Genomic DNA, 141108 nt, shown 5'->3' with positions numbered 1-141108 from the left:
TTTGGTAGCTCAGCATTTAGAACTTCTATTCTGACCACAGGCGCGTGAACATAGAACTTATAACTCGGGGCACTTTCACGGATGCACCATCACAGGAACATAGTACAGAGACATTAGCACTGAAACATTACACAGGCTCACAAACATAGACACAGCAAAACCTAATCTGGCCAATGAAATGGGGAACACCTTCACAGGAACAATGAATTCGGAAATTGACTAGTAAGTATGTGCTTAGGGAGAGGAACATAGAGGCAGTCACATTTGTAGAGTAACAACCGTCACAAACACTGGGAGACAGACACTAGGACACTGTCTCCCGTGCACTCACAGACGCTAGCACACTGGGGGGTTATGTGGTCACAGGTACACACACAAGATGAAAGATACAGCAACATTGAGGAGGTAAGGGGTGCGCTCTAGTCCACCAACCCTCCCGCCCTCTTAGATTACTTAAGGGGCGAACATCCATCTAGCAGGCAAACCTTTATTTGTTAAACTGCTCTCCCCTGAGGCGGAAGCCGGGGGATTCTCTCACTATTCTTTTAAACAACGCTACCTGAGCTCGTGATTGTCCGTGCAGAGGACTTTCATTTGTGTATTTTTAAACGCATATTTTGGATCGTAAAAAATAGCTTTTACTTACTGTGAGGAACGCTCTGTGCAAAGCGCGATTACTGCAGTTACCTGACAATAGCGCTGCCCTATTCTGCAGCGGTCACGTGACCTGACCCACCTCACCCGCCATCTTGAGGAGGTAAGGGGTGCGCTCTAGTCCACCAACCCTCCCGCCCTCCCCGCGTATGTATAAAACAGGAGGAACATCCCGTCCGCGCAGCGGGCGGGCGCAGCGGGCGTGCCGGCGGCGCGCCGGAGGCGCGCCAGAGGCAAGCCCGTCTGCGCCCGTCCGCGCCGGGACCCGGCCCAGGGCCACAAACCCTGCCCTACAAGTGTCAGACTCCAATAAGAAGTATTCTAGTCAAGGCTTACTGGCACTTCGGCCACCCACTAGTACTAGCTGCTTAAAAATAATACCCTCAGAGATTCACAGGAATCTTGCCATCTCCTGCCCCCATTGTAGCTGTACCATTCCATTACGATTACCTGACACTAATACCACACCAACTAAACATGATGAAGGAGCTGTTATATCCATTGCCCTCATCAATGCGCGCTCACTCGGAAAGCACAGGCAGGAGATCTCCGATCTCATAACAGACTTTAAACTAGACGTACTATTTGTCACTGAGACTTGGACCGACGATACATCTCAGCCAGACCTAGCCATCGCAGTACCGGATGGATATAAAGCTTACTGCCAGGACAGGCCCAGACAAAGAGGGGGTGGGCTGGCCATAATAGCCAGAGATTCATATCCTGTTAGAACGACCCCCATTCCATCAACTTCCTGTGAAGCCATGCAATTTGCTATTAAATCTTCACCTTTGTTTAACTTCAAGGGAATACTGATATACCGCCCTCCGGGATCCAAAACGGCATTTTTATCCAGCATTAACACCATGATGGAATCAGTAGCCACGGAAAGTGCCTTTACGGTTCTAGGCGACCTAAATTTTCACTTAGATCAAAGTCACCTAACTGATTCAGTCGCCCTCATTTCCAATCTAGAAACCTTAGGGCTAAAACAACGGGTTACGTCCCCTACCCACCAAGCGGGCCACATCCTGGACCCCATATTTTCCAATTTAGAAGGCTTGCAAATAACCAACATCTTCCCCATGCCTTGGACTGACCATTATGCAATTTTTGCAACTATAACCACTAACATTTGTTGTTGTAACAAACCCCATCCCATTCCCAAACAATCCTTCAAAGATTGGAAAAATATTAATCAGGGTGACCTGAAACTAATACTGGAACACACCCGTCCAACGCTGTCCACAGAGCCTAACTTAGCTCTTCAGCAATTTTACACCTGGTTGAGCCAGGCTACAAATCAGTCAGCCCCTACCAAAGAACTATCCAGAAATAGATCTAAACCAACCGCCCCCTGGTACAAAGAGAATCTAAGGGCACAAAAGCAAACCAATCGTAATAAGGAAAGACTATGGAGAAAAGATTATGACACAGCCAGTAAAGCAGCTTATAAGGATGCCCTGGCACTCTACAAAGCCATGATTGCTAAAGCCAAAAAAGACTGTTATACTGATCAAATCCAGAAAGCCAAAAATTCTAGTAGATTATTGTTTCAAATCACTAAAGCACTATCAGGCAACTCCCCCGACCTCACTCCTCCCCCATCGCAACTTTTATGTGATTCTCTAGCTTCCTTTTTCTTCACCAAAGTGGATGATATTTACCAGGCTTTTTCCGCTAACTCACTCTTGAGGACAGTCAACCCCCCCACTCTACCCCCAGTTAACATGTTCCCCAGCTTCCAACCAGTCACCTCCGACCAAATAAAAACTACACTGTCCACCATCAAAGCAGGATCACCCCTGGACCCTTGCCCACTCTCAGTACTCCTGCCGGTAATGGACTCTATCATACCACTACTCACTCAGGTTTGCAATTCCATTCTCCTATCAGGTAATTACCCAGACCCCCTTACAAATACTCTACTAAAACCCCTGTTAAAAAAACCGTCCCTAGATAAAAGCGAGCTAAAAAAATACCGTTCCATCGCGAGCCTCCCTTTCATGGCGAAGGTGATTGAAAAAACCATGAATACTCAGATTTCCGAATTCATTGAAAAACATCATCTCCTGGACAACACGCAATTTGGATTCAGGAAATACCATGGGACAGAGACAGCCTTGATTAAGGCTGCTGATGACATCAGGGTAATCAGGGACCAAGGAGGCACAGCCATTCTAGTAATGCTGGACTTATCAGCAGCTTTCGACACGGTCGACCATACCATCTTGGTCGGCCGTGTCGAGGGATTTGGCATCTGCCACACTGCCAAAGACTTAATTGCGTCCTTCCTTGCCAAAAGAACGCAGGCTGTTATCTTAGGACCCTTCCAATCGGCCCAACTCTCCTCTCCATGGGGAGTACCTCAAGGCTCATCCCTGAGTCCGACACTTTTTAATATCTACGTGTCGGACCTTGCTAAAACCATCAAAGCACACGGGATGAGCCTAACCTCTTACGCCGACGATACCCAACTAGTGTTGGCGATCAAGGGGGACGGAGATCTAGTGGCTGAAAAATTCAAGAAGGGGCTTTTAGATATAGGAGAATGGATGGCTACCAACTGCCTTAAATTAAATTCTGAAAAAACCGAGGTTCTCATTTTCGGACCCCTCTCGCCAGCCTGGCCATCAAGCTGGTGGCCAGAGACCTCGGTACCCCTCCTACCCCAACTGCTAAAGTCAGGAACCTTGGTATCATCTTCGACGAGGGCCTAAATTTCATGGATCATGCCAACAAAACGGTGTCCACAGCACACCGGAAACTGAAGAGGATCAGGAAAATACGTCCTTTTCTTCCTGACTCAGCCATCAAAACACTGGTCACCTCTCTTGTCCTTTCTTCTTTGGACTATTGTAATGGTCTATTCCTCAATGCTCAATCCAGAGTAATCACTAAACTGCAGACTATTCAAAATTCAGCAGCACGTCTGCTTTCTGGCAAAACAAAATATGAATCAATTTCCAACAACATAAAGGACTTCCACTGGCTCACTGTGCGAGAAAGAATCCACTTCAAGTCCCTCTGTATTGTGTTTAAAGCACTTAACAATCAAGGACCTCACTTTTTGAAAGAACAGCTACAACAACACAAACCTAATAGAGTCTTACGATCGGCGACTCTCAATCAACTGGTCATCCCCCGTACTAAAACTGTCACCTGGGGCGACCGGCGTTTTTTGGTGGCCGCCCCTAAGCTCTGGAACACGCTACCCCTAAACATCAGGCAAAGTTCCACTCTCCTCCAATTCCGTAAACTTTTGAAAACCTGGCTGTTCACTCAATGATCACTTCCTTCGCATGTAGACTGTCACAAATAACTGGTTTATTAGCGCCAAGACGCCCAAGGGTAAATGCTGCGCTTTACAAATATTAAAAATAAATAAATAAACATACGATCAGGAACACTGTCATGGATGCACCGCGCAGCTACACTGAGAAACATACAATCCCACTTGAGAGTGATGGCTCTGAAGTCACTGACTAGGAATATGCAAAGTTACAAAGAGCAGCGCTTGTGACCTTCTGAAAATGTCACTAATAGCGCCTTCACTGCTTTCGGATTGCCACATTTCTGCACATGGTTGCTCAAGTTATAATCGGGACTTACGTCCTCCTTTTAGGTTCCCCAACATCCAACTAATTTTAGAGTCCCAAGGGAAAGAAAAGGGCAACTCACAGTATTATTGCACCTCTCTTTCAAGCACTAACTAGCACTTGTGAGAAAATAATGCCAGTCTGTGGGGAAAAGCATACCCAGGCCTAGATGTAGGAAAACAATGAGAATTCCCATCAGCTAGTGGAAACCTACCAAAACCTCAAGACAACCCAGAGCTTCGAACCACCAAGCATAAAGCAATGGCGCAGGACCCAGCCTACAGAGCACAAAATAGCCCTCAGCGACTATCACCGGCACATTAAGGAGTTCAAAAGAACCTCCCTCTCCGACCCAGCAAACCACACTTAGGAACTCTTCAAAATCATCAAACAATTCTCCAACCTGGTCCCCACAGAAAACATTTTCCATCCCTCCTAACAACTCTGCGACACCCTCTCTAACTACGTGCAGAGCAAGATTACCAACTTCGATCCCCCAACCCACCACAATCTGCCTCAACAACCTCATCCAAAAGGCAAACATCAGCCCAGCCATAACAACACGGGTGCAACTCGACATCCAGACCACCACCACCATCATGTCCTCCATCCACTTCGGGGCACTCATCCACACCCCCTGGCCCACCACCTCTTCAACCTCAGAGCCAACCCAATTGGCACTGAACTCGACAACATCCTCATCACCTCCATCTCCACAGCAACCTTCCCAGACAGATGGAAACATGTAGAGGTCAGACCCTTCCTAAAAAAGATCTCTGCCGAACCCGGAGACCTCAAATCTACTGAACGATCTCCCGCACCCAACCAAAGTTCTCGAGAAAGCCATCGATCAAAAGCTCACCGACTACCTTGAACGAAACCACCCACTCAATGCCTAGCAATCTGGATTCCTGGCCAACCACAGCACTGAAACTGTATTATTCGCCGCCACAGACGACATCCGAATCCTCTTCGACCGAGAAGAAACGGTGGCCCTGATCCTCCTTGACCTCCCCGCAGCATTCGACACAGTCTTCCCCCACACCCTCATTGGCATCCATCAACACGCCCTCATGCTCATTTTCTCATTCCACTCAAGACGTACTCCGAGCATCTGGCTACAACCCGTCACCTCCGCCCCCAGGACATCATATGTGGCGTGGACCAAGGTTCATCCCTCAGTCCCACCCTGTTCAACATCTACATGTCCCCCCCCTCCCAGACACCATCGGAGCCCGCTGACTCAACATTATCTCCTGTGCTGACAACACCTGGCTCATTTTATTACCCACCAAGGACCCCTCCAATGCCAGAACTAACTGACAGATGCCTCAAACTCAACTCCAACAAAACGTAAGTACAAATCTTCGGGAAGAACACCGATGTATGGGACCACAGCTGGTGGCCAGAAGAACTAGGACCTACACACACACCGACCAAGCAAGCATACCACCTCGGCATCATCCTCGACAGCCAACTGACCATGAACGACAAACACACAGTCACCTCTTCCTGCTTCCACACCATTCGCATACTCCTCCGAATCTTTAAATGGATCCCAGAAAGCCTGTCACACAGGCCTTCGTAACCAGCCGTCTCGACTACGGCAACGCTCTCTATGTCGGAATCCCCACCCAGCTCGTCAGAAGACTCCAGACCATACAGAACGCTACCGCCAGACTCATCCTGGACCTTCCCGAATGGACCCACATCTCTCATCACCTCCGAAACCTTCACTGGCTCCAAATCCAGAAAAGGTGCTAGTTCAAGATAGTCACACACACCTACAAAGCTCTTCACGACCAAGGACCTTCCTACATCAACCACCGACTGAGCTTCCATCTACTCTTGAGAGACCTGCGATTCGCCTCACTCGCCCTCGCACACTCCCCCGTATTCATTGCAGCCGGAGCGGCAGCCACTCCTTATTCCACATCGCCGTCAAGACCTGGAACGACACCCACCTCCTAACAGCACCCTCCCTGACAGATTTGAGAAAGCAACGCAAGACCTGGCTTTCCGATGCGGCACGGCAACCTCAGTGCCCGGATACCCCTGGGGGTGATAGTTCTGCGCTATATAGATGACTGTTTTATTGAAGGCCAAGAAGACAGAGACACTAGCATCCTGAGCATTTTCATGTATTGATGTAGGAGTAACAGTACAGGTGACAAAGCAAATACAGGAACCCATAATCGGCGAAATAGGTACAAGCTAAACCAGAGCTTAATTTGAGCCAGTGGTTTCCAGTGCGCGGCACCGGCACTTATTGTCAATACTGCCCAGGGCACAAGTCCTAAAAAAAGAAGTGGGGGGACGCTGTCACCAGAAGTGACGTCACGACAGGAAGTGACGTCACGGAAGGTGACGAGCTCCTCGTCCCAGAGAGGCCAAAGAGTGAAGGCCAGCTGTTTGGCAGGGGGGCTGTGTCCCCCCGGTAAAATAAGTGGGGGGACGCCGTCCACCCGCGTGGTACCAAGACTCGAGCCCTGATACTGTCACTTGTGACATTCTCAAGAAGTGGGTCTAGAGGTGCTCTAGAACCATCCCTTCACAGGCACTCATGAAGTTGTCTCCATTTGTAAGACGACTTCCACTCTGAAGTTCAATTCATTCATTAAATGTTTTATTTCATTGTGATTAAATATAATCCATTGTATATCAATTTCTTTTGTAGTTTACATGATTATTGTCATCTCTTAAATTTCAGACATTGTCATCATGATGCATCCAATGCATTTCGGGCATGCAGTAATATGCCCTTCGTCAGGGAAAACGACACTGTCAAGAATGATAACGCATTGTCAGTGTTATGATCAATCATATAGCATGTATCAAAAAAACAACAATGTAGTGATTAGTGATTCAAAACGAGAATTTAGTGAGGTGGGTGCTCAAGAAAGGATACGTGATTGCATAAATTGCATGCACTGTGAAAAAATGGTAATAAGGTATAAGTAGTAAGGAGCTAATCAGACTCACATGCCTGGATTGTCCAGTATTAGAGTGAAATCTGTGGAAAAACGAGTAAAAAAACGAGTAAAAAAACGAGTAAAAAACGCAGCTCTTACAAACATGGCTCTGGAAAAAGTACACGAAAGTAGTCCTAAGCTCACGCATACAAATGCGCACGTCTAATCTACTGACCTTAGTATGTGTAAATGAAGCTTTCACACGAATCCTCTCGTAGGTACGGGCTGGTACACAGTTAGTATCCGCGACTATTTAAAGAAAGGTTCCGGTCATGTGACGTATGACGCGCAATACAAATGAAAGAAAGACTAGCGGACGAACCTCCGTGTATTCTTACGTGCAAACTGAATGTGCACGATAGTATTGTAATGTTCTGGCCAGAACAAAGCTAAAAAAACGGTAGTATTATTTAGAAAATCGAAGTGTATAAACTAGTAGAAAAAAATATATTTACTACGAAAAAATATTTAAGGTAAAGTCGGGATTCGAACCGTGATGGTCCGAGTTGATAGTGGGGTGCTTAGTATTTATAGCCATAATGAAAGGCGATCGGAAGCAAAGGATATATGTGAGTGTAAGTGTCTGATGTGTACATAAACAACACACAGTATTCACAAGATGCAGTCTCTAGAGCAATTTATATAGATTTATAAATAACATGCAAATTCTATTCTTTCATTAAGCCCCATTGGTTTCTGGGTAGAAAGTTTCTGTATCCAATAATTCTCTCTCATCAATAGGAATTTAGTGTTATTTCTCCCTTCAATTTTTTGAACGGTTTCCAGAATTATGAATTTGATTTGGGAAACATTATGATTTTCTTCTGTGAAGTGCAACGATAATGCTGATTTGGTATTTTTTAGACGTATATTAGATCTGTGTTCGGTTAATCGCACTTTAATGCGTCTCTCGGTTTTTCCCACATACATTTTTCCACATGGGCATCTGATACCATATATCAAATTGCTTGATTCGCAGGTGGCATTAACTCTCAATTTAATTGGGTAACCTTTGGAGGGATGGCAGATAGTGTTGCCTCGGATCACACTGTTACAGTTGCCACAGTTGAGACAAGGTTTAGTTCCTGTAAATGATGTATTGTCCAGTGGTTTCTGTTGAAGAATTTCTCCTAGATTCTTTGATCTAGTAAATGCAAAGATAGGAGGTTCTCTGAAAGATTGTTTGAAATCCGGCTCAATGTTGAGAATTGACCAATGTTTCATTATAGTTTGTCTGTACTTTTTACTTGAAGTAGAGTATTTGGATACTACTACTGTTCTTGTCTGTTCAGGTTTGGTTTTAGTAGTTAGTAATTGTTTTCTTTCAATTTGATCAATCCTCTTCCTTGATTCATCTACTAAAGATTGTGGGTAACCTCTGGACGTGAATTTGTTGGCCATTTCACTGAGTCTGGTGTTGAGAGTATTTTCTTCTGAAGTGATTCTTTTGACTCTGGCCATCTGTGAAAATGGTAAGTTTTTGATTAGATTAGGTTGGTGAAAACTTGAATGTAGCAACGTGTTGTTTCGATCTGTTGGTTTAACGTATAAGTCAGTCACGAATCCCTCTGTGGTTATGGTTACTTTTACATCAAGAAAATTAACAGTCGTGTCTGACATGACCCATGTTAATTGAATTCTTTGATCAATCTCATTGAATTTAGTTAGTTCCATCTGTAGTTTCTCTTGTGTGTTTGTCCATACGATGAAAAAGTCATCAATATATCTAATCAGTAATTTCAGGTTTTGCGTCCATTCATTGTTGGAGAAGATATGTCGGTTTTCATACCACTGCATGAATATATTAGCATACACAGGGGCTGCTGAATTGCCCATAGCCATGCCTGTCAATTGTTGGTACCATGTTTCATCAACTTTGAAATAGCTATGGTATAAAATGAAATACATCAGTTCCATCAAAAAGGTCTGAAAGTCATGATCTAGTTCAGAATTCAGAAGTGCAGATTCAATCGCTTCAATGCCCATATCATGGGGGATGCTAGTGTACAAACTGCATACATCAGCTGTACATAAAATTAGTTTTTCTGTTGGATCCAACTTTATTTGTTGTAATATCTGTAAGAATTGGGACGTGTCTTTAACATAAGTACGCATTGATTGTACTATGGGTTGTAGATATCGGTCAATAAGTTGACCAATTGGTTCGTGTAAGCTCCCTCTCGGGGACACTATGGGTCGAATTGGTGGGTCGTTGATGTTTTTGTGTATCTTGGCTAGCATTCGGAGTGTGGGGCTTTTTGGATCTGAAGTCAATAGGAAGTTTTTAGTTCTTTCTAAAATAGTCCCTTGTTTTAGAGCGCCATCAATGATGTCTTTTAATCTTTTGGCATATTCCGGTGTAGGATTTCTATCCAATTTACAATATGTCTTATCATCTGAAATGTGCTCATTGACTTTCTTGTTGTACATTTCTACATTCATGATGACGATGGCGCCACCTTTATCCGCTTTTGTGTATATTACCTTATCATTGGAAGCCAATTTGTGTAAGGTATCAAAATCCTTCTGTGTGATATTCCTACTTTTAGGTTTGACATGTTTGATTTTTCTGATGTCCTATTTTACTAGATTTTCAAAAAGATCCAGCGTCTTGTGACTGGTTGGAGCTTGAAAAGTACTGTGTGGTCTTAAACCTGCTAATTGATCTTTTTCTTGTGGTGGTCTGTCCGGTAATGTATTATCAAAGAAATGTCGCAGTCTGAGTTTTCGCATTAGTTTAAAAAAACTAACTTCGAGTTCCAAATTATCGGTGGTAGTGGTCGGTATGAAAGATGTTCCTTTTTGTAGTAACCCCAATTCATAAGGGCTAAAATGATGATCACTGATGTTAATTACTAAGTGTTCTGCGGTTGATTCTTTTTGGCTTTCCTCTCCTTCTCTTTCTCTTTAGAGGTCATGGTTGTACTTCTTGTGTTCGGTGGATCTCTTTCTTTGTCCTTTGCCTGACCCTCTCCTGGGTCTCCTTTTTGGGCTTGGCCCTGGTCTAAAAAAGGACTAGTTTCAGTAGTTTTGCTGGTGGTTGGTTCTTCAGCAGTCGGTCTATCTTGAGGTGTAGGCGTAGGTTGTGTCTTACGTGATCTTTGACTGGTATCACTGTCAGATGAAGATGTTTCGGTGTTGGAGTTATATGGACGATTCCTACGTTTTTGCGCGTAAACTTCTGCCCACGTGTATACTTCACCAAGACGATAGTCAAGTGTATCTCTCTTAAATTTCCGGATTTTTCGTTCGTTTATTTCTTTAGAATGTCGATCTATTTGGCTCTTTATGTCATTTAGGGTAGTTGTTAATTCTTCTTCTGACATCATCTTGGATAGTTCCGTTTTGGTTTCCTCAATTTCTACGCTCAGTTCTTCTAGGATAGTAGATAGTTCTTGTATTATTAAAAGAATTAGGTCCAACGAACATTTATTAAGAATTTCATACCAGCGTTCCTGAAACTTTTTAGAATGTTTACATAGGGACGGTTTGAGTGCAATTCTGAGTCCACGTGGTATGCGTAAGTTCCGATGATATCTGATGAGGGTGCTAGCATGTAATTGCTGGTTGGTTTTCCTTTTGGATAAGTATAGTAATTGTCTGATATTTTGCTCTTTGGACCGTACTGTGGTTTCCTGGGTGAGTTCTTCCCTGATTAAGGAATAAATTTGGTCTGCATCTTTAGTTTCAAATGCAAAGGTTGAGGCTCTAGCCTCTGTGCTTTTTGAAATGTCTTCATAGTTGCTCATCCTGAAGAGTTGAAATTATTTTTGTTGATTGCGTGCTATTTATCCACAGGACACTGTAGACACATAAATTGATTAGAATGGGATAAATGCACTGCTGTTTCTAATTGTTTTTATCTTAATTCGTCAAGTTAGTCGGTGCACCAGAAGGTAACGTCGAGAGTCCAATGACGTTCAGTGTACAGCTCAAGAAGTGGGTCTAGAGGTGCTCTAGAACCATCCCTTCACAGGCACTCATGAAGTTGTCTCCATTTGTAAGAAGACTTCCACTCTGAAGTTCAATTCATTCATTAAATGTTTTATTTCATTGTGATTATATATAATCCATTGTATATCAATTTCTTTTGTAGTTTACATGATTATTGTCATCTCTTAAATTTCAGACATTGTCATCATGATGCATCCAATGCATTTCGGGCATGCAGTAATATGCCCTTCGTCAGGGAAAACGACACTGTCAAGAATGATAACGCATTGTCAGTGTTATGATCAATCATATAGCATGTATCAAAAAAACAACAATGTAGTGATTAGTGATTCAAAACGAGAATTTAGTGAGGTGGGTGCTCAAGAAAGGGTACGTGATTGCATAAATTGCATGCACTGTGAAAAAATGGTAATAAGGTATAAGTAGTAAGGAGCTAATCAGACTCACATGCCTGGATTGTCCAGTATTAGAGTGAAATCTGTGGAAAAACGAGTAAAAAAACGAGTAAAAAAACGCAGCTCTTACAAACATGGCTCTGGAAAAAGTACACGAAAGTAGTCCTAAGCTCACGCATACAAATGCGCACGTCTAATCTACTGACCTTAGTATGTGTAAATGAAGCTTTCACACGAATCCTCTCGTAGGTACGGGCTGGTACACAGTTAGTCAGTATCTGCGACTATTTAAAGAAAGGTTCCGGTCATGTGACGTATGACGCGCAACACAAATGAAAGAAAGACTAGCGGACGAACCTCCGTGTATTCTTACGTGCAAACTGAATGTGCACAATAGTATTGTAATGTTCTGGCCAGAACAAAGCTAAAAAAACTGTAATATTATTTAGAAAATCGAAGTGTATAAACTAGTAGAAAAAAATATATTTACTACGAAAAAATATTTAAGGTAAAGTCGGGATTCGAACCGTGATGGTCCGAGTTGATAGTGGGGTGCTTAGTATTTATAGCCATAATGAAAGGCGATCGGAAGCAAAGGATATATGTGAGTGTAAGTGTCTGATGTGTACATAAACAACACACAGTATTCACAAGATGCAGTCTCTAGAGCAATTTATATAGATTTATAAATAACATGCAAATTCTATTCTTTCATTAAGCCCCATTGGTTTCTGGGTAGAAAGTTTCTGTATCCAATAATTCTCTCTCATCAATAGGAATTTAGTGTTATTTCTCCCTTCAATTTTTTGAACGGTTTCCAGAATTATGAATTTGATTTGGGAAACATTATGATTTTCTTCTGTGAAGTGCAACGATAATGCTGATTTGGTATTTTTTAGACGTATATTAGATCTGTGTTCGGTTAAGCGCTTTCAGTGTCCTCAGTTGTACCAGTTATACAGCGCCTCGCACCCCGGGCAAGCGCTAGCAGCTAAAGAGTGAGGCTGAAAGTTAGCTTAAGATAAACATTAGAATTGTTTTTATTCCAACATATAAAGATCAGAGAGAGCAAGGGTAAAAGTATACACGATGTTGTGCGAGTGTGTCGAAGTGGTGTCGGGGAGGTGAGCGCATTGGAACACCCTTCAGTTCCTGATCTGTTTTTAATTTTATATTTTAAATGAGACAACAGAAAATGTGGAATGATAAAACATTTATTTTCAAGGTCACAGAATAAACATCTCGTAACATGAAAGGTCTGAGGCACTTTGAGCTCAGAGCAACATTACAGAAAGGAACAGCAACACAAGATGCCTGACAAGAAGGGGAGGACAATCTTAAAACAATTATTCTCTCGTTTCACAATATGCACAAAATAACACTTTGGCTTGTTAATCCTGCCTTGTTTTAGATCTGAAGGTTTCGAGGCGCTGTTCATTTCAATAGCACATTATACTTCCAAAGAGAGTCTAGGCACTAAGGTATTGCATAACAAGCTCGTTTCATCGTCCTTTAAAACCCAAAAGGCTGAACCAGCTTTTTCCCTGTTCATTGCAGCTTCAGCATTCATTTCTGCAACATATTCACTCACTAGTTGTGCTATTTTCCGTCCATTCACAGTAATGTATTACCTAACATTACGAAGTTAATTTCTTTTTTATAGCTATGAAGCATATGGCCTTTTTTTCTGTCACACGATTTAAAAAATGAAAGAAAAAAACATATTAAAAAATGCTGGTTGATACAGAGCATGTCTTACAAAAATGTGTTCATTAACCCAGTAATTCAATATACGACGCCTTGAAGCACAAGAAGGTGTCACGATTTAACTCAGCAGTTCGACGCCATTTAAGCATCACGCGTGAAGGGCTGCTCCCTTGAAGGAGGTTATCTTGTCTACATGTGTTCACATACCAAGGCGGGTCTCATCTGGGAATTTGGACTTTTGGCAAATTCTACTTCAAAATGGCGCCTCTGTTCTAATTAAGGATTCAACAAAGTTCTTCTCAAGGTATTTTTCTCCCTTCTGCTCCTTGTACAAGGGACGTTTCACCTACTATTCCAATTACAGCGGTTCTTCGATAGCCACATTTTTACACCAACGCCCGCTTCTTACGTCCATTGCACCAATATCTCCTTAGATCAACGACTGCTTCTTATATTAACTGTTTTTCACATCAATTCCACTTTATCTTAGCTTTAGTTTTGTTTCCATCATTAGCAGCTTTTTGCATCAATTATACTTTCTTACATCATCTACAGTTTTCCAGCAACAACAGCTTCTTGCGTCGATCCTTGTGGACCAACAAGCTTATAAACCATACACTTGTGGGTAGGAACCGGAGTCCACCCGCTCCATAAGCCACGCTCCTCCTTGCTCCATGATGTCACTCTGGTCCTTGTACACACCAGGGCCTGCAAGATGGCGCCTGGCCTGCGGGTCTGCACTCGCGTTCTGTCTCGATGACGACGCCATGCCTGAACCAGGCACCCTTGTCAACACCAGGACAGACTCTGAAGCCTTCTCCGTCAAGAGGGATTTTTCGTTCTAGTTCGACTGCATCTTGCGTCCTTGTCTTCAGCCAGTCGAGCCGCGGGGACTCACCCCGTCAATCGGATTTGGGTCAATCTGAGAAGAACACGAAGGAGAAGGTTAGCACGATCACTGCTACTTCGCCACATTTTAGAGCATGCAGCAGGCTTAGGGGTATGAACTTAAGTGCATGAGATGATTTATTTTAAAAATGACATGACTACATTTTTTATTTATTCACTGACTGTAAAGAAAACTTGATTGGTTTAAGATTAACTTGCTGCTTCACAAGGTTGATCTACTTAAACTTGTGTGTTAGTTTTCCATCAATTTAAATTTTTATGGCTTTAAACTAGTGTACGCTCAGTAGAGCACTGCAGGAAGTACAACACCTCAGGAAACAGTCCTGGATTCAAGATGTGTGGGGTGAGCAGAAAATTCATTTTTGTATCATATTTGTGTGGAAACCTTTTTGTGTAACACTTCTAGGAATCCCCCACACCCTTAAAAAAAGAAAGCTGACGTAACTTAGGGTTTTGTATGGAGGGGCTCTTTTCTGCAGTGAGAAAGGGTCATATTTGGATGGCCAAGAAAGGGCCACCACCCATCAGGAAGGATCCGATTTACTAGATTGTCGTAAACTAAACTGGTTCATCTCTTCATTACAGAAGTACTTCATGGTTTGCCGTTCCGTGCGCCTGGCCTGTCCTACCCTCACAATCCATAGCCAACCATCTCATTTGATACGCGTAAACACATTTTGGAGGTGCTGGAGTGAGATCCGTACAAACAAGGTGAGGAAAATTGAGGATCTGTAGAGAACAATGCTCACCTCGGAGTACAGCGGAGGTGGGCGGTTCCGGAATTCTTGGATGTAAGCGTAGAATGGCCCTTCCAGTGGACCACTGAAGCGGTCGTGTACCGGTGGAGGCATAGTGTACTCGCAGTCATCATCGGATACAATTGCTGCATATTCAGGAGGAGCTGGAAAGCAATACAGGCCCTAGGTTAGACAAGAAGTCACCATTTTTCTGCAGAGAGTAGGCACATGTATAACTTTGTATTTCTAAAAAAGTCACAGCCTCTAACTTATTGTTGAAGTAACAGACAGCATTTAAGTCATTGTTGATGTCATGAGCATCAGTCAAGCCCTGATAGCGATGTCATAGGTGACACTCAGACCATTATTGTCAATGTCACGGTGATGTCAGGACCACAATATGGCCATTGTTGATCACGACATGGGTATCATAAAAACAATTGTTGCTCATGTTAGGGCCACAATGTAACCACTGATGACGTACCAGCTCTTAACCAAGTTACAGATGATGATGGCGTCAGCAAGGGCATCATCGTGATGTCATTTCAACAATCAAACCATTGTTGATGAAGTCCAAGCTAACCATCTTATATTGGCCGAAGATGCCATAGACAACAATCAAGCGTTGACAAAAGTCGAAACATTGCTAATGATGTCATAGAGACTGATTAAGTTATGGATGGTGATCTCACAGACATCAACACCTCTTAAACAGTTCATTTACGTTGCAGCCATTTTGTGTCAGACAAAACAATTCCTATTCCACCATTGATAAGAGACTTACGTTCAGGGAGCTCCGGGGTGGTCCCGCGCAGCCAATCCAGGTTGACGGTGTACTGGCTGCTCGTGTCGGATGTTGGACTCCCAACGGCACGCAGCGGGATTGTTGCGATCACAAGCGGTAGCTCCAGGAGCAGGGTTGATGAACTTGGAATTTCAACACAAACCTTTGTAAAAAAAAATAAGAAGGGAAACACCCTTAAAAATTGCACAACAGCCATTTGCCATAAACATAATCATTTCATCACTTAAAACTGGTTTATGAGAACACTTAGCTAAGTTAGCAGTAAATTTCAAAACTTTTTTGCTGGGTCTGCCATTTCCTTGCCAAGGTTCCAGCCCCAAAGGTGATTAACATGAACACACCTGAAAATTTCAGGTGACGAAATGTAGTCTATTCGGTGCACAGCCAGCGCCGCCAGGTAAGGCTCATAATCACCCCGGATGGAGTACTGATGTAGATTCAACAAGGAAACACGCACTACAACATCAGTGGACGCGAGTGGTGTGGGGTTGTGCAAAACGAGAGAGCCTCTACCAAGGTGTAGAAGGCCATCTCTAATCCCTTCCTCCGGGGTGAGGCATGCAAAGGCTAAAGGCCAATGCAGAAAACGGAAGTAAAAGGGAACTCTGGCTTAAAGTCAGGCAGGGACAACCCCAGCCATGACAATCGATACCAGAGCAATAGATGCCATTCTTGTATTTGTTTACCCTCTTTCTGGATTAAAATTGAAGTTACTTGAAACAGAACTTTGAATGTGAATTTAAATATCTCATTATCTGAATCCCTGCCTGGGGCTGCCCAGCTTTCTACGGGTTCACTTTGTGTCTACCTCTGCGCTCTCCTAAGCCTAAAAGCTAACCCTGGTCTTACCTTCAGTGCATATTCCACGCGGATGATCCGGCACTGCGTGATGGACGGGCAGAGGGACGGGACCTTCAGGGCTCTCCCGTGCCACGTTTCCCTCTTTCTGGGGGCTACAGCTTCCCCCACCATGGTGGCCACAATGGTCTTCTTCTGCTTCGTCGTCCCCCGGGCGACAAAGGTCTGCGTCTGGATAATGGCCGCCTTGGGCACCACGGCTTTGGAGGTGTTGTTGTCGATTTCAGCGAAGATTGGGATAACTTCACCTGGGGCAGAAATAAAAAAAAACATTTGGTCACTAAAGCTGCAGATAAAGCTTTGTCTTTGGTAAGTCATTCTGACACATCTAGTAAAATGCGACAGCGAAAGCAAAGGTACGCGCCCACTGAATCTAGGAATTCTATTGGCCGATTGGGTGGACATGCATTCTTATTTGCAACAAAGCAGTTCATTATCTAATACTGGAAAATTGACATAATATGTTGCACTCAGCAGTTACTGGGACATTAAATGTTGCCTCATCTTGGCTACTCCCTGTTGTTTTCATGTTGTAAAATAAGGAGCTTAAAGTGTGGGGAAATAATTTATACCCACAAGGGATTGGTTACAGCAAGAGAGCCTTTTCTTACTCGCTATTCAATTGCGTCAGACTAGGTACGGTAAGTCGCTGTTGGTGGTTACCTGGGGTGTAGCCTTTTCGGTCGGTCTTGGCATTTACGGAAACCTGTCCCAGGTGGCAGTGCCAGGCGTGGGCGCTCTTCTCCTTGGTGACTGCCTGTGGGGCCTAGAGAGAGAGAGGAGAGGGCATTAACATCACATGAGGGCATTAACATCACTATTGCCTCATTAATGTGCTGACTGAGTCTCTGTTCTTTATAAAGTGAGGGTGAGGGTTTTAGCTACTGAGTGTTTGTATGCTTGTCTTGCATAAGAGGCCAGAAATGAGCTTTTGGAGAAAGTCTGACATGGGCAATAATGCCCCCACAGCACTCCGCTACGCCCCAGGCAGTTTCATCATTAATGTACAAGGAATTCCCAAGGCTACAATAAAGCTGGCAGGCAGAGGCCACCATTTTGAAAACTAAAACTGCAAAAACTCAGTTTAGGTGTGTTTTTACTGTTTTTTTGTTTTTTTCCCCGTTAAAAAAAAACTTAAATCGCGATTAGTCATCCCACCTCCAAGGGTCGCCCCCAGACTCACCAGCAGTGCGGGCGTGTTGACGTCAATGGGGTGGATGACAGTCAGGTCCACCTTGGTCTTTCTGACTGTGGCCCAGGGCCGGTGCAGCTTGGCTTTCACCCAGTAGCTCACGCTGCCGTGCTTTCCGTGGAATGACGTCACCACGTTTCTGGGGGGGTACAGAGAAAAAAGGATGATTATTAGATTGGTTTCATCCAAATCATTCACCTATAAAGCTGTCAGTGATTTTGTTATTGCAAATGTAGACACCCATAGAAGCCCCGCGAAATATCTTGTAGCCTGACCAGATTAAGAGACTGTATTAATGTTGTGTATATAAGGCAAGTGGACGTTAGTCGGGTGGGGGAAGGGATGCATCAAACTTTGTATTTGCGAATCCTAGATTGTGATTTTTAAGAAATCACAATTTAGGAATCGCAATTGCTCATGCATGTAGGAATCACAATAAAAATCGCGATTCCTACACATTCCTTAATTGTGACTCGCAATTAAGGAACTGCTTCCCATTCATTCCGGGCCCATCGAAATGAATGGGAGTTGCATGCACAATTTGTGAGTACCAAATAGGTACACTCGCAAATACAATTTCAAGGGTGCAACGGTGCCAAAAGGACACCATGATGCACCCCTGAAATTGGCATGTTACCACATGTTGCAAACACACATGCCCCAAGGGCACGAATGTGTGCAACATGTTCCCGCAAATTACCATCAACTTTGAATTGATGGTAATTTGCGATTCTTAATTGTGAAATCGCACATTTTTGGGGGTTATTGCATTGCATTTAGGGTATCGCTATTTGCGATTTCCTAAATGTAATTGAAATTTAAGTCATCGCAAGTTTAGCGATTACATAAATTGCTTTTTTTGCATTTGGGATGATGCATCCCAAATGCAAAAATTCCGGTCGCAAAGGGAATCTGCCCCTTTGCAACCGCTATTTTGAATGATGCATGTGGCCCTCTATTATGTATAGATAGATAGATAGATAGATAGATAGATACAGGGCTCGAGTCGGGGGTACACGCAGGTACACAGCGTCCCCCACTCTTTTCACAGGGTGAACGCCGTCCCCCCTGCCAAGAAGCTGGGCCCCACAGAAATATGCTTAACGTGTCCCAGTGTAATATTCAGACACCGGGACGTTCAGCACGTGACGTCATGAGGTCATTTGAATATTGTCAGTCCCCTCACATCTTTTTATAGGACTTGTGCCAGAGAGAGAGAGAGAGAGAGAGGGAGAGAGATATGCGCAACAGTAAAAAAAAAAAAAAAAAAAAAAAAACACTTACTCTGGCAGCTGGAAGGTGAAGGGGAATTCGTGCTTTCCTGGTTGCAGAATCGTTAGAGTTTCGTTATCTGAGGAAGAAAGACACATGAAGTTTTAGATTCGTGCTCAGACCCCTGCAGTGTTTCCTGCCCCCTGATGGCCTTCCTGAGCTCAGCTGTCACAAGACTCTAACCCAAGACCGGAAGGAAATGCCCCGCGACCCTTAAACCTGTGCTTTTGATGTCTGTACCGAAAATCTGCTTTCAGCTAAAATGTGTTTTTAAAAGTGTTTTTTTTTTTTGCCAGCAATAGATATAAATCTAAGAAGCCGATGAAGCAAAAAACATGAATGGTTTCTGCGGTTCTGCTAGAGAGATGTCAGGGTTCATCGGTTATGTAGCGCACACAAGGTTCTAAAGCAGAGGTCTTCAAACTTTTTTATGCCGAGACCCCCTTGTAAAACCTTTTTACGCGTAAGGACCCCCTTCCGACAAAAGTTTCTAGAAACTGGTACTCCTCATCATCAACAACTATCAACAACCATAAATGCGCCTGTTAGACCTCATCCCATCCATCCATCCTTCATCCATCCATCCATCCTTCATCCATCCACCCTTTTATCCTTCCATTCATACATCCATCCTCCCTTTCATCCTTCCATACATCCATCCATCCATCCTTTACCCATCCACCCTTCCATCCATCCATCATTCATCCACCCATCTTTTCACACATCCATCCATCATCATTCCTCCATGCAACCTTTTATCCATCCATACATCCATCCTTCGTCCATCCACCCTTTCATCCTTCCATTCATATATCCATCCTTCATCCATCCACCCTTTCGTCCAAACATCCATCCTTCATCCACCCACCCTTTCATCCATCCATCAATCCACCCATCATTCATCCCCACCGTTTCACACATCCATCCATGCATCATTCATCCATGCAACCTTTTATCCATCCATATATCCATCCTTCATCCGTCCACCCTTTCATCCTTCCATCCATACATACATCCTTCATCCATCCATCCACCCTTTCATTCATCCATCCTTCATCCATCCACCCTTTCATCCATCCATCCATCTACCCATCCACTTATCATTCATCCACCCACCTTTTCACACATCCATCCTTCATCCATCCACCCTTTCATCCTTCCATCCATCCGCCCTTTCATCCTTCTTTCCATCCATCCACCCTTTCATCCTTCCATCCATCCATTCATCCTTTCATCCATCCATCCACCCTTTCATCCATCCATCCATCCACTTATCATTCATCCACCCACCTTTTCACACATCCATTCACCCTTTCATCCTTACATCCATCCATCCGTCCACCCTTTCATCCTTACATCCTTACATCCATCCATCCATCCATCCATCCATCCATCCATCCATTCGTCCATCCATCCGTCCACCGTCCATCCGTCCACCCTTTTATCCTTCCATCCATACATCCATCCACCCTTTCATCCTTCCATCCATACATTCATCCTTCATCCATCCACCCTATCATCCATCCATCCACCCATCATTCTTCCACCCACCTTTTCTGTGCCTCTCTCATGGGGCGAGGGGGTCAGTATCTCTCTGCGTGTTCTTCCTTCTTCCTCTCTCATGGGAGGGCATCTCTGTGCCTCCCTGCTGGGGGTGAGGGGGAAGAGCAGACAGGGTGTAACATCTCACTGTGAAGAACAGCGCAAGGTATGAGGGCTCATGGGACTTGAACCAATGATTTATGGGACGTGGTGGGGGGGGGGGCTTGCCCACTTGTGCCAGCAGCGCTGAACTGGAGGGGGCTCCCAGGCGCTATAAATCATTATCAAGGGCAGTTGTGTGTAAGATCAGGCTGTTTACTTTCACTTTTATCGCTGCAGGATGTTTGTTCTCCTTATTCAGTATCACTTCCGAGTTTCATTCCAGGCACACTGACCTACATCCCGGCAGTCCCGTCTCCCTGCTTGCTTATCTTGTATTTCCCCCGTAGGCCCCATCCTCTTCCCCAGAAAGGCTCTGCCTGAACTGCTAATAAATGTGCTACACTGCTTGCACTTTTCCAACCTCTGGAACTCCAGCTTTTAAACTGCAATAATAAAGCTGCCTCAGATTATAAATCCCTGTCTGCAGCATGATGCCCTCCACCCCCTGGTATTACCCTTATTATTGTGCATCAGTCCATATTAGTTTCCAAACTGTGTGCTTGGTGCACATCTTTTCACGGCGCCCCTGGCTACTTTCAGTGGCGCACATATTGGGAACCACTGTGCTACAGCCTCCTCCCCGAGCCACCCCACCCCGCTCCCCCCTTGTGTATGTGAGCTCAAACAGCTTGGACACACACAACGCCACACCCGAGTACTCCACAGGTCTTTAAAAGACCTTTTATTTGTTAATGAGGCTTTGATGTTTTTCACACCTCGGTGTGAATTAAGCCTCCGCCACGAGCACCCTCAATCAGCCCGACGCCACTAAGGCAAACCACGCGTTTCAAGAAACTGCTCTGAGAGAATCTGCGACCCCCTTCCCAGGACTCCACGACCCCCCTGGGGGTCGCGCCCCACAGATTGAAGACCTCTGTTCTAAAGGATGTCGCGGCGCTTTAATGGCAGGACTTATTTTATAGCCAATTATCTTGTGCTCCTTTTAACACAATCTGAAGGATGAAAGGCTGGGACACGAACCAGTGTACTGAAGAGAATACACCCTGCATCGAAAGGCCAGTCCCACGTGCAGCACACTCGTGCGTGTGAATCCCTGGGGCTCACAAGCTGGTGCCCCTCCCTGCACCGCGCGTGCCCAGCAGAGGAAGCAAGCTGGTGCCCCTCCCTGCACCATGTGTGCCCAGCAGAGGAAGCAGGCTGGTGCCCCTCCCTGCACCACGTGTTTCGACAGGGAGGCACTAAGCAAATACATTAAATTCAGCTTTTAAACCCCGAGTCCTGCTGACATGAGGCGCTGCCCGCGCTGCCTCAGAACGCATGAAAGCGGGTCCCCCCCTGCGTGCTCAGTCAATGCTCCCTGAAAAGCAGGGGCGGGGCAGCCCCCTGACAAAATCTAGACTGTCCTGGAAGCCTCGTCACCCTGGGCTACAGGGTGTGTTCTCCTCTCTGACCCAGGAGCTCACCGCTGCAATCACACTTGCTGCCTGATTAAACTGTGTGATCCTGGGCAAATCTTGTGTCCTCCGATAAGTGAAACACAACTTTTCAGCCGTGGGGATGTTTTGGAAATTGTCAGATTGAGAGAAGGTACCAAATAATATACCTGGAATGTATAGCCAGCATTTTTGACCTTTGGGAATGGATGGTGATAGCCCCTCCCCCCACCCCCGTGACATTTATCTTTCATATAACACATTTAACAGCATTATTCATCTCTAACGGCTCCAACCTTAAGTTATTACCGAAGTCAATAGTACTCATGTTATCAACCTCAGAAGGATGACTGGCTGAATCAGTACTTTTAGGATTGAAACCTCTGACCAGCTGGAAGCTCACTCATTCTTGCTGCAGTTATATTAACCCACAACCCTACTTTACCAAGCCCTGTTTATGTCTCCACCCACCACCGCCCACACCCATGCCAGCGGGGCCCCCTCTCACCTGTGCTCAGCAGCGCCTCCTGGTGGTTCAGGTACACCACCTCGTCCACGTAGTTCTGGCTGTAGGCCGCGTTGGAGTTGGCACTGCGGGACTCGGTCCAGTGCACCCGGGCCAGGCCCTGGGCGTGCAGTTTGATGGACTCCACCTTGGCCTCGGCCTCCAGCTCCAGCAGGACCCGGCCCGTCACCGTGTCCCCGCCGCTGAAGACGGGCGGGGAGCCCGGCTCCGGGCAGTCCAGGGTCAGCACGAACCGCTTCACTTTGTCGAAGATCATGTACGCAGCGCGGAGCTCAAGCTCTTTGTTTAAGCCTTGAGGGCGGACAGGCGGACAGCAGCAAGTTGCAGGATCCCTCTGTAGACGGACCGCGCTCTGAGACAGGTGGTGGCGGCCGGGTTATTTATACTGGAGGGAGGGAGGGAGGAGTGCCAGGGCAATGCCCTTCCCCTGCATGTTTGGCACACACAGTTCCAGGTGAGCAATCTTTCGTTGAATCACTATGGCAACAAAAAGGGGCGGCACCTGTTGTTCCCGCTTCTTTCTCCCAGGACAGGAAGGAGAGAACTGGAAATGACTGGATGAGATAATAGGACAGAAACCATCACCAGGTGACGAGTTGAAATACAGATGTTTAATCGGCACACTCGTGTAGCACGCTTCACACGGTGTTATGGTTGGGCGCTGTTCTACTCAAGTGCAAAGTGATTTGCCCTCAAGGCACTGTCTGCAAAAGCAATGGCTCGCGGACTTCTGGAGAGGAGAAATAGGGATTCCGTCTCCCACATAGGATTTTGTGGACTGTAGGCAGAGCTTTACGCAGGATGAAAAAACTGAGGGGTGGGTGGTCTCAAAGGGGTGTAGCTGATGTTATTAAGAGCGTGGCTTACAAACACGTAAGCTAAAAATCTGTGCTTAGCATAGTGTGCCGCCCAACTTGTATTTTGCTGCTTCTGTCATTGCATCCAGATATATAATAAAACGAGTAACATCACACCTACAACAATCCAGGAGTATTGGCATTACCAATGGTTGTTAGTTGCATAAGATAAAAAGGCAACAACTATGGCATAGTTGTATATAATATCGAAAATGCTTCAGTTCTGAAATATCAAGACTGTGAAAGACCTATAACGAGTCTCTTTGAAGTTACCTCAAAGGCAGTGAAGGGTGGCAGGGCTGCAGAGCTAAGAATTTTTTTTTCACCCTGAGGGTGAGGGCAAAAATGAAGAGCCTGATAGGGACCCGTCTCAGCAACGGCAGGACCCGGTCCACTTAAAGCCCTGATTGTAGGGCTGAATTTATGTGTTCTAGATGTTATCCTATATCTACAGATGGTCTGGCATTGCTTCTATCTACCAATGTGTATTTATTTTAATTCGTAATTTCGTAATACAATCAGGTGGTTTTGAGTCTCGTAGTTTGCACAGTGATTTTGAGGCATCATATTTGGGCAGTTGTTGGTAAAAATGTAAATTGATACTTGTATAGCGCACTACTCACCCGCAAGGGTCTCAAGGCGCTTGTACGAATACCACTGTGGAACCCATCCTGGCTTTCCCTGTGAGGCGTCCATTCCTGGGCACCCCCAAGGTGGAGGCCGGGCATCCTTAGCGTTGGGGGGCCGTTGTGGAGATTTGCAAGCTATTGCCCAGAGTTGCAGAGTGGGACTCCATGATTGGAATAGGCACCGAGGCAAGAATTATCAGGTCCGTGAAATTTTTGAGCCCAAGACCCGCAGAAGCGGGGACTTGAACCCTGGTCCCGGGCTAGACCTCTGCATCAGGGTCTGCCGCTCTAACCATTGAGCCACACTTCCCCACAAAAGTTGCAGCAGTGGCCTGCATAGCACCAATCACGCGTTCCTACCTCGAGGGGTGGCTGAAGGGGCAAGGTGAGATCTCGGAGTATGTTGGAGGGATGTCATGGTGTCATGGGTGTCAAAAAAATCCAACGCAGGACACAGCTTTTATACCCAAAATATATCCAAATGTGTCTTTTAGACAGCAAAGCTATCTCTCAGGTTGCATAGATCTTAATGAAGCCCGTGCTTCCTGCAGCAAAGTTTGACCGTAAATGACACTTCTGATCCTACAGGCACAAGTGTACTAACAGGACCCAGGCATCTTACAGGCTCAGGCCGAGGAGCTTTGCTTCCATGCAGAGCCGCGTTGCAGCGGGCCATAGGAGCTCTCGCGCCTTTGTGCGGCCCTCTCACGCCGCTTTACGTCAAGCCTGTCTCTCAGATTAAACATTATTTACTGGTTCCAGCTTATGATATTGGGGCTCTCTATCTGGTTTGGGAGCCCTTATGGGCTCATCCCTGAGACAGCAAGTATATCCCTTATGAGGAGGGATCTTACAAGCTCAAGATTCAGACGGCAGAGCTGTAGCTCGGGTTACAGAGATCTCACAGGCTCCAGTTTCAGACGGCAGAGCTATATCTCGGGTTACAGAGATCTCACAAGCTCAAGTTTCAGACGGCAGAGCTATATCTCGGGGTACAGAGATCTCACAGGCTCCAGTTTCAGACGGCAGAGCTATATCTCGGGTTACAGAGATCTCACAAGCTCAAGTTTCAGACGGCAGAGCTGTATCTCGGGTTACAGAGATCTCACAGGCTCCAGTTTCAGACGGCAGAGCTATATCTCGGGTTACAGAGATCTCACAAGCTCAAGTTTCAGACGGCAGAGCTGTATCTCGGGTTACAGAGATCTCACAGGCTCCAGTTTCAGACGGCAGAGCTATATCTCGGGTTACAGAGATCTCACAAGCTCAAGTTTCAGACGGCAGAGCTGTATCTCGGGTTACAGAGATCTCACAGGCTCCAGTTTCAGACGGCAGAGCTATATCTCGGGTTACAGAGATCTCACAGGCTCAAGTTTCAGACGGCAGAGCTGTATCTCGGGTTACAGAGATCTCACAGGCTCCAGTTTCAGACGGCAGAGCTATATCTCGGGTTACAGAGATCTCACAAGCTCAAGTTTCAGACGGCAGAGCTGTATCTCGGGTTACAGAGATCTCACAGGCTCCAGTTTCAGACGGCAGAGCTATATCTCGGGTTACAGAGATCTCACAGGCTCCAGTTTCAGACGGCAGAGCTATATCTCGGGTTACAGAGATCTCACAAGCTCAAGTTTCAGACGGCAGAGCTGTATCTCGGGTTACAGAGATCTCACAGGCTCCAGTTTCAGACGGCAGAGCTATATCTCGGGTTACAGAGATCTCACAGGCTCCAGTTTCAGACGGCAGAGCTATATCTCGGGTTACAGAGATCTCACAGGCTCAAGTTTTAGACGGCAGAGCTGTATCTCGGGTTACAGAGATCTCAGGCTCAGGTTTCCGTCAGCATGGATTTATCTGAGGGTAGAAGGATGTTAAAGGTTCAAGCTTAGACAGCGGAGATGTATCTCAGCATAAAGGGATCTAGCATCAGATAGCAAAGCTATACCACCGGATACAGAAGCCTGCAAGCTTTAGTGATTGTCGGGTCTAGAGAGTGGGACAAACCTTTGACGGAAGTGAGACCAAATCATCTTTCTGAAGCTCTGGAGTTTTGATAACTCACCCACTCCTTCACCCTTCTTTCCTTCACCCCTCAGCGCACTCATAATTTTTGTTCACCCGCCACTTTTGCCTTCTCGAAAAACTCCATAGGTGAGATCTTTGCCACCCTGTAAAAATTCCATATTTTATAATCCTCCATCTTTAAGGCATTGCGAAAAATCTTGATACCCTTAACCGCATCGCTGCAGCGGCTATTCTGCCGCAGTGCTAAGGGGGCGGGGTGGCTGCGCGGCGGCCGCATGCTGGTGACGGAACTGGTCCGTCATCAGCCGCGGTTGGGCTGTGCTCATGACTGAGCGGTTCCGTCATGGCCCCGCCCGCTCAATAGAATGTGCCGCGCAGGTGCGAAATCAGCGCCGCGCAGGCGCGTCGGCAGGGCCATGACGGAACCGCTTCGTCATCAGCACAGCACCACCGCAGCTGATGACGGAGCGGTTCCGTCATCAGCATAGAAAGGGTTAAGAGGTTCAGAATGCCTTGGAGCTGTTCCTTTTCAACCTAAGGTTCCTGATTCTCATCAATGAACCTACTTCCACTTTGGTGAATTGCACAGTTATCCTCCAATCAAATCTAGCTTTTCCCTCAAGTTTCTTACTTTCTTCAGTCTTTCGCCACTTCATCGACCGTTTTGTTCCATTTTTCATTGATTGATGACGTACACCTCACCAAGTTGGCCTTCCTGTTCCTAAACAATTCATGAAATGAAATGAAATGAAATTTGATTTGTAGAGCGCATGGCTGCCCGAAAGCGTCCCGGCGCTTGCTTAGGGAACCCGTCCTGGTATTCCCCTGCGAGATAACCCATTACAGGGCATCCCCAAGGTGAAAGCCAGGCATCCCGCTGCGAGGGGCCGTTGTGGAGATTAAGCAAGCTATTGCCCAGAGTTACAGAGTGGAACTCCATGATTGGAATAGGCACCGAGGCGAGAATTGTCAGGTCCGGGGAAATTTTGAGCCCAAGACCCGCCGAGGCGGGGAATTGAACCCTGGTCTGGGCCAGACCTCTGCATCAGGGTCTGCCGCTCCAACCACTTGAGCCACACTTCTCCACCAGAGGGTATTTCACCAGTGGTAGAGTGAGTATTCAACCTGCGCACAACAATAGTGTAATTTAACTCCTGCCAACAGTTGCTACTGTCACTTGCTGTTTTAATAGTTAATTTAATCACCTTATTAAACCTCTTGATCATTCCATTGACCTTTGGAAAATATGTTGCATTATGTGTTATCCTTCTCCTCATAAAAAAACACCCTCCATTTCATTTAACTCTAGCTGCACCCCATTATCAATTACCATAGGGTTGAGAAAACCTTACCTTGGGCGAGCACAATTCCTCCAGAAACTTTATAACCTCTTTTGCTTCAATGCTGGTCCCCACCCCTATTTCCGGCCACCTGGTAACCATGTCTAGCACCACTATTATATACTCTTTATTCTAGACATTTCACATCTCGGCTCAAAACTATGCGGGCATGGAGCTCCCTGCATTTTATTGAATTATTACATTCTACTCATCTTCTCACTCCCTGTTCCACTGAAAACCTATGCACGTCATTAGTAGCCCTCCATTGTTCTTGGTCTTCTCTACAAAACTTGCAACAGATTGGTTATAATACTTTGCCATCACTAGGAGCAACACTAACTCTGCCTTATTTACAGGATTTACCACAAACCAGTTCTTCCTTTGGTTCAAACCTGTTTTGTGGTACCTTTGACCGAGATACTCTATCTCCTGACGATTAAATCTGCATTCCCTGCTTTAACAGTAAAGCCACTTTACTTCATGCTTTTCAAAACCTCATGCAACCGTTGATCATGCTCCATGCGACTAACTCCATAAACCAGCAGATCAACCTGATATATGTTCACCCCAGCAATGCTTTAATATTCTCGCCAGTATTATGTAAATGGCGTACGAAAGAAACCCAAACAGCCTTTTTTAGAACTTGTACTTTTCAAATGTCATGATAAATGCTGTCAATTCTTCTAATTTGATCATCTAGTAGTAAGCATAGGTCAAATCTAAGGATGAAAAAATATACTTTGTACCTCTTAGCATGGATACAATTCCTGTGCTATTGGGTTGTGAGTAATCGTCAACAATCAAACACTCACTGCTCTTAGGTCCATAAATAGCCTGGAATACCCACTGGCTTTTCATGCTACTATTGTAGGTGGCAACCACTCCGTGCCTTTCACTTCTTCAATAATTTCAATCTCCCTAGGTTTCCCTAGAATGTATATGATTTATTCAGTGATCATGATCGGAAGCGTAGCTACCAGCAGTGCAGCTGGTGCAGTGCACCGGGAACCAGAGAGAGGTGGGCCCCATTCTGTCCGGCTCCAGCTTCATTTATTAGAAACTGCCTTCTCAAAATGTTTCAAACACAGAGTATGCATGTGGCTTAGCTTTGTGTTCCCTCTTCTGAGTAGGTAGGAGAGGAAATAGCATAGAAAGAGCAGAAGATAATAGAGGAATATAGGAGAGGAAAGAGATGAAAGAAAATGAGAAGGTGAAAGACAGAAAGTACGGGAGGGGAGGAAAATGTAACAGAATGGGAGAAAAACAGAGACAAAGAGAAGCAAGGTAAGTATGAGCAAATGGAGAGAGCAAAGACGAAAAGAGGTGTCCAAAACATGGATTTTGGGAGAGAAGGGAAAAACTAGATAAGAAAAAGTAAGAGACAAGAGAGGGGAAAGGGGCAGAGAGGAAGGGGTGAAGGAGGATAATTTGAAAGAGAGTTAGTAGATGGCAGAGTGATAGAGAGAAGAGAATGAAAGACAGGCTGAATGGGAGACTTTTGAGATCGGCAAGGCGGCGTGCAGCTGTAAATAGTACAGCAGTGCAGTTACTGCAAGATCCAGAGCTGTGATTGGACCACTGTGCCCCAATTATATCTTGATTGTATTACTGTCCCTGCTGCCCATTTTCATTGCTTGCTTGAGGGTCCATGACACCAAGCCTACGCCACTGACCATGGTGGACACATTCATGACCTCAGGGTCAGTCCCCTCCTTGAATGTACCCTTTAAGATATTCCAACTCTTTTTTAAAGAGTTCTTGAACCTCTTTCTCACGGGTTGGCCTGTCAATCCAAATCTCACTTCCGCCAGACAGCTCCTTCACCCTCTCCGCTGGTAAAGAACTGGGACCACGCGGACGCCTCGATCCCTTTGGTGGAATCGACTGATGGAGTCACCTTTTTTTGATGCACGTTTAGCTCATAGGGAGAACAGGTGCAGAAAACACAGCAGCAGTGAGGGCGTCTTCCACTAGAAAACAGCCACAACAGCCCCACCCCCCAATAATGCACATGGGTAGCGCTCAGTGTTCAACATCATGGTTTGAACATAGCTCTGCCCAGCCTCCCAAGGTCACCAGGAAAAAAGGCTGATTCACAACACGTGAGAAATGCAACGCCGAACACAGAAAAAAACACGCAGGAAATAAGCACACAGGGAAAAAAGATTCCGTACTGCCCTGGCCTGGGGAACTAAACCTAATACCCTTAAGTATCACTGCTGGCAGGGCAACTGCAAGGTCCCCTGGCACTCAATCTGTTTTGTCCACATATCTAACAGAGTGTAATTATTTTATCGACCAGCAAGCATGAGATGCGGAGTCGGCTCCGGGGATTCTGAACCACGGGATAATAACTGGCAGAGTTGACAGACACAAGGCGCTGTGGTAATGGAACTCTCGAGCGCCATCTGCTGTCCTTTATCGTAGACACATCTGGTAAGAATGGGCTGAACTCTTAATGTACCCAAATATGCTTCCCAGGTAAAGAGGCTGAAATCTCTCACCGGAGGTGAACCACGACGCGTGGTCCTTTCTTTTACCGTCGCAAAATATGCAAAAAAAGGCTAGAAATTCCCATACACGTTTTTGATCTTTTTGACAAGGGAACCTTTCAGACTTGCAGTCAGTATTTCGTAAAGAGTAGCCTAAAAATGGATAAATATTAAAGTGTTGAGATACAGGCTGGAATAGAGTTGGAACTGCCCGGATCGCGGTTCCCGCCACTCTTCTTAAGATGGCCGCCACGGTACAGGCCTGCTTGAGGGAAGGGCCCTGCTCGTGTCCCAGTGTCATTAGCTGACGCCCTGACGTCTGTACGGGTGCTGCACCATCACTGTGCTTCGGTCTGCACAGCAGCAGCCTGTGAGGGATAAGGGAGGGCTCCTATTTTGTTTTGTGTCACAGCTGCTACAAATGCCTCACATAAAGGACAATCAGCAACTCCCGAAATTTACTTTTATTATAGGTCACAATGCATTTCATGCAAAAAAAAGTGCCAAAAAACCAAATACCACAAACGACACCCACTTGCAATATGGTCGCTCGGGTTCGTCCACCGCGCTATTCTTAAATTCTGCCGGTAACATGATGTAATTAAGGGATATGCCAAAATGGCATAAGTTTGGGAATGTTGCGTCACAAGTGTAATTCAAAATTCCCAAAATGATTAAAATTACTCTAGTGTAATTGAAAGTGAGTGATGTAGTTCTAGGCATGTTCTATAGAAGTGGCAGGGGCGGCCATCGGCATGTGCAAGCTGTGCACCTGCACAGGGCCACCAAACCCCAGGGGCCACCACGCCAATATATATCCTTAATATAATAATCCTCTGAGGATGGATACATGTTTGCATGGCGGCCCCTGGCAGGGATTTGGCGGCCTTCAGCTCGGTTTCACTTCCAAACACTCTGACCCCCCCCCCCCCCTCATCACTGGCCTCCACCATGCCCTGACCCCCTCTTCCGGGGCCCCCTACCTATGCTCCCTGCCCAGGGCCACCATGAGCCTAGAGCCGCCCCTGGAAGTGGCAAGTGTGTATGAGGATGGGTGTAATTACATTACTGCACACTTCTATACCACTTACTAATCAGTATTTATTACTTTAAAAGGAACCCATTTCAATATCCTCGGACACCAAAATATTAAGAAAAAGACCTGCCCGGTTGTAAACTCGCGCCTTCCATGTCGCATGCACGTTTTCTTTGTGATACATAAATAACTGAGCTTACAATGTCTGTAGATACATTAACCCTCTGAGTTTTCTTAAGTAAAATGCAACTCTGTGATATGCACATTACCGACTGCGCTCTGCAGTAGGCACATTAACCAGCGTAGTTATCTTAACACTACTATAACCTTACATTTCCTGCCTCGACAAAAAGATGAATCGCAGGTGCCACCCCCAAATATACATCACATGCATTCTGTATGTTATCATGTCAACCTCATTTCCCCGTGCGGCCAATTCTTTTTGGCGGGCGGGGTCAGATTTTTTTGTTTTTACCAAATAATTTATACGCGGATTGTGGTTTTCTCTGCTTACAATACCCCTCTTATTAACCCCATGATTGGTGTTGTACGCTCCGCATTGAGGCCTTATGTTACGAGTGGTAATTCCTTCATCACGGTTGATACCAGTCGTAAAGGGATTGGAGCGGTTTTGGGTCAGTGGGTTGGTGGTAAAGAAAAACTACAGCACGTTGAGTGTGAGACGTGGGCGTGTGTGTGGGCGGTAGAAATGTGTAAGTCATACATTTGGGGAGCATCGTTTGATGCCTGTACTGACCCTAAACCTTTAGTGCATATCTTAAGTGTCAATGCTTTACGCAAAGTGTCGGCACGATTGGTGAGGCTGTTCTAAACTGCAAGAATATGGCATGCCTGTAAAATACATACAAGGGGGAAAGAACTTTTGTGCTGATTCTTTGCCACATTTGCCTTTGCCAATGCCACAAAAGGTGGCAGAGATAAGAAATGTGTGTGGTATGGAGTTATATCCGAGATTGAGTGGGTGACAGGAACAGCAAAGGATGGAGTTTTGCAAAAAGTGTTTCACTACATGAGAGTAGGTTGACCATCTGAAAAAAGTTTATCAGAGGAGTTACAGATTTCTGTCAAATATTGTCTGAGCTGTCGTGTAAAAAGCAGATTTGGTTGAGGAAGGGTTTGTTTGTGCCTCCTTCAAGTTTGTGAACGTAGAGCCAGTTTGGCACATGATGGTCATCTGGGGATTTCAGTGACTTGCAAAAGACTGACAGCTTTTTTGGTGGCCTCGTATGGGCAAACTTGTTTCTGTTTTTATTGGAGAATGTCCGCAATGTATAAACACTGGAAAACAGCCAGCAAACCTCTATTTCCGGGGCCGCTGCCCATGGGCCCTCGATGTAAACTTACTCTGGACTCCTCAGGTCCCTTCAGTTTCCTGCCAGCCGAGAAGAGATTCTACGTTGTGTTAATCAATTAGTTTTTTATGTGGATTTACTATTTATTTGTCGAATCTCCAAAGACCAAGACGCTATTCATTTTTTAGAAAAAGTATTTCCCAGCGAGGGTTCCCCGCAGTACGTAATAACGGACAGTGGTACGCATTTTGTGTCAAAGGAAATGAAAGAATTTATGGCTAGACTGGAGGTAAAGCATTTGCAGGTTGCCTTATACAGTCTTTCTTTTAATGGCATGGTAGAAAGGGCTAATGCTTAAGGGGGTATTGGAACAGCTCAGTCTCACGTGGATGTGTCCAAATTTCTGAAAGATAAGGGGTGGGCAGACTTGACTACTCTTCATCGTACTGCCGGTGAGTCACAGATAAAGTCGCTATGAGGTAGAGAGGCTTAAACTAAGTCAATATCAGGGGCCGTATTGGCATTGTTTGCGCCCGGCGCACCTTCCAAAAGGTGCGCAGGGCACAAACCATGCCGATGCTCCCCATTACGGTGAATGGGCTGCCCTGGGTGCCGCCGCGAACTTGCGCTGCCCGGGGGCAGCGCATTCATGTGAAAATATGGAGCAGCTGCCCCGTGTTTTCACAACGCAGTTGGCACCCGCCTGCACTTCCAAAGGGATTTAGAGAACCCCTTGCTGGCAGGTGCAGTCCGTGTCTGCCCCTGCCCTGCAGAGGGCTGCTGTGCTCCCCTATTAAACGGCGCACTCTCAGTGCGTCTTCTGAGGGCTTCTTTGACTCTACGCCCACATCTGAAATATGGCACGTGTGCAGAGTCAAAGGAATTCCCTCATTTGCAGGGGGCAGGCCCCTATGCAAATGAGGGAACTCCATTGGTTGATAGCGCTGGTGCCTTAAGTGCGCCAATTCGTACTTTAAATGCGCCAGGGGTGCCAAAGCGGGCGCAAATGCCCATTGAGCCCCCGGGCACCTTATGTAATATGGTGGTAATATAACTGCAGAATGCTAGTTTATAAAGTGTCAATGCGAACAGTGGAGAAGAATTTGATGTGAATAATAAAGGCGGGAGAGAGAGAGAGAGAAAGAGAGAGAGAAAGAGAGATTATATATATATATATATATATATATATATATACACAAAACATACAGAAATGACTAAGATTGCAGGAAGAATGTATCGAACACTGAAATTAATGGGAATGGTTGGGGTTTAATCAAGAAACCATCCAGGGTTGTGAAAGGGGAATGCATTTCTTCAATGCCGATCAAAGAGGTTAAAATAAGTTTCTGTTCTGTTACAGGGGAGAGGGTGGTGCAGTAGGTACAGCGTGGTTCCCATTATCTATCATCACGCGTGTTCTAGTGATATGGGGAGGGATTCTACATCCTCTACGGATTTGTCTTGCTGTCGCGAGGCTGCTCGAAATTTGCCATCACGTGTTTCTGATGTACCCACTGGAGAAATGGAGTCTGACCCTTCCAAGAAAAGCCACCCACTGCTGGTGCTAACGCCTTCTTAAATAAACAAAATATATCATTTTATTTTTTGTGTGACAAAAAGTACTTTTGAACAATTTTACAACAGAGTAACAAAGGTATTGTAAAAGTATGCAAATAAACACTGGCCAATGCCATTTCCTTAATATTGGTAGCGCTTTAAGGCTTGTTGACCCTTCATATGTAGGCAGACTTTCTCCATGCTGCCCGAGTACTGCTGACATTACAAATACGTAAAACACATGACTCTGCAGGTCGTCCAAGAAAAAAAAAATCTACTTTTTTTGGCACAACTCTGATACTGGAATGCACATTTGGAAAGGTATTGTGGAAAAACTCCCAGATTATATATTTTTTCTTTTTTTAAGGCACAATAAACAGCAAAGCACAAATGTGAAAAGTCACTAGAAGTGCAAGATTTGTGAAGCACCACTTTTCAAACGTGCAGGTCGCCCCCTACAGACAGTACTTTCAAACATATCTAAGGCACCCCTCAAGTATTAATATATTCCATTAAATGGCTAGCTTCCCTTTGGTATCAGCTATTTCATCGCATCATTCTCACGCCATCGTCTAGGTAAACATTCATAGGGACCAGGCGCGTGAATTCACTTTTGATGCCAACTAGATTTCGTACATTACAACCATTTTAACACTACGTACATTTCATCAACACCTTGACTGTCAGAAGCATTAGATTGCGACAAGTGATCAGAGGGGGTTTGCCTCTGTGCGCTTGCTTCCTATACTCTTGCCAGATATTACATCATACAGCGAATGCAGCCTTAGTCTAGCACCAAGCACACAAAAAATGCTGCAGTTCCAACTTGCTGTGGCCTCCCTCATTGGACATCACCCATTCCTAGAAACCAAAAACAGACTTTTAGTCTTTCTTTCACATTCTAGAGTGCAGGGATGGCATTTTCCCTAGAAACCAACAACAGACTTGCGGTCTTTTTTTCTTATTCCAGAGTGCAGGGATGGCCCCCTTCTCTAGAAACCAACAACAGACTTGCAGTCTGTCTTTCACATTCTAGAGTGCAGGGATGGCATTTTCCCTAAAAGCCAACAAAAGACTTGCAGTCTTTCTTTCACCCTCTAAAGTGTAGGGATGGCATTTTCCCTAATAATCAAAAACAGACTAGCAGTCTTTCTTTCGCATTCTAGAGTGCAGGAGTGGCATTTTCCCTAGAAACCAACAACAGACTTGCAGTCTTTCTTTCACATTCTAGAATGCAGGGCAGGGAGAGAAAAAAGTGTGTTTGACAAGTGGAGTGAAATGTATCGTAACAAGTCCTTTGAGGGCGCAACATTGGAGGTTTACACATTCGGTCACAGTGAACTGGGTTTTTTGGCTTGAGGACACACAACATTGTGTCTGAATTTTTCATAGTCTCTTGACTTCGATAAGTCACACATGGATGTTGAAGAGACACTTCCAACTTCCTCTCTTCTCTGCGAAGCGCTTTCCGTACTCCGCTCGCTGTTATATTAAGACCCCTCCGTTAATGTCCAAGACTGTACAATTGCGCTACTTCAACACAGCTTCTTGCGTCAATAGCTAGTCTCGTGAAAAGGTACACAGCGCATAGCGGTCAGGGTTACCTCCCCCTGTGAATGCTTCGATGCCAGGAGTAGCAAGGCTCGCAGGACACCAGGCACCAACACTAGTCCTCGAGTGCCCGGGCTGGACGGCGAACACCCTATGCGACACTGGACAACTAAGTTCACACCTTGTCCATCGCAGTGGGACACCGTGCCGGAGCAAAACGTCTTCAGTTCCACCAGGGTGGAAAATCCGGAGACTTCATCCCAAGTTGGGTTTTCGATTCTAGCACGACAGCGTCTTGCAGTCGCTTCCTTCAACACGTCATGCAGCGGGGCCTCATGCTGTCTACCGGGTTTGGGTCAACCTGAAAAGTAACCAGAGAAATTAGATAAAGCTCCTGTTGCAAAATTCCTTTCTCAAAATTCAGATCTGAACTTCCCCACCCTATTCTGTGTTTTGGTGGCGGTCCAGTTGGAAGTACAGCCCTTCCGAAGCCCTTACAAAGCACAGACCCAACCCAGTTACTTGTAAGACTTTCAACTCCGAGAAACTACAAGAGGAGGCTTGCAGACTACCAGTTACTGGCACACATCTCCTACTCTGGGAACACCTTATGTTTCCATTGGCACACTATTGGTGTCTTTAGCGGGTGTGCCTGCTCGCGTCATCGCCACAGATAACTTTGTGTAGGCTACGGATCTAGGTAGGTTGAAGGTTTTGGGTTTAACTCTGAATTAAAATACCCTATATTAAGGGTTGCACATAGAGTGGTTAAGTTGGGACCACCAGCTGCAGCCTGTGCAGGTAAGAGCGGTGAGGCCGGGTTGGGGAGGGACTCGGCAGACGACCACGAGGGGAAATTATATTTAAAAAATGCAATTCCTTCGTGGTTGTCTGTATAAATCGCCCCCACTGCCCGACTGCTCTTATCTGCATGGGCTGCGGCTGGCAAAATGGTTTCAAGAGAGAAGTTTTATGTTGCTTTGAGAATATATTGCTAAATAGTTTAGTGTTCAGTAAGTTATTACGACTCTGCTCTGGAGTACTGGCTTGTCAGAAGCTTTAATGGGGCCCGCTAAAATTGTTTTGCAAAGCCGCACCGTAGTTTCCACAAAAAAAAAACTCTAGGAAAGAAAGGGGACATTATTTGTTGCCAGGCAGTGGCGAGGTCCCATTGGCTGCCTTGTCATTAATAAGCTGACCGGGATTTTTTTTACTATCTATTATATAAATTAATTTTGTAGCTTGGGCGAGGAGCTCACGGCAAATATCCCCAGATGCCCTCCCTATTTAGAAGTCTCACGTAAAGTGGTTTCATCAATACAATTTTTGGAAAGATTGGGGAATTGAGAATGAGATAGAAAGTGATTTGCCCAGGATCAAACAATTTGACCAAGAAGGGAAATCAGGCCTCAAAAACTCAGATTTAGCACGTTTCTGCCCTTATGGGTCAATTTTATTTATTCTTTACGCTTGATGAGAGCCATTTTGAGAGAGTCACTCACCACAGAGTACAGGGGCGGCGGGCGGTTCCGGAACTCTTGGATGTAAGCATAGAATGGGCCCTCCAGGAGGCCATCGAAGTCACTGTGGAGCGGTGGGGACAACCTGTGCTCTGAGTCATCGTCGGACACAATGGCGGAGTATTCAGGAGGAGCTGAAAAACAAAAAAATATATAAGTTAGACAAGGCGGTTCACCTTCCACAGGGCGGACACCAGACACCTGCTAGAGCAGCACTTCCTACACGGACTATCTGCTGCAACCTTCTGGTAATGACCAAGTGGCTCAGGCTTGCTGACGACTACTGGTCCTGCGATACACTCAACCATCAGTTACACTCAGCTCTCCCATGGACCAGTTCACCTCCACAATAATGAGGATTTCTGATTTTGGTTTATCGTAAAGGAGATACCAATGGACATGGAAGATAATGTAGGGGTAGCCGGAAGGCCTCAACCACATGATACGCCTTGTATTGTCACGCGTTGCTTCTCCCAGAATATTCTCCGGAAAGAATCAATTTTTGTACTCAATCATCCACCCCATATCTTGTCAGGTTCTTCAACACAAGACTGCCCACTTACCCTCAGCGCTCATAGCTTTACAGATATCTCCTTACCCTCAATGATCCCCACTGCATCCAGAAAACAGCACTCTTCCATGTTGGCACTACAAATCTCACAGAGCAGAAAATTTACAGACCATTCCATTGGATACTTACGCTCAGGCTGCTCCGGGATGGTGAGTCGCAGCCAGTCTAGATTGACGCTGTACTGGCTGCTGACACTGGAAGTCCGGCTCCCGAAGGGATGCAACGGGATCGTCCCGATGACCAGCGGAAGCTCCAGCATTAGCTTTGATGTGCCGGGAATGTCGACGCACATCTATGACACAAGAGGGAAGGAGGACTTTGAATAAAAATGACACCACACACTCAATGGGCCATATTAATATAATCAAATCTGAAAACATTGTAAATCTCATATCAACCAATTGAAGCAAGCAAAGGTTTTATCATACCATCGGAGTTTTATGTTAGTTGTGTTCCTATAAATTCTTACTGCACCCTGGCACAATTCTGTGTTTGGTGAAGGGAGTGCAACATTAGATTCATGTAGCATTTGTCTTAATTAAGGCCTCTTGAAAAAGGTGCCTATGGTATTGCTTTAAATGGCCACAAGATGGAGCCAGATTGTAACAAAAAACCTTAAAAACACCCATAGTGTCACAGGAAATGGAGTACCAAATAGCAAAATATATTTTTTGCTGGAGGTCTAACTTAAATAAAAAATGTAATAAAACCTTGCACCACAGCTGTGTTCATCTTTCGAAAGCCTCACAGCCCAGTTACGCTAAGCCTTCTTTGAATTCCCATATTAAGCTCCTCTCCCAATTCCTCCATGTAGTGGCGACCTCTCACCTTTAAAGTATACTCGACGCGGATGATTCGGCACTGCGTAATGGACGGGCCAAGGGGTGGGACCTTCAGTGCTCTTCCGTGCCACGTCTCCCTCTTTCCAGCACCCACCGGGTCCCCAGCCATGGTTGCCACCACCGTTTTCTTCTGCTTCATGGTTCCCCGTGCGATAAAGGTTTGCGTTTGGATAATGGCCGCCTTCGGCACCACAGCGCGGGACGTGGCATTATCGATTTCTGCAAAGATCGGAATTACTTCACCTGGAGGAGAAATAAAAGCTATGGTGATTCCAGGCCTTCAAGAGCAGCTGTGTTTTGCTATTAAACATTGGTGAATGTCTTTTATAGTGCTTTGACGACAGTCATGTGACACTGGACGCAGTCTGCACAGCTGGCACATGCAGTGAGATGTTGGCATGAATGTGGAGGGTGGTGGCTTGCACTAGGGGCTTGATGAGAGCTTGTTGGTTGTGAATCCAATAAACTTAAATTCTAAATGTTTCCCTCACTTGACCTACTTGTGTGTTCCTGGGCAATGTGTGGCCTTATTACACCTCAGTTTCGTTGTTTGCAAAACTGAGAGCACTTAACGCATTTTCCTGACACTAGAATAGCATAGAATAGGGAAGCAACAGAAAGACAACAAATTAAATTTCATAAAATAAGCTAAGAGGTTATTTTGGTATTGCCCACCTAATCTCTGACCCGAAGGACAAGGCGGGTCTTAGTCAAAAGTTTTGAGACACTTAGACTAATAAGGGAGAACAAGGCAGTCTTCAATGAAATCAGTGATGTCTCTTGGGTTACCTGGGGTGTAGCCTTTCCGGTCGATCTTGGCGGTGACGGACACCTGTCCGAGGCTGCAGTACCAGGCGCGGGCGTTCTTCTCCTTCGTACCCGCTTGTGGGGCCTGGAGAGAAGAGCATGGGCATTAAGTTTCCCTCCAGTTAGCAAAAATTGTACTAAATAAAGTAGTTACATTTACAATGTTGCAAATATTCAGTGGCCTATGAAACAGATTTAGTAGCCAACACTGCGAAAATTCGGTTTTACGCATTGCCAAATGGATTGTACCCAACTTGATGTGAGCTATTGGTTACAACAGTCAAGTTCATGAGCATAATATTGTTAAATTAACCCCTTCCATGCGGCCGCGATTTTGCGCCTGTGCGGCAGAATCGCGAGTGGGCGGGTTTATGACGGCCCCTAGCCGTCATCAGCACACGAGCACCGTAGTGCATGACGGCTGGAGGCCGTCATCAGCATGGATGGGGTTAAAAGCAAAATCAATAAAGTCTGAGCCCTATAGAAGCGAGGAGAAACGACTATACAAGTCTAGTTACAAATGGGAGGATATTTGTCCCCCCTACACCTCCCTCAGTGATCGTCCACCCAGGGGGTCGCCCCCAGACTCACCAGTAGGGCGGGCGTGTTGATGTCAATGGGTTCGATGACGGTGAAGTCTTTTTTGGCCTTCTTGACGGTGGCCCAGGGCCGGTGGAGTTTGGCCTTCACCCAGTACCGCACGCTGCCGTGCTTCCCCTCGAATGACGTCACCAAGGTCCTACGCAGGCAAGAAATTGATAGAAATAGGTTTATCAAGTGCTTCTATAGCCAACCTCAAATCAAATGCAGATTAGATCTGCTGAACTGTTGGCTCAGTGCCATGAACTTCCACACACTGTTTTATCTTGGGCACGCGGCCTTCTCTCCAAACCTCTGTTCCCTTAAATTCTACAATAAGCTGTACTTAGACACCACAATCCAGAACCTGATGCGGGTCTACGGGCTACTACGCCTTTGCGTGCTTGATTCGGACACGTTTACTGAAAATGAATGAATTGTTGAATCATGATAGTGCCTCTTCTATCCTTCCAAATCCAAATAACGGACTCACCTATCCACCACTTAAATGTACTTGCATGTTTCACTATACTAATTCAACACTGATCCTCTATGGGTCCCGGAGTAGCGTGCTACTCGCCGAAAAAGCACTTCGACGCCTCGTCAGGGGTAGTAAGTGCTATATAAATGCAATTACAATACAATACATTTGTGGGCGCTCACTCTTCGAGGCACTTCACACTATACAAGCAGAGGGTGTTCGCCCTGGGTCACATCCATTGCACAATGCGCCTCGACTTCTCTCACCAGGCGCTATGACGCACACGGATTGCACACTTACTCTGGCAGCTGGAAGCTGAAGGGGAACTCGTGTTTTCCGGCCGGCAGCACCGTCAGCGCCCCGTTATCTGCGGAGAACAAGAAAACACAGTTAGAGCTGGGCGGGCACGCACGCTTCTGCAGCACTTCCGGTCTCACGGTCTGCTCTGCTGAGCTCAGCTGTCAGTCACCCAAGTACAGAAAGAAGAGGAAATGCGAAAGGCCCTTTAAAAGCGAGTGTCTGGCTTCTCACAGGGCTTTTAAAAATGCGGTTTTCTGACATGTCATGTGCCTTTTAAAAATGTGGTTTTCTGACAAGCGACAAGAGCGCATCTGAGCCAGTTTTGTTGCAGGTGCAGAAGAAATCAATTTAAGCAAGACAGGAATAAGAAGTTTAGACTAGGAGTCCCTTGGGCACCCTTCCCACCTCCCCACACAGACCTAACTCATTTCTTTAACACTTTATCTTATTGATGCATTAAGTGAACCACGCCCACTCTGATAGAAACAAGTCTGGAGGTGCATTCATTGTGTGACATGTTGTAGCGCACTATCGAGGGCTATAATGGTTGTTAAAGGCCCTGAACTCGAGTTGGGCCTACTACGAGGGCAGGGTCTTGACAACCAGTGTAGCCAGGGGCAGGAGGGCTATAGGGCTATTAGAACATTCCACCCAATGAAGTTAGAATATTCTAAAATAAAAATGGAGAAACAGAAAGGCAAACACTGGAATGTTGGAGCAGGAGGCTTATACCACCCATTATTGGCCCGGAGCCCTTCACTGTCTTCAATGCAGCTCCAAGCATACCAATGTTCTAATAAGTATTAAACAGGATAACATCTTTACATAGCTAAAAAGAATAGTCTACATCTCAAAGCACAATAAAAAAACACTGAAACTTGTTTATGATCCGGGGTTAGTCTTACTTTCGTCGGAGTAACTTGCATATTTAAAAAAGCAAAGTGAGTAAACAGAGACAGTAAACAACAGAGACAGGAATAGTTTTCCTGTCATTTTAATGCACCAGTTTGCACGCAACGGTTCTGGGATTGTGGGTGGCTGTTTTTTTTGGTTTTGTTTAGAGGTCTGTTATCTCGCATAGTGGCCTGTACGCTTGAAGTAGACCAATGCATTTAGAGATAATTAGAACTCCTTGTTTTGTATGGCACTATATACCACAATTGTGCTGTTTCTAAGCGCTGTAAATAACAGATGCTACTTTATACTTGATATTGGCTGGTCTTGGATAGACCCCTGTATGCGCCTGTGTGCGTATTACGTGCACAGACACGTGCTGAAGGGCATATCCATTTGTTTCGTTCTGGAGGGGTGTACAGTTGCCCACTGCTTGCCGCCTCGTGTTTTGAGGCACCCTTGCCCATGCAATTAAAGAAATGTCTCTACAAAAGTGATTAAAAATATTTATGCGGAAAATGTGGCAAAAACCACATTCTCAATCAAACATGCGGTTTGGTCAAAGGTTGCGAGGACCAGCTCTGAGTGCCGCCAGCATCGTTTCTAAACACCATATATAACTGCAGTTAGTGCCAGTCTGTACATGACTCTGCCCCGCCCTGTCAACCTCCCATCAAACCTTGAGAATCCTCACGTGACAGCTGCCCCCCTCTCCGTGATCTTCCCCGATGGACTGGGGCCAGGACCGGTCCCAGCGTGACCCTTCCCGGCCCCCGTTTCTTATGCTCAGCCTGGGCGTCTTATGTTCAGGGGTGTTAGCGCCACTTAACGCTCCCAAAATAGAAGCCGGCCACCGTGTGAAAGAACGCGAGGCCGCTCGCATGTGACAGTCGCACACGCCAAGACGGGGGGCGTCTGGGGGTGCAGGCGAGGATAGGCCGCGTGTCTGGGTAAACAAGCCTCGCGAGAGAAGCAGGGGAAAGCTGTGACCTTTGGATGCATGTTGGCTGTGAAGCCAGGCGATACCTGGTCAGATTTCGGAAGCGCCACTTGACCAAACTGTGTGATCTTGGGGAAGCCAATGTCATGATCTTCCCAAATCCGGAACCCTTAAAACCTCCAGAGTCTCAAATTACTCTTTAGAAAATGCATGTTTGCATCGAAAGAGCAGATTCTGCCAGCCAGCTGTGTGCAGTCGAACAGAAAACAACTGGAGCACGCTGTCAGATTCAGAGGGCCAAACACGGCAGCTGGGTTGGGGTTCAGTGCCCTCTGCAGAGACCACGGGTACCCCCCAATCGGCTGCGGCCAGTTAATCGTTTCACCAAAGAAAACATGCAAGGGGTCTGGCAAGTTTATCTCATGGTGCTTCAAGAAGCAAATAAAAAAAAATATGAAACTGCAAAGCGTGCTGTCCGGCAGTGCCACTGGCCCCGCCCACCACTGCCCCTGGCCCCGCCCACCACATCCTGTTTATGAAATCTGGCCTCGACCGGCACCGCACAGCAGCTGTTCGATGTACAAACCCTGACGCTTGGAAGCCTCGGCTACAACAAAAATGTTCTGTGCAACGCTGTGTTGCTCCGGGAAGGAGTTATTAATATTGAAAGGACACCTGCGAATCTAAAACGAAGGGGTTCTGGTGACGTTAACTGAACTGAAAGCCCCCACGCTGTCCACCCAGTCTAAACAAGGAACAAACGCTGCAATCAGAGAAAACCAAACACGCACTGTCAACCAAACTATCTGCAGTGTGATGGCTTCCCAGATCTGAAGGGGAGGGCGCCCGAATAGAACATGTGCTTAAAGTGCCAAGACAAGGGTGGTTGGCGCTTTACAAATGTGAGTAAGGTACTCAACATAAAGGGGCAGCGCACTGAAGAATAGACCCCGCCCCAATAGTTTAATAAATGCTGTTCTCGTACAGTAAGCTGGCCACACTGTATGGCTTCGCTGCGCTGTAACTACTGCCAACAGCCCTCGAAGAATGGATACTGATTTCATCGACTTTTAAACGATGAAATGTCGAGTTAACCTTAAAAGTCAAAACTGCGACCAGCAAGTTGTACACGCCTCTCTGCAGTGAATGCATTAACCCACTGAGCTAGTTGATGGGACGAAACGTGAGGCGAAGTTGAGCTTTTCTAGGTGCGCTGCACAGACCCAGTGCACTGTCATCACCCTGGCGCTACAGGTCACAGTCATGGCCCCCTACCCCCCACGGAGACAGCTACCTCCCTCTTCAGATAAGAAAACTGCGATTTCAGCCTCTCATCTGTGTAAGCAGAATGAACGAATAATTGAAGACACTTATGTAGCGCCTCAATGTGGACTGAACGCCTTCTAGGCACCTATTAGTTGAAAGAAACTGGACTGCACGCTGCTTCTTCCCTTTACGCAGAGCCCAGTCTGCAGGTAGATGAACAGACAACATACGTATGCTTCATAGCGCTTCGAACTGAATCGCCTTTAGGCGCTTCATGCGTAAAAGAAGTTAAAACCCCGGGTCGCACATGGATGAACAGATTAATGAACAGCACAGTACCACAAAGTGAAACACATCTATGCACTTCCAATCCCAAAACACGATCTGTCCCCTGCATATATACCCCCTTCCCACCCCCTGCCTGCAGCTGGATGAACAGATGAATGAGGGTAAATACAGCTGCACGTTGTTTTTATGCAACACGTCTAGTTTCGCTTTCTCTAAGTGCTTTGGGTAAGAGACTTTGCAACTGCACAGTTTACTTCTAGCACAAAGTGAAACTTGAGCAGCATAGCGCTGCAGACAGATCGGCTTCTAGGCGCTAGCTGGGCTCACCTGTCTGCAGCAGGCCCTCCCGGAGCTCCAGGTAGCCCACCTCGTCGCAGTAGTTCTGGGTGTAGGTGGTGCTGGAGCCGGCGCTGCGGGACTCGGTCCAGTGCACCCGGGCCAGGCCCTGGGCGTGCAGTTTGATGGACTCCACCTTAGCCTCGGCCTCCAGTTCCAGCAGCACCCGGCCCGTCACGGTGTCCCCGCCGCTGAAGACGGGCGGGGAGCCCGGCTCCGGGCAGTCCAGGGTCAGCAGGAACCGCTTCACCTTATCGAAGATCATGGCTGCGTCGGCGGCGGCGCCGGGATCAGGCTCGAGTGTGGAAATGAGGCAAGAAGAGAGGGTGAAAGGAGGGATGCCCTGTGTGGGGGTAGAGCCACCAAGGGATGCCCGGCTGCGCCTAGAAGTCACTAAGTTCTGAGCGCTCGAATAAACTTTCCTGTGAGGAGCAGCGTCTGGGGCTGCTTATATAGAGAAGGGGGGGCAGTGACAGCAGGGGGGCGGGGCCACCCGCGGAGGAGGGATGCCAAGCAATGGCCAGAGCTCTTCCACCAATGAGCGGCGTCTGGGCGGGGCCTCAGGTTGGGGGGGTTCCCAGGTTCGTCAAGTCCGGGGTATTCCCGGATCCCCTCTCGGGAGGGACGCTTCAGATCTCATAGACCTGGAGCTCTGTAACTCAGCTGCAAAACGCAGCCCATGCAAGGGAACGAAATTCACCTAAAGGGGGAAGAGCAGGGAACTTCCAACCACAGATACTGCCCAACTCAAGGTGCAACGCAGGGTCATGGATACTGTCCAACTCAAGGTGCAGAGCAGGGTCATGGATACTGCCCAACTCAAGGGGTCATGGATACTGCCCAACTCGAGGTGCAACGCAGGGTCATGGATACTGCCCAACTCAAGGTGCAACGCAGGGTCATGGATACTGTCCAACTCAAGGTGTAGAGCAGGGTCCTAGATACTGCCCAACTCCAGGTGCAGAGCAGGGTCATAGATACTGCCCAACTCGAGGTGCAGAGCAGGGTCATGGATACTGCCCAACTCGAGGTGCAGAGCAGGGTCATAGATACTGCCCAACTCGAGGTGCAGAGCAGGGTCATGGATACTGCCCAACTCGAGGTGCAACGCAGGGTCATGGATACTGTCCAACTCAAGGTGCAGAGCAGGGTCATGGATACTGCCCAACTCGAGGTGCAACGCAGGGTCATGGATATTGCCCAACTCAAGGTGCAGAGCAGGGTCCTAGATACTGCCCAACTCACGGGGTCATAGATACTGCCCAACTCAAGGTGCAGAGCAGGGTCCTAGATACTGCCCAACTCACGGGGTCATAGATACTGCCCAACTCAAGGTGCAGAGCAGGGTCCTAGATACTGCCCAACTCAAGGGGTCATAGATACTGCCCAACTCAAGGTGCAGTGCAGAGCAGGGTCATAGATACTACCCAACTCAAGGTGCAGAGCAGGGTCCTACATACTGCCCAACTCAAGGTGCAAAGCAGGATCATAGATACTGCCCAACTCACGGTGTAGAGCAGGGTCATAGATACTGCCCAACTCAAGGTGCAACGCAGGGTCATGGATACTGTCCAACTCAAGGTGCAGAGCAGGGTCCTAGATACTGCCCAACTCAAGGTGCAACGCAGGGTCATGGATACTGTCCAACTCAAGGTGCAGAGCAGGGTCCTAGATACTGCCCAACTCGAGGTGCAGAGCAGGGTCATAGATACTGCCCAACTCGAGGTGCAGAGCAGGGTCATGGATACTGCCCAACTCAAGGTGCAGAGCAGGGTCATGGATACTGCCCAACTCGAGGTGCAGAGCAGGGTCATAGATACTGCCCAACTCGAGGTGCAGAGCAGGGTCATGGATACTGCCCAACTCGAGGTGCAACGCAGGGTCATGGATACTGTCCAACTCAAGGTGCAGAGCAGGGTCATGGATACTGCCCAACTCGAGGTGCAACGCAGGGTCATGGATATTGCCCAACTCAAGGTGCAGAGCAGGGTCCTAGATACTGCCCAACTCACGGGGTCATAGATACTGCCCAACTCAAGGTGCAGAGCAGGGTCCTAGATACTGCCCAACTCACGGGGTCATAGATACTGCCCAACTCAAGGTGCAGAGCAGGGTCCTAGATACTGCCCAACTCAAGGGGTCATAGATACTGCCCAACTCAAGGTGCAGTGCAGAGCAGGGTCATAGATACTACCCAACTCAAGGTGCAGAGCAGGGTCCTACATACTGCCCAACTCAAGGTGCAAAGCAGGATCATAGATACTGCCCAACTCACGGTGTAGAGCAGGGTCATAGATACTGCCCAACTCAAGGTGCAACGCAGGGTCATAGTTACTGCCCAACTCGAGGTGCAGAGCAGGGTCATAGATACTGCCCAACTCGAGGTGCAATGCAGGGTCATAGATACTGCCCAACTCAAGGTGTAGAGCAGGGTCCTAGATACTGCCCAACTCAAGGTGTAACGCTGGGTCATAGATACTGCCCAACTCGAGGTGCAGAGCAGGGTCATAGATACTGCCCAACTCGAGGTGCAATGCAGGGTCATAGATACTGCCCAACTCAAGGTGTAGAGCAGGGTCCTAGATACTGCCCAACTCAAGGTGTAACGCTGGGTCATAGATACTGCCCAACTCAAGGTGTAACGCAGGGTCATAGATACTGCCCAACTCAAGGTATACTGCCCAACTCAAGGTGCAAAGCAGGATCATAGATACTACCCAACTCAAGGTGCAGAGCAGGGTCATAGATACTGCCCAACTCAAGGTGCAACGCAGGGTCATAGACACTGCCCAACTCAAGGTGCAGAGCAGGGTCATAGATACTGCCCAACTTATTGTGCAGAGCAGGGTCATAAATACTGCCCAACTCAAGGTATACTGCCCAACTCAAGGTGCAAAGCAGGGTCATTGATACTGCCCAACTCAAGGGGGCATAGCAGGGGGAAAATATACTGCCCAACTCAAGGGAGGAGGGCAGGGGAAAAAGATGCTGCCCAACTCATAGTGCCGGGGAGCTTCCAACCACAGATACTGCCCAACTCAAGGGGTCAGAACAGGTGAGCTTCCAATTGAATATGACACTTTACAACACACGTGTTACAACGCATGTCGTTACAACATATAATCCATTACAACACAATTACTATTCTAACTCCGCCAGGGCATTATTTTGGGGAATGCGTTGTAATAGATTATGCGATGTAATGACATGTGTTGTAATGGATTTAGCAATGTAAAAAATGAGTTGTAATGACACACGTTGTAACACGTGCGTTGTAAACAACGTTTCCCCTTCCAATCATATATACTGCCCTACTCAAGGTGCAGAGCAGGCGAGCTCCCAACCTCAGATACTGCCCAACTCAAGGTGTAGAACAAGGGATCTTCTGTCACAGATACTGCCCAATTCAAGGGGGCAGAACAGAGGAGTTCCAATCATACATACTGCCCAAATCAAGATGCAGAGCAGGTGAGCTTCCAATCGAATATGACACTTTACAACACATGGGTTACAACGCATAATCCATTACAACGCAATTACTATTCTAACTCTGCCTGCGGAATGCGTTGTAATGGATTTAGCGATGTAAAAAATGCGTTGTAATGACACGTTGTAACGTGTGCGTTGTAAACGATGTTTCCCCTTCCAATCATATATACTGCCCTACTCTAGGTGCAGAGCAGGCGAGCTCCCAATCACAGATACTGCCCAACTCAAGGTGTAGAACAAGGGATCTTCTGTCACAGATACTGCCCAATTCAAGGGGGCAGAACAGAGGAGTTCCAATCATACATACTGCCCAAATCAAGATGCAGAGCAGGTGAGCTTCCAATCGAATATGACACTTTACAACACATGGGTTACAACGCATAATCCATTACAACGCAATTACTATTCTAACTCTGCCTGCGGAATGCGTTGTAATGGATTTAGCGATGTAAAAAATGCGTTGTAATGACACGTTGTAACGTGTGCGTTGTAAACGATGTTTCCCCTTCCAATCATATATACTGCCCTACTCAAGGTGCAGAGCAGTCGAGCTCCCAACCACAGATACTGCCCAACTCAAGGTGTAGAGCAAGGGAGCTTCTACCACAGATACTGCCCAACTCAAGGGGGCAGAGCAGGACAGCTCCCAACAACAGATACTGCCCAACTCAAAGGGCAAGCAGGAGAACTTCTACTTCGGTAACAAGAATGCCCTCTACAGATGGATGGATTTCTCAAACCCTCCAGGCCACGGAGTCTTCCGCAGCCCTGCTGGAGACACAGCCGGGGCGCTACAGGATACACGGAGAGAGACTTCTGTAGTCTACAGGGTCCAAGAGGAACCATCTTGGATATCAAAATGTCTACAGTGAGATACAGCTAAGGTCATAGGCTGTCTCCTGGGAGAGCCAACAGGGCACCCAAAGGCCTACTGGGAGACACAGCAGGGGTGCAATGAACATCCTATTGGAAGACATAGCAAGTGCAATAAACATCCTACTGGAAGACACAGCTAGCGCAATAAACATCCTACTGGAAGACACAGCAGGTACAATAAACATCCTACTGGAAGACACAGCTAGCGCAATCAACATCCTATTGGAAGACACAGCAGGCGCAATAAACATCCTACTGGAAGACACAGCTAGCGCAATAAACATCCTATTGGAAGACACAGCAGGCGCAATAAACATCCTACTGGAAGACACAGCTAGCGCAATAAACATCCTATTGGAAGACACAGCTAGTGCAATAAACATCCTATTGGAAGACACAGCAGGCACAATAAACATCCTACTGGAAGACACAGCTAGCGCAATAAATATCCTACTGGAAGACACAGCAGGTGCGATAAACATCCTACTGAAATATACAGCAGGTGCAATAAACATCCTACTGGAAGACACAGCTAGCGCAATAAACATCCTATTGGAAGACACAGCAGGCGCAATAAACATCCTACTGGAAGACACAGCTAGCGCAATAAACATCCTATTGGAAGACACAGCAGGCGCAATAAACATCCTACTGGAAGACACAGCAGGTGCGATAAACATCCTACTGGAAGACACAGCAGGTGCAATAAACATCCTACTGGAAGACACAGCTAGCGCAATAAACATCCTATTGGAAGACACAGCAGGCGCAATAAACATCCTAATGGAAGACACAGCAGGTGCGATAAACATCCTACTGGAAGACACAGCAGGTGCGATAAACATCCTACTGGAAGACACAGCTAGCGCAATAAACATCCTATTGGAAGACACAGCAGGCGCAATAAACATCCTACTGGAAGACACAGCAGGTGCAATAAACATCCTACTGGAAACCCAGCTGGTGCAATAAACATCCTAGTGGGACACAGCTGGCATATTAAACATCCTACAGGAATACACAGCTGGAGCAATAAACATTGTACTGGAATACACAGCTGGAGCAATAAACATCCAACTGCGAGACACAGCTGGAGCAATAAACATCCTACTGCAAGACACAGCTGGAGCAATAAACATCCTACTGCAAGACACAGCAGGTGCAATAAACATCCTACTGGAAGACACAGCTAGCTCAATAAACATCCTAGTGGAAGACACAGCAGGTGCAATAAACGTCTTACTGGAAGACACAGCTGGAGCAATAAACATCCAACTGGGAGACACAGCTGGAGCAATAAACATCCTACTGGAAGACACAGCTAGCGCAATAAACATCCTACTTGAAGACACAGCTGGTGAAACAAACATCCTACTGGAAACCCAGCTGATGCAATAAACTTCCTACTGGGACACAGCTAGCATATTAAACATCCTACGGGAATACACAGCTGGAGCAATAAACATTGTACTGGAAGACACAGCTGACGCAATAAATATCCTACTGGAAGACACAGCTAGCGCAATAAACATCCTACCGGAAGACCCTGCAGGTGCAATAAACATCCTAGTGGAAGACACAGCAGGTGCAATAAACATCCTACTGGAAACCCAGCTGGTGCAATAAACATCCTAGTGGGACACAGCTGGCATATTAAACATCCTACAGGAATACACAGCTGGAGCAATAAACATTTTACTGGAATACACAGCTGGAGCAATAAACATTGTACTGGAAGACACAGCTGGCGCAATAAACATCCTACTGGAAAACACAGCAGGTGCAATAAACATTCTACTGTCACAGAAGAAGCTAGGAAGATCTTGGATCGAGGAGGGACAGTGGCAGTGGTCCTCCTCGATCTAAGTGCAGCATTTGATACGGTATGCCACAAAACTCTTCTAGCTCGACTCTCTGATCTCGGCATATCAGGAATCGCCTTAGACTGGCTGAGCTCGTTTCTCAGCAACAGAACCTTCCAGGTCTTTGATGGCGACTCCTACTCCAAAAACCAACCCTTGGACTGCGGTGTGCCTCAGGGCTCCTCTCTGAGCCCCACGCTGTTTAACGTGTACATGAGACCATTGGCAGGTGTCGTCCAAAAATACGGTATTAAAATCATATCGTACGCGGACGACACCCAGCTGGTGGTCTCCCTGACACAGAAAGGCAGCGTGTCCCCCCAACCCAATTTGGCAGCATGTATGGAGGAAGTTAAAAGATGGATGACAATGTCATCCTTAAAACTTAACGGTGATAAGACCGAGATTATGATCCTCGGTCCCTCCCCCCCCACCACCTATCACCAGCTATGGCCCTCTAGCCTGGGACCTATGCCAACTCCCAAGGAAAACATTAAAAGCCTAGGAGTTTGGCTAGAAAGCAAACTCACATTAAACACTCAAGCCACCAAAACAGCTGCAACCTGCTTCGGAATTATTCGAATGTTGAAAAAAATTCTTCCACTACTACCATTCGAAGCTAGGCGAGTGGTCATTCAGGGCCTCGTACAATCTAGGCTGGACTTCAATAATGCTCTATACCTAGGAGCACCAGAGTATGTGTTAGAAAAACTGCAAAGAACACAGAACTGTGCCGCCCGCACTCTCTTACAGATTCCTCGCAGAGAGTCAGTCAAGGCAGGAATCAGAGCTCTCCACTGGCTCCCAGTCAGAGAGAGAATAAAATTCAAGGCGCTCTGTATATCATATCAAGCATTCCACAGAGCAAGCCCAGAAATTAACCACTCACTTCTCTCCCCCTACTGCCCTGGAAAAATCCTGCGCTCCACTAATGCACTTCTTGCCGTAGTCCCCAGAATCAAAAAAGCTAGAGCAGGAGGCAGGTCCTTCTCTCTGAACGCTGCCAGACTCTGGAACTCGCTCCCCGTCCCACTCAGAGCCAAGCCTACCCTTCTAAACTTCCGCAAAGAACTAAAAACACTGCTATTTAGAAGCTAATTCCCCTGCTACCTCCTACCCTCAGAATCTATTCTTTTCCTTCTTTAGCGCTTGGACGCCTTCGGGCAGCAGCCGCGCTCTACAAAACCCCTTCACTTCACTTCACTTCACTACTTGAAGTCACAGCAGGTGCAATAAACATCCTACTGGAAGACACAGTAGGTGAAATAAACGTCTTACTGGAACACACAGCTGGAGCAATAAACATCCAACTGCGAGACACAGCTGGAGCAATAAACATCCTACTGCAAGACACAGCTAGCACAATAAACATCCTAGAGGAAGACACAGCAGGTGCAATAAACATCCTACTGGAAACCCAGCTGGTGCAATAAACATCCTAGTGGGACACAGCTGGCATATTAAACATCCTACGGGAATACACAGCTGGAGTAATAAACATTGTACTGGAAGAAACAGCTAGCGCAAAAAACATCCTATTAGAAACCCAGCTGGTGCAATAAACTTCCTACTGGGACACAGCTAGCGCAATAAACATCCTACTGGAAGACCCAGCTGGAGCAATAAACATCCTAATGGAAGACACAGCTAGCGCAATAAACATCCTACTGGAAGACACAGCTAGCGCAATAAACATCCTATTGGAAGACACAGCTAGTGCAATAAACATCCTATTGGAAGACACAGTAGGTGAAATAAACGTCTTACTGGAACACACAGCTGGAGCAATAAACATCCAACTGCGAGACACAGCTGGAGCAATAAACATCCTACTGCAAGACACAGCTAGCACAATAAACATCCTAGAGGAAGACACAGCAGGTGCAATAAACATCCTACTGGAAACCCAGCTGGTGCAATAAACATCCTAGTGGGACACAGCTGGCATATTAAACATCCTACGGGAATACACAGCTGGAGTAATAAACATTGTACTGGAAGAAACAGCTAGCGCAAAAAACATCCTATTAGAAACCCAGCTGGTGCAATAAACTTCCTACTGGGACACAGCTAGCGCAATAAACATCCTACTGGAAGACCCAGCTGGAGCAATAAACATCCTAATGGAAGACACAGCTAGCGCAATAAACATCCTACTGGAAGACACAGCTAGAGCAGTAAACATCCAAGTGTAAGGCACAGCTGGTGAAATAAACATTGTACTGGAAGAAACAGCAGGCGCAATAAACATCCTACTGGAAGACACAGCTAGCGCAATAAACATCCTACTGGAAGACCCAGCTGGAGCAATAAACATCCTAATGGAAGACACAGCTAGCGCAATAAACATCCTACTGGAAGACACAGCTAGAGCAGTAAACATCCAAGTGTAAGGCACAGCTGGTGAAATAAACATTGTACTGGAAGACACAGCTAGCGCAATAAATATCCAACTGAAAGACACAGCTAGCGCAATAAACATCCTACTGGAAGACCTAGCTGACGGAATAAATGTCTTACTGGAAGACACAGCTGGCGCATTCAACATACTACTGTATGACACAGCTGGTTCAATAAACATCTTACTGGAAGACACAGCTAGAGCAGTAAACATCCAAGTGTAAGGCACAGCTGGTGCAATAAATATCCGACTGGAAGACACAGCTGGAGCAATAAACATTGTACTGGAAGACACAGCGGGCGCATTAAACATACTACTGTATGATACAGCTGGTTCAATAAACATCTTACTGGAAGACACAGCTAGAGCAGTAAACATCCAAGTGTAAGGCACAGCTGGTGCAATAAACATTGTACTGGAAGACACAGCTAGAACAATAAATATCCAACTGAAAGACACAGCTAGCGCAATAAACATCCTACTGGAAGACCTAGCTGACGGAATAAATGTCTTACTGGAAGACACAGCTGGTGCATTCAACATACTACTGTATGACACAGCTGGTGCAATAAATATCCGACCAGAAGACACAGCTGGAGCAATAAACATTGTACTGGAAGACACAGCTGGAGCATTTAACGTCTTACTGGAAGACACAGCTGGAGCAATAAACATCATATTCGAAGACACAGCTGGAGCAATAAACATCATATTCGAAGACACAGCTGGAGCAATAAACATTGTACTGGAAGACACAGCTGGAGCATTTAACGTCTTACTGGAAGACACAGCTGGAGCAATAAACAGTATATTAGGAGATACACCAGAAGCAATAGGCAGTCTGTTGGGAGACACAGCTAGTGCAGGACGCACCCTACTGTGAGATACAGCTGGGGCAATAAGATTAGCAGTCTATTGGGAGACACAGCGGAGGCAATAAACACTCGGTTTGGAGACATAACTAGAAAATACGGGGCCTCCGGGAATACATTGCAGGGGCAATGTTGGAACACACAGCTAAGGAAATAAATGAAATACTCACAGATTCAGCTTCGGCAGTGCACTGCCAGGGTGCATCACTGAGGCAATGCAGGAGTTAGTTTGAGACACTGATGGTAACGCATGAGTGAGATCTGAGATACTGATGGCAATGCAGGAGTTACTCCTCCTGAGATACTGATGGCAAAGCAGGAGTTAGCTCTGAGACACTGATGGCAGCACAGGAGTGAGCTCTGAGACACTGATGGCAGCACAGGAGTGAGCTCTGAGACACTGATGGCAATGCAGGAGTGACCTCTGAGACACTGATGGCAAAGCAGGAGTGACCTCTGAGACACTGATGGCAGCGCAGGAGTGAGCTCTGAGACACTGATGGCAATGCAGGAGTGACCTCTGAGACACTGATGGCAAAGCAGGAGTTAGCTCTGAGACACTGTAAATGTAAATGTAAATGTGGGTGTACTTGTAAAGCGCACTGCGACTCCATGGAGTATCCTGGCGCTGAAGACCGCTGGGGAACCCGTCCTGGTTTTCCCTGTGAGATGGTCCCTTTCTGGGTATCTCCAAGGTGAAACCAGGCATCCCCGGCGTCTGTGGGGGGCCGTTGTAGAGATGAGGCAAGCTTAATGCCCAGAGTTGCCGAGTGTGATCCCTGGTTAGAGTATGCACCGAGGCGAGAATTATCGAGTCCGTTTCGACCCTGGTCCACGACCCTGCCGCGTCGGGAATTAAACCCTGGTCCCGGGCCGTTCTCTGCTTACGGGTCTGCCGCCTCTAACCGGTGAGCCACACCACTCCACTGATGGCAATGCAGGAGTTAATCCTCCTGAGATTGTGATGGCAAAGCAGGAGTTAGCTATGAGACACTGATGGGAAGGCATGGATGAGCTCTGAGACACTGATGGCAATGCAAGAGTGACTACCAAGACACTAAGCTCTGAGACACTGATGGCAATGCAGGAGTGACTACCAAGACACTGATGGCAATGCAGGAGTGAGCTCTGAGACACTGATGGCAATGCAGGAGTGACTACCAAGACACTGATGGCAATACAGGAGTGAGCTGAGACACTGATGGCAATGCAGGAGCGACTACAGAGACACTGATGGCAATGCAGGATTTACTCCTCCTGAGATTGTGATGGCCACGCAGGAGTTAGCTATGAAACACTGATGACAACGCATGAATGAGCTCTGAGACACTGATGGCAATGCAGGAGTGACTACCAAGACACTGATGGCAATGCAGGAGTCACTCCTCCTGAGATTGCGATGGCATAGCAGGAGTTAGCTGTGAAACACTGATGGCAACGCATGAATGAGCTCTAAGACACTGATGGCAATGCAGGAGTGACTACCAAGACACTTATGGCAATGCAGGAGTGAGCTCTGAGACACTGATGGCAATGCAGGAGTGACTACCGAGACACTGATGACAATGCAGGAGTTTATCCTCCTGAGATTGTGATGGCACTGCAGGAGTTAGCTCTGAGACACTGATGGCAACGCATGAGTGAGCTCTGAGACACTGATGACAATGCAAGAGTGACTACCGAGACACTGATGGCAATGCAGGAGTTACTCCTCCTGAAATGGTGATGGCAATGCAGGAGTTAGCTATGAGACACGGATGACAACGCATGAGTGAGCTCTGAGACACTGATGGCAATGCAGGAGTGACTACCGAGACACTGATGGCAATGCAGGAGTTACTCCTCCTGAGATTGTGATGGCAATGCAGGAGTTAGCTCTGAGACACTAATGGCAATGCAGGAGTTACTCCTCCTGAGATACTGATGGCAAAGCAGGATTTAGCTCTCAGAAACTGATGGCAACACAGGAGTGAGCTCTGAGACACTGATGGCAACACAGGAGTGAGCTCTGAGACACTGATGGCAACGCATGAGTGAGCTCTGAGACAATGATGGCAATGCAGGAGTGAGCTCTGACACACTGATGGCAACGCAGGAGTGAGCTCTGAGACACTGATGGCAATGCAGGAGTTACTCCTCCTGAGAAAGTGATGGAAAAGCAGGAGTTAGCTCTGAGACACTGATGGCAATGCAGGAGTGACTACTGAGACACTGATGGCAATGCAAGAGTTACTCCTCCTGAGATTGTGATGGCAATGCAGGAGTGAGCTCTGAGACACTGATGGCAATGCAGTAGTGACTACCGGGAAACTGATGGCAATGCAAGAGTTTCTCCTCCTGAGATTGTGATGGCAAAGCAGGAGTTAGCTCTGAGACAGTGATGGCAATGCAGGAGTTACTCCTCCTGAGATACTGATGGCAAAGCAGGATTTAGCTCTCAGAAACTGATGGCAACACAGGAGTGAGCTCTGAGACACTGATGGCAACACAGGAGTGAGCTCTGAGACACTGATGGCAACGCATGAGTGAGCTCTGAGACAATGAAGGCAATGCAGGAGTGAGCTCTGACACACTGATGGCAACGCAGGAGTGAGCTCTGAGACACTGATGGCAATGCAGGAGTGACCTCTGAGATACTGATGGCAAAGCAGGAGTTAGCTCTGAGACACTGATGGCAGCACAGGAGTGAGCTCTGAGACACTGATGGCAATGCAGGAGTTAATCCTCCTGAGATTGTGATGGCAAAGCAGGAGTTAGCTCTGAGACACTGATGGCAACGGAGGAGTGAGCTCTGAGACACTGATGGCAATGCAGGAGTTAATCCTCCTGAGATTGTGATGGCAAAGCAGGAGTTAGCTCTGAGACACTGATGGCAACAGAGGAGTGAGCACTGAGACACTGATGGCAACGCAGGAGTGAGCTCTGAGACACTGATGGCAATGCAGGAGTGACCTCTGAGACACTGATGGAAAAGCAGGAGTTAGCTCTGAGACACTGATGGCAATGCAGGAGTGACTACCGAGACACTGATGGCAATGTAAGAGTTACTCCTCCTGAGATTGTGATGGCAATGCAGGAGTGAGCTCTGAGACACTGATGGCAATGCAGGAGTGACAACCGGGACACTGATGGCAATGCAGGAGTTTCTCCTCCTGAGATTGTGATGGCAAAGCAGGAGTTAGCTCTGAGACAGTGATGGCAATGCAGGAGTTAATCCTCCTGAGAATGTGATGGCAAAGCAGGTGTTAGCTATGAGACACTGATGGCAACACATGAGTGAGCTCTGAGACACTGATGGCAATGCAGGAGTTACTCCTCCTGAGATTGTGATGACAAAGCAGGAGTTAGCTCTGAGACACTGATGGCAACGGAGGAGTGAGCTCTGAGACACTGATGGCAATGCAGGAGTTAATCCTCCTGAGATTGTGATGGCAAAGCAGGAGTTAGCTCTGAGACACTGATGGCAACGGAGGAGTGAGCACTGAGACACTGATAGCAACGCAGGAGTGAGCTCTGAGACACTGATGGCAACGCAGGAGTGAGCTCTGAGACACTGATGGCAATGCAGGAGTGACCTCTGAGACACTGATGGCAAAGCAGGAGTTAGCTCTGAGACACTGATGGCAATGCAGGAGTGACTACCGAGACACTGATGGCAATGCAAGAGTTACTCCTCCTGAGATTGTGATGGCAATGCAGGAGTGAGCTCTGAGACACTGATGGCAATGCAGGAGTGACTACTGGGACACTAATGGCAATGCAGGAGTTTCTCCTCCTGAGATTGTGATGGCAAAGCAGGAGTTAGCTCTGAGACAGTGATGGCAATGCAGGAGTTAATCCTCCTGAGAATGTGATGGCAAAGCAGGTGTTAGCTATGAGACACTGATGGCAACACATGAGTGAGCTCTGAGACACTGATGGCAATGCAGGAGTTACTCCTCCTGAGATTGTGATGGCAAAGCAGGAGTTAGCTCTGAGATACTGATGGCAATGCAGGAGTTACTTCTCCTGAGATTGTGATGGCAAAGCAGGAGTTAGCTATGAGACACTGATGGCAACGCATGAGTGAGCTCTAAGACACTGATGGCAATGCAGGAGTGGCTACCGAGACACTGATGGCAATGCAGGAGTTACTCCTCCTGAGATTGTGATGGCAATGCAGGAGTTACTCCTCCTGAGATTGTGATGGCAAAGCAGGAGTTAGCTATGAAACACTGATGACAACGCATGAATGAGCTCTGAGACACTGATGGCAATGCAGGAGTGACTACCAAGACACTGATGGCAATGCAGAAGTTACTCCTCCTGAGATTGCGATGGCAAAGCAGGAGTTAGCTGTGAAACACTGATGGCAACGCATGAATGAGCTCTAAGACACTGATGGCAATGCAGGAGTGACTACCAAGACACTTATGGCAATGCAGGAGTGAGCTCTGAGACACTGATGGCAATGCAGGAGTTTCTCCTCCTGAGATTGGGATGGCACTGCAGGAGTTAGCTCTGAGACACTGATGGCAACGCATGAGTGAGCTCTGAGACACTGATGGCAATGCAGGAGATAGCTCAGACACGGATGGCAATGCAGGAGTTACTTCTGGGACGCTGATGGCAATGCAGGAGATAGTTCTGAGACACGGATGGCAATGCAGAAGTTACTTCTGGGACGCTGATGGCAATGCAGGAGATAGTTCTGAGACACGGATGGCAATGCAGGAGTTACTTCTGGGACGCTGATGGCAATGCAGGAGATAGTTCTGAGACACTGATGGCAATGCAGGAGTGACTACCGGGAAACTGATGGCAATGCAAGAGTTTCTCCTCCTGAGATTGTGATGGCAAAGCAGGAGTTAGCTCTGAGACAGTGATGGCAATGCAGGAGTTACTCCTCCTGAGATACTGATGGCAAAGCAGGATTTAGCTCTCAGAAACTGATGGAAACACAGGAGTGAGCTCTGAGACACTGATGGCAACACAGGAGTGAGCTCTGAGACACTGATGGCAACGCATGAGTGAGCTCTGAGACAATGAAGGCAATGCAGGAGTGAGCTCTGACACACTGATGGCAACGCAGGAGTGAGCTCTGAGACACTGATGGCAATGCAGGAGTGACCTCTGAGATACTGATGGCAAAGCAGGAGTTAGCTCTGAGACACTGATGGCAGCACAGGAGTGAGCTCTGAGACACTGATGGCAATGCAGGAGTTAATCCTCCTGAGATTGTGATGGCAAAGCAGGAGTTAGCTCTGAGACACTGATGGCAACGGAGGAGTGAGCTCTGAGACACTGATGGCAATGCAGGAGTTAATCCTCCTGAGATTGTGATGGCAAAGCAGGAGTTAGCTCTGAGACACTGATGGCAACAGAGGAGTGAGCACTGAGACACTGATGGCAACGCAGGAGTGAGCTCTGAGACACTGATGGCAATGCAGGAGTGACCTCTGAGACACTGATGGAAAAGCAGGAGTTAGCTCTGAGACACTGATGGCAATGCAGGAGTGACTACCGAGACACTGATGGCAATGCAAGAGTTACTCCTCCTGAGATTGTGATGGCAATGCAGGAGTGAGCTCTGAGACACTGATGGCAATGCAGGAGTGACTACCGGGACACTGATGGCAATGCAGGAGTTTCTCCTCCTGAGATTGTGATGGCAAAGCAGGAGTTAGCTCTGAGACAGTGATGGCAATGTAGGAGTTAATCCTCCTGAGAATGTGATGGCAAAGCAGGTGTTAGCTATGAGACACTGATGGCAACACATGAGTGAGCTCTGAGACACTGATGGCAATGCAGGAGTTACTCCTCCTGAGATTGTGATGACAAAGCAGGAGTTAGCTCTGAGACACTGATGGCAACGGAGGAGTGAGCTCTGAGACACTGATGGCAATGCAGGAGTTAATCCTCCTGAGATTGTGATGGCAAAGCAGGAGTTAGCTCTGAGACACTGATGGCAACGGAGGAGTGAGCACTGAGACACTGATGGCAACGCAGGAGTGAGCTCTGAGACACTGATGGCAATGCAGGAGTGACCTCTGAGACACTGATGGCAAAGCAGGAGTTAGCTCTGAGACACTGATGGCAATGCAGGAGTGACTACCGAGACACTGATGGCAATGCAAGAGTTACTCCTCCTGAGATTGTGATGGCAATGCAGGAGTGAGCTCTGAGACACTGATGGCAATGCAGGAGTGACTACTGGGACACTAATGGCAATGCAGGAGTTTCTCCTCCTGAGATTGTGATGGCAAAGCAGGAGTTAGCTCTGAGACAGTGATGGCAATGCAGGAGTTAATCCTCCTGAGAATGTGATGGCAAAGCAGGTGTTAGCTATGAGACACTGATGGCAACACATGAGTGAGCTCTGAGACACTGATGGCAATGCAGGAGTTACTCCTCCTGAGATTGTGATGGCAAAGCAGGAGTTAGCTCTGAGATACTGATGGCAATGCAGGAGTTACTTCTCCTGAGATTGTGATGGCAAAGCAGGAGTTAGCTATGAGACACTGATGGCAACGCATGAGTGAGCTCTGAGACACTGATGGCAATGCAGGAGTGGCTACCGAGACACTGATGGCAATGCAGGAGTTACTCCTCCTGAGATTGTGATGGCAATGCAGGAGTTACTCCTCCTGAGATTGTGATGGCAATGCAGGAGTTACTCCTCCTGAGATTGTGATGGCAAAGCAGGAGTTAGCTATGAAACACTGATGACAACGCATGAATGAGCTCTGAGACACTGATGGCAATGCAGGAGTGACTACCAAGACACTGATGGCAATGCAGAAGTTACTCCTCCTGAGATTGCGATGGCAAAGCAGGAGTTAGCTGTGAAACACTGATGGCAACGCATGAATGAGCTCTAAGACACTGATGGCAATGCAGGAGTGACTACCAAGACACTTATGGCAATGCAGGAGTGAGCTCTGAGACACTGATGGCAATGCAGGAGTTTCTCCTCCTGAGATTGGGATGGCACTGCAGGAGTTAGCTCTGAGACACTGATGGCAACGCATGAGTGAGCTCTGAGACACTGATGGCAATGCAGGAGATAGCTCAGACACGGATGGCAATGCAGGAGTTACTTCTGGGACGCTGATGGCAATGCAGGAGATAGTTCCGAGACACGGATGGCAATGCAGAAGTTACTTCTGGGACGCTGATGGCAATGCAGGAGTTACTCCTCCTGAGATTGTGATGGCAATGCAGGAGTTACTCCTCCTGAGATTGTGATGGCAAAGCAGGAGTTAGCTATGAAACACTGATGACAACGCATGAATGAGCTCTGAGACACTGATGGCAATGCAGGAGTGACTACCAAGACACTGATGGCAATGCAGAAGTTACTCCTCCTGAGATTGCGATGGCAAAGCAGGAGTTAGCTGTGAAACACTGATGGCAACGCATGAATGAGCTCTAAGACACTGATGGCAATGCAGGAGTGACTACCAAGACACTTATGGCAATGCAGGAGTGAGCTCTGAGACACTGATGGCAATGCAGGAGTTTCTCCTCCTGAGATTGGGATGGCACTGCAGGAGTTAGCTCTGAGACACTGATGGCAACGCATGAGTGAGCTCTGAGACACTGATGGCAATGCAGGAGATAGCTCAGACACGGATGGCAATGCAGGAGTTACTTCTGGGACGCTGATGGCAATGCAGGAGATAGTTCTGAGACACGGATGGCAATGCAGAAGTTACTTCTGGGACGCTGATGGCAATGCAGGAGATAGTTCTGAGACACGGATGGCAATGCAGGAGTTACTTCTGGGACGCTGATGGCAATGCAGGAGATAGTTCTGAGACACGGATGGCAATGCAGAAGTTACTTCTGGGACGCTGATGGCAATGCAGGAGATAGTTCTGAGACACGGATGGCAATGCAGGAGATAGTTCTGAGACACGGATGGAAATGCAGGAGTTACTTCTGGGATGCTGATGGCAATGCAGGAGATAGTTCTGAGACACGGATGGCAATGCAGGAGTTACTTCTGGGACGCTGATGGCAATGCAGGAGATAGTTCTGAGACACGGATAGCAATGCAGGAGTTACTTCTGGGACGCTGATGGCAATGCAGGAGATAGTTCTGAGACACTGATGGCAAAGCAGGAGTAAGCTCTGAGATACTGATGGCAGCACAGGAGTGAGCTCTGAGACTCTGATGGCAATGCAGGAGTTAATCCTCCTGAGATTGTGATGGCAAAGCAGGAGTTAGCTCTGAGAAACTGATGGCAACGGAGGAGTGAGCTCTGAGACACTGATGGCAACGCAGGAGTGTGCTCTGAGACACTGATGGCAACGCAGGTAGGAGCTCCGAGACACTGATGGCAATGCAGGAGTGACTACCGAGATACTGATGGCAATGCAGGAGTTTCTCCTCCTGAGATTGTGATGGCAACGCAGGAGTTAACTCTGAGACACTGATGGCAATGCAGGAGTTAATCCTCCTGAGAATGTGATGGCAAAGCAGGAGTTAGCTATGAGACACTGATGGAAACGCATGAGTGAGCTCTGAGACACTGATGGCAATGCAGGAGTGACTACTGAGACACTTATGGCAATGCAGGAGTGAGCTCTGAGACACTGATGGCAATGCAGGAGTTTCTCCTCCTGAGATTGGGATGGCACTGCAGGAGTTAGCTCTGAGACACTGATGGCAACGCATGAGTGAGCTCTGAGACACTGATGGCAATGCAGGAGATAGCTCAGACACGGATGGCAATGCAGGAGTTACTTCTGGGACGCTGATGGCAATGCAGGAGATAGTTCTGAGACACGGATGGCAATGCAGAAGTTACTTCTGGGACGCTGATGGCAATGCAGGAGATAGTTCTGAGACACGGATGGCAATGCAGGAGTTACTTCTGGGACGCTGATGGCAATGCAGGAGATAGTTCTGAGACACGGATGGCAATGCAGAAGTTACTTCTGGGACGCTGATGGCAATGCAGGAGATAGTTCTGAGACACGGATGGCAATGCAGGAGATAGTTCTGAGACACGGATGGAAATGCAGGAGTTACTTCTGGGATGCTGATGGCAATGCAGGAGATAGTTCTGAGACACGGATGGCAATGCAGGAGTTACTTCTGGGACGCTGATGGCAATGCAGGAGATAGTTCTGAGACACGGATAGCAATGCAGGAGTTACTTCTGGGACGCTGATGGCAATGCAGGAGATAGTTCTGAGACACTGATGGCAAAACAGGAGTAAGCTCTGAGATACTGATGGCAGCACAGGAGTGAGCTCTGAGACTCTGATGGCAATGCAGGAGTTAATCCTCCTGATATTGTGATGGCAAAGCAGGAGTTAGCTCTGAGACACTGATGGCAACGGAGGAGTGAGCTCTGAGACACTGATGGCAACGCAGGAGTGTGCTCTGAGACACTGATGGCAACGTAGGAGTGAGCTCCGAGACACTGATGGCAATGCAGGAGTGACTACCGAGATACTGATGGCAATGCAGGAGTTTCTCCTCCTGAGATTGTGATGGCAACGCAGGAGTTAGCTCTGAGACACTGATGGCAATGCAGGAGTTAATCCTCCTGAGAATGTGATGGCAAAGCAGGAGTTAGCTATGAGACACCGATGGAAACGCATGAGTGAGCTCTGAGACACTGATGGCAATGCAGGAGTGACTACTGAGACACTGATGGCAATGCAGGAGTTTCTCCTTCTGAGATTGTGATGGCAAAGCAGGAGTTAGCTCTGAGATACTGATGGCAATGCAGGAATTACTTCTCCTGAGATTGTGATGGCAAACCAGGAGTTAGCTATGAGACACTGATGGCAACGCATGAGTGAGCTCTGAGACTTTGATGGCAATGCAGGAGTGACTACCGAGACACTGATGGCAATGCAGGAGTTACTCCTCCTGAGATTGTGATGGCAATGCAGGAGTTACTCCTCCTGAGATACTGATGGCAAAGCAGGAGTTAGCTCTCAGACACTGATGGCAATGCAGGAGTTACTCCTCCTGAGAATGTGATGGCAATGCAGGAGTTACTCCTCCTGAGATACTGATGGCAAAGCAGGAGTTAGCTCTGAGACTGATGGCAACTTGGAGTGAGCTCTGACACACTGATGGCAATGCAGGAGTGACCTCTGAAACACTGATGGCAAAGCAGGAGTTAGGTCTGAGACACTGATGGCAAAGCAGGAGTTAGGTCTGAGACACTGATGGCAAAGCAGAAGTTTGGTCTGAGACACTGATGGCAATGCAGGAGTTAATCCTCCTGAGATTGTGATGGCAAAGCAGGAGTTAGCTATGAGACACTGATGGCAACGCATGAATGAGCTCTAAGACACTCATGGCAATGCAGGAGTGACTACCGAGACACTGATGGCAATGCAGGAGTGACTACCGAGACACTGATGGCAAAGCAGGAGTTAGGTCTGAGACACTGATGGCAAAGCAGGAGTTAGGTCTCAGACACTGATGGCATGCAGGAGATACTCCTCCTGAGATTGTGATGGCAATGCAGGAGTTAGCTCTGAGACACTGATGGCAATGCAGGAGTTAGCTATGAGACACTGACAGCAACGCAGGAGTGAGCTCTGAGACACTGATGACAATGCAGGAGTGACTACCGAGACACTGATGGCAATGCAGGAGTTACTCATCCTGAGATACTGAATGCACAGCAGGAGTTAACTCTGAGGCACAGATGGCAACACAGGAATGAGCTCTGAGACCCTGGTGGCAACGCATGAGTGAGCTCTGAGACCCTGATGGCAATGCAAGAATAAGCTCTGACACACTGATGGCAATGCAGGAATGACCTCTGAGACACTGATTGCAACGCAGGAGTGATTTCTAAGACATTGATGGCAATGCAGGAGTTACTCCTCCTGAGATACTGATGGCAAAGCAGGTGTTAGCTCTGAGACACTGATGACAACGCAGGAGTGAGCTCTGAGACCCTGATGGCAATGCAAGAGTGAGATCTGACACACTGATGGCAATGCAGGAGTGAGCTCTGAGACCCTGGTGGCAACGCATGAGTGAGCTCTGAGACCCTGATGGCAACGCATGAGTGAGCTCTGACACACTGATGGCAATGCAGGAATGACCTCTGAGACACTGATTGCAACGCAGGAGTGATTTCTAAGACATTGATGGCAAAGCAGGAGTTACTTCTATGACACTGGTGGAAATGCAAGAGTTCGTTCTGAGACATTGATAGCGATGCTGGAGTTACTTCTGCGGCACTGATGGCAATGAGAGAGTTACTTCTGAGATGCTGATGGCAATGCAGGAGTTACTTCTGCAACACTGATGATACTGAGGGAGTTACTCCTGCAACAGTGATGGCAATGATGGAGTTACTTCTGAGCCACTGATGGCAATGCTGGAGTTACTTCTGATGCTGTGGTAAGCGTGCTGTCAGCCCCTGAAATTAGTTCTACATTGCTTGTCCTCCTTCTCTTGGCCTTTTATCTTCAGGCAGGGGTATTTGTACCCTGCTGCCTATTTTGTATCCTGTGCCGGTCTTAGCTGCAAGGGGTTGGTGGTCAATATATCCGGAGTTGGCCCCTCCCCACCTGCCCTTCAGGCAGGGGCAGCGTTTGATTCTATTGCTCTCTCTCAGGCATAATTTCTCCTGTCCAGATGAAGGTCCCCCCACGCAAGTTGGGATTGAAACGTCGTTGGTAACTACATCCTGACTCCAATTGTTTTCATTTGGAACTATGTGGAGCACAAGTTGTTCTTTACATTGTGACGGTTGTAAATATGTAAATTGTTGTTGAAGTCACCAATCTTGTACATGCCTGAGGTCCAGAAATCTGGTGATTTCCAACCCCCTTTATTACCTACTCGACTTTGTTTATAATTTGATATCTCTTCTATTTTCGATTGTTCATTTAAATAAATATATTTTTCCATTTGGTCAATAACTTTGCAGATCCCAATGTAGTTCTGTGTAGCATTGCCTTTACTTCTTTGATATGGACCTCTGTCTCTTACAATCCATTGTAAACCCTCGCTCCCTCTTGACTCACAGGGTTCCCTTGTTTCTTTGTAATCGGAGTTACTTCTGAGACACTGATGCCATGCTGTCTGGATTTATAGAGCGCATTACTGCCCGGGGCGTCTAAGCACTTTACAGTGATGACAATGCAGGAGTTACTTCTGCGACACTGATGACAATGAGAGAGTTACTTCTGAGACACTGAAGGCAATGCAAGAGTTACTTCTGAGACGCTGATGGCAATGAGGGAGCTAGTTCTGAGACGCTGATGGCAATGCAGGAGTTACTTCTGGGACGCTGATGGCAATGCAGGAGTTACTTCTGGGACGCTGATGGCAATGCAGGAGATAGCTCAGACACGGATGGCAATGCAGGAGTTACTTCTGGGACGCTGATGGCAATGCAGGAGATAGTTCTGAGACACGGATGGCAATGCAGGAGTTACTTCTGGGACGCTGATGGCAATGCAGGAGATAGTTCTGAGACACGGATGGCAATGCAGAAGTTACTTCTGGGACGCTGATGGCAATGCAGGAGATAGTTCTGAGACACGGATGGCAATGCAAGAGTTACTTCTGAGACGCTGATGGCAATGAGGGAGCTAGTTCTGAGACGCTGATGGCAATGCAGGAGTTACTTCTGGGACGCTGATGGCAATGCAGGAGATAGCTCTGAGACACGGATGGCAATGCAGGAGTTACTTCTGGGACGCTGATGGCAATGCAGGAGATAGTTCTGAGACACGGATGGCAATGCAGGAGTTACTTCTGGGACGCTGATGGCAATGCAGGAAATAGTTCTGAGACACGGATGGCAATGCAGAAGTTACTTCTGGGACGTTGATGGCAATGCAGGAGATAGTTCTGAGACACGATGGCAATGCAGGAGTTACTTCTGGGACGCTGATGGCAATGCAGGAGATAGTTCTGAGACACGGATGGCAATGCAGAAGTTACTTCTGGGACGCTGATGGCAATGCAGGAGATAGTTCTGAGACACGGATGGCAATGCAGGAGATAGTTCTGAGACACGGATGGAAATGCAGGAGTTACTTCTGGGACGCTGATGGCAATGCAGGAGATAGTTCTGAGACACGGATGGCAATGCAGGAGTTACTTCTGGGACGCTGATGGCAATGCAGGAGATAGTTCTGAGACACGGATAGCAATGCAGGAGTTACTTCTGGGACGCTGATGACAATGCAGAAGATAGTTCTGAGACACTGATGGCAATGAGAGAGTTACTTCTGAGACTCTGATGGCAATGAGGGAGTTACTTCTGAGACTCTGATGGCAATGAGGGAGTTACTTCTGAGAAGCTGATGGCAATGAGGGAGTTACTTATGAGACACTGATGGCAATGAGGGAATTACTTATGAGACACTGATGGCAATGAGGGAGTTACTTCTGAGACTCTGATGGCAATGCAGGAGATAGTTCTGAGACACTGATGGCAATGAGGGAGTTACTTCTGAGACACTGATGGCAATAAGGGAGTTACTTCTGAGACGCTGATGGCAATGAGGGAGTTACTTATGAGACACTGATGGCAATGAGGGAGTTACTTATGAGACACTGATGGCAATGAGGGAGTTACTTATGAGACACTGATGGCAATGAGGGAGTTACTTATGAGACACTGATGGCAATAAGGGAGTTACTTCTGAGACGCTGATGGCAATGAGGGAGTTACTTATGAGACACTGATGGCAATGAGGGAGTTACTTATGAGACACTGATGGCAATGAGGGAGTTACTTATGAGACACTGATGGCAATGCAGCTCCCACAGGTGGGGCAATGTGTTAACTTCTGTAACACGTGCATGACCAGTTCACCAGCCTCGATTCCAATGATGCATCACACCTACACCAGCCTTCACGCTGCAGTCTACCAGACCGAGGGTCAAAGGGCATGCCACCAGCACGCGTGCACCAAACCCAGACTGTGTCACCATGGGCCGCAGAGCGAAAGTGCTGGAAGCAGCTCACCCGACAGTGCACAAGTGAGGCAGGCTCACTCTCTCTTCCACTGCCTGCACACAAGGTCGCTGGGTGAGTCGTGCAAGCGAAGGCCGCTTGTGAAAAGGAGGCGGTGTCAGCTTCACTGGGGAAACTGTGGCAAGAAACAGCCGAGGCACCACGAGAATGAAGGTCTGTCATATGCCCGAGGACACAAAACTTATTAAAGATCACAGCAATGCACAACTCCGAGAGTAATGCATAACACGATCCATAAGTGCATAACGCGTTCCATTAGTGCATAAAGCGTTTCATTAGTGCATAAAGCGGTCCACAAATGCATAAAGCGGTCCACAAATGCATAAAGCGGTCCATAAATGTATAGAGCGGTCCATAAATGCATAAAGCGGTCCATAAGTGCTTAAAGCGGTCCATACATGTATAGAGCGGTCCATAAATGTATAAAGCGGTCATAAATGCACAAAGCGGCCAACAAATGCATAAAGCGGTCCATAAATGTACAGTGGGGTATATTATACAACGTTAAATGTGTACCGTGGTTTTTACTTTGAAAAATACTAGCCTCCTCGCCGTGCATATGAAAACTAGCCGTGCACTGGATTGTGTAGAGAGGGGTGAGGCACGCGGCCCCGCCTTCTCTGCACAGAGCCCAGGGAGGGACTGTTCCTTCCAGTGCAAAACAAGTGCACTGCGCATGCGCTGGCAGCTGGCCCCAGGGCAGGCAAACAGCACTGGGTTGAGTTTCACAACTCGGCCCTGCGCCAGGAACTGGTGTCTGCAGGGAAAGGCGGGAAACACGAGGCAAGGGGGGAGAAGAGAAGCGGGAGTGAGAGCGGGACAGCAGGGGGCGGGGGTCGTGACAGTGTCAGGAAACGGGAGAGAGGTGAGATTGAGAAGGGAAGAGGAAAGGAGCCGGGGAGCACGAAAGGCAACGAGGGAGAGAGAAGGAAACATGGGCATGGGGGGGAGAGGGCACAGCCAGGGCCGGTGCTGTGATTTTCGAGGCCCTGGGCCAAAAGGGAATGCCCGAGGCCCCTCTGATTTACATTAGTGGCCCCATTCAGAGACACTGGGGGAGACCCACTGTACAGGATTTTAGCGCCCCCACAGTTTTAACTTTCAGCCCCCCACAAGCATTCCTCACAACTCCAGCCTGATAGGTTTAAGAATTGCTTGTGGGCTGAGGGTTAACACTGTGGGGGAGCTTCATTCCAGTACAATGGGCCCCCCGCAGTGCCTGTGAATGGGTCTCCTTGCAATTGGGACCAGGGCCAGACTGGGAACCACAACCGGCCCATTTGGTAAAAGGCCAATTTTGCAGCTATGCTGCAAAAACGACCCTGTAACAAAAATGGCCCCCAGGGGCCCAAAACCAACCCCCCACCCGTGCGGCGCACCAGGGGATTGCCCGGTGCCCGCTATGGCCAGTCCGGGCCTGATTGGGACAAGGGAAGAGTCTCCCTCCCCAAGGCCTCCAGACACCATCCCTGAAAGGCCCAGGGAGGGGACCCCTTCCATAGACCCTAACTGCAAGGAGACAGGGAAACAACAGGGCACAAGATTGGTTTGGGGCCCCATACTGGTGGGCTGAGTGTGAGGCCCTGGGCAGCCGCCCACGCTGCCCATGTCCAGCGCCGGCCCTGGGAACAGCAATATAAGACAGGAGGGACAGAGACTCCAGGAGTGAGGGAACACGGCAAGAGTACGGGTGGAGCATGGGGAAGGAGAGAGAGGGAGAGATGGGGAGAGAAAGAGAGAGAAGGGTAAGAGAACGAGAGAGGGGAAGAGAGAGGCAGAGAAAGACAGGTGGAGAGAAAGGGAGAGAGGGATAAAAGAAAGAGAGGATGGAAAGAGAGAGAGAGAAAGGTAAGAGAACGAGAGAGGGGAGGAGAGAGAGAGAGGAGAGGAAGAAAGAGGGAGAGAAAGACAGGTGGAGAGAAGGATAAAAGAAAAAGAGGGTAGAGAGAGAGAGAGAGACGAGAAAGAGGGGAAAGAGAATGGAGGGGAGAGAGAGAGGGGGAAGAGACAGATGGAGAGAAAGAAGGAGGAAAGAGTGGTAAGAGAAAGGTGAAAGAGAGGGAGAAGAAAAAGAGGGTAGGAAAGAGGGAGCGAGAGAAAGAGGGGGAAAGGGAAGATAAAGAGGGTGGAAAAGAGCGAGGAAAGAGATGAGAGAGAAAGGGAGAGGGAAGAGAGGAGAGAGAAAGAGAGGGAAGTAGACAAAGAGTGAGAGAGCACTGCAGTGAGAGACACAAGAGGGACAAATAGGACACGTTACAACGCAAACTTTTACAACTATGCCTTTACAACAGTTTTTACATCGCAACATCCATTCCCAGGCATGATTTTACAACGCATGCCATCACAATGCATTTTTAGAAACTACATTTACGACGCATTCCAATACAATGCATACCATTACAACGCATATAACTTTTAGGGCAACAGTAGCGTAAGTGTTGGATAGTTTAGGGGTAAAAATTACCTTTTCCCATTACTTACCTTATAATGTGTTGTACTGGCATGCTTTGTAGTGACATGCGTTGTAATAGCAGGCGATGTAAAGGATTTTGCGTTGTAATGACTGTGTTGTAAATGTAGTGTGATGTAATGGTTGTTTCCCGACAGGGTCATCAGAGGAGTATGGGAAGATTGAACGAGGGGACAATGCAAGGTAGCGAAGGATGACAGGTGAAGGAGAGAGTGGGGAGGCCAATGAGAGGTGGAGAGAGCGCTGCAATGAAAGAGAGAGATGAAACATGGTGCAGAGAGGGGGCGGGACACAGCAATGAAAGAGAGAGAGATGAAGTGCTGCACGGAGACAGCGAGTACGGCCATGAGAGGGATCATTGCATTGTATTGCAGTACTTAAGTAGCGCTTCCTTCCACAATTTGGGGCGCTGAAGCGCTTGCCTACATGAGTGTAGTGTGCGAGGTTGGAAGGATGTTGTCTGTGTTTTGATCCTGTGTGGGAAGTGTTTCCATGTTGTGCATGAGGACCACCAAGGTGCGGTTATTGTGTTATGGGACACAGCGCTTAGAAGTGTGATAGATATGAGAGAGAGCTGTATGCAATTTATAGTTTTCAGCACAGCAATGAAAGACAGAGCAACGAGAAATGGCAAAGGGAAGGGGGAGTGTGACTGAGAAGGAGAGAGAGAGAGAACATGGCAAAGAGAAACAGACCGGAACTCTACAATCGCGATTCGTGCGCAAGATGATACACAGACGAGAGTGGGAAACCGAGAGAAAGAGGGGGAGTGAGAGAGAGGGGAGACGGAGAGGGTTACAGATGTGTCAGGGAAGTCAGAGAGAGGTCTAGGTGATGACAGAGAGAGAAACTAGGCTATGGGGAGTGTGTGTGCCTCTCTGCCCCTCAGACTGGGGTTACTTGGAGCTGGCTGCCTGGCCTGCACACTCGGACTTGTTACTGCCACACCCTGCTACAGCAGCCCCCTCAGTCGGGACGGCTGCTCCTCCGTGGCAGTGTTTTTCTCGCGAGGGAGCTCTGGCCTCACCCGCTTCACGTCTAAAGATATCCACCTCAAACATTCCACCCCGGTTACTAGAAAGACTCGGGCGCTTCCAGGAATTCTCACAGAAAAACAACATTCCTTCGCCATGCGGCTGCTGTTTAAGAACCGAGATTTGTCGCAGCCCCAAAACAAGCACGCTACCCTCCAGCAGGGAGGAGGGGGTGCAGGGGAAGGCGAAGGACTCTGAAGGGCCAGGAGGGCTGAGAAGAGAGGTGGACTCTCCTCAGCCCCACCGGCCTTTTGGAAGAACCACAAGAAGAGCACTGACAAGTAGCTGAACCTGCCCCAGCCCGCCAGGCCTCTCAGAGGCCGGCTGAATTGGTGTGTTGTGTACCTTTATGCACCCCTCACCCACCCTCTGCCCCACAATAATTAATTGCAGGACAAGGAACACACAATTTATGAATGTGGTTTCTAAGCTAAAGTCTTCCATTCTGACCGAGCAGGCCAGGGTCGTGCATAGCCCTGGCTTTCCCGCGAGGGCGCATCGTCTGATCCTGAGCAAATTACTTAATCTCACGGTGCCTCGATTCCCTTGTATACCGAAATTTGGAACGCTTAGAAACCTGATTAATATCCATGTAAAGCGCTAAGAAAATTTGCATGACAGTTGTATTTCCTGTGGTAAATAACCAATGAGGGTATTAGTGACATCATCTAGCCCGTCACATGACCACTACCAGCCATCTTGGAGTTCTGACACCCATCGGAATACAACGCAAATCTGTTCATTTTCATGAAGAGTTTCCGGCTGCTGAGAGAGCTGCGTTCTACGTCATCTGAGGAACGCAGCTCCATAATGGAGGCTGCCATTTTTGTTTTAAATGACTTATTACATTTTATTTCAATTAATTCATATTACTGCACTCTTTTTTGACCTGATTACAGAAATTTTGCCCAGATGCAAACTACAGAGCAAAATTAATGTATTATCTGTGTAATAATGAATGAAGCAACCATTTGACCCAACTCGCATAACCATGTTGGCGCATTGACTGAGCAACCATATCTATCGCCCTCACTATCTATCTCCCTCACTCTATCTATCTATCTCCCTCACTCTATCTATCTATCTATCTCCCTCACTCTATCTATCTATCTATCTCCCTCACTCTATCTATCTCCCTCCCTCTATCTATCTATCTATCTCCCTCACTCTATCTATCTATCTATCTCCCTCACTCTATCTATCTATCTATCTCCCTCACTCTATCTATCTCCCTCACTCTATCTATCGCCCTCACTCTATCTATCTATCTATCTCCCTCACTCTATCTATCTATCTATCTATCTATCTATCTATCTATCTATCTATCTATCTATCTATCTATCTATCTATCTCCCTCACTCTATCTATCTCCCTCACTCTATCTATCTATCTATCTATCTCACTCTATCTATCTATCTATCTATCTATCTATCTATCTATCTATCTATCTATCTATCCATCCATCTATCCATCCATCTATCTATCTATCTATCTATCTATCTATCTATCTATCTATCTATCTATCTATCTATCTATCTATCTATCTATCTATCTATCTATCTATCTATCTATCTATCTATCTATCTATCTATCTCACTCTATCTATCTATCTATCTATCTCACTCTATCCATCTATCTATCTATCTATCGGCCTCACTCTATCTATCTATCTATCTATCGCCCTCACTCTATCTATCTATCTATCTATCGATCTATCTATCTCACTCTATCTATCTATCTCCCTCACTCTATCTATCTATCGCCCTCACTCTATCTATCTATCTCCCCCACTCTATCTATCTAGCTATCGGGCTCACTCTATCTATCTCCCGCACTCTATCTATCTAGCTATCGGGCTCACTCTATCTATCTCCCTCACTCTATCTATCTATCGGCCTCACTCTATCTATCTATCTATCTATCGCCCTCAATCTATCTATCTATCTATCTATCTATCTATCTATCTATCTATCTCACTCTATCTATCTATCTATCTCCCTCACTCTATCTATCTATCTAACTACCTATATATCTATCTACCTATCTCCCTCACTCTATCTATGTATCTATCGATCACCCTCACTCTATCTATCTATCTATCGCCCTCACTCTATCTATCTATCTATCTATCTATCTACCGATCTATGTATCTCCCTCACTCTATCTATCTATCTATCTATCTATCTATCTATCTATCTACCTACCTACCTATCTATCTATCTCTCTCACTCTATGTATCTATCGGCCTCACTCTATCTCCCTCACTCTATCTATCTATCGCCCTCACTCTATCTATCTATCTATCTATCTATCTATCTATCTATCTATCTATCTATCTATCTATCTATCTATCTATCGGCCTCACTCTATCTATCTATCTATCTATCTCCCTCACTCTATCTATCTATCGCCCTCACTCTATCTATCTATCTCCCCCACTCTATCTATCTATCGGCCTCACTCTATCTATCTCCCTCACTCTATCTATCTATCTATCTATCTATCTATCTCTCTCCCTCACTCTATCTATCTATCTATCTAACTATCTATCCTATCTATCTATCTACCTTTCTATCTATATATACACACACACACACACACACACACACACACACACACACACACACACACACACACACACACACACACACACACACACACACACACACACACACATTAGGCCAGTTTAAAGGAATGTGTCTCAGTAAAAACTTTTAGAGCAAGTGTGCTAATAAACACAAGTAGTGTGGCTCACTGGTTAGAGGCGGCAGACCCGAGAGCAGAGGACGGCCCGGGACCAGGGTTCGATTCCCGGCGCGGCAGGTTTCTGGACCAGGGTCAGCGGACTCGATAATTCTCTCGCCTCGGTGCCCACTCTGATCAGCGATCACACTCGGCAACTCTGGGCATTAGCTTGCCTCATCTTCACTAACGGCCCCACCAGACCGCCGGGGATGCCTGGTCTCACCCTGGAGATACCCATTAAGGGACCATCTCTCAGGGAAGCCAGGAAGGGTTTCGCAGCGGTCGAAGCGCCTTGGGACCCTACGGGTAAGTAGTGCGCTATATAAATGCCTATACATTTACATTTACATTTACATTTATTACTATAGTGCAAAGGTCAAATTCCATGTTAATATTTTCAGACACATAAAACTGACTGTGAAAACTGGAAAAGAATGTTACAATGATTGACAGTGGAAAGCAAGGTTACAAAGGTCACAAAGCCTACTTGTTGGGATTGTGTCTCAATGCATTGATTTAATACCCTACATCCTGTGTTAAATACATTTGTTTCTTTCCACTACAGATGACAAACAGCGTGGCATAGGGTTGCCACCGGGCAGTGTGTTTTTTACTAGCTTGAGCTGTTTTCCTAAGTCCAGGCCGGTAAAATAGTGTGATCTCGTGTTTTCTGCCTACCGAAGGATACACCGTTATCAGCAAACACGTAAACATTTAAAAAGTATTTGTGAGCCGTCTAAAGCGTTTCAGAAGGATCCTTAGAGCAGACGCTGGGCTATTTATCACCAATGTTGAGGGAGAGGAGGCAATGGCCCCCTCCAGGTTTTGCCAATCAGAAGTCATGGCCCCCCACACTCATCTATATATATTTAAAAGTTGTTGAGTACACTCCAGCGAAGGTTTCTGGCAAAAAATTTTTTTAAAAAAATTGTTAAATATCGGCCCTCCAGAGTACTCATAATCTTTCCAATACTGAACGTTTACAGTTTCCGGTGCGACTCGCTTTTACAATGACCATCAACAAAGCACAAGGACAATCGCTGTAAGTGTGTGGACTAGATGTGGAGAATCCGTGCTTCTCACATGGACAACTGTATGTGGCCAGCTCACGCGTCGGAAAACCTTCTGATTTATTCGTCTACGCACCAGATGGAAAAACAAAAAATACAGTGTATCCACAAGCACTCGAACAAATAAACAGAATTGAAACAACACTTTAAAATGTTTTCCAAATTAAAATGAATAAGTTGCAATAAAAATGACACAATGTAAATTGAATGTTATCATAACAAGTTTCCTTAAATTTCCTTTCTTCTGAGATCGCAGCAACGTGTAAACTAGTTAATGATAATAAATAATTTAGTGCTCTCTGCATCTCTCTATATCTGCACCTTATACGTGTATAACGTACAAGGTTTCTTATAAATCATTTTACCTGTCAGATATTTTAACACAGACACCATGAAGCAAGGACAACCCTATCACCAAAAGCCCAATCTTATTTTGAGCTCCCTTTGTCACTTATGTCATAAAAAAATCAATAAAATAACTGTTTCTTAAAGCGTATCCTCCTCTTTCAAATTCAAAAATGTGTGTTTATGCATTTTCTCCCCTTCTTCGAAACACAGTGAGTGAAATCAGCTTCCGCCATGTGCGTTCTGAGGCAAATGCCGGTAACTCAAGTCCCTGCTACAGGAAACAGTGAAACTGAAAAGTTTCGGTTCCATTTCATAACTTCACAAACTCTCCCCACTCCTGAGGCGAACGTCAGCTATATATATGTGTATCGGATTATTGCATTGAATGTTTTATAACTTTCTTTTTATTCTTTGATGTTCACAAGAAAGGGAACATACTATTGCACGCCTGGGCATTTTTATGATAATAATAAGTGTTTCAATCTGCAGGTACAGAGTAAACTCTCTCGACTATAGTTTTAAAAAGGCTTGATGGTAGCATTTGGTGGCAAAAGTGTGGGTTACAGACACAAAGACCAGCCAGATTGAGTCACCGTATTCTAGGACTGTGTTGGAAATTCCAGATAACCAATTTCTAATGGTTTGTACTACATTCAGTTGTTGGACGCTGGGCTGAGTATTTGTAGTGAAGTAACAAAATGTCTGCTAAGGTTCAAAAGTTTCACTGAATTAAAATATAGTCAAATACGCCTTAAACCGATTCCAACATATAATTTTATTTTTTCCACATAGCAGTTCAGTATATGGAAACAATTATGTGGAATAAAATATCTTAAAATGGGTCTTACTTAAAAAGGTACATTCACTGACATGGGTGTTTTTTTAGCGGTGTTTAATATGTTTAGTGATATCAAAATGAATGATAATATTCTTAACAATCTTAAGAGGATGAAAGGCTGAGTTAACGCCCTGGCATTCGAACCTGTGCCCAAGGGGTCTGGCATCCATGAAATGGCTTCTTTCCCAGGCCCAGTATAAACCACGCCAAACTGGGCAAATAAAATGTCCGTCAGGTAATATATGCCACATAAAAACATTTTCGGTCATGGGTACCAGGTTCTTATATAGACTTTCTTTGCAGAGCACAAAACGTGCTCCTGTAAGCACAGAGCAAGGTTACATGCGGGCCCTCAAAACAGAAAGAGGTTCTCTGCGCTGCACTCTCGCGCCACCTAGCGTCCAATAACGTGTGGTGCATGCGATATGTCCTTTTACACCGCACAGCCCCCTCTCCACTAGTAAACAGGACTGACCCTGGCATGAGGTCACAGCCTGCTGCTGCGAGAAGACGGACATCTGCTTTGTCAATATAGACAAGTTGACCTCACCCAGACCAGCTCACAGCTAAAATGATAGATTAGACAAAAATAATCAATCGTAGTAAACGATTAATTATCGTGTCTAAGTAGTCCCAGGGTTCTCACCCTTGTGAGGTCTTTGGGAACAATAAGAGGGCCCTTTGTTTGTTTTCAAGCCTTCGAAATGGCGGTTTTTATCCAAAAACAAGTTTTCTACAGGATTAATAGAACGAGTACATCTGAGAATGAGGATAACTGCCATAAGAGAATACTAAATACACTAATAATACAATTACTGATAAAATACAAATAACCGTCATACTGCAACCAGTAATAATAACACATAACATTGCAGATGGGGAACAATGAATGACATCATAGCCACCGAGGGGGGGGGGGGGGCTAGTATTGTCCATGATGTCACTCAACGCCCCCTCAGTGAAAAGAGTCTCTGTTATTCACCTTTCACCCATCTATAATTGTATCTTATATATGTATGTCTCCAAAATCACCCACCCCCTGCTTTCAGCTGGTACGTAGGTGCAGCCGCACGCAACATGACCTCTCACCCCTGTTCACAATAGTGCACAATTTAGCATTTCCAATGCACTAGCCTATTTCTCAGCCTATACTTCGCTCAATATATCTTCTAGCCCAACCTTCTGACTAGTCAAGTCAAGTCAAGTCATACCATTTATATAGCGCACTACATACCCAGAGGGTTTCAAGGCGCTTAGGAAGGGGAGGTGGATTATTTGTCAAATATCCACGTTTTAAGCTGCTTTCTGAACGCAAGGTGATTCTGGGTGAGGCGAAGGTAAGCGGGGAGTGAGTTCCATGTTTTGGCAGCCAGGTATGAGAAGGATCTGCCTCCCATGGTGGTCTTGTTGATGCGAGGTACAGTGGCGAAGGCTTGGCTGGAAGAGCGAAGTTGGCGGGAGGGGGAGTAGAAGGAAAGTCGAGAGTTGAGGCAATCGGGTCCGATGTCGTAGAGTGATTTGTGTGCGTGGGTAAGCAGTCGGAAAGTGATCCTCTTATTGACGGGTAGCCAGTGGAGGTCTTTAAGGTGACCAGAGATGTGTTCGTTGCGTGGGATGTCTAATATGAGCCTGGCTGAGGCGTTTTGGATTCGTTGTAGTTTCTTCAGGAGTTTAGCGGTGGTACCTGCGTAGAGGGTGTTTCCGTAGTCCAGTCGGCTCGTGACTAGAGCGTGGGTGACTGTTTTCCTTGTTTCGGAGGGGATCCAGCGAAATGTTTTTCTGAGCATGCGAAGAATGTTAAAGCAGGAAGAGGATACGGCGCTGACTTGTCTGTTCATTGAGAGTGAAGAATCCAGGATGACGCCAAGGTTCCGTGCGTGGTCTGTCGGGATGGGTGCATTTCCGAGGGCTTCCGGCCACCAGGAGTCGTCCCATGCAGAGGGGGATTTACCTAAGATGAGGACTTCTGTTTTATCTGAGTTCAGTTTCAGACGGCTTTGTTTCATCCATTCGGCGACTTCTTTCATTCCTTCGTGTAGGTTGGTTTTAGCGGTGCTGGGGTCCTTGGTGAGAGATAGGATCAGTTGAGTGTCATCCGCGTAGGAGATGATGTTGAGGTTGTGTTGGCGGGCGATGGCCGCGAGGGGGCTCATGTATACGTTGAAGAGGGTGGGGCTGAGTGAGGATCCTTGTGGTACGCCGCAGATGATTTCAGAGGCCTCGGACTTGAATGGTGGGAGGCGGACTCTCTGGGTTCTTCCGGTGAGGAACGAGGTTATCCATTCCAGTGCTTTTCCTTGGATTCCGATGTTTCTGAGGCGTTGTAAAAGGGTGCTGTGGCAGACTGTGTCGAAGGCTGCGGAGAGGTCGAGGAGGATGAGGGCGACTGTGTCTCCATTGTCCAGTAGAGTTCGAATGTCGTCTGTTGCTGCGATGAGGGCGGTCTCAGTGCTGTGTTTGGCTCGGAAGCCGGACTGTGAGGAGTCGAGGGATTTGTTGGCTTCGAGGAAGGCGGCGAGCTGGTTGTTGACAGCTTTCTCGATGACTTTGGCCGGGAATGGGAGAAGCGAGATGGGGCGGTAGTTTTTGAGTTCGGTGGGGTCTGCTGTTGGTTTTTTCAGAAGGGCGGTGAGTTCAGCGTGTTTCCAATCTTCTGGGAAGGTAGCGGAGTTGAAGGAGCAGTTGATGACGTCTCGGAGGTGCGGAGCTATGACGGAGTCTGCTTTGTTGAAGATGTGGTGGGGGCATGGGTCTGTGGGGGATCCAGAGTGGATGGAATTCATCAGGTGGATGGTGTCCTCAGTGGAGATTGGGTTCCAGGCGATGAGGGTGTTAGCGGGGGGAAGATGGTCAGCTGATGGTAGGGTGGGTTGGCTTCCGGGTTGGTTGTCAAAGCTGTTGTGGATGTCAGCAATCTTGTTGTGGAAAAAAGAGGCTAGGGAATCGCAGAGGGTTTGAGAGGGGGTGATGTCGTTGGAGTTGGTCGAGGGGTTGGAAAATTCCTTGACGATGTTGAAAAGTTCCTTGCTGTTGTGGGCGCTGTTGTCAAGTCGATCTTTGAATGCTGTTTTCTTGGCTTTTCGGATCAGTTGGTGGTGAGTACGGATGGCGCTTTTGAAGGCGTCCTTGTTACTGGTGGATGGGTCTTTTTTCCAGGCCTTTTCAAGGGAGCGGCACAGTTTCTTGGATTTTTTGAGGTCGTCGTTGAACCATGAGGCCTTCTTGATGCCAAGTTTGTGTTGACGTTTTTTCAGTGGTGCTAAGGTGTCGGCGGTGTTGGATAACCAAAGGGTGAGGTTGGAGGCGGCTTCGTTGGCGTTAGAAGAGAGGGCTGGGGAGGTTTGAAGGAGTGATGTGGAGATCTGCTCTGTGGTGATTTTGTTCCAGTTTCTTTGTAGAGTTGGTTGGAGGTGGATGATGGGTTTCGGCTTGTTGTATGTGAAGTGAACGCAGCTGTGGTCAGTCCAGAGGAGATCTGTAGTGTGGCTGAAGGAGACATGGTTGCTGGAGGTGAAGATGGGGTCGAGAGTGTGACCTGCGATGTGGGTGGGGGAATTGACCAGTTGTTTAAGTCCGAGGTTGGCGAGGTTGTCTAAGAGGGTGGCGGTGTTGCGGTCGTTGATCTTTTCAAGGTGGAAGTTGAGGTCTCCCAGAAGGATGTAGTCTTTGGAGGGGAGCGCGTGTGGGGTGATGAAGTCCGTGATGTCATCACTGAATTTTGCGCGGGGTCCTGGTGGTCTGTAGAGGAGGGTGCCTCTGAGTGTGGTCTTGGGGTCGATGTGGATCTGGAAGTGAAGGTGTTCAGAGTTGGCGAGGTTGGCATCAGAGCTGGTTGAAATGCGGATTGTTTTCTTATGGACGATAGCGATTCCACCTCCTGTATGGTCGGTGCGATCCTTGCGTGTGATCTTATAGTCCTCAGGGATAGCGATGGCGATGTCAGGGGCGGAGGAAGCGTTCATCCATGTTTCCGTTAGGAAGGCGACGTCAGGCGAGATGGTGTCTAGTAGGTTCCAAAGGTCAATGGCGTGCCTGTGGACCGAGCGGGTGTTGAGAAGGATGCATTGTAGGTGGTTGCGGTCGGGGATCTGTGGTGCGGTCGGAGCGGAGATGTTGTCAGTGCCGCTAAATTTGCAGGAGAAGCAGGAGAACGGTCCATGGGTGCGTCCAGGAGCGGCTTGGACCCAGTTGGGGGCGCGACCGGGGTTAAGGGCTAGGAGGGTGGCGGCATCGTAGGTAACGCGGGGGGGCTGGGCAGCGCGAGGGGCAGGGGGACTGGCGTTGGGCGCGGTCCAGGCGCGGACGGGCGTAGACGGGCTTACCTTTGGCGCACCTTCGGCGTGTCCGAAGCGCGTGGACGCTGCGCGTGGAGGCATTGGCCATAAATGGATGGTGGAGGGGGCGGAGCGTGGGAGGGGCTGCCGGGAGGCGGGAGCGGGGAGGAGACAGGGGCCGCAGGTAAACACAACAACAAAATGGCGTTAAGGTCGCGTGCACGAAGCAGGGGCACAGCCGGAGGGAGAGCAAAGGTACAGTTCCACACAACAAACAAATCAGCCTGTAAAAAAGTCACCGCTATGCAGGGCCAATGAGCAGCAGTGATAGCAATATGAACGATACCACGCGCTTGGGAGTGGTCGAAGCGCTCTCTGATTTAGCCGGTGTCCGGGTGTCCAGGAGTTCAATCAGGGCAGGCGGTGTGGTCAGCAAGCGTCGCTAGGGCAGGCAGAGGGTCAGGGGAGCGACCGTTGTGGAGCAAGTCCAGACGGTCACGGTGGGACGGAGGACGGGGCTAGATAGTTAAACCAGTGTGTGGGAGGGGCTGCCTGGAGGCGGGAGCGGGGAGGAGACAGGGGCCGCAGGTAAACACAACAACAAAATGGCGTTAAGGTCGCGTGCACGAAGCAGGGGCACAGCCGGAGGGAGAGCAAAGGTACAGTTCCACACAACAAACAAATCAGCCTGTAAAAAAGTCACCGCTATGCAGGGCCAATGAGCAGCAGTGATAGCAATATGAACGATACCACACGCTTGGGAGTGGTCGAAGCGCTCTCTGATGTAGCCGGTGTCCGGGTGTCCAGGAGTTCAATCAGGGCAGGCGGTGTGGTCAGCAAGCGTCGCTAGGGCAGGCAGAGGGTCAGGGGAGCGACCGTTGTGGAGCAAGTCCAGACGGTCACGGTGGGACGGAGGACGGGGCTAGATAGTTAAACCAGTGTGTGGGAGGGGCTGCCGGGAGGCGGGAGCGGGGAGGAGACAGGGGCCGCAGGTAAACACAACAACAAAATGGCGTTAAGGTCGCGTGCACGAAGCAGGGGCACAGCCGGAGGGAGAGCAAAGGTACAGTTCCACACAACAAACAAATCAGCCTGTAAAAAAGTCACCGCTATGCAGGGCCAATGAGCAGCAGTGATAGCAATATGAACGATACCACGCGCTTGGGAGTGGTCGAAGCGCTCTCTGATGTAGCCAGTGTCCGGGTGTCCAGGAGTTCAATCAGGGCAGGCGGTGTGGTCAGCAAGCGTCGCTAGGGCAGGCAGAGGGTCAGGGGAGCGACCGTTGTGGAGCAAGTCCAGACGGTCACGGTGGGACGGAGGACGGGGCTAGATAGTTAAACCAGTGTGTGGGAGGGGCTGCCTGGAGGCGGGAGCGGGGAGGAGACAGGGGCCGCAGGTAAACACAACAACAAAATGGCGTTAAGGTCGCGTGCACGAAGCAGGGGTACAGACGGAGGGAGAGCAAAGGTACAGTTCCACACAACAAACAAATCAGCCTGTAAAAAAGTCACCGCTATGCAGGGCCAATGAGCAGCAGTGATAGCAATATGAACGATACCACGCGCTTGGGAGTGGTCGAAGCGCTCTCTGATGTAGCCGGTGTCCGGGTGTCCAGGAGTTCAATCAGGGCAGGCGGTGTGGTCAGCAAGCGTCGCTAGGGCAGGCAGAGGGTCAGGGGAGCGACCGTTGTGGAGCAAGTCATCTCAAACTTCTTCCTACTACTCCTTCCAATGCACTACCCTATCTCACATCCTATACATCTATCAATACATCCTCTACACCCACTCTCTCATTTATCCCAAACCCCATACCACTACTATGATCGCCAAAATAACCCTTTCTAGAGTCTCTCCTACTCTACCCCTCCTTGCATCATCTGACACCTCTTTTTACTACACCGATCCCCTAAAACAAATCTTTCTAAACTCTTTCCTCTGACTCCTCCCCTCCAAAACTCCTTTTTACTCATCCAAAAGCCTCTTCCTACTGCTAAGACCTGAAAAAAACCCTTTCACTCTTTAATCTCTCCACTATCCTTTTCAAACAAAAATTAACAGACTAACATGTTCATTTCTCAAATTCCATATTCAACTACACTAATATACTGCCCAAATAACTGAATAACATATCCACTACTCAAAATACTTCATATTTATACTATACTCATTTTCAACACTAATCCTTTATGGGTTCCGGAGTGGCTTGCTACTCGCCAGAAAAGCGCTTCAACACCCATAAGGGGTAACAAGTGCTATATGAATGCAAATCTTTCTTCCCCTTTTATCCCTCTGCTATCCTTCTCACTCCAAATAACGGACTAATATCCACCACTGAAATTACCTCATATTTCACCTTATTGATTCACCACTAATCCTTTATAGGCTTCCTGAATAGCGTGCGTCAACAAGCGCTATATAAATACAAACCTTTGTCCTCCTCTATCCTTCAGCTATCATTCCAAATCCAAATAACTGACTAACCTATCCACCACTTAAAATGTACTTGCATGCTTTACTATACTATTTCAACACTGATCCTCTATGGGTCCCGGAGTAGCGTGCTACTTGCTGAAAAGGCACTTTGACGCCTCGTCAGGGGTAGTAGGCGCTATATAAATGCAATTACAATTACAATATACCTGCTTCTCTGCCAGTCACCCCACCGCTCTGGTGCCTTTCCTTTCCTCTCCTCCAGATGCTGAGCTCTGCGCTCTTCAGTGTGACTGACCCTCTCTGAGTGCCTGCCAGAAAAGCCAGGAGTTCCTTCATGGTGTAGCAACAAGCTCGGTTACCCACCGCTGCTACATCATAGCAGTGAACTGCTGGGTAAAGAGTCCAGCCATTCATTCTCACAGCTCTCCAGGCATAACAATAATAATACAAAATTATACATTTCTTTTCTGGGGAGAAGTGGCGGAAAATGACACTACAGAGAACTTGAAAAGGTCCTTACGCGTGCGAATGTCTTACAATATCCCGGGGAAAGGCAGACCTTTGAAGGGTCTTCTTTGCCACATAGAGGTTCATAGAAGCCTGAAGTACACAGGCTGTGTTACACTTGGGTGTCTGAGACACCACACCTCCCCTCGTGACTGCCTACTAAGAATACACTCAAGCGCCCACACAGCGTTGCGTCACCCTCTCAGGCCAGCCGCTAGAAGACAGGCATTTGGGCGCGTGCAGCTATATTTCCATTTGTGGAACTTTCATTCACCTGTGCTCATGTGGTCATTTATTTTCTATAACAACCATAAGGTCTTGCACGTAAAATAAATGACCGCCACCCGCTTTACTTCACAGTTCACGGAATGTTCTCTTTCGCATTAACGCGTCACTAACATAGGTGGACTGTTATGGCGACATTGTCTATTAGTCCTTTTTAAAGCTGACCCCATTCCAGACAGGTAAGTGAATGAAAGCAGAGGGTGGCAACCTGATTTTTTCAAGATCACATAAATTAGTTACATGGAAAATGAGGTATCGGATTTTGGTATTCAGTGTTAAACAGTAAGCAATGTATGCACACGGTGACTAAACCCACTTCATACATATGGGGTTGGCCTTAACAACTCCATTATTCTTGGATCAGTTCTAACAGATCTAATGGATGGCGCCTAAAAGGGGCAAAGCATGTCCATAATTGTGAAATATCTTTGAGGTAGGTTTGCTTTCGATCAACAAAATCCTGTATAAACTATCTCATCCTTTAGATGCTGGCAAGTTCAAAGCTAATATTTTTGCTCAGAGAAATAGAAAAGTGAGTAGTGCTTCACCGGAAAAGTGCTTTCACAACCTGGTTCTACTCCGCCTTTGATCTGGAAAGAATGTCTTGATAAACAAATTCAGCAGTGCCTCCTTGCAGAGCTAAGCACTTTAGAGCGAAAATGGGGAGGTGGCATTTTTATTTCAAACTTTACATCCATCAGAGCTGGCATCAGTGTTTAGTTAGTAAAAAAAAAACAATTTTTTTTAAATACCAAGGTTGCTTAACCCCTTCGCTGCGGCGGCTATTCCGCCGCAGCGCTAAAGGGGCGGGGCGGCCGCGCGGCCGCCGCATGCTGGTGACAGAACCGCTCCGTCACCAGCTACAGTTGAGCTGTGCTGGTGACGGAGCGGTTCCGTCATGACCCGCCCCGCTCTTTAGAACGCCCGCGCAGGCGCGAAATCAGCGCCGCGCAGGCGCGGCGGCCGGGCCATGACGGAACCGCTCCGTCATCAGCACAGCTCAACTGTAGCTGATGACGGAGCGGTTCCGTCATCAGCATGGAAGGGGTTAATGTTGAATCTACCTCATGCGTCTTTCTTCCTCCTGTCTTTATCTCATGAATACAGAGTGTAGGAAAGTGCCCCTTTTTGCATAGTTACCCCACACTTTTTGCCTGACATTAGATGCAACCTGACTTGATGTGTCCGGGGTCCCTGCCAATCAGGTTCCCGGGGACTGTTTTCTTTCACAAGACTGTACCTTTGTATTCACAATTGGCACATCTTGGTGCGGGTAAGCCCCTTGTAAAAGGTACCAATGGTTCTGTGACCAGGGAAGGCCTCCCGGGGCTGCAGCACATATTGTGCCACCCTTAGAGACCCTACACCTTAACACACACACACACACACTGCCCTTTCAGGCTGCGTGTTTTGGTGTAGAGAAAAGTGAAGAGTCAACATGGCACCATCCCTGTGTGCCATGCCTGCAATCCCCTGCCTGGTGCATAGCTAAGTCACCCCTCTAGCAGGGTGCACTAGCCCTAAGGTGAGGGTACAGTGGCATGAGGCCTGTACCATTACAGTGTCTACGTCCATTCTTAGACATTGTAAGTGCAGTGAACCCATATTGAGTACATGGTATGGGAGTTTGTCATTATGAAGTCTACAGCTCTATAATGGCTTTACTGAATTCTGGGAAGTTTGGTACCAAACTTCTCAGCACATTAAACCCACACTGATGCCAGTGTGGGATTTAATGTAAAAACACTCAGAGGGCATTTTAGTGATGCCCCCTGAAAAACAACCAGCCCTGGTGTGGTTCCTGAAAGGCTGCCCACAATTTGCCACCATGAAGCAGATTTCTGGACCCTGGGTAGAGGCCCTCTGCTCTCTGGGCCAAGTAACAAAGCCCATCCTGGGCAGAGGTGTCATGCCTCCTCCCCCAGATGAGCTGCGCCCAAGAAGGGGGAATCTTCAAAGGCCTGCCACCTTTGGAAGCCGTCCCTGTCTCTGCTGCCCCCGGCAAATGACTCCCACTGGTCCTGACCCCCACTTTGGGCGGGAGAATCGGCAGGAAATCCAAGCTAGGAAGAGAGGTGTGCCCACCTATGCCAACCCCACCTGTCAGGTGGGGCTAGTCGAGGTGAAGCACACATCTCAGTCCCCTCCATCTTGAAGATGAGGGGACCCAGCCAATTAGGAAGAGGCTCAGGCCCCCTCCCACTAGAGGGTGGCATAATAGGGGGTGTACCCACCCCAAGAAGAGACCTATTGGTCCCAACCTGCCCACCTCTGTAACGCCCCTAAATCTAGTATTATGGGGCGACCCTGACTGCCTTAGTTTGTGAGGGAATGAAAGTCTTTAGATTTAGTTCAATAACTCTTACCCTAATTCTGGCGTAGCTAGCACATATATACACTCAGAGTGATAGTGCTGGCAACCCCATGGGCCGGGCAGCGAGATAACTTTGTTAATCCCGGCGACTGTTAATGCCTCCAGGAGGTAATATAAACCTGTAGATAATACAGCAAAACATTCACTGACCCTGCCTGAAGCCTCGTCGGCTGGTCAATTGGCCAGCCGGGGTGGGGGCGAAGTGTAGGACTCAGACATCACACGTTGTTTTCGTCCTGCCTGCGTCAGGCTTCTAATCTTGTCTTGTGTTTCCAATTTCAAAGTCTCTTGATGTCTTGGAGAAAAAACAGAGTTTTCCTGTAAACACAGTTGGCCAATTGAGGATTCTCCATAAAAGTAATTCCCGACATCAACTGTGCCGAAGGGGCCTTGTTTTGCAGATCCCCCACTTTGGCAGGCAGCCCAGGTCTCTTTGGGCCAGATGTTGTCTCTTGTCAGTTGGCTGACATTTCTAAAATATTCTCCTGGCTTCTCTTGAAGTAACTCCATCACTGTAATGGTCAATAGAAGTGGGTCAGCCAGGCTTGAGCCTAAGGCCTGCCTCTGGCTCAGCTGGAGTTCCTCTCGGACCCCCGAGCCTAAAACGAGCCGAGCTTTAATGTGGCTTCTGCCTGCCAACCATGCTCTACCACCACGTGCCAAGAATTTAAAACAAAGCATATTCTTTTTGTGTTACAAAAAGAGAGAATGAGGCAGCCAACTAGTGTGTAGATTTCATAATGTGCAACCAGAAAACCTGGGACCAATCCTGGCTTCCCCACTTAACCAAATTGTGTGATCCTAGGCAAATATTTTCTTCGTATCATGCATCAGCCCGCCTTCGCAGATCTGAGCTCAGGGTGTGCACTGTATAAAAATAATCTGTAGTATTCAGACGAAACACTTCTACTTGTTAAAGAAATACCTATTTAAAATGTAAATAGACTTTCATATGTCCACATGATGTTTGTTGCAGGATTTAGCTGCTAAACTGTTTAGGGCTCGGCTTGTGGGTGTGCTCTTAGACCCCAGCCAGACCCTTGGCTTGGCTCTCGCTCGGCTCTCCCTGTTAATTATTTGGATCACCCAACTCTAATTGCCCACACCTTACGTTTGAGATGGAAACACTGGTTTGTAGGGACCCAACAGTACAATAAATGTCTCCGCATGGGCGGCCATCTTGGATCAGACATTTCGAGCTTAGCCAAAAGCCGCCACAATCTGTAACACACAAAATGAACTGTTTCAGCTTGCAAAACACAAAATAACTTGTTTAGGAAACACCAATGTGGTGGATACACAGAACAACAATCCTCCAATATTCAGATGTAGATATTGAAAATCAGAGATGTATTTTATAATGAACACATTGTAACATTGAAGGGGCCCTGACCTTGGTCTCAGACAGTCCAACAAAACTTGGCCGTTTGTCAATCACTGAGTAATCGTGAATAAGAAAGGAGGAATGTAAAATTAATAAATCACGTACAATACTGGGCATTCTTTGAATAGAACAACGATTGGAACCCTGGCCATTTAATTAAAATATCAGTCAACCTGGACAGAACTAACCTAATTAAAATGTTGAGTGTTTTCATCTTGTTCCACTCCCATCCTTCAGGCGTGGCGATGACCTGAGCGGGGACAGGAGTAGGGTGCACCTGTAGCCATTGCCTCCAATCATCACGTTAATAGAGGGTTACTTTAGTGGTATAAATGTGCCTTCTGCGAATTTACACACTTGTTCTAAATATGAACCATATTGTTGCGTATTCAGCCATCATCAGACGCAGTTCCAAGAAATGGTAGTCTGAGCAATTTGTCAAGACCCTATTGGTTGGTTCAACTCTAAACCCAAGCTCTGAATTCAACCAGCATCACCCCAAAGCATGTTTTGTTGTCTGGCTTTTGACTTTGGATTGGTTGATCAGAATTCTGAGTACCCACTAGCTTTGCACTTGAATGCAAACAGAATTACAAGTCAGTTGCGCTTTCAATGTTCCAAATGAGGTCAACTATCAATAATCTATCCGGATACTCAGATACTTGGTTCTGCACAATAGACATTCTGAGTTTACAGCGTCCTTTTGGATTTTGATGGCCACCTTATTCTTCAATGGGTTTTTGTGGAGCATGAAAAACTTCACTATATTGATAGCATCAATTGACATGTTTCGGTTATGTGCCCATAGGCTTCACCAGGTGGCCAAGAGCAATTATATTTCTTGTTAAACTGAAGTACAACTGTGGAATCCAAAAGCTTTTGTTCAAATCTTGTCTTCCTCACTTCCACTCTTTGTGGGATTTTTTGTTGTTGAGTTTTATATAGCACAAACTAGGCCCAAGACATCGGGTAACAGAGCGCTTTACATGAGCACCAGTTTCTTCACAGATGGACAGATTCATTTTTGTTAGGCAAGGAGAGATTGAATGATTTGTCCAGAATCACAGGATGTTGAGCGTCCTTGCCGAGACTCAAACTCAGTTCCCCAGCTTCAAGGTCGACCGTTCTAGCCGTAAGGCTTCATCCTCAACATTAGTTGAAAAACATTTCCTTAGTTTCCTGCTATGGTAAAAGTGAAAGAAATGTAGCCTGTTTTAAACCCAAAAGTAAAGGACAATTACATTGGCTGCATGCGTTCTAAGATTTATTTTAAAAAACATAGAATGTAGAGACAAGGATAAGCTCCCTCAGGGATCGGTGAACAGCTTCAGAAATAAAGAGGCCACTGTGAGGCGCCTCTCTGTGTTTAGACGCTACCATTTGTAGAGCAAAAGCTCTGCCACAGAGATCAAGACCTGGAAAAATAGCAGCTGCCCAAAGGGTGGATACCAAATGTGGACGTGGTTTGGAATAAGGACTGCTTAAACATGTAGGCCCATCAATTTTTAAATAAAATTTCGCACACTTTTAGTGGCTGAGCTTCTGGTTAAATATGGTTTATCTGTTCAATAGTGAAAGCGCTGTAGCGTTTAGGGTTTACGCCATTGTTACCCTGGCTAATCTAGGTACTCTGAAGCAATAATTGCTGGGGTACTGCTGCAGCAGTGACCCCTGGGGTATCTATTCTACATCCTGTGGTGGTGCAAGAAATGCACTGCGGTACTGTAGCAGAGGGCACTAGTCATCCTGTTCACACCCTACTGTCGTGCACAAACCATTTTTGTATTAGTGCACGAGGACACAAGGGTCATCAAGTCCACCCCTGCTGTGGTGCATGAACGGTATACAACGTTTACAACGCGCGCGTTACAACGAAGTACCATTACCACGCGGTTATAACAACGAAAGTTGTTACAACGAATTGCGTTGGGTGGCGCTCAAGGATAATAAATCATTTAATTTACTATCCCAACACCTTCCCTACTATCCATGGGGACTGGTGTTGGAATAGTAAATTATATTTTTTAAATTTGCGCCCCCCCCCCCAACGCAAGTCGTTGTAACGACTTGCGTTGTTACAACCGCGTTGTAATGGTACGCGTTGTAACAGTGTGCATGGTAGTGACTTACATCCGCATGAACTGTCGACAAACTAGAGCACCAGGAATTAGGGGGTCCTAATTGACTCACCATGCCCACTCCTTGCTGTGGTGCATGTACTATCAGTGTATTAGTGCACCAGGACACTGTGGGTCACCACGTCCACCCCCTATTGTGCAAGAATAATTTATCAACTAGTGCACCAAGACACTGTGAGTCACCACATCTACCGCCCGAGGTTGTGCAAGAATCGTTTCACTACTAGTGCACCAGGACACTGTGGGTCACCACGTCCACTGCCTGATGTCGTGCAAGAATCATTTCACTACTAGTGCACCAGGACACCGTGGCCCACCACGTCCACCTCCTATTGTGCAAGAATCATTTATATACTAGTGCACTAGGACACTGAGGGTCACCACGTCCACTGCCTGATGTTGTGCAAGAATCATTTCACCACTAGGGCACCAGGACACTGTGGGTCTCCACGTCCACCACCCGATTTTGTGCAAGAATATATTCACTACTAGTGCACCAGGACACTGTGGGTCTCCACGCCCACCACCCGATTTTGTGCAAGAATCATTTCCCTACTAGTGCACCAGGACACTGTGGGTCTCCACGTCCACCACCCGATTTTGTGCAAGAATCATTTCACTACTAGTGCACCAGGACACTGTGTATATGACACACACGCGGCTCTACCAGCCGTTACACCTTTCTTGCACCATTGTCTCCTTTCTTGGCACCTGGAAAAATGTGTGCAGGCAGTCAGGGACTTTGTTAAGCAGTTCCAAGCAGAGTGTGTTCCTACTAACACAGAATACAATTTGAAAAGCTAAGGAGTTAGGCCCCAAGAAACATGGACAAGGCATGGCCTTCATATATCGATAAACAACAAAATTGCCTATACCATGTATTATTTTAAACTGACACTTCTCAGGTCAAACAAAAAGTTTATACCGGTATTTTAATTATACAATTTCTTTTGAATCTTAAGTATTTGTCTATTTATACCATGTGTTCATGAAAAGGAAAACAACAATACATTCTACACAACACTTATCAACAAATACCACAATATTTACAAAATCACATTTACATTTGACATATTGACTAAAACATATTTGACATATCTACATCCAACATACAAAAATATTTACAAAAACCAACAATCAATAGTTTCTTGAAAGTTCAAAGTGAATGAATCTATATCCAATTGAAGGACAAAGTCGAAAACGTAAGGAGCACACTGCACCAAAAGGTGACCAAAGAATAGCAGAAATTAATTCTAACTATCACAACACATTGCTGGGTTCTTAAATTCCTTATTTCATTGTATGCTCCTTAATTGTGCCGACGCGTTTCAAATCCAAGAGAGCAGTTCCTGGATTCTCATCAGGGCTTTGTCACTTTCTGTATATGGTGTGAAAAACAATAAAGTTTTATTTACCACCTGTCCTACTTCTCGCTTATCCAATCGCACTCTGTTAAGCTTAAAGCTGGGAATTGTACCTGGAAAAGTTAGCGTAGGAGCCTTCTCGATCTTACTAACAGGCTCCTGTTGGAATATATCATTCAATACTTTTGAGGAAGGTTCACATTACTTCATCATGTGGTCACTCTTCTAAAAAGAAAGAGTGCACATATATCTCAGTTAAAGCGGCTAATCGTGTCCAATCTCTTTTATTGAATCCCAAAGGATGAATCCCTACCTTAAAATGTCAGTTTGGTCCTTGATAAACTCGGGTCTTTGGAATATGACGAAGATTTAAATACGCTCCTCTGAATAAATAGAGCGAACGGCGAACAGGCACCCGCAGAGGTATGTTAAATGTGCTGCAAGGCTTGGCTATAAATAGGTTACGACTAATGGTGAGCTTAGACATCTGATTTTGGCTTTTCATTTTGGTAGATTCCGACAAGAAACAAGAACGGTTTTTGGCCTATTCGGTGATTTATCAAGGACCAAACTGACATTTTAAGGTAGGGATTCATCCTTTGGGATTCAATAAAAGAGATTGGACACGATTAGCCGCTTTAACTGAGATATATGTGCACTCTTTCTTTTTAGAAGAGTGACCACATGATGAACTAATGTGAACCTTCCTCAAAAGTATTGAGTGATATATTCCAACAGGAGCCTGTTAGTAAGATCGAGAAGGCTCCTACGCTAACTTTTCCAGGTACAATTCCCAGCTTTAAGCTTAACAGAGTGCGATTGGATAAGCGAGAAGTAGGACAGGTGGTAAATAAAACTTTATTGTTTTTCACACCATATACAGAAAGTGACAAAGCCCTGATGAGAATCCAGGAACTGCTCTCTTGGATTTGAAACGCGTCGGCACAATTAAGGAGCATACAATGAAATAAGGAATTTAAGAACCCAGCAATGTGTTGTGATAGTTAGAATTAATTTCTGCTATTCTTTGGTCACCTTTTGGTGCAGTGTGCTCCTTACGTTTTCGACTTTGTCCTTCAATTGGATATAGATTCATTCACTTTGAACTTTCAAGAAACTATTGATTGTTGGTTTTTGTAAATATTTTTGTATGTTGGATGTAGATATGTCAAATATGTTTTGGTCAATATGTAAAATGGTAAAAGTGATTTCTTAAATATTGTGGTATTTGTTGATAAGTGTTGTGTAGAATGTATTGGTTTCCTTTTCATGAACAAATGGTATAAATAGACAAATACTTAAGATTCAAAAGAAATGGTATAAATAAAATACCGGTATAAACTTAAAGGATTTTTGTTTGACCTGAGAAGTGTCAGTATAAAATAATACATGGTATAGGCAATTTTGTTGTTTATCAACACAGAATACAGAGCAGGCACGTCACCTCCCTCTAGACACTGAGTTTGTTTCCATAAAAGCAGATTCCTCAAGTCAACTTAGTTTCCCACTTACATCCTTCTCTGAGTCCCTGGAATCTTTCCAAGTTGGATAGTTTCGTTTTGTTTTGTTTTTTCCCGTCCTGGGTGCATTCCTGTTTCATTTAGTCAGTTAATGCGTCACCATTTTCTCCGAGTCAGGTTTCTGTTTTTCTTTCCTGGTTTACTCCTCTTGTTTGTCCGCCTTCTGAGGTGTTTATCATCCTAAGTTTGTGACTTTCCCAGCAGGGCCACGCGCCCCCTCCTCCACACAAACGAGGACCCGTGGAGTATCACTGGATTTAGTGTAAACACTGGGGCCGCCCACATTATTTTTCTGACAGTTCACACGGACTACACGTCTGATCTTGGTACAAACATTGTGTAGCCACAGCTAGCAGTCACCCTAGAGGGTGCTGCTAACGCTGCGTGCCAACCCGTCCTCCAGTGGTCACACTGGAGCTCCTTGTACCCTTCACCCACAGCAGTCACACTGAAGCTCCTTGTACACCTCACCCACAGCGGTCACACTGAAGCTCCTTGTACCCCTCACCCACAGCAGTCACACTGGAGCTCCTTGTATCCCCCACCCACAGTGGTCTCACTGAAGCTCCTTGTACCCCTCACCCACAGCAGTCACACTGAAGCCCCTTGTACCCCTCACCCACAGCAGTCACACTGAAGCTCCTTGTACCCCTTACCCACAGCAGTCACACTGAAGCTCCTTGTACCCGTCACCCACAGCAGTCACACTGAAGCTCCTTGTACCCCTCAACCACAGCAGTCACACTAAAGCTACTTAGTCCCCTCACCCACAGCAGTCACACTGAAGCTCCTTGTACCCTTCACCCACAGCAGTCACACTTAAGCTCCTTGTACACCTCACCCACAGCGGTCACATTGAAGCTCCTTGTACCCCTCACCCACAGCGGTCACACTGGAGCTTCTTGTACCCCTAACCCACAGCGGTCACACTGGAGCTCCTTGTACCCATAACCCACAGCGGTCACACTGAAGCTCCTTGTACCCATCACCCACAGCGGTCACACTGAAGCTCCTTGTACACCTCACCAACAGCGGTCACATTAAAGCTCTTTGTACCCCTCGCCCACAGCGGTCACACTGAAACTCCTTGTACCCCTGACCCACAGCGGTCACACTGGAGCTTCTTGTACCCCTAACCCACAGCGGTCACACTGGAGCACCTTCTAACCATAACCCGCAGCGGACACACTGGAGCTCCTTGTACCCCTCACCCACAGCGGTCACACTGAAGCTCCTTGTACCCCTCACCCAGAGCTGTCACACTGGAGCTCCTTGTACCCCTCACCCACTGCGGTCACACTGGAGCTCCTTGAACTCCTCACCCACAGCGGTCACACTGGAGCTCCTTGTACGTACCCCTAACCCACAGCAGTCACACTGAAGCTCCTTGTACACCTCACCCACAGCAGTCACACTGAAGCTCCTTGTACCCCTCACCCACAGCGGTCACACTGAAGTGCCTTGTACACCTCACCCACAGCGGTCACACTGAAGCTCCTTGTACCCCTCACCCACAGCGGTCACACTGGAGCTTCTTGTACCCCTAACCCACAGCAGTCACACTGGAGCTCCTTCTACCCATAACCTGCAGCGGTCACACTGGAGCTCCTTGTACCCCTCACCCACATCGGTCACACTGAAGCTCCTTATACCCCTCACCCAGAGCTGTCACACTGGAGCTCCTTATACCCCTCACCCACTGCGGTCACACTGGAGCTCCTTGTACTCCTCACCCACAGCGGTCCCACTGGAGCTCCTTGTACCTCTAACCCACAGCGGTCACACTGGTGCTTCTTGTATCCCTCACCCACAGCGGTCACACTGCTGCTACTTGTACCCCTAACCCACAGCAGTCACACTGGTGTGCCTTGTACCCCTCACCCACAGCGGTCAAACCAGAGCTCCTTGTACCCCTCACCCACAGCGGTCACTCTGGAGCTCCTTGTACCCCTCACCCACAGCAGTCACACTCGAGCTCCTTGTACCCCTCACCCACAGTGGTCACACTGGAGCTCCTTGTACCCCTCACCCACAGAGGTCACACTGGAGCTCCTTGTACCCCTCACCCACAGCAGTCACACTGGAGCTCCTTGTACCCTAACCCACAGCGGTCACACTGGAGCTCTTTGTACCCCTAACCCACAGGGATCACACTGGAGCTCCTTGTAGCCCTAACCCACAGCGGTCACACTGGAGCTCTTTGTACCCTAACCCACAGTGGTCACCCTGGAGTTCTTTGTACCCGTCACCCACAGCGGTCACACTGGAGCTCCTTGTACCTCTAACCCACAGGGGTCACACTGGAGCTCCTTGTACCCCTCACCCACAGAAGTCGCACTGGAGCTCCTTGTACCCCTCACCCACAGCGGTCACACTGGAGCTCCTTGTACCTCTAACCCACAGGGGTCACACTGGAGCTCCTTGTACCCCTCACCCACAGAAGTCGCACTGGAGCTCCTTGTACCCCTCACCCACAGCGGTCACACTGGAGCTCCTTGTACCCCTCACTCACAGCAGTCACACTGGTGCTCCTTGTACCCCTAACCCACAGCGGTCACACTGGAGCTCCTTGTACCCCTCACCCACAGCGGTCACACTGGAGCTCCTTGTACCCCTCACTCACAGCAGTCACTCTGGTTCTCCTTGTACCTCTAACCCACAGGGGTCACACTGGAGCTCCTTGTAGCCCTAACCCACAGCGGTCACACTGGAGTTCTTTGTACCCTTCACCCACAGCAGTCACAATGGAGCTCCTTCTACCCTAACCCACAGCGGTCACACTGAAGCTCCTTGTACCCTTCACCCACCGAGGTCACACTGGAGCTCCTTGTACCCCTCATCCACAGCAGTCACACTGGAGCTCCTTGTACCCCTAACCCACAGAGGTCACCCTGGAGTTCTTTGTACCCCTCACCCACTGCGGTCACTGATCCCGCAAACCCCACATCCTCAGGAATTTTCACCCTACACGTCCCTGCCCCGCTGCTTGCTCTGCTCTGGAATGATGCCTCTCAGGGAGAGAAACACAGAGGGCAGCTCTTTGGAGTGCAGGCCATGCATGGATGGGGCCAGGCCTACAGTTACTCGGTATACCTGCCCTCACCTTCCACAGCTGCTTCTTTAAGATAACATCCCTCGTTGTAACTAACAAAAGTACAGTTTCCCCACAGCGGTACTGTTCTGGTCTTTCACTCTATCGCCCCCTGGTGGAGAACCCCTCTCACGATGGGTTTACATTTCATCGCAGGGGGTTCTGGTCACTGTAGACTACGTGAGTCCTGCCCCTGTGGCTGGCAGGGGGCAAGTGATGCCTCATGATAACAGCTGGTAAGATAACTCAGCGGGTGGCACACCTGCAGCAGAGATCAGTTCACACCCTACATGTTCACTCCCTGCCCCCTCCACCCCACGTCCAGCCCAAGTAAATATATTGTTGCTTAATGTTCAAGTAAATCTTAAAGCAGCATCAGTGAACTACTCAAATAGAGGAGCACGTCTTATGCATAATACAGATAATAATTGTGGGTATTATTACAACAATGTGCTCAAAACATTTTTTGCATCTGCATTTATACTCCCCAATATTTCATAATACACGGAGCTTCTGTGTGCCTGAGTTCACACACAGATTACACACACACAAGTGTATAGTATAGGTGTGCATCAACAAACACATATGCCAAATTCTGCCGGTCAGAACAAATTTCTTGTGTTGCATTGCCATCTAGTGGACTAAGTGGGGAAACGCTATGAAGTCGATGTCATGCGTTGACCTCGTAGACATCGTGGTTTCTTGTGCTGCATTCCCATCTAGTGGACAAAAAAACATTGAGGCGATCCTATAGAACTGAATGTTGAGCTCACAGACAAAGTAGTTTCTTGTGTCGCATTGTCATCTAGTGGACAGTAAGGAGAAACGCTATTAAGCGATCCTATCCTATGCGTGAGCTCGTGCACATAAAGGTTTCCTGGGCCGTATTGCTGTGGCGAGTGCAGAGAAGCGCTTGAGCTCGTGGCCATGGTGTTTTCTTCCAGACAGAGCCTTGATCAAAGGGTGGGTCACCGTTCTGAAGCATCCAAAACCAGCTAGCACAGCTGGCAGTGGACAGATAATTACACAGAACCTACGCACACCATCGAATAAATACAATGTGTATTAAACATACAGGAAAATAAACCACTTATGTCACTGCTCCAGTAGATACATCAGTTTAAAATAAAGGGAGGCCGGGGTGGGGCACAAAAAGGGTCAACTTCAGGACCCCTATTTCAAAGCTCACTGAACTGCATGGCCGAGAGTCGAACTTCACTCAACATCAGGTGTCTGGTTTCAAACTTTGCCCAACTGTTATGCCCAAGTTTTAAACTAAGTTCAGTCATAATGTGAACACTTCAGAGGTGTTCTGACAGTGGACGAAGCATTGTAGAAACAGCCTGGGACAAGGTCCTGGAAGACCTCAGGGTTAAGCCATGAATTAAGAGAATGAAGGAAATGGAACTGGTTTCAGGCAGGAGTGGCAGAACAAAGTCTGACCTCTAGAGGTCTCTACCCAGAGAGGGGAGTGTCATGGCAGTAAGAGGGGACGTTGGAGCAGCAGACCAGAGACAGCAGCTGTCAGTAGTACACCAGATACAGGAAGACACAAGTACCTGGCTGTTCACATTTTCTGTTAATATAGCTTTGTGTCTATGTACATGATTTGGCAGGACAGAGACGGAATCCAGTTAAATTCTCTGCACTTTACGAGCTGTTCTCAAAAACTAATCACAACAATACTCTGCTCAGGCACCATCAGATCTTGGTGTTCAACTTTAGTAACCTTCTTCTACCCTGCCCACTCAAAAAAACCAACCAGCAACCTTCATCGTGCACCCACATGAACCGACTTTTGTATGCGCCAACCCAAACAGAAGCTATCACTAAGAAACACAAGGAACAGAGTCAAGAAATGAGGTGGCGCTATCAGGCCACGTTCGAGACGCCCTTCCGACTGAAAGAGAGCGATAACACTTGGATTAGTGTATAGACAGTCTGATCTAATGGGATAGCGACCGTGGGAAACTAAGACCGTGTTGGCGCTTGCTTGGACAGGTGTGTACAGGTCTACGCTGCCAAGAGCCTTGGAGGGTGAAGGCTTCTCTTGGAGAAGGAGACCACACCTAAAAACAAACACATACAATAGCCAAGTTTCACCAAACTCGAGGGAGTTTATCGTTGATCAACAATCGCCCTCTTTCTGATAGTAACAATCATTTCCAGAATGTTACTAGAAGTAGCCAAGGAGTTCTTGGAAGTCTCAGGGACATGGCTCATGGAATCCTTTTAGAAACATCTCATGGTAAAGTTGAGGTCCGAATTTTGTAACTTCACGCCCACACGTTTTGTCAAGTTTTTTAAATTCAATTTCTAAAAAGATGATGAATTTCATGAATCTTAATAAATTAGCATGTGGGAAAAACGTTAAAAGTGCTTGTAGGGCGTAATTTTCAAAACCTACCTTTATCAGAAGAATTACATTGGTCTGTTATTTAGTTGGAATAAATCTTTTTGTAAAACCTTTTGTAAAAATTTGCCCACAGGTAAAATCCAGATAAGTTCACAGACATGCAGCTTCAGGAAATGTGCAAATTGTGAGCTTTGCAAAACTTTTCCCTGCCCTCCTATTTGATATATGCACGCAAACAGTGGCGTAGCAAGGTCAGGGGGTACCCGGTGCAGAACATTTCTTGTCACCCCCGGCTTGACAAAATAACAAAAATATGTGTTTTAAACACATATTTTTGCCATCCTGTCACCCCTCTCAGTGATGACACCCTGGGCGGCCCGCACCCCCCTTCCTACGCCACTGCACACAAATTGACTTGGGTGTTTGAACATGTTGAGAAAAGAGAAGACCTGATGGGGTGACAGTAATTAAGTAAAGCTCGTGATAATTTATTTTTTACATGGGATCAGACCCTCTAAACGTCAGGCAGCACAAAACAATGAGAACATTTGTAGCGCTGTGTTACACAAAGAGTAAAAACTTGCACAGAGAAATATTTAGAAAGAGTCACCTACGAGCGATTAAATTAACTGCACAATAAAGTGTTGTTTTAGAAGGATGTTAAGCATTCACACCACTGTGAAAAGGAAAACCAGTTGGGCCTTGCGTTAAATTTGCACACAAAGCATCCCCTCCCTTATACAAGTTTTAATGAAATGACAACCGACAAGGGTAAATTACTTTAAAATGTGTGATTTCACAGAACGTACCAGCTACACTTGATGATATCATAAAATGTTTATGTTTATGTTGGATTTGATTTGGTCCTAAGGTTTCAAGCAAAGGTAAACAATGTTATTTTGGTTGGTTTGACATAGGGGTGGGTGCGGTCTTCCCGCCACATTATGCCTCCTTTACATTCATAATCTGGGTGTTGGCTCTACTCCATACAAAGCAATTGGGTCTTTCACTCATGTCAGCTTTTTGGCACAAACCTTTATTTGTGTAGGGTAATAATCAAGAAATGCGGGTATTAACAACTAGATATAGAGCATTCTTTTTTTTAAAAGATGGTATTAAACACAATATCCTCTACTGAGTGCAGCTAACAGCAAAACAAACCCATCTATGCGTTGACACGCAGCATACTATGGATGGCTGAACCGCCTTTTTTTGCATAAATACAAATAAGAGAAAACAAATAATTGAAAGGCTCCAACCACATTTATTAATGAAGTGGAAATATTTTGTAAATGATTCATTACATCATAACCCCCATTGGCTTAAGATGGTGGTGAGCAAAAATGGGTACGCCCTCAGGTGGCGGGAAAGAGATGGGTAGTGTCTAAAATGGCGGGGAGAAGAGATGGGTCGGGCCCTGAGTTAACAGGGAGGAGTTCCGGCCGAAGGTGGTAGGGAGAAGAGGTGGGTACGTCCTAAAATGGAGGGGAGAAGAGATGGGTACGGCCTAAGATGAATGACCTAAAGCAACTCTGCAACAAACCAACCCACATCTAAGGCACTACTCTTGACGCTATCATCACAAGCAATGAACTTGTCTCCCATAATGACATTGTCCAATTGACTGGTCTGATCACCATCTTATACTGTTCAACATCAAGACCATTGTCAAACCTCCCCCAGTCTACATAAACAAACCTAAGCTGTGGACCAGAAACCTCAAACAAGTCCCTGCAACTGAACTTGAATCACAAATTTGTGTGCAACTGCAACTCCTGACACACTCCCAAAACACAAATGGACTCACCATCCACTTCAATACGGCGATAACTGATGTTTTCAACCAAGTTGCGCCACACAAACTAAAACAACAAAGAGCAACCCAATCTAAATCATGGTTTAACACAGATCTCAACAACGAAAGAAAACAACTTAAGCTAGCTGAAAGAACTCGGGGACAAAACCCCACTTTATTACATCTAACTCGTCTTAGATCTGCTAGGTTAGCTTATAAGAAGCACGTTTTCAAAGAAAAAGCCGCCTTCTTCTGTATCCAACTTGATGGTGCAAAGAATAGGCCCAGAGAACTCTTTAGCAAGGTCAAAAGACAAACCTCATCCGCCCCACAGGAAATAATTGCCTCTAAAGAGTGATGTGATGAAATTGCCAGCTTCCTCACAGACAAAATTGCTAAAATTGATCAATTCTTCTCTCAAAAGATTGCCCTTCCTCCTCGGCCTATCTCTTTTAATGACACCCCTGTGCCTATAACAACTCGACCACCCGAGCCTTTCATTACATTATCAACTCCAATTGGAAAAGAGTACAATCTTTGTAACACCCAACTGAAAGACGATGCCAATTGGACAAATTTCAAACCCACGACTGAGCTTGAAGTCTTTAACATCACTGCGAAATTAAAACCGACCTCACACACCAAAGATCCTCTCCCAGCGAAACTAGTTCATAACTTTAACCACATCATCGCCCGTGTTTGACTAAAATCATTAATACATCCAATGCCTCTAGGTGTGCACCAGATACCCTCCAATTATGGCAAATCACACGCATACTTAAAAACCCCAAGGCAGACCCTGATGATCCCAACAATCTCCTACCCATCGACAACCTCCTGTTTCTTAGTGAAAACCATGGAGAAATGTGTCTCACAACAACTCGACAAACTTATAGACGAATACAACCTACTAGACTACTTTCAATCTGGTTTCAGAGAAGGTTCCAGCACAGAAACTGCCATGCTCAACATTGCAGATGGCATACATCGTTCCGTAGAGAATGGAGATGGCTGCCTTCTCATCCTACTGGAACGGTGGACCAGCAGTCTTCGATACAGTCAACCACCCAGCCTTACTAGAATCTCTGAAGACACGCTCTGGTTTCAATGGCACAGTCCTAAAATGGTTCACTTCTAGGCCTGGGCGTATTTCGTGGAGTTTTGCTACGCGGAACGCCGCAAAGTTTTAACAAAAACTCAGTGAAGTTCCGCGAGTGGCGGAGTGCAGTGCTAACTGCAGTTTGTGCTTGTATTCCTGCCGCTTGGGTAGAAATTTTACCCGAGCGGCAGCTTGCAAACTTACAGTTCGCGATTGTGAACGAAGAAAAAAATCTGCTGCACATCGCGAAGAGGAGTTTTCTGCAATCTGCAAGCTCTGCTGAGTGTAGAAAACTTCACAAACTCTGTGAACGGAGCGAAGTTCAGTGCCCAGGCCTATTCACTTCTTTCCTCCAACGTCAAACACAACAAATCAAAATTAAATCTTGCCTCTCAAATCCAACTCCCGACTCTCTTGGTGTGCCCCTGGGCTCAATTCTTTCCCCCTCTCTCTTTAACCTCCTTATGGAACCCCTTACTATCATCCTGAAACTGAAACAAACAGGGATCAATTATCGATCACCTCTATGCGGATGACACACAACTCTACTACAAAATAAAATCTCACGACATCCTCCATCTTAACATCACGTTGAGTAAGATCCAATCCTGGTTTTACTCCAGCCATCTAAAATTGAACCCTAACAAAATGGAAATCATTCTATTCTCCCCCAAAAGTAACCACCTCCCAATACAAGGATAGATTTCGGACCTCAAAGCCCTAAACTGTTCGCTCACTCTATCTGAGTCGGCTAAATCCCTAGGTTTCACACCGGACAACGATTTGTTATTGAAGGACCATATCAAAAACTCAGCCAAAGGAGCGCTTTACACACTTAAACACCTCAGAAAAATTAAATCCTTCATCCCATCCAACGATTTCAAATGGGTCGTTCAATCACTGGTCCTCTCTAAACTTGACTACGGGAAGGCTGTGCTCACAGGGACCTCAAAACCCACCTTGCCCCCCTCAGATGTGTACACAACATGGCAGCCCGACTTATAACAAACTACAAACGGTATGAACACATCACGCCTCCCCTCAAGTCCCTCAATTGGCTTCCCATTGAAGGAAGATGCATCTACAAGACTGTCTGCATCCCCCACAAAGCACTTCACTCTCAGTCCCCCGACTATTTAGACAGCAAAGTAAGGAAAGGAAGTGTCAGACCTTTGAGAAGCTCAACCGCTCTTGCCCTCGTGCCTCCGAAACTAAAAAGAAATTCCAATCAGACTTGCTCTTTTTTAGGTAACGCTCCCAGCATCTGGAACTCACTCCCTAGGGACATTCGCTGCAACCCCTCCTACCCTGGCTTCAAAAGAGACCTGAAACGCCATCTCCTCAACAAACACTGGAGCCCATGAATCAATCTGAACCTGATTTCTAGAAGGCTCCCGTGAACTGTTCTTTCCTCTGTTAACCCGTTGCTCTTTCTTGCCTTGTGTACACCTTTATTGTCTCGTGTTGTCCTTCTCTCCAAGGTCCCTTAATTCATTCTTTTTTTTTTTTTACCTCATTTCAGTAATTTTCCATCCTTCTTTGCCTTCTAATTGTTTCCACGTATACAATAATGTGTTACTTCCTTTATCTTATTTTACCCCTTCGCTGCGGCGGCTAATCTGCCGCAGCGCTAAGGGGGAGGCGGGGACGCGCGGCGGTCCCGTGCTCGTGACGGAACTGCTCCGTCACGGCCCGCGGGTGAGCTGTGCTTGTGACAGAATGGTTCTGTCACGGACCCGCCCACTCTTCAGAATGTCCAGCGCAGGCGCGGAATTCGCGCCACGTAGGCGCGGCAAGCGGGCCGTGACGGAACCATTCCATCACCAGCACAGCCCACCCGAGGCTCGTGACGGAACGGTTCCGTCACAAGCATGGGAGGGGTTAATCTAATTCTTGAAACTACGTTTGTAACCTTGCCCTTGGTTCTGTACAGCGCTCTGATACCGCTGGATCCAGCCCAGCCAGCGCTTCATGGTCCCTCAATCGTAAATTGTTATTTAACTCATTTCAGTAGTTCCGTCCTTCTTGTACCTAAAATTGTTTCTTGGTGTATATATCATTGTTTGCTCCTGGCTGACTTTCACTTCCCTCATTTTATAATTGTATGTAATCCTGAACCAATGTTTATTGCCAAACTCTTGACTCTGTAAAGCACTCTGATACCTAAGGGTCTAGCTAGCGCTACATAAAACCTTAAATAAATAAGATGGCAGGGAGAAGAGATGGGTCCCGCCTAAGATGGCGGGGAGACGAGATGGTTCCCGCCTAAGATGGCGGGGAGACGAGATGGGACCGGCTTAAGATGGCGGGGAGACGAGATGGGTCCGGCCTAAGATGACGGGGAGACGAGATGGGTCCCGCCTAAGATGGCTGGGAGACGAGATGGGTCCGGCTTAAGATGGCGGGGAGACGAGATGGGTCCGGCCTAAGATGACGGGGAGACGAGATGGGTCCCGCCTAAGATGGCGGGGAGACGAGATGGGTCCGGCCTAAGATGGTGGGGAGAAGAGATGGGTCCAGTCTAAGAGGGAGGAAAGCAGAAATGGGTCTGGACTAAGAGGGAGGGAAGAAGAGATAGGTACAGCTTAAGATGGAGGGGAGAAGAGATGGGCGCAGCCTAAGATGGCTGGGAGACGAGATGGGTCCGGCCTAAGATGGTGGGGAGAAGAGATGGGTCCAGTCTAAGAGGGAGGAAAGCAGAAATGGGTCTGGACTAAGAGGGAGGGAAGAAGAGATAGGTACAGCTTAAGATGGAGGGGAGAAGAGATGGGCGCAGCCTAAGATGGCAGGGGGAAGAATTCGGTATGGCCGAAGTTAGTAAGGAGAAGAAATGGGCCCAGCCTAAGAGGGAGGACAGCAGCGATGGGTATTTCAAAGAAAACAAAGGTCCTAAGCCTAGAACAATTTTGAAAACAATAATATAAAGGCCACAATCGGACAATATATGCACTTTTCTTATACCCAGCCGGGCAAAGAATTTATTTGATAAATATATGACAGAAAGTCAATTTATACGTTGCATTATAACGTCAAACATTCATTGTTTGAAGTAAGGCACAAGCCTGTGCCGTACTAATCAATAGAGAAAAGGTTGTGAAAAAGGGTGCAAGAGAGAGGACAGTATACATCAGGCAAAGGGGAGGTTCCTAGGTCTCCAGGTTCGTAACATCCCGGGCATCTTTACAGATAATCCAAAGTACACAACTAATTTTAGCTATATTGGAACCACGTGCTCTAGGCACTGGCTCGCATTAGGAATCGATATTGCTGCAGAGACATTAGAATCTCTGGAAAAAGAAATAGCGGAGGTCCTCAAACAAATAAATGACACTGACCCCACTGAGGAATGCAAAAAACTGCTTGAACAAATAGACAAAACTGTAGCCGAATTCTATAGAATCGAACAGAATAAGAAGTCAAACAAAGTAAAAAAAGATATAAAATCCTACAATATAGAAAATACTTACCCTTATCTACAGAAAGATTTCTACAGTAACAAACCTCATTTCAACCCCAATACCAGACCGTGGGGTAGATATAATAAGCGACAGAACCTGGTGGGTTTTTCAGAAACATCTGGAGACTCTTCCGATAGCTCAGACCCTGGAGAGGGTGGAAGCAATCTCCGACGAGGAGGTGGGGCACAAGCTAATTTTTTATCCCGGGGCCAACCAAACACCCCCCAACGAGGGAGAGTGAAAAAACCACAGCGTTGGTTCAACGCCCCCGGCGAGCGGAAAACCCGCAACAACTTCTACCAATGGTAGAATATATGAACAATCTTGAGCCTCCAGTGGAGGTAATCCCTATTTTCAACCTATCGCAACATAATTTGCTTGAACCCGAACTAGAGCTCCTCAAAAAAGGTCTCTCTTTTGTACCAACTGTCCGTCCAAATTTTATGGACTTACAGGCAGAACTTCTAAAATTTTTTAGACTAATTCGCCTCAAAGCCTCTTTCCAGCTGCATCCCTCCTCTCTTAACAGCTCGAACACTCCATTCCGCCCCCCCTCTACTTTTCTACCCACTGCCAGCATGATTCCTTCAGAAATTGTGGCCTTTGAGAAACTGGTTATAAATGATCTGGCTGAATTAGAGAAAAAGAAACTCTACATACCATATAACATCTCTAAACTTGAGAGAGAAGCAATTGACACATTAAAAACAAATTCTTCGCTCATCATTAAGAGTGCAGATAAGGGTGGTGGGATTGTCCTTCAGGACATCGAATCCTACAGGGCGGAAGTTCTTAGGCAACTCGGAAACACTGATCATTATCAGCGTCTCCCAGGGAACCCTACCAAGGAGATTCAAGCCACTATCCTGAAACTTACCACCAATGCTAGGACCGAAGGGTTCCTCAGCAAAAAGGAACACTGTTTTCTGAATGTAAAAAGCCCTCGTATACCTGTAATTTATACCCTACCTAAAGTTCACAAGAACATTGACAAACCACCCGGCAGACCAATTGTGTCAGCATGCGGCTCTATTCTGGAACCTTTGGGTGCATACGTGGATTTCTTTATCAAAGAATTTGTTCCCCACACTATTTGCTATGTCAGGGACAGTATGTCAATGATAAATCTGATAGAACACTACCCCTTTGATCCCACCACCAATACACTATGCACCTTAGATGTAGAATCCCTTTACACTAATATTCCCCAAACAGCTGCCCTCCTAGTGATTCAGAGAATTCTAGATACCCGGCCCTGCCCTCACAGGGTCCCAAGTATCTTCATTCTTCAACTACTTGAACGGTGCCTTTCTAAGAATTTTTTCTCCTTTGAGAGTACGTATTACCAACAAATCAAGGGGACCTCCATGGGGGCTATTTTTGCCCCCAACTTAGCCATTCTATTCATGGATGCATTGGAAACCGGTGTTATCCTACATGACAGCAACCCATTCTTTGCAGGAATCTCCCTGTGGCGTCGTTATATAGACGACATCTTCCTTGTTTGGAATCAAGATATTAACACACTGAACCTGTTTCTTCATTGGTTGAATAATAATTGTGCGGATCTAACTTTTACCTTGACCCACGATAAATCCCAAATAGCTTTTCTTGATTTGACAATCTACAGTCATGAGGGCGAATTACTAACGCGCCTATACAGAAAGCCAACGGAGCGGAATACTCTGCTCAGCTACAATAGCTGCCATCCCAGAGCACTGAAAGACTCTTTGCCCTATTCCCAGTTTTTACGAATAAGGCGTAATTGCTCAAATAAAACGGATTACTTCAAGGAAGCCACTATCTTATCTAATAAACTCAAAATGCGTGGTTATCCAAGAAAATTAGTCAAGGCAGCCTCCAAGAGGGCCTGGTATTGTCCATGTGATGTCCTACTCACACCTAAGCCAAAAGAAAATAAAGACAGAATTGCATGCGTGACTACATTCTGCCCCGTGTCCAACAAGATCAGAAAATCAGTCCTGAAACATTGGTCTACCATAAATGCGGGGACTCTTAACTTAGAGAAACCCCTGTTCGATTTTCGGAAAAATAAGAACTTAAAGATTCATCTGGTTAGGGCAGCATTACCGACCCCTATCCCCCGAACCACTCTTGATTCCAGCTGGGGGTTACCACCATTACGAGGCCATGTGAAATGTGGGCAGTGCATTGTGTGCGCGTTTACAATTGAAACAAGGAATATTAGTCACAATGGCGTAAATTTTGAGATGAAATCTTTTACAAATTGTAATACATGTAATGTTATTTACGCAATCTTCTGCCCCTGCAAGAAAATGTATATAGGCCAGACCAGTCAAAAGGCTAAGACACGCATCAGTCAGCATCGGAGCAGAATTAGATGTAATACACCCAATGCTCCGATGGTGGAACACTTTGCAGAGTTGAACCACACAGCTGATGACATCCTGTGGACCATCCTCAAAACCATCAAACTCCCACAAAGAGGTGGGAATTTATCGCAACTGATGAACAGAGAGGAACTCAAGTCCATCATCCAATTTAATACCATCAGGAATGGCTTGAACCGAAGTGAGGACTGGACAAATTTGCTATGAACTTAATTCACCCTCTGGGTTGTTTTGCATACACATTCGGGAAAGCTGAAGTTGCTGCCTCTTTTGTAATAACATCTCTTCAAGTTGTCCTGCAAAATGTATTAAGTTGACAAAAAACCAAAAATGTTTTTAAGCATATTTTATATAGCACAACTATGCTCTGTCAGTGAAGGCATAACTAATATGCAGTATGTCACTTTCACTCCCTTAGCATGAATTCACTGCGCCGTTACCAATCCCATCACTTGATCCCCACTCCAAGATGGCTTCCGCGATCACCTTGTGATCACCTGACCTATGTCACAAACCTTGGCTGCATGTTAATCTATAAGGAAGCAACCAGAAAAATGTTTTAACCAGATAAACACAAACTTAACTGATTGGAAGCGTAATTTACAAAATGTTGTTTTTCCAGTGAAGTTTTGAATCGTATGTCACTCTCACCCCCTAAGCACGAACTCACTGTGTCCACTTGCTCTCACCATCCCTCTATTTCATCCCCACTCCAAGATGGCCGCCGCAATCACCCAGCGATCACATGACCTCAGTCACATGACCGCAATGGTTTATACCCCGTCTGCACGCCTTCCAAACAGGAAGCATCTTCGCCAGCGAGGGACCGGTGTATTGGCATTCAATCTGGCCCTTGAGGTAAGACCCCCTCGCCAGTTTAATGTTTTCCCGGAATACGCCGTGGTTGTGGACACACGCCTAATCCAACTCTTGCTCCCAGCAGCGGATCGTGTATCTAACTGACCGCCACGTCGAAGCATAGTTTCCCGATAAAAGGGTGAGAACGCCAACACTGAGGCGCTCACTCAACCCCCTACAGCGGATCACTGAATCCCGCGGACCGCCTTCTTGGGTTACTCATCGTCCTCTAAGGTGAGAATGCCCCCATCTTAACCCCCATAGCATTTTCACGGATCGGGTCGGGCACTAATGATAACAATCCCTACCTACAGATTTTACTGTCACATGAAGACCACACCAGATGGAGTTCGCATATCGGGCGACTCAACTAAGTCTACAACCACTATTGCTTACAACTTGGTAAGATTTGAAACTGTATTAGACCAGCCTCTGGAGCTTCCCTTTTGGGCCACATTAACAATTGATATCTTCCCCCTAGACTCAAGAACTTCCCTTCCTCACGCAACGAGTGTCCCCCCATTGAGCGACCGTTGCTAACACAAGTACTATCGTGTATAACTTGGTAAGAAGGAAATTATATTAGACCTGTCTCTGAAGCTTCTCTCGAAAATTATTTTAACTAATTCTTGCCATATCCCATCCAGGTTCTGGAAGTCCTTTTACCTCGGCAGCGAGTGGCCCCGCATTGAATGGCCCTTGCCAACATAACTGAACGCATTATCCCCCCAGCCTTGGGTAGGCAGCCTGGTTATACCTCTAATATTCAGTATGTTCACGCCCCACTGCAATCCTTAAGTCTTGCACCCTACCACTTATAGCACAACTCCACGTATATTCTGGTCCTTGGTAGCAGATATATATATAGAATTCGGCTACAGTTTTGTCTATTTGTTCAAGCAGTTTTTTGCATTCCTCAGTGGGGTCAGTGTCATTTATTGGTTTGAGGACCTCCGCTATTTCTTTTTCCAGAGATTCTAATGTCTCTGTAGCAATATCGATTCCTAATGCGAGCCAGTGCCTAGAGCACGTGGTTCCAATATAGCTAAAATTAGTTGTGTACTTTGGATTATCTGTAAAGATGCCCGGGATGTTACGAACCTGGAGACCTAGGAACCTCCCCTTTGCCTGATGTATACTGTCCTCTCTCTTGCACCCTTTTTCACAACCTTTTCTCTATTGATTAGTACGGCACAGGCTTGTGCCTTACTTCAAACAATGAATGTTTGACGTTATAATGCAACGTATAAATTGACTTTCTGTCATATATTTATCAAATAAATTCTTTGTCCGGCTGGGTATAAGAAAAGTGCATATATTGTCCGATTGTGGCCTTTATATTATTGTTTTCAAAATTGTTCTAGGTTTAGGACCTTTGTTTTCTTTGAAATACTTGATACCCATGGTCCCAAGCCATTAAGCGGGTCCCCCTTGTTTAGATAAAAAAAAAAGCAGCGATGGGTATGGCATAAGATGGCGGGGGGAAGAGATGGTTCGGGCCCTAAGATAGAACTGAAAAATGATGGGTCCAGCGTAAGGTGGTGGGGAGAAGAAATGGGTCAAGCAAAAGATAGTGGTGAGCAAAATGAGTCTGGCCTAAGATGCCGTCAAGAAGAGAAGGCCCCTTCACAGTTACAAAAAGGTTACCCAATGTCTCTCGCAACTTGAATTGGTCCTGCCATATCGATTCACAACCTCTCTGAAATGAGAGGAGCTACACTAAACCCTCCCTGCATAAAAATTCATGAACTATCCTAATTTATGGAAATCATAATCAATTTAGAGGTTTTGTATATTGAAGGGTCATATCTTAAAAGTACCAGCAAACTAGTTTTTTGGCTTTTATTTTATGACCGCAAAATTATGAAGGAAAGTTGCCTAAAAGAGCCTTGAAGAAGTAGTCGTTTTTTTCTTTTTTTCCCTATGGCTCGAGGGTAAGGTGATGTAATTGGGGGTGCAGGAGTGGGTATCACCCCACTGATCCAGTGAGAAGAAAACAGTCTAAAATAGCATGACTTAGGGCCCGATGTAGGTCGGTCGGTAATGGCCGAAAATCTGTATTTTTGGCCGTTACCGACCGGTATACCTGAAATGGTATGTAGGGGCACAATTTTACAGAATCGGTAAATTTACCGATTCGGTAAATTTACCGATTCGGTAAAATACCGAATCGTTATTTTTACCGATTCGGTAATTCTCCGATGTAGGTGGGACTCTTCAGAGTCCCAGGAGCCTTAACGAATCGGTATTTTACCATCAAATCCAATTTGATGGTAAAATACCGATTCAGGTGTGCATGCACATGTGTGCATGCACACCTATGCCATGTGACAGGCAGACCTGCCCTTAGGGCAGGTATGCCTGCCACATGGCACCCATGCCTGTTTTGAGGGTGCCAAAGGGTGTCAAAGTGACACCCCCTGCACCCTTGTGTGAATCGGTATTTACCGATTCGGTAAATACCGAATCGGTAATGCACATTCATTCCTATTGGCTTTGAAGACCATAGGAATGAATGGGCATTACCGATTCTGTATTTACACAATCGGTAAATACCGATTGTTAAAGATTCGGTATTTCAACATCTGGATATACCTACATATCCACACTTTAGATTTACCGATTTTTAATTACCGAATCGGTAAAATTCGGTAATTAAAAATCGGTAAATCTAATTTACCTACATCTGGTCCTTAACTCCTTAACTGTGGCGCAAATTCCACTGCGGTGCAGGAGTTTTAATCAGTGGGCGGAGCCGTGTCGGCCAACGAACGTGCACAGCACTAGCCAGATAGTGCTCGCGACGGCCGTTGGCCAATGCGCGCATGGAAAGGGTTGATTGAAAGACAACCCGTCAACGGTTAGTAATGCCGTTGCTTTCTTGACGTTTTGGTAGCAAGTCAACCGTAAGAGATGTTGGGAGAGTTTACCTGTTCGTGATACCTTTTAAGCATCGAGGCCTTGTGTGCCTTCCTGAAGAGTGACTGCACACCATATTACAGATGTGCGTACTCACACACTGCAGCTGGGGAAACTGCAGCTACCACCTGACACTTTGTGACACGTGGTAGCTGCATTTCCACGTGGTCTCCTGGTGAAGAACCGATATCACTTGGTAGCAACAAAGTTAGCTGGACAGCCCTACAGAGAGCTTGTTACCAGCTCGTGTTTGAAGGCTCTGGGCAGCGGATGCCCATCAGGCTTTTTACCACCTTCACATGAAGTCAGCGACAGTATCACAAGCTCTAGTTATTTGATTTTGCGTGAGTTCAGGAGGGTAGGCTGGGGCAGCGTTGGGCTCTACGCTCCGCCCCTTGTGTGTCTGGCAGGCGGGATGGACTCAAAGTCCCAGGCCACCCTCTCCAGATCCCTCCCCATCACAAAGTAACATTAATTTTACTGATAGTAGCTGGTGCTTAATTTGAGCCAGGGCTTTCCGGTGCTCAGCACCGCACCTAATTGTCAACACCATACATAGAACAGTCTACCACATGGTGGCACTGCTCATCTAATTTAGAGATGAGCAAAACAACAGTGGTTTATAAATACAATATACAATAAAAATACTGTACCTGCCTCCCATTCCTTTAGCTTTGGGGACCTGGAATAATCTGAACTGTCACGTTTACATGCGAGAGAGATGCTTAGTAGTTGTTTGGCAGCGATGACCGGGGCGATGGGTGGTGCAAGCTGCAGTGGCCTCCTGGTCAGAGCCCTGGCACTTAATATTTTACAAATTAAGCACTGGCGGTAGGTCTGATATGATACCTGCAAAATTAACAACCTTTCTAGGCTTGCTGCCTCTCTACTGCACTGTTGTTTGTGTCTAGTCTTTCTTTTGAGTTTTCTCATAGTCCTTCTTTTATCTTTGTCTAGTCCTTCTTTTATGTCTTTGTCTCTGCACCCTTCCACCGGTTAATATTTAGACTAGAGCTTTTCTTGTGAACCTGTACCCCAGAAATTCCTGTTGAAAATGTTTACAGTAGTCGCTCCGAGTCATAAATTAATAATCCCTTCTCTAAACAACCCTCGCTTGGTTTACATAACCCAGTCCAAACAGAGGTGGCAGCCATGTTTTGGCATTTCCAAATTTAAGACTGCAGTTTATGAAACTTGTGATTACACAAGCCAGAAAGCCCACGGAAAGAAGCCGCTTACGCAATGGCCGTTCTCTGCTGCAATAACGGTGGGCAGCTAATGGTGGCCACCAAATAGATCTAGTGCTTGTTACGTCTGGCTTCCAAGTAGGCGCTGTGATGTTTAACAGCATAACATTTTTTTTTTAAAAGAGCAGTGAGGCCCACGCTCTGGAAAAGAGCTAGAACTTGAGTTTAGTATTAGAAATAATGTACGGGGAATAATGTGCCAGGAGGCCCGCCCAAGCCCCGCATCTTGCGTGGGGTTTCTGCACAGTCGTGGCTTACATTTATGGAGTAGCAAAGCCTCTAGGCCTGCAAGAGAAACCTAACAGGTGGAAATGGAACCAGTTTTGTGAGTTACAGATATGTTTATGGCCAAAAATGACTTCATTAATAATCCCTTATATCAGTTTTTCATATGAAACAGCAGGCAACTACTTTGAGCAAAGAAATCCCCAGCCCAGACGTTTTCTCCAGTAAACTGTCCACGCTGGTGTAGCTAATTAACTTTTAAGAACTCTTCACAACTTCTCCAACAGAATTGTCATTCTGCTCACGCCTGGTGCACAGCCAGCTCCATTATTTTGAAGCATTCCTTTGCCAATGGAGCATGAAGACCAGGCCTGCCCCTTTCCTGCTGCAGGCAGGTGTCAAACATCAACAGACTGGCCTGTCTGTGGCTGTCCCCACAGGCCAGGACTGGTGAAAGGCAGGCAGGCGTGGGGCAGAATGTGTTGCACGCTGGGCCTGGCCTGTGCTGGGCTAAACACCCACTCACCCCAGGAAGCAGTGTGGTGCCACAAGATGTCCATATATAGTTTCCAGCAAGTTTCCTTCTGTTGCCACTACTTCACTGGAGACTGGTGTGCCTGTTTGTTTGTTGAGCACTTTCATCACCTGCACTTTACAGCCAGAGTTGGCACACAGCCTTTGCTCTCTCTCTTTTCCTGGGGTAATTCTGTGAAATCAACATCCGGTGTTGTCTCTTGCCCTACGGTTTAACTGTACTTTTTACTGCGTGCCAGTCATCAGGCGACAAGCGTCCTGGCCCAGTGCCCCCCCCAGAGGGCTGGCTCCTGGCCAGGCCCCATGACATGTCCTGTTCTCTGAACACTTCCTTCCCCGGCTCACAGCTCTGCCTTCGAACTGCTGCTGTAAATATCACAGTAATGTGCAGTTCGTTCGCTTTTCTTTCACACAAATCCCACAGCTGAATGCCATGTTTTAGACACACTATCATTTAAAAAGTCTTTCACACCCTTATTCTTATTTCTGACAATTTAAAACTAATTCTGGCCTTGGAGGAGCACAAAACACCTAGCAGACTCATTAATCACTCTCTTAGCCAACACAATTACACAATTTCCTGCGAGCACACAAGTTATAGGGAGGTAAGTTTCATGCGCATAAGAAGACGAAGTAAAAACATAGGCCTGGATAACCCAGATTAAAGTTTACAAAATTTACTATATGGAACTAGCAGTGGGGGCCTCCCCTCTCTGCCTTTGAACATTTAATAACCGTATAAAACGGAACACGCGCCTGCGGCCTCTTCTGTAAAACTTAAGTGCCCCGGGAGAGCGGAAAGTGAGCGCGCACCTGTTGTGTGACCTCCGTACTTTATGTAATGCGACCCTGGTGAGCTCCTGCTTGTATAGATTAGGGGTGGGCAATTTGCGTAATCACGTTACGCAAATCTCTGTGAAACGGTAAAAAATCTCAGCGAACACGCAGAAATTCTGCGACCATGCGGAATTGCTTTTCGCAATGCTTTTTTACTGTTCGCAATTGCTGTTTGTGTGCTCGGGGGGGAATATCTTGTGAACACGCATTTTGAGAAGGCGAACAAGCAAAAATTTCGCGAAGTCGCGGAACGCAGAATTTTGGGCAATTTCGCATTCTCCGCAGAACACAAAATTACCCAAATTACGCAAATTTCCCGAGCGGACCGGAATTTACCACCCAGGCCTAGTATATATCCCGCCATCTCTTGCAAACAAGCGTCTGCAGTGGGCAAACTAGACCGCAAACATAGGTTTGACTTCGACCAGTGGCGTAACAAAACTTATGGGGACCCCTGGGAAAGGGCATGGAGGGGGGTCACCCCCATCCCTCTGGACCCAGTCAGGAGCTCCCAGGCCTGCCCGGTACTCACATACCCCCCTGGGGCTATTATTACATTACTGACTTCTACAGAGCACAGCACACTTCACTCCATACACCCTGCTTGCATAGAGCCGTCCCTGGGAGTGGGGTTAGAGTACAGAATGACTAGGATTTCTTTGTTGCATCGTTTTTTGTGTCTAGTCTTTAGATTTTAGTTTACAGATCAGTGCATTCTGGGAGTTGTAGTTCTGGCTCAATTAATTCGAACTAATGGAATTAACACAGTGAAAAGAATGATGTGTCAAAGTTAAGCCCACAGCCAGAATTGCACACCTGTGCAGTGTAGGGGTTTGCTCCTTGTGCTCCACGGTGCATCTTTAACTTGGCGTGTCTGGCACAGTGAGCGCATTGTGCTAACAAATGCTCTTTCCTCAGCACACACGTGACCTCTGAAGCTTCACGGCTCCACTGAGGAGTGTGCATTGGCCACAGAAACAGCTGTGATTTAAAAGACAGATGTGTCTTCCACTGGAGGAAGACTCTGGCCTCAATTTTAAGAAGAGGGGGCCGGGGTTGCCTCGCAGTTGGGTGCCAGGTGTTATGGCACCCACCTGCGGTGAACACCTTTGAGGGTGCTGGGACCCTGGCAGCCCCCTCCCAAGATGCGCCAATGAGCAATGCACCAACTATGCCACTTTCTATCCACATACTCAGTGCGCCTCCTGACAGCCTCTTTACCATTGCACCCGCGTCTGGAACATAGTACAGGCGCCGTAGCATAAGGAGCGCCCCTTTGTGGACGACAGCGGCCACGCAAGAGTCTGCAGCCCTTCTGTAAAACCAAAGTGCTCCGGGGTTCAACCAAGCGGAACGCACACCTTTGTGCACTAGGGGCCGCTTTAATAATATGACCATGGACTGCAAAAGTTTATCCTAATGACAGAGTAATCTCCTAAAACCCTCCCAATCTGGGTGAAAAATTCAAATGTTGCTTGTATAATCTGTAAAGACCGGTTTTCTCTGCAATTATTCTTATGACAGGTACAATATTATGCACTCTGCTCTCCCTGTCCATAGTAGCCACAGAGAAGGATGCCATGTGCTGTGCAGTGAGGAGCAGGAGGCAAAGATAACAACGGGTGCAGTCATAGAATAAAGAGGACTACATGTCCCAGAATGCAAAGGAAAAATCTGGGTAACCATGTGCTACTGGTGGCCTATGAGCTGATCCAGTGATGAGTGACGTACCCGGGGTGTTAAGCCCCTCCTCGCCACCCAAGGCAGGTACCCGAATCATCAGACTGCTTTTATTTATAGTGCTTAGAAACTTCATTAGAGTGGTATGAAATGCTATTTTTAAAAGTTATGATGCAAACAGAAATTGATTGATCTTCCTGGAAATGAGAGCTGTCATCTCTGATAGCCAGTTGGGGCTGGGACATAATCTATCACACAGGGCGGCCAGCAGGGGGCAGAGTGGGGCATAACCCCCAAGCCCCTCCCTTTCTCAGCACCCAATCATCTCACTACACAATGTATTTCCAAAGTGTGAAGCAGGCCAATCCTGTTTCTGAATGATGAGCCGGCGGCTATCAGGGCTGTACCAATAGATAGTGACTAATGATGGAGCTGGTGTGTTTTGTACTTCTGTGTAGGGGTACTCTCTTAATTAGATACAGGGGCCTGTGTGATGTGTACCCAGACAGAAACCGGAGACCCAGGCCCCGCAAACACTTCTGGCATTCCTGCCATGATATGTCCAGTCCTACTGACTCTTCCAAAAGGGGATTTCCTCGCTTATTTCCTGGAGCCCATTCCTGCTACATTTTGTGCTACACTGTTACATTGCACATGTCTTGCACTGCACAAAGTTTGCCAATTACTGGTTATATTGGCACTATAGTATCTTGTTGTGTCTACACAGAACGTTCTTTCCAGTGGTCCCCTATGGGCAAAAGGACTCAGAATGGGCACAGAACACCAAAGTCTTATTTATTTAGGTCTCGCCTAGCGTTGCTACACACATGCGCAGCTTGCTTGGCGAGATTTATTGTTAATGAGTAGTTTTAGAAAAGGGCTTTAAGCCTGGCCCTTATTTCCATTGGCTGGCGTTACCGTTTATGGAAAAGAAGTGGCCTGTCATTGGAAATTAGGATTTTTGGTGGACACCCTTTGGCCTCTGAGCCGGACTCAGTGGCCTGCTTTGCGTCTGTCGCAAAGCAGTTTCTTATCTTTATGAGGCCATGTGTTAGAAGCACATGGCCCCATAAAGACAAGAGATTGATGTGAAAGCAGATGGCCAGCGCTTGTTTTAGTTACTTCTTTTCTTTTTACGTGAATCACTCACTTTTCTTCCTGAGGCAGAAATGCGATTAGTTTTAAGGAGTGAAGGGGGGCCTTGTGTGATCCTGCAACAAGGGGGGAGGGGAGGTCTGAACATGTACAGTCTTGGGGAAAGCAGAGGGTACGGTCTGAGGACAGAACTTTGTTGAGTTGCCCTTTGAGGGAGAGAATGAGTCTAAAAAATTATTTATTTGTAGTTTTCCCTAGCGCAGGCCAGGACATTTCAAGCGTCTGAGTGCTTTACAAGTTTTAAAAACGTTATTGAGCGTATCGTCATAAGCACAGTGCTTCATTGTATTCAAAAACATTCAGTGCAGTGGTGGCACTGTCTGCAGTGGTACGTCTGTGTGAGCGGTGGCACTGTGTCGACAGTGGCAATGACCCTCTGACGTCAGTGGGCACTCTGAAGAGTTTCTTGGCGTGATGGCTGTAGGGTCGACATGGGCTGGGTAAGGGTGATTGACAGTATGAAGGAGGGGGCCTGTTCTCAGGGCTCCCTGCCAGGCCCCCTCCTTCCAGCCTCCCTCCGGTCGGTGATCCTGTCTGACAGAAGACAGGCCCGGAGCAGGATGCCTTATTTAATGTTCGCCTCGGCATGTATCTCCTTTCTGCCTCTGAAGGGCGCCTCGCCTCTTTTTGTTTTTTGTCCTCCTGCTGTAAATATCTTGAATTTGTAGCAGGGACCTCGACCGCCCATGACTCGCCTTCGTGGCTGCTAGTTTGCCCCCCCCCCACCCCCCTCTGTGTCTGTTCCGCTCTCCAGTTCCCTTCTTTCTCCACCTATCACCTGCTCCATATCTCCGCCTTTTTATCTCTCTACTACCCTTCTTCCAGCATCCTGCTTCCCTTCATCTAACTTTACCTACCACCTCGACTTTATTCACCACTTCTCATTTCCCATCCCTCACCTCCCAATTACTCTCTCCACATCCCATTTTACTCTCCACCTCTTTTACCACTTACCAGTCTCCTCGGTCCATCTCACCCCCACCTGCCTTGTCCAGCTGCCCCCTGGGATCTGGAGCAACATCCCCATCAACATTATGATAATGGGTCCTGCCCTACTGCAGCTGAGAAATAAATGTGACACATTTATTCGAAGATGACGTCATCCTACAGGATGGGACCCACACACTACCTGCCTCCTTGGAACCACTCAAGCCACCAGTCGGGTCTCCCCCACTTATCAGAGCTCTCTTGCTCTCTGGCTACTTTTACGCTACACTGGTAGCAGCACTACATATATAAACAAGCATTTGCAATGCAATAGGTCTTGCTTTTGCGAGAGTTCAAGCTACCAGTATTGCAAATGACAATGCCTTTTATTTGTTTTAAAAACCAAAACATAAATAAAAGATATTGTAATTTACAATGCGAATAGCTCAAACTCGCGTAAATGCGATATCTGCTGCATTGCAAATGCTTGTTCCTTAGAGTGTGGACATTCACTGCTCATTCCTCCGGGGATACAGCAGGCAGGGGGGTGGGGGTTCCTAAGTGTTTGATGGTAAATCTCTGAAGTGGGAATTTCTGAGAGGATCTGATATGTAACCAACCTGTTGTTACGGGTGGGAAGGGAAAGAGACCCTTTTCTTCTTATAGTCCTCACTCACTCTAGTAGTGACATGCTTCCTCGTCGGGCTGCATGGGGGCGTACCGTTAAAGATTAAATTCCTCACCCACTCCTAAAGTATCCATTATTGATGGAGTGGGAGGGAAGATTAAAAGAAGCACAGAATGGAAGCCTTGTAGTCGCACATTTATCAATAGTCCAACCCCGCCGTAACCTACTAGCTGCTCTGCTCCCTCGAGAATCTCAAGCACTTAGGAACCCCCAACTCGCCACCCTCCTGCCTCTTCTATCTCTGTATGAGCGAGCAGCGTTTTCCGAAGGGACACACATTAGGTTCAGAGTACATGTATTCGGGAGGACGTGTCCCTTCCAACCTCGTGGTTGAGAACCTCTCTACCCTTCCGGGACCCGTGTGGTCCCACTATCTTGTGTGTGAGGATTTTCACCACACTAGTGTGAGACATATTGTGTTCATGTTAGTGGCAGGTGGTGAGCCTACGGATACTTGTGAGCAGTGAGATGCAACCTCATTGCACTACAGTTTATGACTAGGCCTTGGTGTGAAATTCCACCCTGCTTGTGGAGTTTGAGGAGTTTTTCCCGCTCCGCAAAGTACTTGGCGTTCCAAAAAGCTCCACTCCGCTGAGTCTTTCCTTGTTCGCACTAGCCAACGTTAAGTAGGCGAGCGTGAGTGAGGAAAATCTTACTCCAGACCATCTCCCGGCGAGATGTTTCAACATGGGTGGATGCAGGTGGCGGCTACCGCTCGCGTCGAGAATCCTTCCGCTTGAGCTGAGGAAGCCGCTGCTCGAGTAGAACATCTACGTGAGCGGCGGAAAGAAGCAGCGCCTTCTTGTGGTGCGCATGGGGCAGTTTGCTCTTATTTTCTAGCGGGGACAAACACCTGGCACTAAAAATCGGTGCGAAGGGTACCAGCCGACGCACTCCACCACTCGCAGGACCCTGCTTCGCGCGGTGGAGTTTATTGGTCACTTGGCACAGTTACGCGTAGCCGAACTCCGCCCAGGCCTCGACCCGTGACAGCGCAGTGATATTGCCTGAAATGAGCCCCACTGATAGCAATAGTAGGTGAACTGGTTTCAAAAGATAGAAAGCCACAGAATAGTGCACATGTGGCCCGGCACGTGCCCCTCTTACGTGTCACACAACTGCCCGCATGTCAGGAGGGTGACCTTCTGGTAGTGCTGGCTCTTCAGCCAACATCACTTAGCACGCAGGGGCTCGTAGTTTAATTTCCCTATTATAAGTATTGGCCTACATGTCCCAGAATGCTTAGCAGTGCAGGCTGAATACACAACCTGTCGAAGATCACCCTTGTCATGCCATGGGGGCAGCCGAGACTCGAGAAGGGGACATGGAGGCAATTGGGGTGTTATAAAAAAATATTATTTTCCAATGTACAATAAGTGCAGAAAGTAAATGTGAAAAGAGGGTCACACGTCTCGACTGGCTGCTGCTTTGGAAAGAAAGCCCCTTTGCCACCACTCCAGCAGCTAGCACAGCACTGCTATACCTCCGCTACCCTTCTCAATCCAAGTAACCTGTGCTGCGTGAATTTTGCCCCGGTGCTGAACGTTCCATTGGGCCTATGGAACCATGACGGAACGGTTCCGTCATAAGCACAGGCCACCTTACGCTCATGACGGAACCGTTCCGTCATGAGCATGGAAGGAAGGGGTTAATATCCACCACTCACATTACTTTCATATTTCACTATACTAATTCATCACTAACCCTTATGGGTTCCAGAGTAGCGCGCTACTCGCCGAAAAAGCGTTCGACGCCTCGTCAGGGGTAGTAAGCGCTATATAAATAAAATTACAATTAAAATTTAGCGACCACGAGCTACACAGAACCAACATGCAGGCACTTTAAATTATTTTTTACAACAAATATATCTTTAAACGGTAAAAAAGTGACTGTTGGCAACAACCTATCCTAGCAAAAGCCTTTTGTATCCCATTTCTACCCGCTTCTGTGATAGAATAAAAAGTTGCGTTAGATTTCTGAAACCCTTCCTTTAAGTCACTTTCACCCTGGGTGAGTTTTAGATCATAGATAACTGCAGAGTTTCCAGGCCCATGAGAGGGAGGAATAAAAGTGCCGCCCCTTAAAATTCCCCGGAGCGCACCCAGGAAGGGGTCGCACATGGGTTAGCCACAGAGGGGAGTTTATCGCTCCCCACTCACCTCGGATGAGATGCTGCCGCCGCCGCAGGTAGCTCTCGAAGGAGGTGTAGTCGCTGTAGACCGTGTTCATGCCCACGCTGCGGCTCTCCAGCCAGTGGACGGTGGCCACCCCCCGGGCACACACCTCCAGGGCGCGCACCTTCATCTCCCGGCCCAGCTCCACCACCACCTGCCCGCACAGCGCCTCCCCGCTGCGGTAGAGCCCGTGGGCGCTGCCCTCCAGCTCCACCGAGAAGCTGCGCACCTTGTGGAACTGCATGTCTGCCCGGGGGTCCGGGATGGAGAGGGGGGGGCAGAGAGGACCCCTGGCGTGGAGTGTGGCCCGGGCTGGAGATGTAACCTGGGGTGGAGCTGGTGCTTGCGGTGACGTGTGGCCTGGGTGAGGAGCTTTAATCCAGTTTATCTATATGGTCGAATTGTGTGATCCTCGGCAAACGGCCTCATCCGATGCAAATTGGTGCCTTTACCTCCTACGCTTTACGAGTGTCAGAAATGGGAAAAAACTCTTTGGAAACCAGGCCACAAACAAAAAACAGTGTCAATGAAAACTCTGGTACTTTCCAACTTCCAGGACAGTTCTAAAATCTGGTATCCTCCGGCGGAAATCTGCACCTGCGGGTCGATGCAACTTCAGGACGACTCAACACTGGTCGATACAACTGTTGGTAAATTCAACTATGGGTCGATGCAGCTGCGGTTTCTTTCAGCCGTGGGATGATGCAGCGGGCAGTTATGGCTGGTTAATGCATCTGGCCGTCAATGCAGTTAATGCGCCGCTGTATTGGCAGTTCGATGCAGCCGTGGTTGTGTTTCGATGCAACAGTGTCTGTGAGTCGATGCAGCTGCCCTCACTCTCGCAGCAGGGCCAGATCTCACCCCAGTGTCACGTCTTCCCTCCGGGCCTCAGATGGGACGTGTCCGATCTGGGCGTGGGGCCTCCTTGGCAGAGGAGGACTGGCACAGACACGCCCCGCGAGGCTGGCACCCTCTGCCAGCAGCCGAGCCCGGCCGGTGAACAGGCTGCCTGCACCCCAGACCCCGCAGCCCGAGGGGTGCCCCCGGCCCTCTCCAGCCCCTCCCCGGCCGGGTTTGAAAGATGCAGCAGATCAGACGGCTGCTTCTGGGCGGCGCCCTCGGGCTGTGACCATCTGTCCTCGGCTCGTCTCTGCTTATCCGCCCAACCCACTGAGCGCCTGTGACTGACAGCAGCGGGCGGCCAATGGGCGCCTGTGCAGAGCACACACCCACCCCGCGCTGGGGGCGCGCCGGGAGTGGCTGCAGGGAGGAGGGAGGCTGAGAAGAGAGTTCTTAACGTAGTGTCCGTTTAACAAGTCTGCACAGAATGAATAATGCATTTAAATGAAGTCACCCTCTGGCATAACTGAAAGTGTTTTGTTTTATTACCTGATGCTTTTAGAACGCAGGTAAGGCTGGTCAAAGGCCTCCACCAGGCCCTTCATACTGGGCAACCTTTGCTGACCAGACCCTTGCCACTAACAGCCCGGTGGGCCTGGGGCAGAAATAGCAAAGGCAGAGTCAGAAACGTGTCAGGCTGGCGAGGGCCTGGATCTACCCCAGCCTTACCGGCCTCATCATGAGATAGCCTAGAGGGTTAATGTGCCTGCTGCGCAGCAGTGCATGTAACCAGTCGATCGCACGATCGAATTCGACAAGTATAGCACAGTGGGTTTCAGCGCTGTTTAAGAGACACTTCTGCAACTTTCACTTCCTATAGTTAGTAGCTCAGAGGGTTATGTACCTGCTGCAACTATCTGTTTGTAAGCAGTAAGGCATATGTTTGTGTAGCCTGTGGATTTTGTTTGAATGTTACTGACCTAACTTCGTGGGTTTCAGCAGCAATCCTGGTGCAACCTGAAGCTTTAATGTTTAACACCTTGCAGGGCTGGTTCGAAGATTCATTTTTCTGGAGTCGATGAAATGTGTATGATTGCGTTGGGTACAGCAGGGTTGGACTGGCCAATGGGGCAATCTGGCAGTTTCAGAGTGGCTGGTCTGACAGATCGGTGGACGGGCCTTGCTTTTTGGGGTGTAATGGCAGTGGTCGAAGTGGAAGGGATCTGAGAGGCACAACGTGCCCCAACCTTTTTAATTTTAGAAAGAGTTCCCCTACTTTTTGTGAAAAGATAACCGTCCCGGGAAGGTCAATTCCGAGAGTTCAAATGCTTCGGCTGAACTGGAAGGCAAGGAGTCTCCTGCGCTGTGAAACCGAGGGCGAGGCAGACAGCTCAACAAGCCTTCCTGCCTGGGTTCTGCTGCCTGAAAGAAATGCAAATGTGTGCAACTGGTTCATTTGCAAATGGAATGCGTTCTTAGAAGCCCGACTGGCTTTAATTGACGGAATTCCTTGAAGCTTTCTGGTGGCACGGATCTATTCTTTTTGAGTGCTATTGGAAGGTACGCTGTGAAGTGTGTGAAATTAGAAGACCGTTCTAAAAAGAAAGGGTTTCCTATTGACACAGATTTATTCTTTCTGCGAGGTATTGTAAGGGAACGCCCAGCTAAGCTGTGAAGTGTGTGCCTTTAAAAGACATTTATAAACAAGCATTTGCAATGCAATAGGTCTCGCATTAGGAAAGTTTGAACTATTGGTCTTGTAAATGACATTTTTTTTATTTATGTGTTGGTTTTGAAAATAGCTAAATTAATAGCTTTGTCATTTACAATGCCAATAGTTATAACTTTTGCAAATGTGACACCTATAGCATTTGTAATGCAACATGTTTTGTATTTACGTGACTTAGATGTATTGATATTACAAATAACAATGGCTTTTAATTTTTTTAAATAATTAATACTTAAATAAAAGTGATTGTAATTTATAATGGCAATAGCTTAAACTTTTGTAAATAACTTTTGTGAAGATTATGTTCTGTGTATTTTATTGTGACGAAAATCCAAGAACAGAAGTGAAATATTAACATCTTTTTGTGACATTTGTAATAAAGCTTAAAACATTGAGAGAACATATTTGAACCAGTTGTTGTTGAATGGTTGCACAGATTGATGCTGGATAGCGCGGAGTGATGTTGTGGTAGCCCTGAGTGATGCTGTGAAGGCCGTGAGTGATGCTGTGGAGGCCGTGAGTGATGCTGTGGAGGCCGTGAGTGATGCTGTGGAGGCCGTGAGTGATGCTGAGGAGGCCGTGAGTGATGCTGTGGAGGCCGTGAGTGATGCTGTGGAGGCTGTGAGTGATGCTGTGGAGGCCGTGAGTGATGCTGTGGAGGCCGTGAGTGATGCTGTGGAGGCCGTGAGTGATGCTGTGGAGGCCGTGAGTGATGCTGTGGAGGCCATGAGTGATGCTGTGGAGGCCGTGAGTGATGCTGTGGAGGCTCTGAGTGATGCTGTGGAGGCTCTGAGTGATGCTGTGGAGGCTCTGAGTGATGTGGTGGAGGCCCTGAGTGATGTGGTGGAGGCCCTGAGTAAATCTGTGGTGGCGCATAGTGATGCTGTGGTAGCGCATAGTGATGCTGTGGTGTTCCAGAGTGATGCTGTAGTGTTCTAGAGTGATGCTGTAGTGTTCCAGAGTGATGCTGTAGTGTTCCATAGTGATGCTGTGGTGGTGCTCAGTGATAATGTGGTGGTGCTGAATGATAATGTGGTGGTGTTGAGTGCAGATGTGGTGGTGCTGAGTGATGCTGGGGTGGTGCTGAGTGATGCTGGGGTGGTGCTGAGTGATGCTGTGGTACGTTTGAGTGATGCTGAGTGGTGCTGTGGTGGTGCTGAGTGATAATGTGGTGATGCTGAGTGATAATGTGGTGGTGCTGAGTGATAATGTGGTGGTGCTGAGTGATAATGTGGTGGTGCTGTGGTGGTGCTGAGTGATGCTGGGGTGGTTCTGTGGTGGTGCTGAGTGATAATGTGGTGGTGCTGAGTGGTGATGTGGTGGTGCTGAGTGATGCTGGGGTGGCGCTGAGTGATGCTGTGGTGGTGCTGAGTGATGCTGGGGTGGCGCTGAGTGATGCTGGGGTGGCGCTGAGTGATGCTGGGGTGGCGCTGAGTGATGCTGTGGTGGTGCTGAGTGATGCTGTGGTGCGTTTGAGTGATAATGTGGTGGTGCTGAGTGATAATGTGGTGGTGCTGAGTGATACTGTGGTGATGCTGAGTGATGCTGAGTGGTGCTGTGGTGGTGCTGAGTGATGCTTTGGTGGTGCTGAGTGATGCTGTGGTGGTGCTGAGTGATGCGGTGGTGGTGCTGAGTGATGCGGTGGTGGTGCTGAGTGGTGCTGTGGTGGTGCTGAGTGATGCTATGGTGGTGCTGAGTGATGCTGTGGTGGTGCTGAGTGGTGCTGTGGTGGTGCTGAGTGATAATGCTGAGTGATAATGTGGTGGTGCTGAGTGGTGCTGTGGTGGTGCTGTGGTGGTGCTGAGTGGTGCTGTGGTGGTGCTGAGTGGTGCTGCGGTGGTGCTGAGTGGTGCTGTGGTGGTGCTGAGTGGTGCTGTGGTAGTGCTAAGTGGTGCTGTGGTAGTGCTAAGTGGTGCTGTGGTGGTGCTGAGTGGTGCTGTGGTGGTGCTGAGTGATGATGTGGTGGTGCTGAGTGATGATGTGGTGGTGCTGAGTGATGATGTGGTGGTGCTGAGTGATGATGTGGTGGTGCGGAGTGATAATGTGGTGGTGCTGAGTGGTGCTGTGGTTGTGCGGTGTGATAATGTGGTGGTGCTGAGTGATATTGTGATGGTTCTGAGTGATAATGTGGTGGTGCTGAGTGATAATGTGGTGGTGCTGAGTGATAATGTGGTGGTGCTGAGTGATAATGTGGTGGTGCTGAGTGATAATGTGGTGGTGCTGAGTGATGCTGTGGTGGTGCTGAGTGATGCTGGGGTGGCGCTGAGTGATGCTGTGGTGGTGCTGAGTGATGCTGTTGTGGCGCTGAGTGATGCTGTGGTAGTGCTGAGTGGTGCTGAGTGATGCTGTGGTGGTGCTGAGTGGTGCTGTGGTGGTGCTGTGGTGGTGCTGAGTGATGCTGTGGTGGTGCTGTGGTGGTGCTGAGTGATGCTGGGATGGTGCAATATTCAGTGCCACTTTTTATATCACTTTGTGCTACACTGTACTTGGCTGCAAATTAAATCGGAAAGAGTTTGTTCGTTTCCTTACCTACTCAAAAGGCAGTTTGTTCCGAAAATGCAAAATTTTTGAATAAAAAGCATAGATCCGAAGTCCAGACAACTCCAAATGAGAGCCTTGTAAGAGAAGTAGTACAGAGGCAAAAGGGATGCTTTTATTGTAACTAAAGTTGCAAACCTGAAGAGCACACTTAGTAAATGCAATAAAAGCACATTCATTCCTAAAATGAACTACTGTGCAGCATATTTAGAACAATGTGAAACGAGTGATAAGAAAAAACACAACCAGGTAGGGATGAAAGCAGTAGCCTTACCAGAAGTATGTCTCAGAAAGACAGCACAAAAACTCTTTTTGTACATACGCTGATTTTACTTTCTTAATTAGTTATAATGACGAGCATTCGCCTAAAGCACAATTTGTTGGCCCTGGGACAAGATCTATTGTGTTTTTGCAGAGAAATAAAGATTTAAAGGGCTTGGACATTGGCCTAGAGTGTCGCAACTATTGCTGAATATCACACTCACTGGGCAACTTAACGAGCCCCCGCCTAAGGAAAAAAAAACACTTTCACACTGGCCCATTGTATCTCAGGTGTAAATATAGCATACACCCAAATTGGGGCAAATTATACAATAACAGAGTTACTTGATGAATAAAAGTCGCACACCTTTTATTGCACAGTAAATCAAAAACTGACTTGTAAATCACAAATCAGTTCAGCAGGGTCGGAAAGCAGGTGACACGGATCACACAAGGCGCGTGCAAATCGGAGCCAAGAAAGGGAAGTCTTTTTTAGTTCTTATATTTTTGGCGATGCTACCCCTTTAAATAGCCATTGTAAATACCTCTACCGTCTCTTGATTCACGACCTGCCATACCAAAGGCTCCGGAATGCTGTCTTTTTAGAATTAAACAGCAATCTTGATGGCACAAAGCATTGGCAGGTGAGACCTAAAAAGGCTAGTAAAGACACAAAGTCTGGAGTGGTGTGAAACGCTGCTATAGTGACTAAATGTGTGTGAATGGGAGCCTGCAGTGGGACAATAAAGCCAATCTCGCCTCCTTATAAAGATCATTATCACAGGTAGCAGATGCTAATGTGGCTTCCATGCAAATGCAAATATGGTTGCTTTGAAACCCACAAATCTGAAAGTTTTTCCCGGAGGTAGAAAGGCTCGATAAACTTTTTTGTTTTTTGCTAAGCACTGGTGCCCTATGCGGTCTAAAATGTACTGAGGACATTGTGAAAGCCATGTAAAAAGTAGAAAGCACCCTTGAAATAAGCTTCAGTGTAGAGCCTGCAGATCGTAGACCTGGTGACTCGAAAAAGCAAGCAATGTTTTTAAACTAGACAGGAGTGTTTATATAAAGGCCTGTGGGTGCATTGCTTACATTACGAAGACAGGCAGAGACTGACCTTGTGATCTCTGCGGTGGCTGGCTGACAGAACAGGGGTCAGTTCTAGGCTAAGGGAGCTGTGTCTATATTTTTTCAACAAGAGCCAAAATGAAGCTGGACTCTCAGCTGCTGGCTTTGCAGACCTATTGTGACTAGTGAACTGGAATTTTCACAAACGTAGCTGCAAAGTTGAATGATAGATACCCCGTACAAATTTGGTGAAACCGTAATCGTGTCAAGTGAAAGATGATGTAACACCCCGTGTTGTGCTCCCAGGCTTCGCGGGTGAAGGTGACTGGTTTTATAATGGCATGCCCAGTAGAGCAGCGAGAGTAAAGTCCAAGCGCGCAAGTCTCACTTCATTTACACTTCTAGGAGGGGAACATGCCAGTAGCGTAGCCAGTGCATCATAGGCCCTCCTGCAACAAAATAACTACCCTCGGCTGATGTTTGAATTACAAATTATAGCAATACTCAAAGTTCAGTGGGCACTTCAAGCCTGTTGGCCCTGGTGCGCCTCTTTCTGCTTCACTAGTGGCAGATAACGCCTCTGGAAATACCTGGATATCAGCCGACCCTAGTTGTAACTTTGCAATGCTGACACCTTGCAGCGACCACACAAGCTGCAGTAAAAGTGAATTTCTGCGCTGACACTCACCTGGGTTTTGCAATGCTGCCAGTCCAGCATAAACTGAATATACTTTGTAGCTTTGTCCAAGGTATGGGCACGGGAAGCCTTCTCTACTTGAAGGGAAGGGACGGAGTCGCGTAAACTGTGAAAGCTGTCTTTGATGTGTTCCCTGCCCTTGCATTCCAGTAAATTGTGGTGTGCTCTTTGTTGGCCTTGGAGAGGAAGGTCTGCGGCTCTTCGTCGCTCTCCACCTCGATGTCATCATTATCGCTCATGATCTCATACACCCGGGACAGATACAGGTGCGGGGCTGGAGGAGGACAGACTCCGACCGCACAGGAGACCAGAGGAGGAGCAGGAGAACACCAGAGCGCAGCGCGAGCAACGGACTCAGCAGACTAAATTAAACAAGCATTTGTAAAGCCTTTGGGACCTACTAGTTTGCTAGTGGTATTTAGACTTGCTGTAAAGCACCGCTATGCCGTGCCACATGGCTAAATTAAAGAAAGTAAAACTAAACTGAAGGGGATGCGGTGTAATGTTCAACCGCTGAGAGGGAAGCAGGCAGTCAGGCATGCCGGAGATCTTAGGACACGAGTGGTGCACGTGCGACGGTCCAGCTGTAAAGGGCAACGTCTGGTAACCCTGTCCCCTTAAGGCTGTCTGTGCCACTGCACCGAGAAAGATGAGCAAAGCCCTAGGACCAATGGAATGGAATACCTGCCAGTGCGTGTTACTGCTCAGCCGGCTGGACTTCGGACAGCGCAACGTAGGAGGTCAGCCGAGAGCGGGGTAGAGGATGTGCACATCAAACAAGCATTGTTAAAGCCTTTGGGACCTATTGGTTTGCTAGTGCACAAGGTTCCGCTCTGAAACTGAAAGTGTCTCACACCTGGCAAAGAAGCAGAGGAGCATGTTAATATGGCGGCCACATCGGATGGGGTGGGGGGGCGGGGGAGAAGGGGAGTGAGCGAGTGGGAGGGAAGCGCTGGCTCACGGCATTGCGTGGGCGGGGGTCGCATTCCTTTGAAGTGTGAAGCAGGCAGGCGGCTCGGGAAGCAAATGGAAAGCGCGTGCACGGACACACATGCACTCGGCAAAATCCGCCTGGTTTAGCTTTCTGGTTTCACCTCAATAGGTCTCGACATCTGCAATGCCAGAGGCATTGGCAGAGGTCGAGACCTAAAAATGTTTACCCTACATGCAGCCTGGGTATTACTAAAATCTATATGAAAGCCTTTGGTAGCTGCCTACCCTACACTGTGTGTAATGCAAATTTAACATAATGACTTACATGTTCACAGTGCTCTCTGTCACAAACTGGCACCTCGTAGCACTAAACATTCACAAGTCACTAATCTCAACTACACCAACCAGGATTCAATTCGGTGACTCTCTGGGGCAGTGCATTAACTAATAGAGGTTTCATAATGTGCAATAGTATATTTCAGACTGATTAACATAACTTGCATTTCATTTTAATTCAAACTCTGTATTATTTTACATGTAGTTAAATGAAGGTGAAAAACCTAAAAAAGTTAGAGAATTTTTGTTTTTTGTCGTGGCTCTGACCACGTCCCCACACCCAGTAACCCCACCCCTTTGCGTGCAGCGTCACAGTTCCCATCCATTTTTAAAGCACTTCGACCGCTGGTTTATGCCCTGTTTCATGGTCTGCAGGGCCATCTTTTACTGTTCATTTCACTGACACTGCCACAAACATTGCCAGCAGAGGGCGCAAATCCACGCAGGCTTCCGTACCTTGCAAAAGAGCTATATATAGAACTTTTCTTTATAAGTGTAAAAATGCCTCGATTTGCAAATCTTGGACACTTTAGTATCTATCTGATTCGCTAACAGAGGCCACTTTCAATTTGGTGCCCGGACGTTTTTTCGACTCCAGTCTTACCATGTTTGGGTAGTGGTTATCACTGCAATTCTGCAGTTTCTAAGCGCTCCAAATAGGGTTACTGTAATCGAAATTATTGGCATTCTACTTACCAATCTGAGAAGGAGTGTCCGGACCTGCAGACCACAAAAACAAAGTGTTTCTCTTGAAGCCAGAATGTTGCCAATGGAGCAGCAAGACGCTGTGCCTTTCTTCCTTTCTTCCTCTGCAAATCATCACAGACGTATTGTTTGGAAACTGTTGCCATTTTTTATAGATCATGTGATGTTTTCATATTTCTTTATCTCCTGGTCAACTTGTGGGCAGAAGTTCCCCACGCCTGCACAATGTGGAGGAGCAAGGAGCGAGCCTAGCTGTGCTGACACATCTTGTGACCAAAGGCATCTCCAATTGCCTTCCAAGAGCAGGCTTAATTTGAGCAGGTGGTTTCCGGTGTTCGCAGAGGCACTTACTCGTCAACACCTGCACTTGTGACAGTCCACCACATGGAGGCGCTGTTTGTCTAATTTAAAATGAGCACAAGAACAGTTGCCTAATAAATTCATATATATTAAAACTTATTAATACCTGCCACCCAAGCCATTCTTCTAGCTTTGGGGGGACCCGGAATAGTCTGAATTGTCACATTTGTAGGAGTGGATGGATAGTAGTTATGTTAGTAGTTTCATTGGCTGTGCAGGCTGGTGCAATAGGCGGTGCAAGCTGGAGTGGCCTCCTGAGAAGGCCTCTGGAACGTATGTTTTTTTTTTGTGTGTGTGTGTTTTTTTTTTTTTTTACAAATCAAGCAGTGTTTGTAATTACTAAGTGAGCTGTCCCAACCCACCTTTCTTGTAAAAGACAAGCATTTGCAATGCAATAGGTCTCGCCTTGGGAAAGTTGGAGCTATTGGTATGGTAAATGACAAATTTTTTATTTATGTTTTTTTTTTTTAAATAACGTAATTAATAGCTTTGTCATTTACAATGCCAATAGTTATAACTTTCACAAATGTGACACCTATAGCGTTGGTAATGCAACATGTTTTGTATTTACGTGACTTACATGTGTTGATATTACAAAAAAAAATGGCTTTTATTTCTTTTGAATAATTAATACTTAAAAGTGATTCTAATTTATAATGGCAATAGCTTAAACTTTTGTAAATAACTTTTGTGAACATTATGCTTAGTGTATTTTATTGTGACGAAAATCCAAGAACAGAAGTGAAATATTAACATCTTTTTGTGACATTTGTAATAAAGCTTGAAACATTGAGAGAACATATTTGAACCAGTGATGCTGTGGTGGTGCTGAGTGATGCAGTGGTTGCGCTGAGTGATGCAGTGGTTGCGAGTGCACTGACAGCTGGTGGTGTGTGCCTGGCTAATGATGTGGTGGTGTCCCCGAGTGCTGTGGTGGTGTCCCCGAGTGCAGTGGTGGTGCCCCCAAGTGAAGTGGTGGTGCACCTGAGTGGTGTCCCAGAGTGATGTGGTGGTGTCCCAGAGTGATGTGTTGGTGGTGTCCCAGAGTGATGTGTTGGTGGTGTCCCAGAGTGATGTGTTGGTGGTGTCCCAGAGTGATGTGTTGGAGGTGTCCCAGAGTGATGTGTTGGAGGTGTCCCAGAGTGATGTGTTGGAGGTGTCCCAGAGTGTTGTGTTGGAGGTGTCCCAGAGTGATGTGTTGGAGGTCCCAGAGTGATGTGTTGGTGGTGTTCCAGAGTGATGTGTTGGAGGCATCCCAGAGTGATGTGTTGGAGGCGTCCCAGAGTGATGTGTTGGAGGTGTCCCAGAGTGATGTGTTGGAGTTGTCCCAGAGTGATGTGTTGGAGGCGTCCCAGAGTGATGTGTTGGAGGTGTCCCAGAATGATGTGTTGGAGGTGTCCCAGAGTGATGTGTTGGAGGTGTCCCAGAGTGATGGGTTGGTGGTGTCCCAGAGTGATGTGTTGGAGGTGTCCCAGAGTGATGTGTTGGAGGCGTCCCAGAGTGATGTGTTGGAGGTGTCCCAGAGTGATGTGTTGGAGGTGTCCCAGAGTGATGTGTTGGAGGTGTCCCAGAGTGATGTGTTGGAGGTGTCCCAGAGTGCTGTGGTGGTGCTGAGTGATGCAGTGGTTGCGCTGAGTGATGCAGTGGTTGCGAGTGCACTGACAGCTGGTGGTGTGTGCCTGGCTAATGATGTGGTGGTGTTCCCGAGTGCTGTGGTGGTGTCCCCGAGTGATGTGTTGGAGGTGTCCCAGAGTGATGTGTTGGAGGTGTCCCAGAGTGATGTGTTGGAGGTGTCCCCGAGTGCTGTGGTGGTGCTGAGTGATGCAGTGGTTGCGCTGAGTGATGCAGTGGTTGCGAGTGCACTGACAGCTGGTGGTGTGTGCCTGGCTAATGATGTGGTGGTGTCCCCGAGTGCTGTGGTGGTGTCCCCGAGTGCAGTGGTGGTGCCCCCAAGTGAAGTGGTGGTGCACCTGAGTGGTGTCCCAGAGTGATGTGGTGGTGTCCCAGAGTGATGTGTTGGTGGTGTCCCAGAGTGATGTGTTGGTGGTGTCCCAGAGTGATGTGTTGGAGGTGTCCCAGAGTGATGTGTTGGAGGTGTCCCAGAGTGATGTGTTGGAGGTGTCCCAGAGTGATGTGTTGGAGGTGTCCCAGAGTGTTGTGTTGGAGGTGTCCCAGAGTGATGTGTTGGAGGTGTCCCAGAGTGATGTGTTGGAGGTGTCCCAGAGTGATGTGTTGGAGGTGTCCCAGAGTGTTGTGTTGGAGGTGTCCCAGAGTGATGTGTTGGAGGTCCCAGAGTGATGTGTTGGTGGTGTTCCAGAGTGATGTGTTGGAGGTGTCCCAGAGTGATGTGTTGGAGGCGTCCCAGAGTGATGTGTTGGAGGTGTCCCAGAGTGATGTGTTGGAGGTGTCCCAGAGTGATGTGTTGGAGGCGTCCCAGAGTGATGTGTTGGAGGTGTCCCAGAATGATGTGTTGGAGGTGTCCCAGAGTGATGTGTTGGAGGTGTCCCAGAGTGATGGGTTGGTGGTGTCCCAGAGTGATGTGTTGGAGGTGTCCCAGAGTGATGTGTTGGAGGCGTCCCAGAGTGATGTGTTGGAGGTGTCCCAGAGTGATGTGTTAGAGGTGTCCCAGAGTGATGGGTTGGTGGTGTCCCAGAGTGATGTGTTGGAGGTGTCCCAGAGTGATGTGTTGGAGGCGTCCCAGAGTGATGTGTTGGAGGTGTCCCAGAGTGATGTGTTGGAGGCGTCCCAGAGTGATGTGTTGGAGGCGTCCCAGAGTGATGTGTTGGAGGTGTCCCAGAGTGATGTGTTGGAGGTGTCCCAGAGTGATGTGTTGGAGGTGTCCCCGAGTGCTGTGGTGGTGCTGAGTGATGCAGTGGTTGCGCTGAGTGATGCAGTGGTTGCGAGTGCACTGACAGTTGGTGGTGTGTGCCTGGCTAATGATGTGGTGGTGTTCCCGAGTGCTGTGGTGGTGTCCCCGAGTGATGTGTTGGAGGTGTCCCAGAGTGATGTGTTGGAGGTGTCCCAGAGTGATGTGTTGGAGGTGTCCCCGAGTGCTGTGGTGGTGCTGAGTGATGCAGTGGTTGCGCTGAGTGATGCAGTGGTTGCGAGTGCACTGACAGCTGGTGGTGTGTGCCTGGCTAATGATGTGGTGGTGTCCCCGAGTGCTGTGGTGGTGTCCCTGAGTGCAGTGGTGGTGCCCCCAAGTGAAGTGGTGGTGCACCTGAGTGGTGTCCCAGAGTGATGTGGTGGTGTCCCAGAGTGATGTGTTGGTGGTGTCCCAGAGTGATGTGTTGGTGGTGTCCCAGAGTGATGTGTTGGAGGTGTCCCAGAGTGATGTGTTGGAGGTGACCCAGAGTGATGTGTTGGAGGTGTCCCAGAGTGATGTGTTGGAGGTGTCCCAGAGTGATGTGTTGGAGGTGTCCCAGAGTGATGTGTTGGAGGTGTCCCAGAGTGATGTTTTGGAGGTGTCCCAGAGTGATGTGTTGAAGGTGTCCCAGAGTGATGTGTTGGAGGTGTCCCAGAGTGATGTGTTGGAGGTGTCCCAGAGTGATGTGTTGGAGGTGTCCCAGAGTGATGTGTTGGTGGTGCCCCAGAGTGATGTGTTGGTGGTGTCCCAGAGTGATGTGTTGGTGGTGTCCCAGCGTGATGTGGTATTGTCCCTGAGTTATGTGGTAGTGTCCCTGAGTGATGTGGTTGTGTCCCTGAGTTATGTGGTAATGTCCCTGAGTGATGTGGTAATGTCCCTGAGTGATGTGGTGGTGTCCCTGAGTGATGTGGTAATGTCCCTGAGTGATGTGGTAATGTCCCTGAGTTATGTGGTAATGTCCCTGAGTGATGTGGTGGTGTGCCTGAGTGATGTGGTGGTGTGCCTGAGTGATGTGGTGGTGTGGCCGAGTGATGTGGTGGTGTCCCAGAGTGATGTGGTGGTGTCCCAGAGTGATGTGGTGGTGTTCCAGAGTGATGTGGTGGTGTTCCAGAGTGATGTGGTGGTGTTCCAGAGTGATGTGGTGGTGCCCCAGAGTGATGTGGTGGTGCCCCAGAGTGATGTGGTGGTGCCCCTGAGTGATGTGGTGGTGCCCCTGAGTGATGTGGTGGTGCCCCTGAGTGATGTGGTGGTATCCCGGAGTGATGTGGTTGTATCCCGGAGTGATGTGGTGGTATCCCGGAGTGATGTGGTGGTATCCCGGAGTGATGTGGTGGTGTCCCCGAATGATGTGGCGGTGTCCCTGAGTGATGTGGCGGTGTCCCAGAGTGATGTGTTGGAGGTGTCCCAGAGTGATGTGTTGGAGGTGTCCCAGAGTGTTGTGTTGGAGGTGTCCCAGAGTGATGTGTTGGAGGTCCCAGAGTGATGTGTTGGTGGTGTTCCAGAGTGATGTGTTGGAGGCATCCCAGAGTGATGTGTTGGAGGCGTCCCAGAGTGATGTGTTGGAGGTGTCCCAGAGTGATGTGTTGGAGTTGTCCCAGAGTGATGTGTTGGAGGCGTCCCAGAGTGATGTGTTGGAGGTGTCCCAGAATGATGTGTTGGAGGTGTCCCAGAGTGATGTGTTGGAGGTGTCCCAGAGTGATGGGTTGGTGGTGTCCCAGAGTGATGTGTTGGAGGTGTCCCAGAGTGATGTGTTGGAGGCGTCCCAGAGTGATGTGTTGGAGGTGTCCCAGAGTGATGTGTTGGAGGTGTCCCAGAGTGATGTGTTGGAGGTGTCCCAGAGTGATGTGTTGGAGGTGTCCCAGAGTGCTGTGGTGGTGCTGAGTGATGCAGTGGTTGCGCTGAGTGATGCAGTGGTTGCGAGTGCACTGACAGCTGGTGGTGTGTGCCTGGCTAATGATGTGGTGGTGTTCCCGAGTGCTGTGGTGGTGTCCCCGAGTGATGTGTTGGAGGTGTCCCAGAGTGATGTGTTGGAGGTGTCCCAGAGTGATGTGTTGGAGGTGTCCCCGAGTGCTGTGGTGGTGCTGAGTGATGCAGTGGTTGCGCTGAGTGATGCAGTGGTTGCGAGTGCACTGACAGCTGGTGGTGTGTGCCTGGCTAATGATGTGGTGGTGTCCCCGAGTGCTGTGGTGGTGTCCCCGAGTGCAGTGGTGGTGCCCCCAAGTGAAGTGGTGGTGCACCTGAGTGGTGTCCCAGAGTGATGTGGTGGTGTCCCAGAGTGATGTGTTGGTGGTGTCCCAGAGTGATGTGTTGGTGGTGTCCCAGAGTGATGTGTTGGAGGTGTCCCAGAGTGATGTGTTGGAGGTGTCCCAGAGTGATGTGTTGGAGGTGTCCCAGAGTGATGTGTTGGAGGTGTCCCAGAGTGTTGTGTTGGAGGTGTCCCAGAGTGATGTGTTGGAGGTGTCCCAGAGTGATGTGTTGGAGGTGTCCCAGAGTGATGTGTTGGAGGTGTCCCAGAGTGTTGTGTTGGAGGTGTCCCAGAGTGATGTGTTGGAGGTCCCAGAGTGATGTGTTGGTGGTGTTCCAGAGTGATGTGTTGGAGGTGTCCCAGAGTGATGTGTTGGAGGCGTCCCAGAGTGATGTGTTGGAGGTGTCCCAGAGTGATGTGTTGGAGGTGTCCCAGAGTGATGTGTTGGAGGCGTCCCAGAGTGATGTGTTGGAGGTGTCCCAGAATGATGTGTTGGAGGTGTCCCAGAGTGATGTGTTGGAGGTGTCCCAGAGTGATGGGTTGGTGGTGTCCCAGAGTGATGTGTTGGAGGTGTCCCAGAGTGATGTGTTGGAGGCGTCCCAGAGTGATGTGTTGGAGGTGTCCCAGAGTGATGTGTTAGAGGTGTCCCAGAGTGATGGGTTGGTGGTGTCCCAGAGTGATGTGTTGGAGGTGTCCCAGAGTGATGTGTTGGAGGCGTCCCAGAGTGATGTGTTGGAGGTGTCCCAGAGTGATGTGTTGGAGGCGTCCCAGAGTGATGTGTTGGAGGCGTCCCAGAGTGATGTGTTGGAGGTGTCCCAGAGTGATGTGTTGGAGGTGTCCCAGAGTGATGTGTTGGAGGTGTCCCCGAGTGCTGTGGTGGTGCTGAGTGATGCAGTGGTTGCGCTGAGTGATGCAGTGGTTGCGAGTGCACTGACAGTTGGTGGTGTGTGCCTGGCTAATGATGTGGTGGTGTTCCCGAGTGCTGTGGTGGTGTCCCCGAGTGATGTGTTGGAGGTGTCCCAGAGTGATGTGTTGGAGGTGTCCCAGAGTGATGTGTTGGAGGTGTCCCCGAGTGCTGTGGTGGTGCTGAGTGATGCAGTGGTTGCGCTGAGTGATGCAGTGGTTGCGAGTGCACTGACAGCTGGTGGTGTGTGCCTGGCTAATGATGTGGTGGTGTCCCCGAGTGCTGTGGTGGTGTCCCTGAGTGCAGTGGTGGTGCCCCCAAGTGAAGTGGTGGTGCACCTGAGTGGTGTCCCAGAGTGATGTGGTGGTGTCCCAGAGTGATGTGTTGGTGGTGTCCCAGAGTGATGTGTTGGTGGTGTCCCAGAGTGATGTGTTGGAGGTGTCCCAGAGTGATGTGTTGGAGGTGACCCAGAGTGATGTGTTGGAGGTGTCCCAGAGTGATGTGTTGGAGGTGTCCCAGAGTGATGTGTTGGAGGTGTCCCAGAGTGATGTGTTGGAGGTGTCCCAGAGTGATGTTTTGGAGGTGTCCCAGAGTGATGTGTTGAAGGTGTCCCAGAGTGATGTGTTGGAGGTGTCCCAGAGTGATGTGTTGGAGGTGTCCCAGAGTGATGTGTTGGAGGTGTCCCAGAGTGATGTGTTGGTGGTGCCCCAGAGTGATGTGTTGGTGGTGTCCCAGAGTGATGTGTTGGTGGTGTCCCAGCGTGATGTGGTATTGTCCCTGAGTTATGTGGTAGTGTCCCTGAGTGATGTGGTTGTGTCCCTGAGTTATGTGGTAATGTCCCTGAGTGATGTGGTAATGTCCCTGAGTGATGTGGTGGTGTCCCTGAGTGATGTGGTAATGTCCCTGAGTGATGTGGTAATGTCCCTGAGTTATGTGGTAATGTCCCTGAGTGATGTGGTGGTGTGCCTGAGTGATGTGGTGGTGTGCCTGAGTGATGTGGTGGTGTGGCCGAGTGATGTGGTGGTGTCCCAGAGTGATGTGGTGGTGTCCCAGAGTGATGTGGTGGTGTTCCAGAGTGATGTGGTGGTGTTCCAGAGTGATGTGGTGGTGTTCCAGAGTGATGTGGTGGTGCCCCAGAGTGATGTGGTGGTGCCCCAGAGTGATGTGGTGGTGCCCCTGAGTGATGTGGTGGTGCCCCTGAGTGATGTGGTGGTGCCCCTGAGTGATGTGGTGGTATCCCGGAGTGATGTGGTTGTATCCCGGAGTGATGTGGTGGTATCCCGGAGTGATGTGGTGGTATCCCGGAGTGATGTGGTGGTGTCCCCGAATGATGTGGCGGTGTCCCTGAGTGATGTGGCGGTGTCCCAGAGTGATGTGGCGGTGTCCCAGAGTGATGTGGCGGTGTCCCTGAGTGATGTGGCGGTGTCCCCGAGTGATGTGGTGGCGCCCCCAAGTGATGTGGTGGTGCCCCCGAGTGAAGTGAATATAGATCAGTGTTTAATAGTCTGTGTATGTGGATGTCGATGCATGCCACGGCCTACTAGTGCGTGTTTACCCGCACGTCAGAAGGGGACTATACACGGATGGCTAATTGTACAGCCCTGGGCGTGTGTGGATGGACAATCATCACAGTGAAGATGTTTGTATGCAATCTAGGTGAGTAAGTCACTGCCCCCTTTCCTGGCAGTGCTTCCTGCTGACGGACCACTGGTCCTACTCTCACCTTGCCCGGGCTCCGGCTCGGTGCCACGGTACCGGCCCTCGTACCTGGAGTCCACCACCTGGAAGCTTTTGGTCCACAGGTTCTCCAGCATCTCCTCGAAGCTCTTCACCAGCCGACCGTCCAGCGTGGCCTTGAACTGGGCGGGCTCCTGCCTGCTGGCCTCCGCAGTCACAGGGCTGGCCTCCGCAGTCACGGGGCGGCCCTCCCGCACCCAGTTCCGGAAGCCGCCGTTGAGCACCGACACCCGAAGGCCCGGAACATCCACCAGGCCCGCGGGGCGTAGAAGGAGCCCAAATGGTCGCCGTCGTAGACCACCACGTGCGTGCTGTTGCCCCCGCCCAGGCTGCCCACGTAGTCGCCGAACAGCTGCTCACCGGGCAGCATCACCTCGTAGATGTATTAAAGGCATGACAAAGTGGTTTGCTGACAGAAGCTGAGTCACTATAGTTGACAAAGGCCAAATTTAGAAACCTGCTCACTACTTTACCAAACTTGGAACACCACACACTTAATATGCAGCACTCCAGGCTGACCCTCGTGTGCCTTTAATTCACCACCGCAGCCCAGGAGTTTCTTCAAGTTCCCGCCGGGCCGCCGCGCTGCCTGCGACGACCCGGAAGCGGTTGGGCAGCCGGCCAATCGCAGCGCGGCCCCAACCGGAAGTCCCGCCCCCATCGCGGCGCGAGAGAGAAGCCACTGTCCGAGGAGCCCCGAGGGCTCCTTATCGAGTCCCGGTCCCGAGATGGGGGACCGGGTGAAGAGCGGCCGGGCGCATGGGGAAGGCGGGGCTCTCATGTGGTGAGAGAGCCCCGCAAAGCGCAACCGCCGCCCGAGAGGCAGAACCGCCGCCGAGCACCGCCAGAACAGGTGAGTGTGTTGAGGAGGAGGAGGGGTGAGTGGGGGTGGGGTGTGCGCGTGTGTCTGTTGTAGTGTGTCTGTGCGTGTGTGTGTCTGTCTGCACGTGTGTCTGTTTAAGGGGGGGTGCGTGTGTGTGTGTGTGTGTATGCAGTGTGTGTATGTGCGCATGCGTGCGTGAGCCTTTCTTTAAGGGGGGGTGCGTGTGTGTGTGTATGCAGTGTGTGTATGTGCGCATGCGTGCGGGAGCCTTTCTGTGCATGGGAATATCAGGGACGGCGACGTGCGCGCTCACGAGCTACAATCTCCGGCAGGAGAAGCTCGTGACAGTCTGCTGTCTAATTCCCCTGAAAGTGATTGCATAAGTTGTCTCGCCCTAGACGCAAAAGCTTCGCTTTTGCTTCGTCTAGGCGAGACCTAAAAAAAGGAGGGTCCCCTGTAATTTATGACAGGGAGGGGGATCTTAACATAGAAAAAGATTTAGAGTCCCTGTCTTAACCGTAGCAGGCTAGGATTGCTGAACCATTACTCATAGAAGGGGTTTAGTTTGGGAAGTAGGATAATTCTCCCTATCATCTTAACAATACAATTTAGTAACACAAGCAAGGCAGAGTGGACAACTAACGCAAAGTCAATTAAACAAGTAAAATATACCAGGCAAACAGTTTTTGTCAATTAAAAATAATCATGAAATTTATTCTTCACCTCCCAACTGGGTTACATTCTAAAACATGATAAAAAACAATTTTAAAAACCACCAGCAGTGGTAATGCAGTGAATATATGTACAGTCAAAGTAAAAACAGTCGACGCAGCGTTTCGGTGCTTTTTCAATCTTGACACCTTCTTCAGGACATTTACAACATTTGACTCCGTATCTGTGTTTCAAGTGGGAAGAGCGTTTCAATTGCTTTCCAATATGTTGTGAACTTCTCAGGTATTTAAAATTTCTCTAGCTTAAATGTCAAAAGTAAGATATTCTGAGCGCACGGAGGGACCGTTGATAGGAGGAATAGCTTCTTTGGGTCTTTAGACCTGCTTTGATATCAGGTGAATCTTTTAGTATATAGGTTTGATGATATTTGGTAATCCAAATCTTCTCTTAATGAATAGAAGAGGATATCTTTTGGTAAAAGTATGGCCTCTCTGCTCCTCCGTGCTCTCTTCTTCGTGGAAATTCGAAGTCCTGAAGAAGGTGTCAAGATTGAAAAAGCACCGAAACGCTGCGTCGACTGTTTTCACTTTGACTGTACTCACTGTTAAGATGATAGGGAGAATTATCCTACTTCCCAAACCAAACCCCTTCTATGAGTAATGGTTCAGCAATCCTAGTCTGCTACGGTTAAGACAGGGACTCCAACCCACCTTTCGCCCTTTCTTTCACCGATCACTGCTCGTTTGAAGTCCCTAGGGACAGCCGATAATCCAGATTCAGGGCTGTAAATATGGCCTCTTTGGCTAGATCCTGGCCTTGTGTGCTGCCCCGGTCAGTGTCACCCCCAACCCCATTCATTTACACCCCTGTGATTGGGGTGCAAGTCCTGGGGATAATAGTGTGGGCACTAACCACCATATTTAATTGACAATCACGGCACAGAAAGTAATGTTGAACCCTTATACCCCACTTAAATTGAACAAGCCTATTTTACAAAAACAGCAGTCACGCATAGTCTTGCAGAAATATAAAAAGAACATTTTTGTTTTTTTAAATATTTTTGTAAGCCACGTGTAGGTTTTCTACATCAGAGGGCAATGGAGCTCGGAAAGAGACATGAAGTTGCCATTACAACCTTAAGCTCTGTTTACAGAGTAAACCCGACGCCTGGGTGTATTTCTTTGAACAGCAAACCTGCTGTGAGCGATGTTTGTTTTCACTGGCGCTCTTTGCCGGCTTCAAAGCGCTACACATCTGCAGCTAGTTGGGAGGTGGCAGGGTTGACAGTGTGAAGTTTTTTGTTACTTCTTAGATAGCAGACTCTGACATAACCTCCACTGGGCCCATCTCACACATAAAGGGGGTGCTGCCGGCGGGATGGGTGGGGGGGTGGGGGAGGGGGGGAGGGGGGGGGGGGTGGTGAGAACAGACACTGTTCCAAAATATAAAAGCAGCTGCAGGGCTGGGGCGCAGGGTGACACCCCTCAGCCTTCTTCAGCCTCGAGTAAGGGGAACACAGTCACCTCTCTAAAAATAGAGGGGGGACTCCGTACACCGGTGTCCACCCCCACTTGCGCCCTGCCTCTGACGTCACAGCGCCCTTGCATTCAACCATCATATCCAAAAGCCACCTCAGCACGGTTGAATGTCATTGTGAATCACGATTTTCACTTCAGGCCTCAGTCGTGAATATATGCCACGAAATGGTCGTGAGTGGCGTGTATTCATTTACCGCCACTCACATGCTGACACTAAACTGCCTTTCTGGAGGGCACTAGTGAATTTTGACCCCAAAGTTATCGTGGTAAAAGAATATTGAGGACAGACATCGTGTGACGAAATATTGAAGGGTAATTGCATATAGGGAAGTACAGCTTCACTATTCCCACCACCACATCTATGTACCCTGAAGAATGTATTATTCCTAACTCCACATCTACATACCCTGAAGAATGTATTATTCCTAACTCCACATCTACATACCCTGAAGAATGTATTATTCCTAACTCCACATCTACATACCCTGAAGAATGTATTATTCCTAACTCCACATCTACGTACCCTGAAGAATGTATTATTCCTAACTCCACATCTACATACCCTGAAGAATGTATTATTCCTAACTCCACATCTACGTACCCTGAAGAATGTATTATTCCTAACTCCACATCTACGTACCGAAAAGATGTTGTTATTCCTTGCTCCACACCTACGTACCCTGAAGATCTTATTATTCCTAACTTCTCATCTATGTAGCCTGAAGATTTTATTATTCCTAACTTCAATCAACGTACCCTGAAGATTTTATTATTCCTAACTTCAATCTACGTACCCTGAAGATGCTATTATCCCTAACTTCACATCTGCGTACCCTGAAGATGCTATTATCCCTAACTCCATATCTACGTACCACAAAGATGTCGTTATTCC

General features: G+C 47.5%; 2 protein-coding genes across 3 annotated transcripts; both read right to left on the bottom strand.

Annotated features, from left to right (window-relative positions):
- Nucleotides 1–12771: 12771 nt before the first annotated feature.
- Nucleotides 12772–23026, bottom strand: LOC147673192 (arrestin domain-containing protein 2-like). Its single transcript, XM_086946978.1, has 8 exons — nucleotides 22661–23026; nucleotides 19067–19133; nucleotides 17774–17921; nucleotides 17254–17356; nucleotides 16582–16838; nucleotides 15712–15874; nucleotides 14940–15091; nucleotides 12772–14203 (listed from the first exon to the last, which is right to left on the bottom strand). Exons 1-8 carry the CDS (start codon nucleotides 22932–22934, stop codon nucleotides 14153–14155), a joined length of 1215 nt encoding a protein of 404 aa, XP_086803104.1. The 5' UTR covers nucleotides 22935–23026; the 3' UTR covers nucleotides 12772–14152.
- Nucleotides 23027–33942: 10916 nt separating this feature from the next.
- LOC147673191 (arrestin domain-containing protein 2-like) lies at nucleotides 33943–121133 on the bottom strand. Of its 2 annotated transcripts, none has more exons than XM_086946977.1 (8): nucleotides 119950–121133; nucleotides 40576–40642; nucleotides 39807–39954; nucleotides 39198–39300; nucleotides 38395–38651; nucleotides 37696–37858; nucleotides 36978–37129; nucleotides 33943–35836 (listed from the first exon to the last, which is right to left on the bottom strand). In XM_086946977.1, exons 1-8 carry the CDS (start codon nucleotides 120206–120208, stop codon nucleotides 35786–35788), a joined length of 1200 nt encoding a protein of 399 aa, XP_086803103.1. In that variant the 5' UTR covers nucleotides 120209–121133; the 3' UTR covers nucleotides 33943–35785. The 2 variants fall into 2 exon arrangements, with proteins under 2 accessions (XP_086803103.1, XP_086803102.1); XM_086946976.1 differs by lacking the exon at nucleotides 119950–121133 and adding an exon at nucleotides 44291–44726.
- Between the last annotated feature and the right edge of the window lie 19975 nt (nucleotides 121134–141108).

Source organism: Lissotriton vulgaris, chromosome 12 (assembly GCF_964263255.1).
Source record: "Lissotriton vulgaris chromosome 12, aLisVul1.2, whole genome shotgun sequence".
NCBI lineage: Eukaryota > Metazoa > Chordata > Amphibia > Caudata > Salamandridae > Lissotriton > Lissotriton vulgaris.
This window is presented reverse-complemented; position numbering and strand designations above follow the sequence as displayed.

Bases quoted from the DNA above. Each gene is read 5' to 3' on its own strand.
- LOC147673191 (XM_086946976.1), bottom strand. From the start codon at position 44,564: ATGATCTTCGATAAGGTGAAGCGGTTCCTGCTGACCCTGGACTGCCCG. The intron at 37,130-37,695 runs GTAAGTATCCAA...TTTGTTTTTCAG, and splicing joins CATCCCGGAGCAGCCTGAGC to CTCCTCCTGAATACTCCGCC. The intron at 35,837-36,977 runs GTGAGTGACTCT...GTTACTTTTCAG, and splicing joins CGCCGCCCCTGTACTCTGTG to GTTGACCCAAACCCGGTAGA.
- LOC147673192 (XM_086946978.1), bottom strand. From the start codon at position 22,934: ATGATCTTCGACAAAGTGAAGCGGTTCGTGCTGACCCTGGACTGCCCG. The intron at 19,134-22,660 runs GTGAGAGGGGGC...TTTCTTCCTCAG, and splicing joins GGAGGCGCTGCTGAGCACAG to ATAACGAAACTCTAACGATT. The intron at 17,357-17,773 runs GTGAGTCTGGGG...CTCTCTCTCTAG, and splicing joins TCAACACGCCCGCACTGCTG to GCCCCACAGGCAGTCACCAA.